Below are 113,101 nucleotides of genomic sequence, written 5' to 3' on the forward strand. Positions count from 1 at the left end.
TTCAAGAAGGGATGCTGAGAGCGCTTGAAGGCTTAAAGCTTATGGTATTTTACCTACAGTTGCAGCACAGGAAAAAAAGGATAGGATTTTCATTAAACCCTAGCATTTTTAGAGACACAAACTATATTTTTCTTTTTCAAGTCGCATCAACAGTCCTGCAAAAGTTCTCTGAGAGCTTTTACTTCACAAGAGCTGTGTGCACAGCTCTTGGGAGATCCACTGCCTGTTATCCGTTGCTGTAGTGGCAGCTGCCCTGAAAGACAGGCTAGAAACAACCTTCCAGTTTTCTATGCCTAAGACCCTTTTCGAGGTCATCTGTCCTATTGTCCTATAGTCACACCTCACTCCCACATACTGATAGCACCTGCCACTACCTCTGGTTAACGACTGTAGTGGTTTGGATCTTGTTTTCCCCCCAGAGGCTAAGAAAAGTGGTAGACCCCAAGGGGTGGAAACCCCTGAAGTTTTGAAATTCTGCCCAATGGGCGCTCCTGCAAAAATGTCAACATCCCACAAGCTCACCGGAAGAGAAGAGTTGTAGTTTTGGTTGTTAGAAGAAGTAGCCATGTTGTAGAGCCACAAGGAAGGGGCTCTGAGCCCCTCGGGGCCTCTGGGGCCTCCCAGCCCCAGGTTGGGGGAGCTGCAGGGACCTGGAACAGCATAAAGCTGGGCTAGGTGCCTGTAGTTATGCTGGGAGATGTTTTCTCCACCATGGGCAGCGGCCGGAGAAAGCAGCAGCCAGCACTGACCAGAGAAACGGTGGCAGAGAGCCAGAAGAGATAAGACGGAGCAACAGAGACATGTAGCACCAGAGAAAGAACTCCTGGAAGGAGAGCCGAGGAAAAGAGAGTCAGCAGCAGAGTTACAGAGTTCTGGGGGTAAGAACTGATTCCAGACCCCCCAAACTCCCTTAAGACCCCTCTTGGAGAAGAGGGACATGGACTCCTATTTTGGAGAGCAGTTTTGGACATGCAGCACCGGAGAGAGAGAGGAGCTGAGAAGCTCAGAGCGTCCTGGGAAGCTGGACTGGGACGGAGAGGAATGCAGAGGGGGGTGACCTTGGTTCTTCCCCCCCCTTGCACTGCTGCCAAGGTGGCAGCCATCCTGAAGCAGGGCACAGAGGCCCTGCAAGGAGCTTGAATCTCCTGGAGATACCAGACCGTCACGAAGACCCCCTGCGTCTCGTGATATGACCGTGGTGGAACGACCTTGTCTGGGGTGACGTAGCCCACGGCGGAAGACCCCTCACTTGGTAGCGATGGGGCTGAGGGAGCTTGGATACCTCCCTCGTGAGTGCTGGCAGAATCCAGCTATCAGCTGCTGCATGTGGAGAGGACAGATGACTGCTGCTGCAGAAGAGACTCCTGCTTTGAAACTGGAAGGGATCTGTCCTTCTTTCCCTCCTGGACTTTTATTTGGAGGGGAGAAGAGATCTGATCCATTGTAAATACTATATGTCATGGTAGAGATAGTTGTGATCATGTGTATAATGTGTTATAATATTTATTTGTACAGTCATTGTAATATATTTCCTTTCCCCCATTCTGAGTCTGGTTGCGTTTTGTCTGGAAAAGCCCATCTCACATTGGGTTGAGATGTGGGAGGGGGAATGGAGCTAGGGAATTGGATTTTGGGGCTATGTCAAACCATGACAACGACTTATCTCCAAAAGCTGAAGAAATAATTTCTGCCAGGTCTGCCTATGTTAAATGACTTTGAGAGAGAGGTATGTCATGACACAGACTTCCCTGCTCACAGTGTGATTGGGAAATCCCAAACCTTTTCTTCAATACTTCGTATCTTGGACTACAAGATACCTGGGAAGCAAAACCAGGTAATATCCATTTTCCTTTCTCAGAGCAGTTTCTAATTTTAGCGCTTCGGTAGCAGCACTTCATGGCAGTCCCCTCTTCTGTAGTTTGGAAATTGAGAAACAGAAATATGACACAATTACCTTCAATTACCAAAAATATTACTTTTATGGAATAAAAGTGAAAATTTGATTTAGTCCAGATCTGAAGCAGTGAGAGAGACACAGAGAGATTACAGGGGAGTTTTCAGCGACCCATGGCCTCCAGAGAGAAGAAATAATCATGTTACTGCGTTTCCTCCCAGCTTCACAGCAGTTTATATCCTTTAATCTCACACACTGAATCCTCTGTTTGCTTGGGCTTCGGAGATTCAACAAGCCCCATGTGCAGTTAGCACAAAGCAGGATTCCCCCACTACCTGCTGTTTTGATCCTGGCCACAGACATAAATGACTGCTCTGCCTCTGTATACACAACATGTACGTGGATTAGGTACAAATTCAAACGTGCAACATGGCTCCACCCATGCTGTCTGCAGAGACAAAAACATTCACAGCAGTAAAAAGTGCAAAGATAATTCAGCGTTTTCCACTTGATCCCTGGAGATGTTTCTTAGCATCCCTTGGCACATCCCACCTTGTGCACCCACCTCAACCCTCAAAAGCTATTGAGATGCTTGCTTTGCTCAGTCCAAATTTCCTTTTGGTCTTCAAGACTCTTCTATCTGCATTTTCAGGTGGATAACCAATACTGTGCACACTGAAGTTCTATACAGCCCATAGCAGGAGCCCCAGCATCCCTCTAAAACATTTCAAGCTTGTTTTTTTCCCATCCCGTCTCTTTGAATGTATGACTGCCAACGGGCCAATACCAGCTGCATGCCTTAGAGTCAAAATGCGTTGTTCAACTTGGACTGTTGTGTCCCATTTTTATTTGAACGATTCTTCTTCTGTCCCACAGCACACAAGGACCCCCAGTGGTTTTGCATTTGAGCTCCAGCTGGTGCATCTTGGCTGCGTGTAGCAACGTCTCAGTGCCTGTCCCTGCCGTGCACCTCCTCCAGTAGGTCAAGACATCACCATGTCCCAGCGCTGACTCATGGCTATGCTCTCACAAGGGTTGATGACAAGCTCTTTAATACTTTCATTCGTGTCCCCAATCGTCTCAGTGTCCAAACAGAAGCGTGAGGCTATGTGTTCAATGTGTGACCCAACTTTACCCCATCGCTGAGGAGAGAGACACACGAGAGGAGAAACAGATGAACAAGCTTCCGCCCCATTATATTTTTACTATACTGTTCCAGCATCAAAAGGACAGTTGTCACCAAGCCTCTGTGGCCTGATGCTGGGAAGCACAAGGTCCTCAACCTTGCACCAAGCAGAGCACACGCTGAGCATTTTTCCCATCAGAAGCATACTCATTTAAGCTCAGCCTCTGCCTGGCTTCAGGAAGATAATACATTACTAACAGCTTTTTCCCCAGGTCACTGGTTCAAATGCCAGCTCAGTGATTAACTGCAGAGAAATGTTAGCATCTGCTGCCTGACTGGCAGCCCATGTGAACTAAATTGCCAGTTTGGGTTTGACTTCTGCAGATAAGTATCCAGATCACCACCCTCACTAATAGACATCCTTATCAACACACTCATTTGAGAGGCAAAGGGTTGAACAGGCCAGAGTCTGTACTCCTGAATAGACTGTGCTTCCCAGATGAAGTCAGAACACACGGGCCATTTACTGTGTAGTAATACTATGATGAAAGAAAGGGAATCTCAAAGAAAATGGGGGATCAGTGAAAGGGCTCACCTGCTTGTTGTCACCTTCTTTACAAGGTGACAGCAGCACCTGGGAACCAGGGAAGAGAGTGTACACAGACAAACACAGCTGCTGCTGGCGGACTTGGTGGTTGTACGTGTATGTCCATTCCTGCAGAGAGGAAGAAAAAAAACGAGGTGAGAGATCAGTGTTGACTCTTGGTATTCTTCTACCCAGAAAACCAACACTTTGGCTTGGATCCTGCTCCTGAAAGCAAGCACAAACATCATTGACTTCAAGAGGCACCAGGACAGGTCACTGTTTCAAGCCTCCCCAAAACTGCAGCTGTTATTGAGGGACTGCAGGTACCAAAGAAAATGTCTACAAAAGCTGTTGGAAGAAAATGATTCATGAGACAAAAGACTCCATAGCTAGAACTGGGCCGTGGTTGGGGGAAGAAAAGGTTGGGAAAAAAGCAAAAGAGAGGCATAAATACTACTAACCACACAATGTGGAATCCTGTTTTTCCAGGGAAGAGCAGCAGAAATGTTTTGCAGCTGGTGGTGGGAGAGGTGATACAAAGCAAATGTTTGCAACTCCTAGGATTCTGTTCCCAAATATAACAAAAATCAGGGATAAGGCTCGGCTTTCTATCAAGGCAGCAGGAGCAAATTCCAAAGGTTTGCTGTACTGGTTTGCTATGACCACTGCTACTTCTGTTCCTCTGGGCTGTCTTGAAGGTTTTTTCCTCATACCGCTTTTCACGTTCACCTTCTCTTATGAGCTTCTCAGCCTAAGAAGTAATCTTTGGAGGAGCAGAGACTTTGTCCAGTGTGATGCTTACCAAACAACAGGGCTTTCTGGGATTACCCTCTTTTTCACTACTGGATGTTTTACTTGGGAAAAAAGAGAAGTAGCTGACAGTTTGACCAGAATTTCTAAATGTGCACAACGAAGCATCAGGCATGCACAGATACATAGCCCAGGAGTATTTCACAGAAGTTTACTCCAATGTTTATTCCAGTTGAACTTTCCTATCATTTACCAGTGCTCATATTACCCAAAAGGAGCTCCTGAGAGGATCCCAAGCAAGGGATGTCTCCTTGCTATTTGTGTGTGTACACAAATAGACAAGAGCTCCTTTGGCTGATGGGAAACTGCAAACCAGGCTTTCACATAACTCTGGATGGAGAATTCTGGAACAATTGTTTTGCTTATAACTTTGTGTGAGCATCAACTTTAAAATTAGAAAGAGCGGGGCTGGAAGGGTTTTCTGAGGGCCCCTAGCCAGGGTGCAAAGCAGGATCAACTCCTGCTATGTAAATGGCTCTGAGCAGTCAGGTGAGCAGCACTGGGAGCAAATGGAAAACAGGTTTCTGAACCGTGGCAGGGCAGGTGAGCAGGACTGGAGGACAAAGAGCAGGCTGGCTTCACTATCAGAGGGCAATAAACCCTGCTGGAGAGACAAGGCCAGGGAGCAAGAGGGTTTCTGCAACAGCCCCCAGTAGCCAAGGCAGATGCTTTGACACAGTACAGGCTATGAAAACTCAAAACCTGCTGTGAAAGGAAAGGTGCAGAGAGAAAGCAAAACAGTTGAGAGCTCAGATAGGGAGAGTCAAAGCTCCGTGAGAAGTGATGTGAGCAGTGGTGTTGGCAGTGGAGGGGAAGGCAGAGCTCAAACATATGGCTATTAGGCTGAGACTGGAAAAATGAAGGGTAAAAGGTGCTCCTGGGAGACTTCAACCCTTTCTAAGTGCTGGAGGGGAATGTGAAGAATGGCTGCCCTGCTCTCAGAGCTGGGATGCCTGCAGCTCCCCCGACTTTGAATGGTGGAGGTTTTTTGTTGCACTAGCATGAATTATTAGAGCAGGGAAACGCTTCCACTCCTTTGGTATTTGTCACCGTCAGCAGCTCTAACTCCTCTCCTCAACTTCAAAACAGACAGCTACAGGCATTTAACTCCTGGGAACATAAATCCCACTTTGATTCAGGTTCTTAGCCACCTGGAAGGGAAAACATGCTTTTGCACAGCAGACCCAGCTCCACAAGGACTTCACACTGTGATCCTCACATCCCGTGCTTCTTAGCCCACTACTCCCCACCAGCTCATGGAAATCAAACCCGGCTTTCTGAACAGCCTGCCCACAGGCTTCTCAGTGAGTTCTGCCCAGGATTTGGGCACATAACAAGCATTCATTTTCAAAGCTGTAATCTGCACCCAAAGGGCCTTCTGGCAACTAGTTCTTCTTTGTCATATGGAGCAGAGTTTACCTGATCCTACAGTGAACATATTCCAGACATCCCAACCATGCAGGCTGTCAGCTGCTGTGTAAACCACCAGCCTGGGAAATCAGGTGCCAAATTACTCCTGCATCTGTGAAGAACCAAACCCTATGGGGCAAGTTCCAACATCTGTTCTTGGTGCCCACGCTACTACACGCTGCTTTGAAAACCTGCTTTACATTTTTAACCAGTTGTTAGTCATTCTACCTCAGGACAGGGCTGGAGCTGCATCCATGATGCTCCTCAGCAGCAGCTAGTTAATCCTGGACTTGTGCATATGTTGGATCCTCCAACTAACTGAGGCCATGGGACTTTTTTTTTTCCTTTGATGTCTTAGCCTCCTTGCTTCACTGAGGTACCTCATGGAGGGCTGCTCCTCACAAAGGTCCTCCATGCTTTTTTCCCAGGCCAGGCTCTATTCAAGTCTTCCCAATATTCACATCCTCTCAAGGCAGGACCATTCTCTCATTCAGAAATGGTCCATGGGATAGAAAGGGTGGTGGTAACCATCTTTCCTAAGCTTTGTTCACCATAAGAAGTGAGGAGTCCAGAGCTAGATGTATGCATCAGTTCGACAGCTGACATTGGATCCTACCCTCTTGCCCCTAGGCTGTCCTTCTACTGTCTTTATCTCAACTGACAGATATTCACACAGCTCATCTATTTTGGCAGAATAGCTCTTTATGAAAGCCAGTCCTGTTGAAAATGTTTTATCCAGCTCTAATCATGTCTTGTCCCCTCTCAGCCCTAGATGAAAGCCAGAGAAAATGATGCAGAAAATTAAGAAATCTGGGGGGGTAGGGGGGGAGTCAGTTGAACACCACAGAATCCATGAAGGGCTTTGAGTTCAAATGCATGCAAATGGCCATGTAAATTTTTATCTTACCTCATATCTTTCCTTATTTGCAGCAGTTGGGAATAAAATTTCTGCCTTTTTTTCCTTTTCCATTAGAAACTACTTTATCTCCTAAACCCTGGCACCCCTAGCACTGACACGGCCAGCACAGCAGTAACAACAGTAGAGCTTCACACCATGGAGGTTGTGGTGGACAGTGCAGCCCATGGTACTCCTAAGGAGATCTTCAAGGAGCTAGCATGGCTTCAGGGCTGCAGACTGGCCTGAAGAGATGCCATCAGGGCTTTGAGCTGATCCCAGCACCAATGAAAAACAGATATATGAGGTGAAACTGAGATCAAGATTTCCTGCCTTTTCGAAGACAAACACAAGTGGTGGCGGAGTAAGGAGGAAGAGGGTGGGCTTGGAGAACAGAGCTACCAGCTGCATACCACAACCAGCAATCCCCCTCCTCCAAAGCCTCAGATAACACTAACCCCCCATCTGAGGCTTGTGACTATTTTTCAAGGCTTTAGCATCATTTGAGCAGGCACCTGTCACTGTTACTCAGCATGATTACGAATTGAGGAAATTATTTTAAAATGTGACCTTCGGCTTGGCATAGCCTGGCTGACAGATGGAGGAAGGAGCCCCTCAGCCTAGGGAAGAGCAGTCCCATGGGAACCCAGCATTACGTGACAGAGAGGCCTCTGCTACTGAGTAAGAGGTCAGCTGTACCCTAAAGCCAAGGTAGTAGCTAGAGAAAAACGTTTCTGAAGAAGCTGGGAACAATCTAATTCCCCAATTATCTTTTTAAAATCAGAGGGAAGGACTTCCCAAGGCACGTGACTGCATGGGTCACCTAAGAATATCAAAGTGCTCCCCTCATCAAAAGACCCTGGGATGCAACTGGCACTTCCACACATCTCAGGAGAGGGAAAGCGAAGTACACAAAAGATGCCCATGACAAGCTGGGTGCAGAGGTGACACTGCTACCCCTCTCCTCTTCTAGCTCAGCCTGCCTCCTGCAGCTCTGGTCAGCCTACAGCTGGGGCAGGACGTGTCCATGAAGAAGAATGAAGGCTTTTGAGGGGAGGAAGGTCAGAAGAGAATGTTTATGGCTGAGTTGTCTCAGGAGGCACACTTAGTTTGGATAGATGCTAAATGTTCTCCAAAATGCAGATTTAGTCAGCAAACAGAGGACCTCAAGTGAACTGGGGTGAGCATCAAAGCTGTATCAGGCAGATTATCAGATTGCATTTCCTTCACAGGAAGAGTCAAGGACATGCCACTCAAATGCAATGGCAGTCACTCAGCTCCAAACACCAGATATTTTGGGGTGCAGGCCCAGGAAATGGATGCCACAGCCTTCTTACTGTTTCCTTGCTTGTCTAGAAGATGCTTGAACTTTACATTCATCTTGCAGCGACTGCTTACATGTGTGTGAGTATCCAGGTCAAAGCACCTTCTGCTTTTTTTATCTGAAGTATGTCAGGTTTCCTGAAGCTGTTAATGATTTAAATAAATCCCAGAGTCAGATGTGTGTTCCAAACTCTGTGAACTAATATCAACTGACACTTGACTTGGAAAAAACCTCCAACTACTCACATCTTCATTAGATAGATGAGGACAAAACTATGATCAATGATTTTCCCTCAGATGCATTTCTCTTGTGAAAAACTAAATCAATCTCTTCATTTAGCAAATGAGATGCAACAAAGCATAGAGTACAAGGGCTCCAGTGGGCAGGAGTGCAGGCAGAGCCTGCTGTGCCCTGGGGATGAACACTGCACAAAAATCTCTGCCAGTAAATAACTTGAGCCCTCTGAGAGCCATCTCAAGGGACAGAGCCTACTTTGACCACTGCCAGACCTTTAGGAACGGAAAGGGCCAAATGGATCCCCAGGATGAGAGAACAGAGCTCTCCTACACAAAGATGAGGGGTCTTTTTGTGCCTCAGTGCCCTTTTTTGTAATTCAAGGCCAACACCGGACACCACCAGGGAGGGTCTCTGAGACCTGCTAAGGGTGTAAATCTGATTTCACCACAGAGTATTCATCTCAATCTATCCAAACTATGGACGTAGCCAGAGGTCTCACAACATCCTTCCTCTGCACTACAGGTAGAAAGAACTAAAATAAAGAGCAACTCACTGCCATCTCACAGCTCCTTTGCCTCTCTCTTTAAACCATGATAATGTATGATAGCTCTGATCTTCTCACACCCAGTCCCAGGACTTCATGCATGTAATGTTGCTAAAGTGCTGGGGGAGCCTAGCAATGAGACAGATACAGAAAGGCAATCAAAGCAATCAAATTACTGCTCCTGTAATAGTGATAATAAAGAATTTGGACGGCCAGGATATTTCCATGGTACTTGCTGAATGTCAGGAAAGCACAGCTTGGATTCAACTAAACCTATTTTTCAAATAATGAAGCTTAGGGCAAACAAGATGTGACTTCACTATGTTAAAAGTGAAGATTATTGCTCTATTATGGTACATCAAATGCAAAACTAAGTAGCATTCAGGACTGCTGCATAATCGATCCTACACAGCCTGGTGACTATAATACCCATATCATCCACAAGTTCAGGTGGTCTTGTAACAATTGTGTCATTAAAATATGTTTCTATTCACAGTGAAAGTTTAAATATCATGCTTTAATCTGAAATAGTCTCTGTGGGTACAAGTAAGAGAGAATTATCCTAGAAAGACAGAAAGATAAAAAGAAAAGGTTTTTCTCTGTTCCTGTTGTGTACTGAGTATAAGCATTCTGCAATCTGTTTGTAGTGTATTCTTCTGTTCCCTTGCAGAGTTAGTCCTGGATGTGCACAAGAAATGGAGCTGCCATCCAGCAGGAAGTGTTGACCTATTGCAAACTGCTTCAGAATCAGAATGGAAAGATGAAAAGTTTGTGCCATGAAAAATTCCAAAAATTTACTGCATAGAAATGTCAAAACAAAATGTGTTTGCTGGGAATGAAACAATCCAACTTGTTGGCATGACATTTCTCATTTTAAAATACCACATCAAACTGATATTTCAAGAAAGACCAATACCATTTCATTTTGAAACGCTAGCTTGCAGCAGCATTTTTCATTCTGATTTTCCCAGATTTTTTTTTAAAAACATCCAATTAATTGAAAGTTGCAATTGTCACTGAAACATTTTTCTTTTCTTCTGCAGAGCTGGTCCTGCAAAACATGATGACCTCTCATTAGCTTGCTTTTCTTGCTGTTTGTATGAAAAGTCCATGTAGCAGAGGAAGAAATAAAAACAATCCTAGAACCTGGAAACCAGTGAAACCATAAGAAGTGTAACTGTGCGACACTCACAATTATATTCATTATATTTTCTGAACGGACTAATATTCAAGTAATCATTGTTGATTCTACCACGCTGTAAAACAGATATTATTTTCCTGCCTAAAGACAGGCATGCAACTGCATTTGAAAGAGATGCACATAATGACAAGCTTCCTTTGCACATACAAATCAGTCTCCCCAGGCTGGGCCTTTTATATGCACAGCTACCTGGCTTGAATGTGTAACCATGAGGGTTAAGAATGTACAGTCAAGCGGAAGCAAGCACACCATTGCCTATTAAATTATTTCATAGCAACAGTGGAGAAGCAAGTGATTGTTATCTTCCCTGTTTTATAGATGGGAACAGTGAGAGAACTTACTGACATGCCCAAAATCACAAAGGGAGGCTGAAGGAAAGGCAGGTTTTGTAGCCGTGTCTTCAGGGTCTTGCTCCAGAAACTCTGCTGCAACAAGGCACATGAGCCTACTCTTGGCTCTGATGTTTCCTGGACTGTGATTTTGAGAAGATCAATTCATACAGCTTTTTCTCATCTCAGTGAGATTGAAAAAAACGAGATCGTCCTCATTAAATTCTCACTAGTTTAATGGGCAATCTAATACTGAGAGAATGCAGACTATGAAGTTATAAATACCATTGCAATACCAGTGCATTTTGAAAGAGAAAAGGCTGAAAGATGAGAGGAAATTATAGTTCTCTTTGTCTTTGAGCTGCGCAGATGAGCAACGCGTGGTGTTCCTGGCAGTAAGTGGTCAGCACAGGCTGGCACAGAGATGAGTGGTCCACACTGCACTGTGGCTCTTGCACCAATCCCTGCTGCTGCCCAGGGCTTCCACCTAAGTCAGGTGGAGTTTCCAAGGTTTAACTACGTGCTATCTAAGGAAAGGGTCTGTCAGAACAGGTAAATCCTCCAACAGAGCTTTAGCAAACTTAAGAAATTATCTTGAAGCTGACCGAGAGGCTTCTCTCCATCCAGTATCATGGGGATACACAACACATCTTACCTGTGCCTTTGGTACTGTGCCCTTGCTGCTGTTACAAGGATTTAAGCTCAGGATGGGGAGCTCTTGGTCTTCAGACTTGTGTGACTCCAGGCAGCTCTGTCTTTGCCTGATCATCCCAGTCTGATAGAGCGACTCCTCGGGAATCCTGTGGGAACAGCATTTAAACAACATCCATACTCCCCCAGGCCCACGGAGTACTCAAAGGAGGCTCAGTGGGGTAAGGTCGCACCATTTCACCTTCACAAAATGGGAGTGGCAAGATCTATTACAACACGGAACCACTGAGAGCAGTACACGGACAGGGACGCTGCAGAAGCAGCGCTCGGAGACGGATGGCTGACCTTTACGAGAGGAAAGAATAAATAACAGTGCACAAGGCAAACAGAGGAGCAAGGAATAGACTTTGAGCAGGCTGAAGGTCAGCCTTCAGCTTACAAGAGTGGGGAACTTTATAACACACTGTCACAGAGCCCTGGCGTTCCCTGTGAATGCTGCTGTGCAACGCCACACACGACAAAAAAACTCAAGAAAACAGCTATAAATCACCATTTTCACACAGTGATTCCGCACTTAGCCATTGCACCAGCAGGGTGCCTGGCAGTACCTCCAGAACTTTTCCACCCTTTCTGAGGATGGCTCCTGATAGGAGAATGAATGCAATGGTTTCTAGAATAATTTTGGTAACTAAAAAATATCTGTGCAAAAGCAACTGTGGAAGTGGATATTAAGCAAAGCAAGGCAGAGCTATCTGAATAGAAGTCATAAAATCCTAGAGTGGATGGTTTCACAACAGAGAAGTCTTGAGTACCACAGAACAGTGTGAAAGGACTGGAAATTAGGTGCTTCTTTAGTAAGCAAGAGTCATTAAGTACTGAAACAGTCCAGCAGAGGCTATGGTGGATTTTCTGCCTTGGGATACTTTCGAGAGGAAAACTAGCTATTTCCCTATGCAACCTATCCCACAGCACGGGCAGGAGGACACCTAATGAATCCCTGAGAGCAAATGGGAATAACTGGTGTTTTGTCCCTCATTAGTCCCACAGCGAAGAGCTGCAAGGTCTATAAGATTGTTTAGAAAAAGCAGGATCACAAATCATAGGATCACAGAATATCCTGAATTGGAAGGGACCCACAAGGATATCCGAAGACCAACTCCTGGCCCTGCAGCATGGCACACTGTATTTGAAGCCAGCATAAAATTTACTCTGCCTTTCTGTGAAGCCCAAAGGAGGGGGTGTGCCTGAGTCTCTGGGGCAGGGGGATATGGGAGGACTGGAGGTGAAGAGGGAAGCTCTGTGGGGCAGGAGGGATGGGGCATCCCACTGGCCTGCTAGAGACAGGTGAAGATGGCACATCCATACCGAAGTTCAGGATAAACGTTTTCCAGGTACCACTTGAAGCTGTGGCATTTCAACTTCTTCCGCAGCTCCACTCTGCTCTGGACACTGTAGGAAGAAAATATCATAGAGATGCAATGGAAATGAATAAAGTGAGACCCAACACACCCAAAAGGGAGGCTGATAGAAATCCAACAGATATGCACAGACAGCAAACACAAGAGCATCAGCAGCTCTATTTTCTGCTCTCTTCTGCATGAGCTTGAGAGGTTGTTTTGATCTCCATCTCTTTGGAGGTCTCACTTGGTAAAATGGCATGACGACATATTGCCATTTTAACAAGGAGTCTAAAGTTGGGCACATAAATAGATTAATGGAAAAGTACAGTCATTTAAAAATTATCAGTAAAAAAATGTATGCTGTCTACTATATGCAATAAGCATTACTTTAATATATTAACGTACAAGGAAATTAATATATGCTATTCACTATACTAAGTAACTCTTAGTTTACAGGACTACAGAAGGCCTTGATTTCCAAGAGCACCTAAACACATTTTTAAGTCAGCAGAAGTTAATCTCAGGGTGAAATACTTTTTTCTTTCATTAATCATGACAAAATTTCTGCTGAGGGATTAGGCAGTACAGTGACATTTTTCAAACTCCAGCTCCTCCCTAGGCCAGCCTGTGGAGCTGTTACGAGCTGTTATGAGCTGGCATTTACAGAGTACTTGGAAGCCTCCAGTACCTTCCTTTTGCATAGGGTAAACTTCTCCACACCCTCCTATAAAAAGCAGGACAGAGATGTTACTTCATTTGGTGCCAATAGTTGGGAGTAGGATATTAATTCAGTGAAAACAGGTTAGTCAGCAGGACTTCAATTTATTTATTCTGGAAACTGAAGATTAGCTACAAGGAATTTGGGTTTGGATTTGGAATCACCTGTGGTCCACAGGAAACTTTCTAAGGCAAGGAGGACCATATGAAAATGAGAAATATAACACAAATATTTACAGTCCTCCTGACAGGGAGGTGTTTCTGACTGTTCACAGAATGAATGGCAAACTCCCTGCATACAAAGGACTTGCTCCTTTCCAATAAAGCATTAGCAGGCCAAAAAATTGATGATTTTCCTTCTCCTCAGCTGCCAACAACACCTCTGAACTCTCCCACCAAACTCCGCTCTGGGATAAGAAGTACTTGTACCTAATGCCAAGGGTGGGATATAGGCAAAGGTTTTCCCCCACCTGGGTTTGGTTCACTCACTGGGATAAATCAGCACAGCATATAAACTGGCTGTTTATAGGTCTCATTGCTGTGCTCATAGCATCTGCCTACCATTAGCATTTAATTGAGCGTTACTACAGAAACAACACAGGCGGGTTTCCGCAGCAGAGAGACATCACCGTGAACACCCCACTGCAGCAGGCAGGGCACAGGAAGGGCACAGGCAGGGCACAGGCAGAGCAAGACCCTTACTTTCCATAAGGCCTCCCCTGGGCTGCGGGACGAGCTGCGTAGTAGTACTGCTTGAACTCATCCATCCACACCTCCGCAGTGCGCTTGGTGTTTCTGAAGGAGGCAGCAAAAGACAGATGAAACCAAGGAAGCCTCCAAGGTAACATTTTCCAAAATGCATTAACTGATCCGTCCTGCTCTCCTCCTACCCTCAACTCGGTCTTTGGCATCACCCAAAACACCTTTGAGACAGCCCACTCCTTACCATTAGAGAAAGTACTCCTCCTCCTCATTACTCCAGGGACCAAACTCATCAGGCCAAATAAAGCTTGGGTGAAGAATTCACCATTTCAAACTCAGCTGGATTCTTTGTATCCACCATACTCAGAACTGAAGGTTCTTTTAAGCATCATCTCCCAGGCAGTAGTGCCTAGTGTTTTATTTAGTGGCTTGGATGGAGCTCAGAAAAGTGATGAAAAATTTGCCAAAGATTTGCAAATATTTCCTTTGAGTCAATCCTGTATGGACTCTCCTGCATTGCATTCCTGGATTTCACTGAGGCAAACCTCAGCATTCAAAACTTAAGAGGAACTACCCCACCACAGTGCATAAATATCAGTCTTTCACATCAGCCAGGTGTCTGCAGGTTTATGAACCTCAGCAAGTCTTCTGTTGACTTGAGATGGTTCTAACTCTTCTTGCAAATATCTTTGTTGCTCCATGCCTATCTACCTATCTCTGCCCAGGCCAGGGGAGTCCTCCAATCTCCTGTTCCAAGGCAGTCCAGTGCCTCTAAGCTGTTGCTACCACATCACTAAACTGCAGGGGCCGTGGGCAGGCTCTGGATCCAGCCAAGTCCCAGGAGGCCAGAAAAGGAGACAGTCAGCATCTGAAGCCAGCACTACACTGGAGTCCAAGCTCACTCTGAAGTATGGGTTATGTGGAAAAAAAATCAGGATCTGGCAGAAGGATGGAGATATTTTTTGCTAACATCTCTACTTAAACAGAAGTACTACATAGCATCAGGTTGCCAGAAGCTGCTTGTCCTCTGTGTCTATATACTATAATATTAAGTTTAAGGCTGATAGATATCATAGGGTTAACAACATCCAACCTCCTGATGCCTACAGGTATGTTTCTCTAGACTGCTTTTCAGTTCCTTGATGATTCATGGGCTTCTTCCCCTCTCTCCAAGGAAATAGTTTAAGTATTCTTGTTCAAGAGATGACTGAATCAGTGTTTACATCTGTACCTAACCTTCCCCAAAGTGCAGGGTTCTTTTGTTTGGCTTCCTGATCTCATCTGGATTTACAAGAAACACGGGGATAAATGATGAGGCTCACACCTACATGATACAGGCATCCCCTAGGTCCCCAGAGGCCTGTGCCTGAGAAGCAGCCAGAAGAGCTGTACCCATTCAAGCTCTCCTTGCTCCTCCTGCAGGTGATGCAATGTAGACACTACCTTTTCACTCAGGTTTGCACCGATGTCGACGGCAGAGATTTTGCCACATCCCAGCCTCTTCTGTATGAATCTTACTTCAATACTAAAAGCAAAAGCCTTCCTCATGACTCTCAAACTAGTGCTCTCCTCCTTGATTCCAGCAATGCCCTGTGCGCCTCAACACCGGCTATTCAAAGGAAGGTGACAAAGTCCCGTTCCTGCCCCACATATGCATGGCTGGAAATCATGAATTAGGTGCAACTGAGAAGTGTAATTTGCACTCCCCCGCTCGTTATCTCATGTAAAAGATAGGGAAGCTACAGAGAGCCTGGGTCTTCACAAGTGCTGCTGGCTCTTTCTAACACTGGGAAGCCTGCACTAAAAGGAATGCCTGGTGTGTAAGCACTCACAGCTGCAGGTTAGCTGAGAAACAACCCTGCATTTAGTATAAGTACCCCACGTGGTTGTCGTTTACTTAAACAACAACGTTCGGCCTCACAGTCTAAAAACAGAGAACATCCCTCCCGACCTCGCTAACTGCTACCATCAACTTTCCCATGCCTATTCTCACTTCTGGATTGCCTTCTTTGCCTGATGTTTTCAGGATCTTAGCCCATTTCAGTATCTGGTTCAGCCTATGTTCCTGTGTTTGACGAGAGGTCCCCTTCAGCTGGGATGCCCTGGCAGTTCCTCCAGTGTACATGCCAGCAAGGTGCGCCCCATTGCTGCCTCTGCTCAAGAGACAGCACCAGTCCAGAGGCACAGTCACCCACTCCAGCGAGGTGCTTGGCTCCTCTCTTGGAGAGACTTTGGGAACCAAATTTTCTGGTTCAGCTGAGCCATGCTGAACACGCAGCTAAGGTCACTGGGTACTGACGACAGACATTGTTGGCAGCCTGACTGCAGGTCATTATAAATGTGTTCTGATGACTCAAGGTCTAAACCATTTGCTGTTCCAGTAGCTAGTAGTCAGGGCTGTGCTGGGGCCATTCCTCCATTTCTGTGCTGATGGAAGGCACCATATAAATGTCCTATTTTTGTCATTTTCTCGACGCTGTAGAAATCCTGCAGGACAGTTGCACTAACATGCATGTTCTTTGGCTCAGGAAATTCCTGCCCAAGGATATTTCAGAGTTTTCTAAACAAACTTTCCTCCCTGTCTTCTCTCCTCCTCCCTCCCTACAAGGCAGCTCCTCATTCTGTTTCACAAAAAAGAGCAAGTACAAACCACTTACTTAATGTATGTATTGGCATTTCCCTCTGGAAAGACGTATGGATGTTTCTTCCGGAAGACATGCCCAACACGGCTGCAGGGGATGATTTCCAGGCTCCCTCCGCACATCCACACACGGAAGGAGATTTCTACAAGAGAAGTAGCTTCAGCATTTTGTCTTTTTGTCCTAGTCTGGATCCTAGTGTTAGCTCTCACTTCATCCCCTGCCACATTAAACTGGGCTAAATCAATTACCAGAGGGGCTCTCCTAGGCAAAACTGCCTTAAAAGTGCATTTCAAAGCTTCTTGCAAGCTGTTTGAAGTCAGTGCACTTGAAACCTGCCTCTAGCACAGCAGGTGCTATCACAATGGCAAGCATGAGACAGTAAGCAGGTCCCTTTCCATGCAGCCCCGCTTACATTGCAGAATCGTCTTGCCAATTTTGTGCTCCCCTAATTACTTCTGCACTGCCTATTTCAGAGTCACTTCCCTCCAAAGGGCTGTCAAGTTCACCACGAGAGGCTATGAGTTCTCTTTATGAATGACTACAACTGTCATTTTCTTTATGAATCCAGCATTGATTTTGCAAACTGTACAGGGAGCTGTGCATCCGTTGTCTGTCCCAAGATGGACTGGAGCTTACCCTGCCCAGGTACTATGGGCCATCAGTGCCAATGTTGTGGTACAATATGGTACACACCCTCACACAAGCAAAGGTCAGTGGCGAGAGGGATTATCTCAAAAGTCTGGATAAGCTATCAGTATGGGAAATGACTCCCAGTCACTCCAAGCCACTCACTGGCTGGCCCATGGGGCCCTTCTCAAAGAAAATGAGCCTGTGGCACAACTGGTACCAGAAGTTACAGAGCTCTTGGCAGGGAGCTGGATGAGGTAGGACGGGTGAACAGAATGGCTGATCTAATGGGCCCATCTGGTCCTAATGTTTATGAAGCTATGAATCTGCAGCTCTATTGTCAGGAAGTCATGCTCAGACGGAACCAGAATGGAAAAGAAATGAAATTAAAATGAAAAGGCTTCTGCGGTTCTTTGAATCCTATTTTATCATCTGTTGACAGTATAGAGCTATAGGTAGCATGTATCTACTCCAAAACTAATAATTCATTTTCACCCCCCCATTTAACTACAGAATTAAGACAGGAGGACACCCATCGTCTTTGCCAGCTTGTCCTCCCAGCAGTCCCCTCACATATGCCAAGGCAAGGATGACTTGTCCCCAGGTCGGATGCTGGCAAGACAAGCACCTGTGGCAGGCAGGCCAACTGGGCAGTTAGGACAGGACTCCTCCTCTTCCAACAGCAGGCACTGCTCGCCTACAAAGCTGCCATCCCTCCAAAAACAACTCACAGTTTCAGGAAGCAAAGGCGAATTGGAGTCTGGACCTCCAAAGCCTTCACAGTACACATGGCTCAGCCCCAAGTTGCATGTTGCTGCAGAGGTGGAAGTCAGGTTAATGTTGCTCCCATCCCACTCCCAACACACCCGCCTACTCCTGAGCTGATAGAAATGGGAGGCTGACACAGCTGCAAAGCCTTGGTGTGCGGGCCCAAAATTCAAGGCTTGATCCCATCCCTAACAGCTGGCCCTAGGAGCAGGGGCAAACAATGGCAGTGGTGGGAAAGCACAGCAGGGAGAAATTCCCTGCCTTTCCCTTCACTGCTGTGTTTACACGCAAGAGCTGCAACAGCAGCTGGAGCCTCATCACTTTCCCCAGTGCTGGGTATTAACAGGTCAATAAAACGCGCCTTTGTGCCATGTCCTGGTGCTGTATTGGGAGCAACCTTAATCACAGCTGCAGGGAAATGAGATTACAGCAGGATATGGCCACTCTAAGCTGCTGTGCTCAGTTCCCCTTGCATGTGGCTGTTGCTCTCATTTGTCCGTGTGTCACAGCGCCGGCCACTCTGCCGGTGCTGCTGTGTAAATTACAAGGGTGCCTGATAAAAGGGGACAACCAGACAAGCAGCTCTGGATTGGACCACAGCGTGGCTACTGCATCATGCCTTCCCCTCCTCTGGTCCTTCTGCTCAGTCTGGCAGAAGAGTAGCTCCCTGAAGTGCTACAAGGGAAAGACTTGCACCACTCAGTCTTCGCCTGGTCTTAATGTAAAGCCTAATGAAGACGTGATATCTGTGCACTGCAGTTTGGAATAAGGACACAGTGCTGGGGAGGCATGAGATGGTGAGGACTCAGAGTTCCCTGCTTCAAACTAGTTGCACCCTGCAGACTCTGCTCTAGGCCCAGCAGAAACAATTAAAGCACAGGTTTCCTCCAGCAGAGATGACCCATGGAGTCATCCATGGCAGCTAACAAACAGGGTATCCAGACAGGCAGCCAAGAGCTAAGCGCCTCAAGAGAAGGTAAACTGAGGCACCAGCTAAAGCATGGCACAGGGTCAACTCAGAGGAGCCAGGGGAGCAGGAAATGACAGTGTGCATCACTTGACCCTTGAGAGATGTTGCCAGTGCAAGTGGTCCCTTCAAGTGGCCCCAAGGAGGGATGTCAGCAATACGCATTGGGGTGTACAGGACTTGGCCTTCACTTGGCAAAATACCTTTAGCACTTCTTGCTGGCCTGCAAGTCCTTTCTGCCATTACTCATCTAGAGGGAATTAAGTACATTTAAGAAGCAAAACACCTACAATATCCTTCTTCCAACACAAAGAGACTAATTTTTGTTTTGCCTAAAGTCTCCAGCCCCCTTCTAGTTGCACAGTCAATAACATTAAAAGCAGCAGTGATGCTCCTCAGGACCGGAGTCCTGCATCCCCTCAGGACTAAGCTACCAGGAAAAGCATGGTTCACTGCAAACACCCAAAATGAGCAGCTGCTTGGTCAGCTCCTGCTCTCCATCACCTGCCCAGAACTGACTGGGCCCAGGAGGGTCTCAGCTGCCCTTGCTTATGTGCAAAGGAGAGATGGGACACACTGCCCTTGACTGCTGTGCCTGCAGGAGATGCAGCTGTGAGCCAGGCACACTGCTGCTCTCAGGGCGATGGGAAAGAGAGGATCTGCCCTGCTGCTATGCAGACCTGCATTTTTTGTTGCAAAGTTAACCTGCCTGGCTTTCCTTTGTCACACCAATGTCCTGGCACACCCTGCAGCACAGCCAGTGTACGTTCAGCTGGGACCAGCCTTCTGGGGCACAGCACCAGTGAGGGAAATCTTGTGCTCTGCTCCGTAGGATGGGCCATAACCACACGTAAGGAGCACAATGCCTGCCATTACAGGGCATTGGACAAGCTGCCAGGATGGAGCTTCCCCCAAGAGCAGGCTGTCCTGTCACTGTTCATCTCCCAGGAGCAGCTCGGGCTGGCTGCTGTCAGAGGCGAATGACAAGCAGCAAGAGCAGGTCAGACACAGTGTGACAGTCCTTCTTCCCCTCTCTTCCTGTCTAGTTCCTTTCTTTGTTTGGGCCATTGATCCAGCGGGGGAGGCAGGAGGGCTGTCACTCCCCTCTTTGGTTTCCTTAGAGCCACCCCACTCAGACACTCTGGGTCAGTCTGGTGGCAAGATACCCACCCACAGAGAGAAAGCATGAGTGAGCAAGATCCTACTGCACAACAAGGTATAACTAAATAACATATATCTAGGGGGACAAGGCATGTGAAGCAAACAACAGTGCCAGGCAGTGAATGGATTACTGCAAGGTGGCAGCATCTGTTCCCTTGGATGACTGACAGCACTGCTGTATGTGTTAAGACACAAGATCCTTCCTTCCTGGCTAGCCATACTCCCCAGGGCTGCAAGCTATTAAAGCCAGGTTCTGATCTGTCTCACATCGAATGCCTCCCTCTTCTTTCCTGGATACAGTGTATTGCTCTAATCCACAGCTTTGCTACAGCTTCAAAGAGAGAACAGCCCAACCTGATCCAGCTCCACCTGACAAGGAGGACAAGGGACAGGCTGTTACCTCTTTCATGTGCCCTCTCAAGTTTGCATGCAGGAGATTTCTTAATGTCCATCCTGTCCCGTGACAAGAGGCAGAGGCGACTGAATTTAGGTCAGCTCTTAACCCATTATTTTGGTGCAGGAAAAGTGAGTGTTATGGAGAGCCTGGCAGCGCTCAGCCAGTCAGTGACACAGGAATGGATAAGCAGTCGTGTTACTTTGCCACCTATTTGCAGCAGCATGCAGAGGTAGCTACTGTTCCAGGTACTCTGCAAATTCAAGGAGGCACTGATGCCTCAGTTCACAGCTTCGAAATGCTGTTGGCAATGGAATAAGACACATCTTTGCTTTATTAAGGGGAAAATAAGATCAGGAAAGAATATGAGGGTAACACCAAAGCTGAAAACTCTGTGGTTTAGAGTATTTACCTACAGAACATCAAAGCAGCATGTAAGACAGGCAGTCCCGCATCCCAGTAATTGCTCAATTCCCATCATTCCCATCAACAATATGGTTGTTGCATCCCTTACATTACTGAGACCATAACCTATGAATGTCAGTGAGGGAAACCATCCAGAGCATTCAAAGCAAAGTCCAAAATGACCTTGTATCCATCTGGCATGACTCAGAAAGAGAAACCAACACAGCAAGGCAGAGAATGAAGAAGAATGACTCACCGAAGTTCTCCCCACCCCAGATGTCCATGGCACTGTCATATTTCCCCAGGTGGTTGAACCAGGCTTTGTCGATCACAAACAGCCCTCCAGCAATGATGGGTGTCCTGCAGAATGGGTAAGGAAGAGAGGACACACTTTCAAACACTGCCTCCCTTTGCCTCCTTTTCCATCATTGGGACATTACCTATGTACTTTCTTCTCACAAAAAAAAGAAAAAAAGGACAATGTACTTGAAAATGCATCTGAGCCTTTCTTTCAGCTGCCTTGGTATTTTGCTGTCAGTCAGAAACTGCCTGGCACTTAATGACTGCCTAATGCACCCGTTAGTACAACTCCTACAAACCCAAAGTTCACAGCCCTGATTGTAGGCTTCAGCATCCAAAATGCACTTAGCACTTGGGGGGTTATTCACTCAGACCAGCTTTTTGCCTGGAGCCAGCCTATTAAGAGCACCATTCCACCGGGGAGAAGAAGGCAGAGCCAATTCAGAAAGGCTTTTTAAAAGCCATCACTAGCTGTGTGATCTTTATTTCAAAACAGGATTATTTTTCAGACTTTGGATTAGCTAAGAAAACTGCACAGAGAAGGTCCATGGAGGAGGGGAGGGCAGACCCAGAAGATAGCTTGAGGAGAATCTCTGTTTGCTGGCACAAGTCTCCTCCATGCCTCATAGCCCAGCGCTTCATGGCTGGGGCTGCAGACACCAGCACCGGGCTTGCTGCCAGGAGAGATTTTCAGCAGAGTGAAGAACTCCCTCCACCCCACAGCATGAGGACAGATGGCATCTCTCCTGCTCAGTTTTGCTCTCTCTCCTGCACCCCCCGTTTCTGAGGAGTCTCCAGTGAGGTTCAGAAGAGCAGCGCTGATCTGGAAAGACTGGCCTAGACATCGTGGGCCAAGGCCTTATTTTTAAGTGACAGCTGAGCTGAAAGGAGCAGTAGTCTACAGCACTGGGCTTCTTCCCTAACCACAACACCAAACCCTAACCACTACCAAAACACCAATAACCATAAACATATGCCTTCTACCTTTGAGGCACTCTCAGGCTTCAGTGCTGGGGGTGAAGCTGTACTGCAAAACCCAGGCTAGCCAGAAGCTTGCTATAGGTATTAGAAGTTCAGAGGTGTCCTGGAAGAAGCAACACACCTCTATGGTGCATGGGGACACACATCAGGTCAGAGGAGAAGCCTGTTCTGCCCCACAGGTGCTTCCTACCCCTTCTTGACTTACTTAATGGGTTCGGTGGGATCAAGTCTTTTGGCTTTCTGCTCCGGGGAAAGCTGCTCCCATTTGAAATGCAAACTCCAGTCGAAACCTAAAACCAAAGTAGAGAAGTGCCATGGGGACATTAGAAATTGGTATGAATTGGGAGGCAATGCAGGATGCAGAAGCTGTGTTTGATGAAGCATTTTCCCCACTTTCAAATGACTTTAGCCACACAGATGCAGCTCTTGGGAGAAGAGTCCAATCACTAACATATTTTACTACTATGTATGAACAAGAAACAACACATTGCATTACAATTGCAAAGTCAAGCACTCCAAAGGCAGAAAAAGTCAGAATTAAAGCTGCTGCTGAAACCTTGCTTAGTCCCCTTGTGCACACAGACACACACTGACGGATACTGCATGCTACAAATAGCACAGGCATACTAATAAGCGCTACAGTTGCATCCTTCATTTATTGCCTAGATATCCCCCACCTCCTCCTGTCACTTTCAGTGCTGCCCAGGGTGGCTTTGACATGACCCTTCTTTCCTGCCTGACTGCCTTATGCACTGTAGCAAACACTATTGCTCATGCCACACTCACCTGTCTCTAGAATAGCCTGGAAGTAGCCAGCGGGGAGCACTGAACAGTGCTAATGCACTTTTTTTGTGAGGTAGCAGGAGCCAGAGGCGTGGTGCAAAGCCACCATCTCCTCAGGCCAGTGCATGTTCACACCACGGCTGGACACCCACAGGGCATGTATGATGCTCGGACTTACCTCCTCTGAGGTCTGAGGAAGCCGCCACATAAGCAAAAGTGTCCAAGTTGATGATGTCAATAACGGGGCTGACCACTCGGGTGGGATCCTGGAAAGCAGGACCAAAAAGACCTATGACTTCAGATGACACCACTCAAACTGGTCAAGGGATTCTCCAAGCTGCTGCAGACATCAGGTGGCTGGAAATGTTGGTGTCATTCAGGATTGTCAGGGACCAGCGCCCATCACTGCCTCCTCCTCCTCAGCCATCACATTAATTCAACCAAGGAATTAACAGCTGCAGCACCAAGTGGCAGAGGTACTGCTGGGAGCCAGGGGCACGTCAGCAAGAGAGGCTGGAAAGGCAGGCACTGTCTGTCCTGGGAAAGAGGGCTGTGTGCTGCTGGGCTGCTCCAACCAACTTGGGTTTCACCCACAGTCTTGCCCTCCACAGGCTGGAGGGCTGGATGCAAAGCTCCTTCTGTCTTTTGCAAATTCACCAATGTATTCCCCTTTCACCTCACTTTTAATCAGATTTCAGAAACCAAGTGACAAACAGGCAATTGAAATGACAGAGCAAAACCAGTCACATAGCTCAAATACAGGTATTTTTTATAATGTGCAAACTATGGCAGCACAGTTAAGAGTTTTGCCAAAGGTGTGAAAGGGTTAAAAAAAGAAGACCCGATTTATTTAAAATAGTTGGTGGTGATTTAATTAACATCTTGTTATGGGCAAAGAGATTATACAAACAGTTATGAACAAAAATATCTACAGGAGGAAGAGACTCTGACAGCTTTGACTGGTCTCTTATCTCCCCTTTTCTTTTCGAAAATCCCAAACTCCAATTATAGCTCAAACTTCAAGGTTTTACCCTCACTAGATCAAATTGTTTTTCACAGCCATACAAAGGAAAGCATCTGAGCACACATGGGCTTGCTCTCTCGCTGGGAAAAGACTTTGTTTTAGAAATCAGTCCTGACAAAGGAGTATTCAAATGCAGCTGTAGGAAGAAGCAACCAAAGGCCATGAGCTGGGAGCTGGACTAGAGCCGATTTTTCCAATTGAGCATGACAAATACTCAGTATTTCCATAACAAGGTCAAGTCAGGGGTCTTACCATCACTGAAAGGGCAAGGTCTGCTCTATCTATATATTGCATGGGGAAACTCAAGTCACATCCAAGCACAATGAGCCTTTCAAACCCCTCAAATCAATCGTGGCTGCTGCACAGTGCCCCCCAAGCTGCCACAGCCCAGTACAGCCAAGCATCCTGCAGTTGCTTGAGGGTAGGGGAAAGGTTTTAAGTAAAGCATCTGCTTTGTGTGCTGAACACGGCATGGAAAGGATTGTATACACTCATTTAAAACTTGTCCCTCAAGCATCTTATTGGTGAGCACTTCTAGATAGCTGACACTCATCCCCAACTTCAATTTCACTGCTACTCATTGCACAGCACAACTTCTTGTAAGAAAATCCCCTTCACATCTGGGCTGAGTGCATTACTGCAAAACACTACCCTTGAGCAGTGCTGCCTTCTCCCTGCCTCACTTTCCCTGCCATGTCCTCGGAACATTTATATTTACTCAGCTTTCATCAAGGTCTGTCTGACCGTCAAAAGAAAAGCACGGCATGCTCAAGAGCACAGCGCTGTTGCTATGATTTATTTTGGGCTGAGCACCAATCTTATTATAGGCAGCTTCATCTCTCTGTTTTTTTGATACCCACTCATGGCAGGGCATGTTATTATTAACAACACCCAAGTCTTCAATCCTCTTTCACAAACCTGAGAATTCATTTCTCCAATACATTTCTCAAATATACCAACATATGGATCTAAATGAATAGCAAAAAACTCTGAAAACGGTCCTGAAGATAACAGATACATTTCAGCCTTGGAGAAGGACCTTGACTGCAGCTTGTCTCCCAGCCTCTACATCATGACCTTGTAATGGTCAACAAAAAGGGCCACAGTTGCTCCTCTGGCACCACAGCAGGATTAGGCAAGGTAAGAGGGCCAAGCTGCCCCTCGTGTGCATCCCACTTCCCAAGAGAGCACCAGACTGGAGAGGTATTTGAGCTGTAAGTAAGGGGTCGCCATTCACTGGTTCATCCCAGAGCCATTTGTAAATACAGTTTTGGGGCGAGCTTGTTGAGTCATACTGTAAAAATACCTCAGGCTGCATAATTACATTTTTAGAAAAGTTATTCAGTTGAAATGCACCATTAATGGCTTTAGAGATATTTGTTCCATAAGTAAAAACAAGAGCCCACGCCACGCACTCTCAGTCATGCATTTGCAAACACACTGGTGCAAGACACCGACCATCGTTGCCACTCCCTGGGACACACACCATCCCAGGCACAGGTCTGACACCCCTCAGACTCCCCCTCATTCCCCCACACTCCATCACTTGCTTTTCCTGCTTGTTTTCAAATCCATATGCTGGGTATGTGCTGCCCACACCCACAAATTAGTATCAGCCTGGGGAGGATACCATCAGCTGCTGGGAAAGCTTGATCTAAGGCTTGAGGGGCACTTTCACGGGGTGCATGGTGCCACACATGGGCTCTGGTGTTTCCTACCATGAAAGCTGCAGGAATACCTGCTTTGGCTCAGAAAACAAGGGAAGTGATGTGCAGGGGTGGGTGGATGGTGGTGAAAAAAGTGTCCAGGTTTGCTTTGAGGCGCTCAGCACCCATTTGCTTGGAACTTAAATCACATTAGCTCAAAGTAAACTGTTTCTAGGAATAACAGAGTGAGAAAATGCTCTTCCTAGGTGGCTGATCCTCACGGAGTGGTTGGACAGAGAACCCATCTCTTGAGCACAGCCTGAAGGTGGCAGCAGTAACATTTCATACACTTCACTGATCAATATTTTAATCCTGATGGAAAGGATGGGTACGGTGGTCCTGGGAAGAAGGAAACCAAGGACTTTGCCCTTATCCTGCAGCTCCTGTGAGCAGTTAAAAAGCAAGCAAGTGGGACTGCCCTTGTTTTGTCAGTCCCTCAACACTCTTTGTAGAATGTCTCCCTTGCTGGCTGGGGCTGCAAGATACTGGACAAAGCGAGGGCAGCACAAGCAGCAGTGCAACCTTATAGACTGCCTTCCTTCCAGCTAGAGAAAGATTCACTCCAGAAGAGCAAATAAAAAAAGTCCACAGAGGTGATGTGTGCATTTGATGCTGTATTCAGAGCAGGAGGCAGTGAAACTCCTATGGTGATGCTGCACATGGCACCAGAGCTGCAACTGATAATATGAAAAGACCATTTTAATTACATTTATCAGTAGTACTGTTGCCCAGTCTGCACACCAAGGTTGGGACCTCTCCAGCACTGGCTGCACTATGAGTGCCAGCAGCACCAACAGCTCTCCCCTGCTGCAGAGGGACCGGACCTGGTGCTCTGCCCCCCTTCCCCTGTCCCATCACTGGTGCACAGAGGTGGGAACAGTACAGAGGTGTTCTGGCCCAGCCAGAACAGCTATCACATATGGAGGTGTGAAAAGCAGGATGCCTTGGATGAGGGGTACCGTGAACACCAGCTAGGCAGGTTTCTCCATGACCCACCACCTCAGCTCTCCCTTGCTCCTCAGATGCCTTTATGTCAACATAGTTCAGTAATTTTAAAATTACTGAGTAATTAACACTAGTAATGAGGAGCCAGAGGTGTAACGAGGTGAAGGAACAAGGCACGGAGAAGGGAGAGGATCATGCATCTGTGCTGAAGCTGAAGGCTTCATCCCCTGCACCCTGGTGTCAGCAGGTCACCAGCACAGAGTTCCCCCAACTCGAGTGCCAAGGCGTCGGGAGCCTCCGTGTGCACGTCTGGCGAGAGAGTCGCCGCCGGCGAAAGGCGAATGTCATTGTCTGCTCCGAAATCAGCAGAATTTAAATCCTATTAAATCAATTTATTAGAGCTTAATTTGCATGAAATTAAATTCGGCCCCTATTCAAGGAGCCGTCACTCCCTTAAATCATCATCACTGAGCATTTTACATGAGCCTAATTAAAAACTCTGCTGGAGCACTGCCCACGTATTCCCCTTTCACCACTCAACCTGTGCTTGCCAGTTAAGAGTCCCACTGCCCTGGGAGACACCTTGTCCCACCCACCCACGTGCTCCCCCAGTCACAGAGACACCCCATGTGGCTGTTGGGTGGAGGAAGACCAGAAGAGGCCACTTTGTACCCCAAAAGTTCATCACTTCCTTATTCGGATGCCTTGGATGCAGTTGGTTATGGTTGGATGGCCATGCCCATCGAGAAGGAAGAGGAGGTGGACATCACTGATACATCCCCTGAGGGTGATCCTGGTCTCTCAGGAGCACTCACCTCTTTGATCCTCTGCAGCAGAGGGAGCAGCCAGTCCTTATTCACCTCACAGTGACTGTCCAGAAAGGTCAGGACACCTGCTTTTGCCACATCTGCCCCTCGGATTCGGGACCGGATCAGACCTATTCAGGGACACACCACGTCAGCTGCTGTCCAGATGGCTGGGTAACACCCCCAGGCTCCTCCAGCATGGTCTCTTGCACTCATGCATTCCCTGGGTTTTGACCTGCCTGAACCTCATTCAGATAAAACATGGCCCAGGTTCATTGCCTCCCTCCTGATGCTGCAAGGTATGCTAACCATTTCCTAAGTTTCCCAAAGCAAATAAATGGTTCCACCAAGATATACGATTTATGCCATTTATGCCAATCCTTAATTTGCACAATTAATTCTGCTGTCACATTCTGGGGCAAAACATGACTCAAATGCTTTCATGACCCCCTTCAGGTAATAAATCTAACACAGACATAAGGCAGTGGGGAATGCACCAGGGGAGTTGAGGGTGAGATCACCTCGTGCCAGAATTAAGCTTTTCTTAGACTGTTAACTTTCCCCTGCTGTGCCTCTTTCTGTGTCCCAGTGACCCCCAGATCTCTCTCCTGCCCTGAGGCAACTTGCTGATCTGCAGCTCAATGGGAACACACTTTCTACCAAGGAAAGAGAGTTGGTTTTCAAGGTGCTAAGAGCCCACTTGGCTCACCAGGGACCTGATGGTGAATTTAGAATCCTTTGGAGATGGAAGTGGATTGCTGCATGTGTTTGTGAGAGAGAAAAATGAAAAAAAGAGGGACGTCATGAAAAGCAGCTGTACACATGGATTTCACACTAGTCTCTTCAGCAAAATCATTGCTCTTAAAGATGCTCTGTTCCTATTTATGCAGGAGTTAAAAAGCTTTTCAACATTCCTCCTGCATGCAGTTGATGCTCAAGTGAACTGCAGCACAAGAAAGGAGATGGTTTGTTGGCAAACAAGAGGGGATGCGGGTGACTCAAGAAGAGCAGAGCTTCTTTATGAAGGAGAAACAGTGGCAATATGAGGGGTCATAGGGACAGATAAAGAGAGATAGAAGGGTTTCAGGGAGCAGTCACACATCAGGTCCATGTAGAAGGTCACTGACTTTCATATTAAAATTCCCTAGAGGAACAGGGTCAAGGAACAGCCTCTGAGCAGCAGGGAGAGGGACAGGAGAACAAAGCCTGGAACAATCCAGCATTTGCCAAGGTCACCTTCTACAATACAGGTTGTCACTGTATCTCTCTCTGCAACTCCTAAAATCTCGTGGGTAGCTATGTGTTCTGCACCAACTCCAAACCTCCCCAGATCCCAGCAGGCCCTGAGGGATACAACTTAAGTGATGTATTAAGCAATGTAATCCCTGGGTAAGCAATCTATTAAGCAAGGTAAGGCTGGCTTCCCACATTCTGACTGATTTATAGAGCACCAATACCTGTGGGTCTACATGCTGGAGATAAGCACATATGTACCTCCATCACACAGGACAGAAAGATGAGAAGGATGTGAGGGTCTACGGAGACCTCCCTTATTCTCCTGCCAAAGCAGGTATGTCTCTTACACCCATGAGATTTGATGCCACCCTGTCACCAGACCTGCAGAGCTGAAACCCTCTGCAGAAAGAAACCATGATGAATCTCCACTCCTCAGTCTCCTCAACCCAGCACCCACCTGGACTCACACCTTTGATTTGCAGCACGAAAAAACTTAGGGTTTTGTTCTCCTAATACCACAAAGAAGAATTTGAAAGCACACACGCAGGCTATGGGGAGTTGGAAAATGTCTCAAAAGGTTGTCAGCAGCAGCCCAGTAGGACGTACATTCATCCTCCACACAGCCTTTCTTAATCTTTCAAATATAATTAATTATTAAAAAAAAAAATCCCACAGAAGCAGCAGGAGCAGATCTCCTCTCTTTTATTAGAGCAAACATCTTTACAAATAAGACCCGGGGCTTTGTTTTGCCTGTTCTAATTTTCTGGCTAATAAGCTACAGCTGAGCCTCACTGGATATCTTAATAGTCCCATCTTTTTCAGCAAGAGAGGGGCGATCCATTTCAAATCCCAGCCCTTTATCACATCCCCTTTTATCATGGTCCTCCTGACCCCAGGAGCTGCTGACCTCCCCTGTTGGCCACTCCATGGAGGTCTCCCCTGACTCCATCGCTCTCACACCTCCCGAAATCTTGGTATCCCACCTGGGTTGTGGGCAGGTAGCTCTTACCTTCTCGCCGTCCATTCCGCAAGCACTTCACCTTGGGGAGCTGTCCCAACAAGCGGCAGTCATCAGCTTGGGAAACACAAAAGGGAGGACATGTCACCCTCAGCCCTCATGGTGGCTCTGGTAGTAGAAATGGGGAGTCCTAGGGGAGACTGTGAGCAGGGAGTACCCTGTCCTGGACTGGCTGATGGCTTGTTAGGGTGATAGCAGTGCTGGGTCACAACACTCTTACCCCTCAGCTCATGCAGCACAAATCCTGACTGGCAGAGCAGCAGTTTTCATGAAACTAGCGTAAATTCAGCAGACTGACACTGAAAGCAGCTGAGTTATGCTCTAAAATCAGCACAGAAGAGTTGTGGTTGGGGTCAGAATCTGATTTTTTGCACAGTAATGCAAATTACTATTTTTGGTAGCTGCAAAGCAACGCACAAGCTCTTTGATGTGCGTCTGGTTGGCAGGGCAGGAGCTTCCTGTGGTGGCCTAGAGGCTTCAGCGAGGAGAAAGGGATGGTCAAAGAGAGCCCTGTGGAGCAGCTGGGGGCTCCTCATGCCCTGGGCAGCAGCTCTATGAGGCAGAAAGGCCTGACAACCACCTACACCTGAGCTAGGGAGGTCCTGCAATCCCACACGCAGTCACTACCTGCAGCACCAGCATCCATCTTCACCTGGATTTCTCCCAGCAAAGTGGAGGATGTCAGAGCAGGGCCAGAGCTGGGTCTGCAGGCAGGTGCACCCATCACAGCCCCCTCTATCTCTGCACCCTCATACTGTGAACTTCCACAACCCCTTCACGCCTCCCACAGCTCTGCCTCCTTTTCTTTGGCGCTATAAACACACCCACACATGCCCCATGCCCTCTGCCCAGCCCCTGCACCTGCACACACCTCTGAGCACTTTCATCTCCTCCAGCAATCTTTGCTGGTAAAGAGACATCACCGTACCATACCCTGAATAATTCGGGGACAGAGCTGGGACAGGGGAGCAGAAGTGGCAGGGCTTGGCTACAGACACACAACGGAATTCTGCTGTGAATTCACATGCAGAAAAGCTGCATCCCAGTGAATAACAAGGCCAGCAGGTAGAGAGAGGTGAGAAATGAGACACAACTGGGCATGAGATAAAAGCACTAATTGTTTGAGGTGGGTTGCAGGGAAAAAACTGACCATGTGTGTATAGTGTATTATGCAAATACATGCATTTTATGTAAATGCATGCAGAGCAGATGCCAGCAGGCTCAGACTATCACAGGAAAGAAGATGTCAGAGAGGTGAGAAGTGCTGAGTAGCTGAGGGTCTGCTCTAAGTTACGCAGGAAACATGCTCCCCTCTGGTGCCCTGGGATGAGTTTAAACCCAGTCCTGCTTGTTCTCCGTGGCTCATGGCAGCTGGTATGCTGTGACAAGGGAGCTTCATTTCTACAAACCTGTTTCCTTTCAGGAAGGCAAGTACTTTGTTTATTTAGCCGAATACCTGGCATCTACTTCCTCCATCCTTCAAAAATCCTGCTCTGCTGTACTCCAGAGCAGCTCAAGTCCTTGCACCTGCTCCTTTTCCCCACCACAGCTGGTTCCCAAACTTGTCTAGTCTGCCCACTCCGAGTGCTGGAGCTACTCCAAAGCTCACCGTAATCACGGCAACTCCTTCCCCTAGCTTCAGCAACTTCCCAGGGAGGTGTCAATGACAGGAAGTGGGTCTTGTGTGAAATCTGTCCCTAATGCTCTCCAAGGCAGTGCCTATTTATAACTTCCAAGAGCAAAGCCTAGATTCATGTTTTCAAAAACCTGTCTGGCTTTGTTTTCAGGTTTCCTAGTTTACGGCTACATTTTGCAGCTCCTTCAAACGTAAGTGTCACAGACCACTCAGATGGTTTATCATCCTTTTTATGCCTGAGACAGTATTTTTGAGCACTTACTCTCAGCACCTGGATCTTCAACTCGTGCATCGCACTGGGCAAGGTCTTTAGCTGGAGTGGTTCCCTGGGAGTCCCTGGGGCTTCAGCTACCTTCTACTGGAGATCAGACCTATCGATTTAACTTGAGTCATGCTATTAACTGAGAGAACAGCAGGAGGATGTGGGCAGGATGTGTGGTGCACAATGCTATTTATGGTGCCTCTCAGAAATGGGAAACCCACACAGGGAATCCTCATTATATGGGTGAAAAAAAATCAAGAGTTGCTGACCACCTACATAAATGTATACAGAACATATACATAAGTCCAAAGGGTCAGACTGTCATTATTCCCTGCAATTCCAGTGTTATCAACCCAGAATTGCTCCTGGCTGCAGCTGAAAGCCAGATCAGACACACTACAGCTGTGGTAGGATACAACGTGTAAGGACTGGATTCATGTCTATTGGGCATAAAAACAATTTGCCGTGTGCTTTTCTTGTATTATTTTCATGAAGAGAGATTTGATCATTTGGAACTTGAATTCTACGCGGCGATGCAAACCCAGCACAGCAGGGTTTGCTCTCCACAGCTACACAGCTTTGAATTTCCTTCCACTTCAGCAAACTCTTTCCCATCTCTGCGTGCATCCCAGTCTCTCACAGGCTCTTTCAGTTTGGCCTCTTGCTTTTAATACAGAAAGGGTCACTTACGATCATCACTGTAGTCATCCACTAGTATGATTTCATGGACGAGGTGCACTGGGGTGCGGTTCAGCACGCTAAAGAATGAAGAGAGAAAATCCATGACAGTGCTTGACCAAATTAACAACCCAGCAAACGGAGTGGAAAAACCTAGGAACTGATCTCTGCCAAAGCACAGAAGACAAGGCTGGGATTTCTGGAAAGGATATACTAGATAAGACCCAGAAACCACTCCCCCCCCCCCAACAGTGCCTGGATATCAACTCCCTGTAGCCTGACCTAAGAGCCAAGCGCTCGGTATTCCTGGGAAATACCTGAGATTGACCCTTATCACCCTTGTGAGCAAAAGCAGAGCACCATGTAAAGCCAGGAAAAACTGGCTTTTTAGCAACATGCACATTGCACTGGGATTCCTAACTGGGCTTAGGAAAAGCTGCTTGTCACCCCAACACCTCCTCTGGGGCTAATGATACGGTGTCCAGCAACAGCAGGGCCAACACAGAGAAAATTACCCAGCTCAAACCCATCTTTACACAGCTCACAGCTGCAGCAGGACAACTCCTGTTTTTATCCATGAGCTGATTGTGTTTCAGAGGCTGCCGAGAGGATAAGAGCAGGGTTGGAGCGCATCTAGTTAATGAAAGAGAGAGTCTGGAGGATGTGGTTCACAGCTCCCTCCATGTGGACAGACACTGTGAAACATGGCTGAAAGCTACAATCTTCCCTTAATTATGCCACCAAGGGTTTTTTTTTTATTATTATTATTAAAAAGCCTAGACCTGTTCTTTCTCTTTCTCTCACACTGCCTAGACCTGTTCTTTCTCTTTCTCTCACACTGCAGAGTTTGGCAAAATTATACAAGCCTAAAATCCTGCCCCAGCAAAGGGTCAAGGCTGACTTCTTGAAGCAGAAACCCCAGGACATCCCAAAAGTCTCCTAAGTGCTTGGTTTGGGCTTTGATAAGGCCAGTTGGGTTGTACAGGCTTTTCCAGCATTCAAACTTCTTTGTCTTCATCCTGAGTGTGGTTCCTTTTTCACACAGGATTTAAAATCCCCCCAAATTTCAGACCTTCAAAATTCCCACTGGCATTAGAGGGCAGTCACCCGACTAGCTAACAACCTTAAAGCCCCTGATCCCTGCAGATCCTCATTAACAGGTTTTCCCAGTCTCTCAGGCTCTCAAAACTCCAGACAAAAAAAAAAAAAAAAGCCTGGAAACCTGGAAAAGCCACATCCTTGGCTCAGACCCCAGACACAAGGGCTACAAAGGACAGGATCCCCAGGGGACATGGGTGCTTGGGAGCCACACTGGCAGAAATGCAGAACGGTTTCACAGCCTCACCCCTGGATATCTGAGGACATTCACCAAAGGGCTGCATTTCTCTGATGAAACCTTCTTGATGAGAACTCACAAGACCACTCCACCCAGGGGGTGGCCCTTGCCAGGTGTCTGCTGCCTGCACTGGTGTACATCCCCCACCCCCCACTCCAGATGCTGGAAATACAACCCTCCAGAGAACTGAGCTGGATTTTTTTGGAAGGCGTACAGGATATCCCAAGGTAGATGCTTGAAACAGAATCATAGAATCACAGAATGATTTGGTTTGGAAGAGACCTTAAAGATCATCTAGTTACAACCCCACTGTCATGAGAAGGGATGCCTTCCACTAGACCAGAGTACTCGATGCCCCATCCAATCTGGTCTTGAACATGTCCAGTAAATGGACATCTACCAGTTCTCTGTGCCTCACCACCCTCCCAGTAAAGAATTTCTTCCATATATAATGGATGCTCCCTGCATGTTGGTTTTGGGGTTTTTTTCCCTCAGCAGAAATCCTGAAAAAAGGGGGGTTCATATCAGACTGGAGTGGGTAAGCCTGGCACCTCCCTTGTGGAGGTCCTCAAAAATCACTTCCAAGAATGACTTTCCCTGGAAACACAAACTCTTCCAGTTTCAGGATCTTAGCAAAAACCATTATTTCCCCCACTTCAGATGCCTTGCATGTTAATGTCAGAGTGGGAAGGGAATAAAAGGTGCCGTCCCCTACACAACAGTAGCTGTGGCCACCCTGACAACACCGTGGCTTGTACCAAGCAGAGTCAGACAACACAGCCTCACCAACATCTGGAGCCTGTTACTAGGAAAAAGTGCCTGAGCACCCCTCCTCCTGCTGGGGCACACAGAACAATTTAGATGTGCTGTTTCCACCTGTCAAGTGTTTTTTAATTATTATTATTAATAGGTTTGTTATTTTTTAAAAATCCCCACACGCGAGAGCTGAGTTCAGCAAATTACCGCAGCCGAGCGTCAGTAGAGAGAGACAGGAGAGCAATATCACGCTCAGTGGAATATTTAACAAGCGCTGATTGCCTGGAAACCTAACTCAGTGAAACCTGCAGGAAAGAAGCAGGCTTGTAAAAAAGCTAGCAAAATAAATAAATAACCCATGGAGAGCGGGAGGGGAGGAGGCAGCGGGCAACTTGAACATTCAAATCCCGCCTCTGCCTAGTCTCCCCTACGGATTCAGCAGCCAGAAGTGCAATGCAGGGCTTCGCTCTAGGGGAAGGAGCACACGAAGGGGCTGATTCTTGCTTTTGCTGGTACCAGCCAGAATAACTCAACCAAAACTGTGGCACTTGGCTGTGTAGACTCAGACCTGGGCTCTAAGTGGTACTCAATGCCTTTGGAGGAATTCCCTCCGAGGCAGCTCTTACGGAAGAAAATCCAGCATGAAAATTCCCATGGCGCTGGGTCGGGAAGATGTGTAGCCCCATCTCTGCTCTGCTGCTCCTTCTGTTCCCAGCTTAAGGAACTCGCTGCCAACTCTATGCCTGGACTTCCCACACCATAGATCATGAAACATGTCCCCTGAATGCCAGCAATGGTCATCTCTGGGATGCAGAGCATTGGCCAGAGGGGGGGGGAAATTTAGCCAGCATGCTGACCTACAAGGGAAGGACGTCTCCAAGGACTGCTCTGGTTCCATAAACCCTCATCCTTCCATGGGGTTAATGACAGACACCACTGTGGGTGACACAGCATCCCCTTATCCTGTACCATCACAGCCCTCTCCCATCAAATCTCTTGTGGGCCTCCCTTACCACATGACACTTTTCCAAAACTCCAGTGAACAACTCACCCTCACCCTGGTGAGGGCGGCCCAAAGGCTGGCTCTAAGGGACCTGATGTTCACTGATTTCAGCACTCTTTGAGCTCATTATTGCCCTTACAAGTCTGTGCACAGACCCCAGCAAGCCCAAAAACTGCTGCTAAGCTAAAGGCCCCTTGATGCAGGCACAAAGAGATCCAAAGGCTGCAACACCACAACCATAGCCCACTTCCCTACTCAGCCAAGAGCAAGCATGCTGGCTTTCCAGCAGAGCCACATCCACATCTCCAACACATTTTCTGCCTGTGCTCTATTAATCACATGATAATGCACACGATGTTGGAAACACAGAAGACTATAAACACCCCTACTGCAGTACTCCTTGGGGAGGATGGGAAACAGAGGCACCAAATCCTGCACATTTTCAACGTTACGGGGATTTTTTTTTCAGACAGACTACAAAAGCACTTCTAAAAATTCAAAGCCGGTTTTTCTATTACTTTTGCCTCTGCTTAGCTTTGATTTTTTTTAATACTTTCTTTTCTTTATGTCTCTGCATGGCTTTTTTTCCCCTTTTATATGGGTAAAATCAGAAGACAATATTGTAGTGCTTTGAAGTTACTCTGCTATTTATAGATTTCTTTCCCTGAAATCAAACATAGGCAGGTATATACTGCATTGATGGGCACATTTTAACAAATGAAACAGCTTTTATATTCTGTTGAGACAGAGATCACAACATTTTCTCCCTTAAATTGCCACAAGTCCTGTTACCACTGAAATGAAAACTCATGCCTCTAGTCCAGAAAGTGCTTACATTTGCTCAATACATTAAGACCAGATTCATTGCTGAATTATCTTGTAAAGTCAATGCTGAAATTTTCTTTGTTTCAATGGATTTAGCAGATCTTATGCAGACGTAGCCATGGAGAATTTCACCCTAAATTTTCATCGTTAAGGTCCTTCTTCCATCATCCTTGACAATTTGGGATCCCTTTCCACCTACCTGGAGGTAAATATTGGATCTAGCCATTTCACCTCCAAATAAATACCAGTGCAAAAGTCACCCTGACATATAAGACATGGAAAATGTTCACGTGGAGGAGTTTAGACCTTCTGACCAAAAGTCAGTATATTTTTAGTCATCACCCAGAATACCACTTGCTTTAGAGAGATGGCTGTGGACATTGATCCTCGGGAACTCATGAACCCATTAATTTTCTCCATGGCAACATATTGGGACTTGTTGGGGGAAAAAACCCCACCTCTGGGAGTATAATAAAGTGTACGAAGGGCTAAGGGTCACAATTATCGAAATCAGACCACGAGTGCGGGGAGAAAATGCCCGCCAAAATGAGCTGCTTCAACAACCCCAAATGGCTAATTATGTGGGAAGAGAGACATCACACCAAGAATAACCATAATGAGCTTTGATTACACTGCGGCTTTTGCATTTTATTCTTTCAAATACCCACCAAGCTCTTTGAAATTCAAGGGTTCTCTTATGTTAACATCAAAAGGTAAAAGCGCATGGAGGGCTGTGTACTCAGTCACCACAAGAGATGATTAGCAAATTAAGAAAAAAAAAAAAAGCCCAGGGTTTAAGGAAAAAGCAGGAAAAAAAAAAAGAAATGAAAAAATAGTCAGCACGAAGTGCTAATTATACAGTGTCTGTGTAACACCTGGCTTGTTTTTGCTTCTCTAATCAGGCTCATTTCAGTTATGGCACAGATTCTATATGGTGCCAACGCTGCCAAAGCAAGGAGGTGCGTGGCTTTGTCACCTCCCTGTCTCAGATGTGTCTGGATGCAGACAAGTTAGTGGCATGAGAGGAAGGTGTGAGGTGCTGCCTGCCCAGGACATCACTTCTCTTACTTATAAGCACTGGAAAATAAAAGACACGATATTCTCCCTGCTAATTAATGACCTAAATATTTGATGTGGTATTCACAGCACTCGCATCGGGACTTTTGCCAAAGGATGTATTTTGGTTTGTCAGCAAGAGGTAAATAATTAAAGTTTCCTTATTCCTGCTCTGAGCTCTCCAGCTGCAAGTTTGAAGAATAAATAAATAAAAACCACTCAGCAGAGTAAACGGGACTGTCTCACTCTCTGCCCAGCAGGTCACCCACACAGCAGGATTAAGATTCCCTTGCTAAATGCAGGCTAGCATAAGATGGAAAGACAGAAAGGAAGAAATTGCTTGTTTTGTTTTTCTTTTTTAATTCTAAATGCCTCTGTATTGCTTAATTTCTCCCTTGCTGCTTCCTTCCCATGTTGGGTTTACTTACACGGTCCCATCCCCATACTGTTGGAGACCCTCACCATCTTTAAGGCACTGAGTCTTGGAGCTTGAAGCTGAACCACAGAGGGATAAGGAACTTGTTCAAGGTCATTTGAAAAGTGAGCAGTTGAAACAATCCAATGGTACTTTCTCCCATCTGCACAGTTTAAAAAAATAGTAAAAAATCTCAAGAGCTGCTTTGCTATTCACCATCTCCTCCTTTCTGGCCTCTTGTCCCCTTTTCTATTTGCCTTTCTCACAACAGCCACCCCCTACTACCTGGGCAGTTGTACGTATTCACAAGCATAGTTGCACCACATGCATTTATAAATGCTGACTACACTATTTGCAGAGATTTGGGCATTCGATTAATTTGGCCTCTTTTTTTTTTTTCCTCCTGCTTTACTTCCAGCTGGCAAATGGTCAAAGATCATGAAACTTTTAAATGAATTCATTATTCAACACAGTTCACTAGCTTTTCCCAATAGCTCTGACAGTGCAAAATGTTCATAAACGAACCGTCCCAAACACTCACAACGTGACTTGCGTAAGGGGTGGTGTGGAGGCCACGTGTTGCTGCCTCTGCTTCGCAGGTCAGAGCACTTGCACCCCTACCAAGAGCCACGTGAAACAAACTGAGCCTGCCACACAGCTCAGCCTCAACACTCAGGAAACATTAAAGCTCTCAAGCACCCAGGAAAATCACAGGAACAGCAAAATCCTTCCTGCTCATCGTGAACGTAGTCTCTTCTGCAAGAAGCCATTTCGTCCCCTGACAGACGGTGCCTTTACCAGCATTTCCCTCTGCCACTCCTTTGTGTTTACATGAAGTCCTGTAGGAAGTGCCACCCCCTTTGCAGGGATGGTGCCCTATGGCATCACGGCTTTGGACAAGCCAAGCAATGTCCCTTTGCCCTGTTTCTTGCTCCTGTTATGGCAATTAACTGAAAACATTGCTTCTGCGACAAGGCTGGAAAATCCAGTATACTGGAACTCAGGAAACCAGGTTTGCAATTCAAAATCTTCTACTAGCCACAGCCAGATCTGTTTCTCAGTCTGGGTTATTCCAAGAGTGCAAGATGGAGTTGTACTAGGGAGAATAGGGCAGAACAAGTGGCCAATTTACTCACCACTAAACTCAAAGCACTTGGCCACAGACTGTCCCAAAAGGCACAAAGCACTGTCAGAAGGACAGAGTTTGTTTTGAATGGCCATGGAAAATGATCCATGTTGTTACAGCCACTGTGGGATGGAGTTATCTGGAAGATCTAATTAAGCTAAATATTTGCTGAGCAAGAGGGGAAAAAACCCAAGCAGTCAGAAGGCACAGTAAATTAACCTACAGAGGCTAAAGAGGCAATGAGCTCTCAGCTGGGTCCAAAAAGAGTTAGAGAGGTGGCAATATGTGCCCAGTAGCCACCAGAGAGGAGCAGAACAGGACCCACGTCACCAGCACAACTTGCCACCAAGGGTTGGTATCCCTAGCATTGGTTGGATGAAAGCAAGTCCCTGTGCACTGCATCCAGAAGGAAAACAGTAAACCCTGATGCCAAGAGGCCACCTCCAAGCCATAGGGACCAGAAAAAGGAGAGTCAGCTCAGGATCTCAGCCCAGAGGGAGGCAGAGAAGATGTGGGATCCAAGGCTGTCGTCTCAGTTCCTCACTGCCTGGGCTTGCCTCTGTGGTGCAGCTCAGTGGAATGCTCCGTGGAGCTCTGGCATTGTTTGGAGATCAACCTTAGAGACACAGGACTCAGAAGGGGCCCCAGAATTGGGGAAAAACTCTCCAGACAAACAGGAGTGCTGGAATTGCCAGGGCACATAAGAAAGAAGGAACAGCGCACATGGGCAAAACTGTGGTGGAAATCACACACAGCCGGGTAAGGAAGGCAGTAAAGCCAACTAATCAAGTTAAGCAAAGAAAATAAGAGGAAGAAGGAAGAAAGTAATTTTATAGCTGGAAATCAGAAACTTCAGAAAACAATAACCTAGAAGAAGGAAAAATTCAATCTATCCGTATTTCTAACCTTGCCATCACTGCAATGAACAGTTCTCTAATGAAGCCAGCTATGGGGGATCCAGGTATAAGAGCTGCATCATGCATCTAACATTTTTCATGTGACAACATTACTCATGATCGTACCTGGTAGGACAGTCAAGTGATGAGTTATGAGGAGAAATGAGATTAAAGTCCATCTCTGCACTTAAAGCTTCCTATATCTCAGTGGGGGCCAGAGGACTGCACCTGCCATCTCTGTTACAATTGGTTTTGGAGAATGGCAGCTTTATGCAAGGCACTGTAAAGACAAAAGAGAAGGTTCAAGATCAAGGAGGTGGCACAGAGCACCAAGTGTCAGTATCACCCAAAATCCACAGATCCTAGAGAGAGAAAGCAGTGACAGATTATTAAGTGTGAAAGAAGGAGATGGGATTGGGCACGAAACCATAAAGCAAAGAAGGAATTCAATTTCAGGACTGTCAAACTCATTTGTGGCCCTGGGTGTGCTCACCTGAGGAAGGATGCTGTTTTCAGAGAAAAGTTCAGCAAGGATGTGACAGTGAACGAGGAATGACTGAAGCCTCCCTGTAACCAGCAACCCCAGTCTGACCAGTACCAATGATAGCAAGGGGTCCCCGGGGATGTCAAGGTTTAAAAGACAAGACTTGCAGCAGGGCACAAATCTTTACAATGTAGGCACGAGATGCACCTGCAATACACTTACTATTGGCACAGATCAGAGTGCATCCAAGCTTGCTACAGAGGAACCCACCAGCCTAGACCCGGAGACAGACCCCTCGAAGGTGTGGTGGGCACACCTCACCAGTTCTTCCCACAAGAGAACTTGCAGATTCAAGGCATATACTGGGATTAAACACTGATTTGAAAAACCTGCAGTGAAAATTAAGCCTTTAGTCTATTCACTACAGCAAAACACAGCCAAGAACAAACCAACAAATGAAGGAATGGCCACATGCCCAGAGCGCTCCACCGTGTACCCGCAGGAGTACAGAAACCGTCTTTGTAAACCTAGTCTGCGTGTGTGCCATTAGGGCTTCTCAATTAGCAAGCCTTTCTGGCACTTGATGGGTCACTGGAGAAGCTCAAACAGCACTACCAGAGAAAATATCTGTACAATGATAGCTGTCCCTAGAGGACTGGGAGAAAATACAGCTGAGCTCTGATACCCAGCTGGATATAAAAGCTCTTATCCTAGACTTTGTCTAATCTGCTAACGCTCCCCCAAGTGTTTCCCGTGCTAGACCCTGCAAAGGGAGCACAGCTCCTTACTTTCCTGAGCATCCCACTGTAAAAGCTACTTCTCTAAGACCAACTTTCACTCTAATTTCTCTCGAACGTCATTTGAGACCACAGCTGGTCCCATTGTTACGGTGAGTGCAAACAGATTCTGCCTTTATTTGTGAAAACCTCTAGCTCACTCACCATTTTTTAAGAGATCACCAGAGCTCTTACCTCCGAATTGTCCTTAGCAGGGTTGACCTGGCCTCATTGTGGAAGGTGATGATGACACTGGTTGGTGGGAGGTCCTGGCCATAGTGCAAAGTTGTACACCTGGGGAAGGAGAGAGAAGAAAAGGCCATTCAGGTACTGGAATTCAAAGTGGGAGCTTACTTAATTTACATAGACAGCAGAGTCCATCAGTAAATGGTCCTCCAGCCACTATTACAAATAAATAAATAAGAGCTTTTCTGTCTGAATCTCGAAAATGCCAAGTAAGTCACTGAGGATTAAAGCAGCAAAGAATTTAACTGTCATTGATAGGAAGGGATGAGAAGGGATGCCCAGCGGGCAGCCCTTTCCTCTAACCAACGTTTCCCAGCTAGCACTCTCACATCCACCCAGCTGGTGGCACCAGCAGAGGTAAGAGCATCCTTGCAACTCCAGCTCCAAGCCATCTCACTCCCAACCTCCCGAGGCAGCAATTTCCACCAGTTGCAAGGTAAGCCAAGTCCTGTTTCTAAATTGATTGTTTCCTTATTCATTCTGCCTTAATGGCATAACCGAACTACAGGGAAGATTGGGATTTAAAACTTTCCAAACCCACAACTGTGACCACGGCCCCTGCTGCCTCCTTCCCAGGAGGAAATGTCACAGACTCAGTAATTACTTTGACCTTTAGCTGATTACATTTGTGGCTTTTATTGACCGATACCAACATATTCCTTGCTCAGAAAATCCAGATACACCTCTTACATCTGTGATGCTCTTTCCAGGTCCCTATCAGTCCCTGTGATGACACAACAGCAGTAGGAGCCCATACCCAGCCTGAGGAGCTCTCCATCACAGCCATTATGTCCCTTCACATCCACATGCCAATCACCTGCCGCTGTGTCACTGCCCAGGTGCTACCACGACTATCCTCAAATCAAGCAGAAAAAAAGGACTGAGCAACCGCCATTAGTTTGCTCCCACCGAGTTCTGGAGCACAGTATCTGCAAGGTGAAGTAAAAACAGATGGGTAAACTAAGCTAGGGATGAAGAGGAGAAAGCAGGTAAGAGTAGCCAGAAATTGCTGGTTTATGCTATTGAACACGGTTATGTTGCACGAGTGAAGAGCCAAAATGCTTGAGATATTATTTTTGACAAGATTTTCCATCTTTTAATTTTGAAATTGCATTTCCAATTATCTACAAAGTGAACTAAACTAAAGGAAAAAAAAGTGTACAACAGGTAAAACAATTCCAAAGATAAGAAAAAAATGGTATCTTGAGTGGGACAAAATATTTCCAAGATCACACTATATCACTTGCTGCTTTCTCTCATTGTTTCACTCACAACCTTTTCCAAATCCTGCTTCAACCTGACCAAAAGCAGTTTTCTCATTGTTTTAGCTGGAAATTCACAATCAAGCCAATTCTAATTCTAGGTACATCCCCAAAGGATGCCAAAGTTGCACAGCTATTCCATATGCAGGAGAAAGTTCAGTAACATTGCCCTGTGTGACAACACCCTCATTCATCAAAATTACATCTCAGGGATGCTGGAAACAGAGGGTTTCTGAATTATGAAACAGCACTGGGTCATGCCCTGAGCTGCTCCCCCGGGTCACTGCAGCCCTGTGCATTATCCAGTAACCAACTCCAGCTGAGCCTTCCCAAACTGATGTGATGAGAAAGAAGTGGCTGTTCAGCTCCTGTTTTGCCATGCTCAGGCTCAGCTCTCACTTGCTTTGCGGAGCTCCAGACTGTTGCAACTGCCTCTCCCTGAGCTATTTATACACTGTTCCCAGATGCATGTCCTTCCACCCACTTCCAGCAGGGTTCTGTGGAGCAAACAAGGGAAGCTATTTCTGGAAAAGAATGAAAGAGGGTGGAAAACATAAAGTCATCAATACTTTACTTATGTTATTACAACAGCTAAGGAGCTAATAAATAAAGCGGCACCGTGTGCGTGCTGTACCACCCACCAGTGGGAGTGCTGGGAATATTGCAACCCTGGCTGAGCGCTCCAGCAGCCCGATGAAGGCTCCTCGTGCGCAACAACTTGCTTCTACAACTCCAGATGTCTGTGCACCAGATTGGCCTCGCTAGACAACATGCATCTGGGAAAGGCTGAAACGTCTCATATGAGCACCTCCAGAGCTTGGTCACTGGTGCTGCAACCCATCCCCGGCTTCTGTTTAACGAGACTCGTTGCATCCCAAAGGGACCAGTGACTGCGCTGCTGCTGCGGAGCAGGCAGGGACCTGGCAGCACCCCCTGCCTCGCTTTGTCTCTGTGGCCAGTACTACACCACAGCTGGGACTTGCCTCTCCAGAAACCAGCCCAAAAAGTGTTAGGCTGAGCTGCTGCATCTGCCAGCATCCCTCCTTCGTGGTTCCTTTGTGGCCCTGACTCTGCCCTTGCCCAATATTTTACCCCTGGGCTATTCTTTCAGGAACCCTCCCAAAGTTTCCTCCAGTTGGTCCCTTTTTTTTTCCCTCCTCCCCTAGTGTAACTGCAGCAAAATATCCTGGCTCCCCAGAAGACAGATTTCAGTTTAAGTTGTTGACTACAAGTGGTTTTTTGGCACTTACTTGGGTAATAAAAACCACAGCTTGGAAAAGCATTAAATCCAGCATGTCCAGAATTATTTTGTGTGACAATTACATCTGGGGTAATTTCAATTTAATACCTCACTGCAAGTGAAAATTGCAGCATGCAGCCCTAAAATTGCTGTAATAATGAAAATAAACCTGCTAAGAGCTGCCTGTGCTACCTCAGGCTGTCGCTGGATAAACGTTTTGTGCCACTTTTGGTATTTCATAGGTCACACAATTGCCAACAAAAAAAGAAAAAAAGAAAAAACAAGAAAAAAACCAACCAAAAAAACAAAAACAAAAACAATAAAAACCACAAACAAACAACAAAAACAAACAAAAAAACCCAAAACAAAACAAAAAAAAACACCTCCCAAACCAGAAACAACACCCATACATTTGCAGGAAACCAATGGAAGTTTGGTTTGGTTTGTTTTAAATTGTTAAAAAAAAAAAAAAAGGGTAAAAAAAGAGTAATAACTGCACTGCCTATATTTGCAGTGTGTTGAAACTCTCTGGCTAAAGTCATTTAAAGTCTGATGCTTTGAAACCTTGCAGGAGGACTGGGGAGCAATCCTAGCACAGCAAGTGCTAGCAGGAATGCTGCCAGGCTGAAGTGCCTGCAATTTGGGCTGCTCCACCAACTCCTAACATCTGGGGGACTGAAAGAATACAGAAGCCAGGCTGGCCTGCCCTAAACACCCCAGAGAGAGTACCCAGATGGAGAAACAATTCTTATTTCCTCCTGCAAACCCAGAAGTCAAACTTTCATTTTACGGAAGTTTCACTTTTCTGTTTTAAAGTTTTTTCCCCATTAAAAACTGAAATAATTTCAGAACTAGAAAGTTATGAAAAGGGTATTCTGGCTGAAAACACCTTGGAGTCACCCTTGGAAAATCCCAGCCTGAAATAGTTGCTTGTTATACTTCTTTCAGGGTGGACAGAGCAGCACATCTCTTCTCCATGTTCCCAATACGCCACTAACAGCTCAGGAATAAATTACAGAGCACTTGTTTGTGGGGACAGGAAGCAGACAGCCAGAGCCCTGCACTCATTGCAGGAACTGCATAAAGTCCCAAACTTTGGACGCTCCAGAATTCCTCACAGGCCTCCGAAGTCCCTTACTAAATATTTTTTCTTGAGTTTCTTCGACCCTTGTGCTCCTGGTGAACGGTGTGGTATCACAGATATATGGCCTATGCACACAGCTGCCTGCCCCTGCATCCCTAGAGATCCTCCTGATGGGGCAACACACATGCTCATTCCCAGGGAATTTCAACCCATTTAACATTTAAAATGACAAACTTAATTCATAGTGCCCCCCACCAAACCAAGGCCCACCTTGCAAACATGGCTATGCAGCACAATGGTAAAGACTAACAGTGTGAACGGAGATGGACCCTGCTCTGCAACCCCTTCTGGTCCTCCACAGGTTCATCCAGAGTGTTTTCTCCTTGACACCTGACATCCCATGCCCACAGAGCTGTGACACATCTCTCAAACCCCACCTCTTACATTCACCCTCTCCTGTGCCTTGTTAACTTCCTTCAAGAAATCAAGAAAAAATTATCATCATCCCACTACCCTAGACTCCTCTACCAGGCTTCTGCTCATTCTTCTGTTCTACTTCAACGGCCATCGCCTGCCAACAACTCCGCTTTGAATTTTTAATGTTTTTCATGAAGTCCAAACTCTCCCTTCAACACAGCTCACCTCTTCCAAAGGACTCTCTGCATATTTATTTCAAACAGCCCACTGCATCAGACAGAGCTACATCACCCTTCAACTCCTGCCTGGCTCCTCTCTTCTCCTTGGAAACACATGGGAGGGCAGTCTCATTGCCACACATCTAAACCAAGGGTATTTGGGTTTTTCTCCACACTGTACACTCACAGCGACCCAGAGGACAGGGACATGCCATCACAAACATCATGGGTTCACCCCCCCCCGATGGACAAACTACTTTGGGTTTCAGATGACGTTCCTCAAGTCTGACTAGCTCTCCAAATTTGATGGTTCTCTTGAGTGAAGACACTTGCAAGAGTTATGTCACAGCAGTGCAGCCACCACAAGCTGCATGTTAGACTTGGACGCTGCACCAGAAGCAGAGAAGAACTTGGCAGAGAGAGGAGACAAGCATAAAAAGTCCTTTTAGCTCACAGAAAGAGTGAAATAAATTACAGAAATCAGAAAGAAAGAGTTCATACTAGTGGCAAAGCTCTTTGCTCATACTCATGCCGAAAGGAGGGCTCTTGCCAGCCTGGTCCTCTGAGGGGACTCAGCCAGTCAGGACTGGAACAAGCCTGGCCTTGGCCTGGACCAAGTTATTGCTGCCTGGGAGAAGCCTATACAGCTTTGCTCAGGCTACACACCAGTCAGTTAATGACTGCCTTCCAGGGACACTGGTGTCACCCCACACCCAGCCGGAGAGACAGAGTGGCAGGGAAAGTGGAGGAGAAAGACCAGAGATGCTGAAAACACACCTGTACCTTACCAAAGAGACAGGAGCCAATCCACTACTGGAAATGGATGGCAGTTCAGGAAAGAAATATGAGGAGAGCTTTCTTTAATAATTTTTCTTTCTTATCACAAAAAACAGCTCAGCCTTCTCTGGTTTGAACTCCTTCACTTTACTACAACAGTCATGCATCCCTGGTGTAGTCACACCAATTCCTTCCACCACGACCCCCGAGGAAACTGAAACAAGTCTTGACAACCAACAGGTGTGAAAAATTTCTCCCTCAAAAGGCAAATGAAAATTACTGCCCCAGGGAGCAAGGAAGCCACCCACCATAGGCAAGTAAACAGTCGCCAGTGGGAAGGAAAGGATTAGAGCCTCAGCTGCCCTGCCTTGGCCAGTAGCAAACATACCCAGGTTCTGCACACCTGTAGGGATGGCAGGACATGCAGGCACTTTGGTTATACCTCTCAGGGTGGCATAGCCCCAGCCAGTGGGAAACCATTGTGCTTAAACCCTGTCTTTGAGCTGAAACAAAATTCACAGAATCATAAAATCATAGAATGTTTTGGGTTGGAAGGCACCTTAAAGATCATCTAGTTCCAACTCCTTGCCATGGGCAGGGACACCTTGCACTAGACCAGGTTGCTCTAAGCCCCATCCAACACTTGAACACTTACAGGGATGGGGCATCCACAATGTCTCTGGGCAACCTGTGTCAGCGCCTCACCACTCTCACAGTAAAGAATTTCTTCCTATTACCTGATCTATTTTTTCTATAAAAATACTCTAAAAATAGGGACTCTGAACACAGTGTGATATAAAACTATATAGCAATGTATGTGCCAACTCGTATGGAAGCTACTAAGTTCATAGAGCTAACTGCTGGACACCTCACTTGACCTCTGGGTAACACAGTCTCTGGCATTTTTCCCAGTTATTTCTGCATTTCTCAGTTATCCATGCATTAAGCCCAGTGACTTGTGTCTGACTGCAGAGCACCTTTCAAAAAATCATAACCTGATGACCTCCAGAGATGGAAAATCCAAGGTGCGCTGTTCATGTTACAGTCAATGCATCAGTCTCATACAACAGTATAAATGGGATGTGACAATTCAGTATTTGCATGACCAGAGCACATGGAGGGGTTGGTGATCTTCATGGTATTTACCTCCATCAACACGCTTGGTTCTTCTTGGCTCTCCTCAAGCATCCTTCCTGCATGCTGCCTCAAAATACTTTTTCACTCAGCTTTGACAAAATTCTACTTTGTCTTCCCAAGACATGCCCTCCTCCTTCTATGGGTATGCTTTGCCCCTCCTCAGTCAAGATGAGGCTGCCAAACAGAGGCCTGACCATGGTCTGCCTCGCTGCACATCTCCAGCACCACAGCACCCAGGGCTTTGCCAGGGCACAGCTGCCAGCAGTGAACCAGCTGCTGGCACATCCTGCACTTGGAGTTGGATCTGGGACAAAGATCTACCGAGAAAGCTCTGGGGTTCCATCCGTAACGCCAGGAGCTTTGATGTTGACCACTCCACCAGGACCACAGCTTGAACATGAACGTTACTGCTCAGAGCACGTATGTGACCTTTGTAGCACGATAGGAAAAGCAGTGACTGTAGGAATTGCAACCAACTACAGACCTTCTTGTGTCTATCCTGGCCCTGCAGGGCCACCTAAGGCTGGCCATGACCATCGGCGGGTTGGTGCTACTGAAACACCAAAGGACCTGAAGCAAAGAGAGGTAGAGGCTGAAAAAAACAGCTGGAAGGTAGAATAATCCAGAAAACATCTGTGCCAAAAGGAAAGAAGAAGGGACAAGGAGTCAGATGTCAGTGGGCAGCGCCATGTGATTGCAGGGAATGCCAGCTCAGGTTTGTTTGCCAAACTAAAAAAATATCCTTGAGAAAGGTCAGTAGGATTTCTCTGTGCTGGACTGGCATGTGCCTCAGGTTTGCATTCCCAAAAAGGGACTTAAAAATCCCTAGGATGGCATGCAACAGGGGCTGCTGGGGCTGGGAGAAACAGGGGTGATCCAAAGAGAGGAATCTCTGGTTTAGCAGATGACTCGAGGGTCTACAGGGGGTTGAGCAACAGTGGGAAGGCACATTTGCAACAAAAATTCAATGGTGTTTAGCCTCAGAGCTAACAAGGAGTTATTTAGCAGGCTCTAACTAGATGCAATTGGATAAAACCGTAAGGAAGACCATCAGGAAAAAACTGCTGGGGCAGTGAACCAGTTCTGGCTGTAAATTAGACTCCCAGAGGAACCTGTCCAAGTCTCCACCTCCCCCCTCCCCAGCACAGGCTACCGCAAAAATACCAGAAAATGCACAAAAGAAGAGAGCCCTCCTGAGGGCAGGAGATGATGCAGCCGCTTCCCTTCAGCCTCCTTGTTCTTCTGAAGTCTATGTCCTACAATGGGTGTGACGGTCAGAGACTGAAGGCGAGCAGCTCCAAGCCCTGGCAGGGGACCACCACGCACTCTGCTCACCAGGACAGGGTCCTGCAAATTGGCTGAACTCAACCGCGGGTTGACCAAGAAGGACATTTTTCTACACAGCTTCTGGAACTTGAAACAGTGCTATATTTGGCTACTGTACAATTAGTATTTCCTCTAACTCACTGCCTCTTTTGGTTCTCTTTCTTTCTTTTCCCTGTAAGATAGATATCTAAAAAATTAATCAAACGGCTAAATTTGAAGTAAGGGGGAAATGCAAGAAGGCAAAAATAACCTTCTGTGCACATGACGTGCTGCTGCCTGTGAACCTCAAAACTGATGAGACGTTTGCATTTATAATTTATTAAAAATTTGCTGGATTTTTGTATTTGGAAAAGGGGAGGGGGAAAAAAAGAGAATCTATTAAACAGGAGAGAAAGAATAGCACGGCTGCATTTAAAAACAAGTTAAACAAGAACGTGTGTCTTGATTTTCGAAGCAGCTCATGAATAATTCAGACTTCTAGAGCCCTCTCCACAGACTTAGGGTCTGCCTTATTTCTTGACTCCCTCCACCCTTCCTTCCTCAGAATTGATGCAAAAAGAAAAATGGAGCCAACAAAAGTGAAAAGAAGAAAACAAAACGTAAAAAAAAAAAAGAACCTTCTTTGTTTTGAGTAGAATTTTAATCTGTGGCCAAATTTCTGAAACCAGTTTTACTGGAATACCAGAGCTGATGGCAAAGGTTTTCACCTGGTGAAAGTAAAAGCAAAATCTGGCACCTTGTACCTTCCTGGAAAGCCACCAATCCATTATTAAAGTTCTTTAGAAGCCAGGACAGCCTGAAATTACATTTCAGAGGGTTGGAACCATGGATATAAAGATTCCTTAGGGAGGATGCTTTCTGACCAGAGCTTCCTGGCACCACATGGCAAATTAAAGCAGAGGAAGCCCCCATCCTCACAACATCTCCTTAGTCTCAGCTGGAGAAGCACAAATCCAGCTCGCTCAAAACCACTTTAAACATGTAGGGAGCTGCAGTGCTTATAGCAAAAATCCACGCAAATAGCCCCGAAACAGGACCTGTGATTGCCCTTTTGCTGCAGTTGACAGAGTAGGGACTTTAAGGTGCTGGATAGCTGAAAAAAACAAATGAGCGTTTGATGGAGGAAACTGTCTCATGGCCTTAATTATCAACAGGAGTGAGCCTCGGAGAATTAGTTCCATTATTTACTAATACTTGACTTTGATTTCAGCCTACACAAACATATTGGGTCAATAGAAATACTGAGACAAGCACAGAAGTTAAACGAACAACTTCATTCTGTCAGAATTACTTGGAGCAAGTTATCAAAGTAATCGATGGCATGTAATAACCATAAGACAAGCAGTCAATACATTATAGCAGTCTAAGGCAGGGGATGGTTTTAGCAGAGAGTGATCAATGGCACCCCAGGAGTGCCAAAGCACTTGGTGATGAAGTGATGCCCATCATGAAATCATCAGAGGGCCTTGGTGTGGTTCACGTGGGTGCAGCATCACCCTCTGCAAAGGGTACCAAGACAAGCAAGGTTTTCTCTTCCCTATAAAAAAACCAGGATCCTGCACATGGGTTTTAAAAAGGAGATCTCATGCCTCCATGGATTGACCGGTGTTGGCACAGCCACCCCGGGGTCTGCGGTCAATCCTGGTCTATCGGAGACCCCCATCCCTCTCTTCATTGGGAAGAAGCCCCTCTCCCTGGTGCAGTGACTGCCACAGTGATACCACATCCTCCCACCAGTGGTTCCTGCATCCGCCAACTCACATTGCAGCATCACTTCCACTCCAGCACATCATTTGTTCCCAAGGAGCCCAATGTGTACTTTTCATCTGATACTCAAAATCACTTGCTTTTAAATACAGCTTGTCATTTTCAGATGACTAAATTGTCAAAAACATTTGAGATCTAAATGAAATTTTTCCCTTTTCAGGATGAGAAAAACAGATTCCTTCAGCTTCAAGTTTTCCCATCTTTTTACTTTCAGATTCACCAAAAGCTTTACTTCTGGTTTATCCTGAAATTGCTACCTCCTGGCTTTTCTTTTTCTTAAATAACCAAAGAAACATGGTTATTCACTCAGCTCTACTGAGCCCCGTCTACCCACACAGCCGGCAAATTCAGGCTGCAGAGATGTGGTACTGACAACATGGACATAAGCCAGGTGTGGGGAGTGGAGTGGATCCCACCACCCACTCTGTCTCAATTTCCAGCTTCAGGCTCTTGAACACAAGCAGCGGTGCCCGTACCCAGGCATTCTTCACCTTGAAATGGAGCAGCTCGTCCTCCGGGTGTAGTGACTGGCAGGTCACTGTCTTTCATTAAATTCCCAACTCTCTCTCCTCCGCGTCCCCCATCGTGACAGGGACACGTGGTAAGATCATTGCTCCACAGACAGATATCTCGGGAACTAGCTTTTATCTCCGGGTGAATGTGTCACAAAAGTGGAGCTAATTAACTGGGGCTCTGTTTTTGAAAAAGGTTAATATTTTATCACATGTCTTCTGTCTTGAGGAATAATTAGCCCTGGCAGTACGAGCTCTGCCATTTCCCAAGGGACCAAGCAAGAGACTGGAGGTTGGAGAGAGACACGTGGTATTGATGGATAGGCAGCAGCTCAACTCTGGGCTAACAGTACATCTAACCAGCGGTCACTTCTCAACACAAACCAACCTGCCACAGAATATTAACAGAGGCAAAATCCTGTTTCTGTACATATTCTGCTTGTCCATTCCATGCCCTCAAGGTGGAGGGGATACTTTAAACCAAGGCACTGCGACGCAGCCAAGAGTTTCTCAGCACTGACACTGGAGCACCAGTCCAAGTCCCTTCTCCCCAGGAACTGCTGCCAGCGCCAGTTCTGAGACAGTCTCTTCCCTTGTTGCTCCAGCACCCCAGTCTGCATAATAAAAGGGAAATCCCAAAGGCTTTCTTAACTCTTCCATCCCCAAAACAAACCTGTTCTTATGGGGGGAACCAACCACTGAAGCAAATTCCCATAGGGACTGTACAGAAGGTTGTCGCAGTAAGTCCTCATCAAAGGTACAGTGCACAACATCTCTCCATGAGGCTGCCAAGAACAGGGCTGGCATACAAGCAGGGTAAATGAAGGAACTGAAAAAGGATGAAAGAAGGGTCATTTCAGATCGACCCAGAACTATTTTGTGCATGCATTTTTCTTGGCAAAATGCAGGGGACGGGTGGGTGGGGAATTTCCAAAATGAAATCAAAACTGTCTCATAGGGAAACAAAGCCAAAATAACTAAGGGGAAAGAAATCTGTCACTTGGAGAGGGGGGAGAAACTGTTCTCAGCTTTCTTCTCTCTGAAACAGCAACTTTCGGCAAGAAAAATGTAAGCCTACAAAACAAAGGTATTCTCCAGGGAAGAGACAGCTGGGATGGAAGCAGTGGCTGCTCCCAAGTGAGGTCCTCAGATTCTTTCTGGGAGGGTATCTGTCCCATGCAGATGCTCTTCCTACCCAGTAAGACACTCCGCAGGTGGGAGAAGGGACAACTTGGATAAACAAAACACAGCAATGAGAAGTTTAGTGTTATACCATGATGTTTGCTGGAACAGTCCAGTCACCTTCACTGCCAGCAGCCGGGTTCTGAGACACAGAGTCTGAGACACCTACAGACTCCCTCAGTACCCACACTGCCGATCCCCTTTGCCCTGCAGACACCTTCCAGCCAAGAACACAACTCAGGAATCGTTTCTGCTCACTGTGCAGACAGGTGCCACAACTCACACTCCTAGCACAGCCCTCTCAGAAGTAACTAGCTTTACCCTCCAGAAAAAGAAATGAGTAACAACCACCTAACTGACACATCCTCCTGCATCTACAACACCCGCCTATACACTTCCATCAGCTCCTCATACAGTCTAGCTCACTCCTCAGCTCGTTCTCAAGAGTTCCCCTTGTTCTCCAGCCTACCCCCACTCCAGCATCCCTTCCCAGAACCATTTTTAATGAAAGCCTCTCAACCTGCCTTTTCTCTAGGCAGCTCCTCAAGATACAAAACTGCACCATCTCATGGCACTTCAGCTCCTGCCCCCTTGGTGATTGTGAACATCCACAGTCAGAGCCCATGATTCCAGGGTGTGATTCGCAACTTGGGATCAGTTGAGCTGTAGTCCAAAATCATGAGTGGAGCCACTGCACTGTGAGGGTGAGGAAGACATAGCATCTCTGAAACCAAAAAGTCGGCAAGAGGTCCTTTTGCTGTGATGCAGTTAGACTGGCAGTGAGAATGACCCTCTCTCTGTGCCAAGAAGGCAGTGTTGACTGACTTGACCCACCACCTCTAGCTCCAGGGAGTGCTTAGGTAGGGCTTGGAGGGCAGGGCAGCACCACAGGCTGTCTCAGACATCAAAGCAAAATCTGGCATTGGGTTGGGATCTCAATGCTTGGAAGCCTCTCTCCTCCCCAGGGTGATCTGTGCAAGTCACACAGGGTGGTTTGGATGTCCGTGATGTCCAGGGAACACACTAACTCCCAGTAAAAGCATGGGCAGAGCCAACATGGGCAATGTCAGAAGCCCTGTCACATCTGAGGAGGGAAGAAGGGGCTCTTCAGGACAAATAAATGTTGGGATGATAGTCCAGGAGCATTGGCCAAGGATAGCTCTCAGCTGAGGCATGGGTAGCCATTTCAGGGGAGATGTAACTTCTCTCAGTGCTCAAACCCACTATAATCCCATTACAAGCAGACCCTTCTCATCAAGTCTTTCTTCCTCCACCACATTCAAAAAAAACCTCAAAACCAAGAAGTCTTCAAAAGAGGACATTACATAGAAAGATACTTGAAAAAAGATCATTACATTCATCAATTTTAGTCCCCTCCAGCCACTAGTCCCTGCCTCAGAAGCCATCAGGTCTACCTGGCCTGCTCCTCAAGCCCTCCACCTCCTGGCAAGGAACCTCACAGGCCATCAGACAACAAACATGGGGTAGCAAATGCACAGACATTGTCACATCTTGGGGTGGCCACAGACATTCCCAGTTTGGGGACTTGGTACTCGCCAGCCATTTCCCAGGATGTGAATGTCCAGCTCAGTTCACAGTTGGTGAGTTCCCAGACAGACCCATCATACTTCTTGCATAAGCTCTCCAGGAGCAGTAGGTGCAACTGTTGGAAAGAGGCACCTTAATGCAGGTGTTCCCACATCTATGCCAGACACTACCTCCAGCAGAAGCAGACGAACATGAAACACTAGATTTCTGCAGTGCCAAAATGGTCCAGTGAATATTTCCCTCCACTTTCAAGCAACCTAATGGAGTGGAGACTCCATCGGATTTTTGTCCTTGACCAGGTTTTCTCAGGCTTTTCTCAACACCACCAGTGGCAAAGCCTTGTAATGTTAAGCCAGAGAGTGCGGTACATGAGTGCGGTAATAAGGTGCATCACTCTTAAGTGATGAACCCCAAAAGAGGAGACAACAGAATTCCCCTCACTGCTGTCCCACAAAGAATGACCTGAGGCCACCAAACATATCAACATCACTCAAGCAGCAGCACAGAATCCTGTGCTTGTTAATCACACGGATGAAGGTCTCCAGTCACCTCAGCAGTCCTTCGAGACAACCACACAGCGATGCACAGATTTCATACACAGATTTCCTACTGACATAACGATCAATCCTGGGAAAGTCGACAGGCAGTGAGGACAGGAAGCTTTATCAGGCACGGTTCGATGTGCACCTACCCCTCCTCTCACTGAAATGCTCTTGCTATGAGTGACTGGACAAGATACAGTTAACACAAGCACTGCAAGGACAGCAACTCCAGCAACTTCAAAGCTTATTACCCAACCACAGGCAGCTGGGGGAAAAGAACTACAAATTCCATGCGCTGCAACCAAGGTTTTTACATTACATACAGCTTTTACAAAATGCTGGGGGCAAGCCTGAGGGGCAGGAGTCCCAGTGGGCTCATTGGTTTCTGCATTGAGACAAACCTGGGCTGATTACATAGCTGACCCAGCTTTGAGCAAGAGGCTGGATTAGAGACCTCCTGTGGTCTCTTCCAGCCTGCATTACTCTATGATCTTATGAAGTGCCTGCTTCTGATTAATAGCTGTCTTGCTTTCCTTGCTTAGCTGACAAGAACTGCAAATCTCAGTACTCCTTGTTCTCTGTGCTACCTGAAAACAATCTCTCCGTGTTTTGATCACATACCTGTTCCTTAAATCCCCCTGGAGTTTCAAGTTCAAATTCACCCAGAAAACCAAGTGCAAAATGCCACTATGTGTGGTGAGCACTCCAGATGGACTGAATCTACAATGTGCAGAACTGAGCTCTTCTGAGTGAAACATACAGATTTTCGCCCACCTATACTCTTAGGTTGGTCAGGTTTAGCCAACAGACACACAAAAAAAACCAGTGTCAGCACAAACTGGCCATCAAAATCATGAGATGCTGGTACAGCTCCCTGACAGGGCCTGGGAGGCCAAAATAACTACTGCATGGTAGTTTGGGGGATGCAGTGCACTCCCTTAGTGAAACTATGCCTCATCTTTGGCCAGATAGGACCTTCCCAGTTTGCATCCCCTAACTGTACTTTGGGCTTCATGCTTCAGTTCAGCCAAAAGCCTCAGCTCTCCAGCAACACATGGGTCCAAACTGTAAGTGGCAGTAAGTGTAAACTCTAGCACAAAGCTACAGATAGTGGGGCTTGATAAGGGGAGCTCCATACTGGGTCTTCTGTTAGCAGACTGCAAATTTTCCCAGCTAGGGGAACTGACTGCTAGTAACCAACGTGTTTAAGAAAGATCTGAATTCCTGGAGTGCTGAAGAGCTTGAAAACGGGGTAACTATAATAAGAAGAGGTAATAACGACAATTCCCTAAAAAATAAAATAAATCTCAGCATCACATGACAATCCACTCTTACATAACACAGTATGGCTGGATCTCAAATACTTGGTCAGTGGTCAGCAATAGTGTGCAGAGAGCGAGCTGGCTGCCCAAAGCTGTGTCTCTCACAGACTTTCAGCTGCCCAACTGCATTAATAAAAGCTACACAACATACTAAGATACATCCCCAATTCGTGCTAGCTATTTCTACCATTGTCAAAGGGTTACCAGGTTGCACACAAGAGGCATGAGCAATACTCTCTCTGCCCAGCCCGTGAAAAGTTTCAAACTGAGGCCACAAAAGCCATCTCACCAATGGCAGAAACAAAACCTTGGCCAATACAGGCAGTTCTAGCTTATCCCCAAAACATAAGCCAGCCTCTGCTCTACTTAATGGACTGTTCTCATATCTTCATCCCGAGAGATCTCAGTCTAAGGAGGTGACGGAAAAACACAGTGTAGAGTGCTAACCTCTTGGGTCTGGTGTCCAAGAGATGAAAGCAATCATGCTGTTTCCTAATGGAGATATTTTCCTCTCAAATGCATTTTCCACCATAGATTTGTGTAACTGCTTGCCTGCTGTGCTCTTGCTGTCACTAGAAATAAGGAGACCAAGACCAAAGACAGGGGGACCCCAGATCTTCTCTTACCCAGCTTACTTCAGCCTTAAAGTGCTTTGCATCTTTTGAGAGATGCAGGGACAGCCCTCATGCATACACGACTTTGCCCAAATGTGATAAATTTTATTTTGTAATGAAATGACAAATATCCTGGCCCTGCCCAGAGAACAGTGTAACAGCTGTAATAACAGATCAAGGGACAGAAAAACTCCTGAGGATATTGCTGGCAGCCACACAGCAGCTAATAATGAACACCAAAAGCAAGAAGAGACCTGTACCCCCTTACGTCCAGCCACTCCAAGCCCTCATGAGGTACTGCCACCCTTCTCCCCTCAAGATATCACACATTTCTCATGGGGGAGCACCCACACAGGGACCCTGAGCGCACACAAGAGGGTGCAGGACAGAGCAAAGACAGCAGAATGCATGCATGGCCACACAGGGACACCTTTTCCAGCTCTCAACAATGCCAGGTTCAGAGATGTGGCAGCACTTGAGCACTCCCTCTCCCCCATCCTCCTCATCTGGCTCCCTCCTTCACATCTTAGACTGTACAGCTCCATCCATCCTCACGGACAGGTGTCCATCCACCTGCACTGCACTCAAGGCTCTTCTGCTCAGACCTGCCCCACTCCCTGCTGCCCCACCACCCCTCTGCCCCGAGCAGATGAACCCAGCAGCATCAGGCACAGGGAGACCACATGTGCATGCACCCATACCCACACCACTTCTCGCCCTGGTCTACCACACAGCTCATCTCAAGTCAGCAACTCACAAGGCACTGCTTCAGTAAGCAAATTTTAAAAATAATAATCCCTTGGGACTTAGTCTGCGTTATGCGGGAAAGTGGATTAGCTCAGCTACAGTCCAGAGGCAAAAGTGAAAAAATGTATGGAGTCAGCAAAGGGAAAGGCAACAGTAGGCCAGAAAACCTCTAGGTTTGGTTCTGCTTTCAGTTGATCAAGGTCCACCTGGGTAACATCCCTGCAAGCCTTCCCTCGAATTCAAAGTGGGTTTGGCCACGTGCTAGGCATTTACCTGCTTCTGCAGGTCTAATGTTCAGGTAGAACTGAGGACAACAGAGCAGAGCAGAGCCTTCTATCTGCCCCGTTTGGGCTTTTCCACACATGTCATTCTCCAGACACTAAGTTCTGTTGGGGACTCTCAAGAAATCAGGCAAGAAAGGTAAGATGCTTAAACTCCTATGTGAGGTACAAAATGTATTTCTAGATGCTGAGACCCAGTGTTCACCTCCAGTCACCTCAAAGTGGTTTTGGTCTAGCAGGAAAGGAAGTTGAAAGAAGACACAGCAATGTGAGAAGTCCAATGGCATCATAAACATGCTAATCTAAAGACAATGGTGTCAAAACCTACTTTTCTCCTCTTCGACTCTTCACTTCCAAGAAGAGGCTACAGTATTTTCAGTGCACTTGACTACTTGCCACTCCTGGGATGCAGTCATCAACTCATCCAAAAATGGAGCCACTTCAAGCTCTGCACACGACACAGCTGCCCTCTTGCAATTGGCAGGCAGATGTCGACACACGCTCTCACGTGCTGTGTGCCAAATGTGCTCACGCGGGACACAGGGATGCAGGGAAGGTGTTCACTCAGAGAGATGCACACTCAGCCCCACGTGCCTGTGTACACAGGTATGACACCCAGCAGAGCTGACCCTCAGGACCGCGTGCTCTTCCCAGTCGTTCCCATGCACGGCACAGTCATGTATTTTTGACCACCCCAACAACAGCTGCTCCATCGTAACGCTGAATGTGTAAGCTCTGCACCCTTGGGATGCATGCTGAAATGAATGGGTCAAAACAACACTGCAGTGTCTAATGCTTCTGCTGGAGGACTGAAATCCTGACATTTCTGGACCTTGAAAATGCAAGACAGCAGCTCTCTGCTCCAGGGGAACATCACAGGCATTGCAGACCTCTTCCCATCCCTCCATGAACAGTCCATATGAGCAGAGCAACCAGCCCTGGGCAGCTCTCCTACCCAATGGACGCTCTCCAGCTGGTACTGCAAAGGGATTTGAGCGAAGAAACCTGGAGGAAATCTTATGGTGTGTGTTGTTCCCTGCAAAGGGAATAGGACAGACTACAAGGGCAGAGCTTTTCCAGGGGGCACAAGCTACAAGCTGGCATGATCTGGCTTCTGGGCTGCCAAGATGCTCTCAACTTCATCAGACAGTGCAACACATGATCTTCCTATCTTCAGTATTCCTGCCAGCCTCCTGTTTCAATTGCAACTTGATTTTAGCAGCTGTTTTCTCTCTCAGAGACACACACATACTCACACAAACACATCTCTTAAGCAGCTGTAAAATTAAACTTCAGCCAGGCAGGTAGGACCTCTTGTAAAGCACTTGGGACTAAGGGAGGGAGGGAACTTCAAAAATCCAGTCTTTTGCTGGAATTTGAGAGGTTTCTATCTCTGGCCTCCTTGCTCTATCAGCTCTTGAGACAGCACTGCTAAACGCATATCAGCAGTGTGGAGGTAAAAAGTAAGGCAAATAGAAGAAAACAGACAGTGGGAGACGCTTGAAGCTGTCTGACATGATTTGCAATAGCTAGAGAAGTCTGCTGGAGGCTCTCACCTCTCCTCCAGCCTCTCCTCTACTCTCCTTGTCCCTGAATTCACCTCTCTGCTTCGCTGCCATCAGCCAGCACAAACCCCCGCTCAGGCTGGTGCTGGCCGTGACTTGTGGTCCCAGCTCAGCCTGGCAGCCACAACTGTGGCATCTGCACATCTTTCAAACCCACCGAAGCATTTGGGAGGCAGAGGTCAGCCTAAGCAGCATATGGAGCGATTGCACAGTGAATATCGGCCTCCTCAGGAGCTGTCTGCCACAGATGGAAAAAGCCCAGGAGCCATCACGACAAAATCTTATGGCTGGGGGCGACACATCCTCCCTGTCAGCTTTCCAAGCCACTGAGCAATATTGGAAACCTCAGCTCCTCTCCCACTAGTGCACACGCCCAGCACTGACTCATTCACTGCCGTTTCGGTCCTGCGGTTTGCCAGTGGGAGTTGTAGAAAGTGGGATGTGGAGATGAGGTAATCCCAATGGCATGTGGCTACCATGATGGAGGGGGACTAGCCACCCACTCTAGCAGTATGAGCTGGCCATGCACAGCGTGGATGTGCCACTAAGATCCAGGTCCAATCTGCTGATGCAGCCACAGGGGTTTTTTAACCTTAACTCTGAGTGGGGATGGGATACACCACCACAGGACCATATGAGGTCCTCTCCTGGAGGAAGGCATCCATTTATGTGGTCCCAGAGCTTAATCAATGTGCAACCAGAAATGGAGTTAATGGCACTGAAATGCAAGAGGGTCACCAGGAGCAATGCTCCAGCTGTGAGATCTCACAGGCCAGGTGACACGAGGTAGTGCACAGAAGGCATGATATTTCCCTGGCTGAAAGCACCCTCAAATGAAGCACAAGGTCACAGCCCCACACTGGCTAGAGACAGGCAAGGAGAGCCACCAGTGTTTCTCCAACTCTGACTCCTTGGAGCACTGCAATTCCTCTCCATCTGAAACTATTCCACTGGCTGTAATTTAAAAAAAAAATCAATCCAGCAAACATTGCTAAGCAACTGGCTGTCAGTGCCACATCCCATCCCATCGAAAGCATTTGCCCTCTCCACACCCTTCTGGCAAGGAGCTTGCTGCTCAGCCTTTGCCAGATTTTGTAGCTATTGTTGGCAAGTCCAGGTGCCTGGCTGGATTACCAAAGAAAACTCCAGGAAATCTTCTGCAACCATCCTAATGAAAAATAGCCCACAGAGAAGCTGCAAGGAGCAGCATTCCCACATCCCAGTCCCTAGGATCGGGACTACAGGGTGTGGGGTCTTGGGACATTACCATGGTCTGCAGGTCTGTGCATCTCAGTGCTGCCATGTGTCATACAAAGGGGATAAAGGATTGGGAGCCAGCACACTGGAAACCTGGTCACAGAGCAGAGCAATCTGCTTTGAGCAACAACATCTGACCGAGAGGCTGAAGGAGAACCTGCTTGCCCAAGGGCATGAGCTGAAGAGATGGGTGAGACCCTCTCAGAAGCCTCCTAAGCCCTCATGTGAGCCAGGCAGGAGCCCCTTGACATGGCGGTGCCCCTTAGTGTAGGATCTGTGACAGGATGTATCTTCCCCCAAAGTCAGCTGGAGCAGAATCAAGGTCCAAATCCTTGGGTTCACTCTCAAACAAGGAAGCCTGAACACTTCCAGTCTGGCTCAAATGAAGCAGCCTAATCTAGGTTTTCCATTGAAATCAAGCCCCTAAACACAGCCTCCAGTAGGTCATGCAGCATGCAGCATGCACCATGGGGGTGCCCCTTCTCCCTGGTCCACAGAATTCTACTCTTCCCTTCACAGGAGGGACATCTCCTAGCCAACACCATGCTCGACTCTCTTTATATATTTCTATGTATATTCTTGCATAGCCATCAGCAATTTGTCCCTGCTTCAAGAGCCTGCCATGCTTATCCATGCTTCCCCACACAGTTGTACTGGACAATGCAAGAGCAGCTTCTGGGTTGCATGGTAGTGCCTGAGCACCACCTGCAGCAGCTCCCGGGATACCTGTGCTGTAGGCAAGGATTATTTTTCCTGAGAGGGCTTAGCTATGCACTTTCCTCCCTCCCTCAACCAACAATCCCAGATTCTTTTCCCTCCTTCATACTCCCCATCAGTGCTTGCCTCCCCCAGATCTCCCGGCAGCCCCATTTCCTCTGTGGCCGCTCAAATGCTTGGCTAATGGCGCATCATCCGCAGCGTTCTCCAGACATATTCAATAAATCAGAATCCAATTACCAGGTTAAGGAAATTGGAAACAAATTAAATTAGCCCTAGCCCCTCCCAGGTGCTATGCCCTCACTTCCTCCTTAATGAGAACTTCTCTTTCACAGGAGCACTCAGCGCCGCATCTGCCCACCCAGGAACAAGGTGGCTGCCACCGCACAGCACGGGTACGGCAAAGGGGCAGCCGAGTCGATCTTCCCTTTTAATAGGGCAGATGGTTAATATCCCTGGCATTAATTCTCTCCAGGAATAGCACACTTGCTCTCTGCTCAGCTATAACAGGCGTCTGTCAGGGCTGACAGCTCCTCTCCAGAGAAAAGAGCATCTGGTCCTTACTACAAAAAGAAGCTAAATAAATAAATAAGCACATTGCTTGTTATAGGGCAGGAGAACTGGTGCTGTTTCAGCATTTCAGCCTAAGTGCTGCCTTTGAACTGGAATAGGGGAAATTCAGAGTTGGGTCAGATGCTGGGAGTGGAGTTGCTCTGATCTGGGAACAAGGTGCAGCACGGGCAGCAAGGTGCCATGAGCGGGTCCAGCACAGAGCTCCCACCAAAGCAGGATTTCCCGCAAAGGGCTCCCAGGAGAAGATTGTAGAGAATGGCTGCTGCCAGCAAGCTGGGACATGATGCCAGGCAGAGTTCCTTGGAAAGGGCTTGCACCGGCTGTGGGCTGGCGACTGACAGCAGGGGACAGGCATATGCTGTGCCTCAGAAGACAATGAGGAAAACTGCATTGAGGGAACCTTGGGAGTTTTTCCTTCACTTGTGGGACACCTCAGCATCACTCCATCCAGCAAACTAACAATTAACCCCACTGACCTTCAACAACCTGCACCCACAAAGGGCAGCTCTTCCCTCATGAGTCTGGAGAGGCAACAACAGGAGGCTACAGCTGCACTCTCAGCAAGCAAGGGTGCACCAAAACTCCCATCCCACCCTTCTCACGCTGACAAGGAAGCAGAGCTCTGTATACATCACAGCCCTTGCTGCAATCCTCTCTGCCTCTCCCAAGGGGTCCTTTGGGTGCCAGAGGATATTTTTCACCTCAGTGGTGCTGGAGCAGCCAGTAATCCAGCAAGTTCTTACCTCTCTCTTCCTCTCACTCAGCCACTGTCTCTCATTCCCCACTCCTCTCTCTGCAGAGCCAAATCAACGTTTAACAGTTATTTTATCCGCCTTGCACCACTTCACTGCATTGTCTGCAGACCAAGAGCTCCCAGCAGCAGTGAAAACTTTTACCATCATGGATTTGTGTTCTTGCACACCCATTACTTTTCTGAAGGAAAAAAAAAGGCTTTTCCTCTCTTTCCTTATAGTCCCAGGAAAATTTATACAGGTTTTAATTAATAGGTTTAAGACTTCCAGACATGCCAAGAAATCAAGCAAAGTGAGTCAATCCTAAAAATATAACTCAGGCAGAAGCAATCCCAAGAACACCCACTGGGTGTGGGCCAAGGGCCCAGACCCACCTAGCACCCCAAAACCACGGCCCTGAAGAGAAACAGAACTATCCACCCATATAATGAAGTTTCACGAGATCAGGAGAAACCAGGGGGGAGGCAGAACCTGTGATGGCGGGTGTCACGGACAGCACGGTCACTGGGGATCCTCTCGCTCTCCCGCTGGTTAAAGGCATGGAGCCGGTACGGGTCCTCGCCGCCCTTCCACCTCCGGGCACTCAGGTACCTCCGCTCTTCAAACTGATCCCAAAGGTCGTCCCAGTCCACATCCGATTCCTGCGCGCACAAAGTCAGCCCCGTTAGAGAGAGGAGAGACCAGACAACACCTGACCCCACTCTGGAGATCCTCCCAAGTCCCACCGCAGGTCAGTTAGCCCTGCGACATGGGCAAGCATTGCAAGAACAGGTCAAAAAGGAGTCCCATTAGGTGTTCAGGGTTTATTTTTTTCCTTAGGTCCCAAAACAGCATGTCAAAGAGAGCCTGCCAATTTGAATTTAAAATGACTAATTTGAAACCAAATTCAGGTCTCTGGGGGATCCTCCTCTCAAGTAGCACGGTCTCAAGAAATATAAAAGTGCGAAGGTTTTGTAAGGGTTTTAATTTCTCTCCAGCCAAAAAACAAATGTATTTTACACCACTTGACCCATCACCCCTGTAACCCTTCAGGTAGGAAAGGGCCACCAACAGGAGCCATTTCATCAAGCACAGTCCCCAATTTCCGCAGTCACTCCCTAGGCCGAGGGCTGGCTCCAGCAACAGGACTCTAGAAGAAGGGGGCCACCATCCTCCCAGCCCAATTTCAGTCCATCTTTGCCACAACAAGTCTCCCACTAAGGTCTTCAGCCCTACCACAGAGAGAAGAGCAGGCAAGCACGTGCTCGTGTGGTCCTCCCTCCAGAAGGATGGAGGAGCTGCATTTTGGGGTTACCCAACAGCTCTGACAACCATCGGGGGTTTAAGCATCTCTTGGTGACTTGGTGCTGTCGGGAAGGGAGGGGGGGGGAGGTGTTTAAGCATCCCTCCGCAGCATGATGCTGTCAGGGGGTTTAAGCACCCTTTGACAGTGTCTGAGCCAGCCAGCACAATACCATGCTGATAACATCTCATTGTTACAGCAGCACAACCTCTTTGATCTCAGCCTACCTGTAACACGGAGAGATGAAAACATTTACAGACATCTCAGCCCTAAAGAAAATTGTGATCTTATCCAATAATTGATCTTTTCTTCTTCTTTTCTTTTTTTTCCCCCTCCTCAGTTCACACCATCTCAAAGCTGATTTTGCCTGCTAATAGCACAAAATGAAGCTTTTGAAATGGTTGATTTTTATCCCGTAATTGATTTTACTCGCATCTGGCAGTGCATTTTCTGTAGTCATAGGAAGGGGAGAAGGGAGCACTGGCTCCTGCAAGTGAACCACTGAAGGACCAAGCCAGGCACCTCCAAACACAGGATGCCCCACATCGCTCTGGGTTACGGTAACGTGACCACTTCCAAACAGGCAGCAAAGCCCAGAGATGTAGGCGTTTCCAGACACAGGGTTGTATTCATCCTCCCCTGGTGTGAACCCATGGCCTTCTCAGGAGCTCCTCCAGCATTTACCCCAGTGTGGGAATATCAGAAGAAGCCACCAACCATACTGGGAGAAAGTTACTCAAGACCAAGGGAAAGTTAACCAAGGCTGGGAGAAAGTTATGAAACCAGTAAGGTCACTGCAGGAGGTTTACGAGGAGGATGTACAGAACCCGCCTGCGGACTTTTGGGAGGACCGACGTGCTCAGGGTGATAAATACTGTTTATGCTTTTTTCTAAGGTATCTTGCAAAACGTGATTTACTGCCACAGTAAAAGATCAGGGAAAAGAGAGGCGATTGCATCGCGGAGTCTCCGACAGCCTGATGTTTATAAGATTTCATGATGACCCCGGGAGGCCTAGCGCTGCTAAAACAACCGCCACGGAGTTGCAGTCCCTAAATTTTAATGCTGTGAAGAAAAATAAAACTTGGTTTTATCAAACTTAATAAGAAAAATGGCTTTCAAAAGTGGCCATGTAGCACTTGAGGCTGTAAGATGTGTGAATATATATGTTTGTTTGTTTGTTTTTTAACGTCAGTTAAACCCAATAGTCTTGGATCAGCTAGAAGGGCACAGGCAGGAAAGAATCTGATGGCTCAGGTGGGAGGGCTGGTGGATTTCTGCAAGAAACTGTGGCTCCAGGAAAACTGGAGCTTCTGCACCTGCTGCAAGGGCAGTGATGCTCTGGTCAGGCAACAGAAGCAGGGGTTCAATGCACAACAGGGTCCTGGCCTGTGCTTCAGGGTCTGGGATGGCATTTTCCCAGCATCCATCTAACCCCAGTAATGTTCTGTTGCTGGGGAATCCCAGCAATAAATCAATACAAGGACAAATACCACTGGCTTATCCCATGATATTTGCTTCTCCTACTGCCATGGATATACTTTGCACCCAAGGGTTGCATTCTTGGTTTGCTCTGCAGTGAGTAACTAATACTCCTATGAAATCTCCACCTGAAAGACATCAGCCTCACCTTGATTCACCCAGGCTCTCCTTTCTGGGTTGAGGAAAGATATCAGTGGGATGGTTACTAAATATTGGGTAATTAAATACACACCTGAGATCAAGAGCAAATAGATGGCAGAGATTAAAGAGTTATTTTAATCCCTATCTGGCCACAAAACAAGCCCAGAGATGGGGTTAACTTTCTCAGACAGAAGTAGACACCCAGGTGGGGTCATTCACTTTCAATCCACATCACCTGTCCAAATCTTCTGGGCGCTCTTTCCATCCCAAGCATTCTTACCAAAATTGGATGCTCAGACACACATCCACACCGACCTCTGCAAAAAAACTCCTGCACAAAGCAGAGAAGGAAAGTAAGGCAGCATCCTCGGATGAAAAGCTGCCAGCTATGCAAATCATGGGAGGCAGGAGACCTCACCAATGCAGGGACTCACCTGTTTCTTGGCGCCTGATCAGGGACAGGGAATGAGAGTTAAAGCACCAGGAGAAATCCCCTTTGCTCACCCAGGGACAGCACATCGGTTACAGGTTACCAGATAAGGTCTTCATTATAATATTTCCACCATGTATTATCACCTCTTCCTCACATCAGAATTCTGTCTTGGGAGTTATTTAACTGATACGCAGAAATCTAAATTTAATTTATTATGATCTAACTCACTTTAGAGGCCAAATTACCGTGCACTAGAAAAGGATCAAGTCAATACTCCACTTGCCTTTCTATTTATCTTCTACAGGGTTCATCTCTCCAAGTTTCATATTCATTTTCTCTCATGTACGAATAATAAATTTTCTTTTTTTTTGTTGGAATTAGGTAATTTCTCTTTCAACATTGCAGTTTAATGGCTGGTATTAATTATAGGAAACACAGTCAATGCTTAAAAAGAGTTTGAAAGACTTAATGAGTCTGAAGGAAAGAAATGAAAAATATATCCAAGGGGTAGCGCTCTGCTCTCAGTGAACAAGTGTTGCCCCTTCTGACACCGCACTGGGGGCATCCCCAGGGCATGGACAAAACTCATTGTGGAGAGGAGCTCCCTTCTCGCACCAGCATCCAGCCATGAGAAAGGCTCACCAACAGCTTTCTCTGCTATTTCACTTAAAGCACCCCCCCAGAAAGACCCACAAAAGGCAGCCCCCCAAAACTGCCCACCCCCTTGCTGGCAAAGGGAAAATGGCCCAGAGCCAGCATGGAGGCAGCTTTTCACCATAACTGCACATTAAAGATTAAAAGCCTCTCAGAGTAAAGATGTAGTTCGTCATCTGCCTCCTAAATCACGGCTCAGAAACAAAACAAAAAAAAAAAAGGGGGGGGAGAAAAAATAATATTAAAAAAAAAAGGAGTGGTGCTGCAGGGGGAAAGTGGGTCATTAGCAGTAAAACTACAATTTTCTGGCAACTGCTAATGCCTTGTTTATGTGGATTTCTGCGAATATGACATTTTAATGGCATAATAATTGTGTGATTACAGTACAGCAGGGATTGCCGGAGCGGGAAGGAGGAACAAGCAACTCAGCCGGCTGCTAATGCGGGCCCACAGCGTCCCCATGGGAAGCTCTGCTCCTGTAGGCAGCCCCCAGCACCCCTCACCTGCATGGGAGGCCAGAGTAGGCTGGACACTGGGCAGGCAGCAGGCATGTTGTGGCAGCACTTTGGCTGCTGTGAGGCAGTCCAGCAATGAAAGGGCATTTCAGGTGAAAAGCCTGGCCCAAGCACAGCCAGTGGTGACTGGGGACAGGCAGATCACACTGGACCCCAGGACCAGCCTCCAGCTGCCCAGGAAGACAAGGAGTGGGCGGTGCAAGCCAAAAGCAGATTCTGATTCACTTTCTTCTTTCATGGTACTGTTTTAAAATAGAGAACTTAAATCTTTGCTAAAATAAAAGCCATTTTCCTTTTGGGGATGCTGAGTTTTTGCCTTTAGACCAGAGTGAATTGGACTGGCACCATGAGCATCCTTGCAGGAGGCAGCAAACCCAAGCCAGCCCAGCAGGCTGACAGAGCTGACAGGGTTTGACAGGAAGCCCCATCTTTGGCTAGAAAAGAGGTTTTGCCTGTGCAGGTGCAATGATGACCCCAAAGGGGTCTGGCAGCAGCCAAACGTGCCTCTACCTCCATTTGCCTCACACCCAGCTTTCCCTGGAAAATCTCATCCCTACATAATCTCTGACCGAGCACTTACTACTGAGCCTTCCCTCGGACTCAGGCATTAAAAAATAGGAGGGGAGGGGGAAATAAAAAATTACACCTGGCTATCAAAAGTTCCAATAAACAAGTGAAAGCTCTAGAAATTCAGAAGCCGTGTGGCATGTTGTTGCCTGGCCATGCTCTGTCACTCCTCTGCCTGCTAGGACATCTTTGTGTTCAGCACAGCTCAGGGGCACTGGAGGCAGAGGGCAATATTCCAGCAGGAATTGCAACCAGGCATTATACAAATGAGATTTAAATGTCCCACTGAAGCGTGGGGCCTCTGCAAGCAGGAGGTTCAGTTATAAAGCTGTTACTGGCCGAGGCACAAATGCCATCTGAAAGGATTATAATACTTCAAACAGGATAGGGCTCATCCCTTCTTGTCCCCCAGTGCCAGGACATGCACTAAGAGGGTCAGCAGCACCAGAGGGAAAAGAAGTGGGACAGCATCACACTGCCTTCATCCTCATCCTTGAATAACCCAGATGGAATACCAATGTACAAGATCCTTCAGTCAAGCTTTGGTATAGTTTTCTTGACACCAGAGCCCAGTGCCTTGGCTTAGCCCTGTGCAAGCAGTGCTGTGCATTCCCCCAAGATACAAGGGGGAGACAGACAGAGTACCATGGCCACACTCTTTGCCCCATCCAAACTGCATGTGGTGGTGCCAAAATCAGGCTGTGGGTCTCTGGAGAACATGCTTCACATGCTTCAGTGCATCAGGTACCGTTCAGCAGGAAATCAGTAGGGACCCTGGAAGCATCACACCACCTCCTTCTTACACTCCTTCCCCAAACTGCACAATACTTAAGCCAATCAAGCACTTAAAAACAAACTTAAGCGGCTGCAGACATTTGAAGGAACCCATAGAAATCCCTGTTTAAATGAAGTTAAGCATTTGTTTAAGTGCTTCAATGGCTCAGTGCTGCCTTCTGCTTTGTGCTCACCCAAATCATGCACCAGAAACAGAGGTAGCTCTGGGCCCTGGCCATCATCTGCCCTAATTGGTCTTCTGACCCATGGAGATTTTAGCTCCAGTTTGAGGCCTGTGAAACTCCTCTTCCTCTTGCACTGGTACCTGGGCACAACATTCACGTGCACCTTGGTGGTAGCTCCTCTGGGACCCCATGGGGACACACAGCAAATCCAGGATCCCACCCTGCTCCAAGGAGGATCAGCGTCTCCCTCTGCTAGTAAGTGATTTATTGTCTCTCAAGGAAAACCTGCAGATCTAAGTCTGCTCTGACCCCACTTTGGGGGATGAAAGAACAGAATGAAAAAAATCAAATAAAATTTTAATACAGATACCTAATTAAAGCAAAGTCCTTATCCAGCAAAGCCTGTCCTGCAGCTTGGGTCCCTGGAGAAGCTTTGAGGATTCACCACTAAGCTTCTCATTGCCACTGACCCTTCCCTGCTCATGCACATCCACAGGCACCCCCGCTCCATCTTCAAAGGATGGAGCATCATCTCCTCCTCTGCTAGCTCAGCAGGGAACACAAGTCCCTGAGGACTTTTCAGTAAGTGTCCCACTATCTCACTTGGCCCTGGGGCCAAGACCATACTATCACTACCTTTTCTGCCCTTTCTGCCCACCACCCTTCTATTATTCTCTCCTATGGTAGCACAAAGACATTTATGCAATCAAGACACCTACTATATCAGGCAACAGGAATTATAAAGGCTGGAGAGGGGCTATGGAAGAAGACTTGATCTTCACGAACTACAGCTGCAACTTCAGCCTGGATGGAAACATCCCCATTCCAGTGTAGCAGGATGCTCTGCCTGGAATGGGGTAAAACAACTCGATAACACCCTACTTTGCAAAGCTATCAGTGGTGAACTGAGAGGGGTGTCACGCTGGTTTTGGTGTTGAGTCATGCTAAAACCAGTCTGACTCGTCAACCCCAAAGTTAAAAATCCTGATAGTGAGGTGAAGATGTGGCAGACACAGTAAAGTATCCTTATCTAAAAATACTAAGCTGACACAGCTGGCCTGGGAACACATGAATGACAATCAATCACTTTAGACTGAAAAAGTCCAGTCCCACTTTCAAATGGTAGCTTCTTCTAACATACTCCTTCTTGGAGTGTGTGTGAGGATTCCTCTCTTGGCTGGGGATGCCCCTCAAGGTTACTCCTCGAGCCTGAGCAAAAGAGATTTGCCCGTGGTCATTGGTATGGGTGAGTAACATCAATCTCTACTTAATAATTTATTTTTTTTTTGCTAGCTTTAACATATTTGCTTTAATAGAATTGCTTTGATATAATACACTATCCTAGCAGTTTTAGCTTCTATACTGTGTACTTAAGATATTTTTGCCTAATCATTTATCATAATAAATCACTCATTTTTATATAAATATATCTGGTTTGCCATTCTTAACCCTACAGAACAAAGTTGTACAAAGGTTCAATCACATCTCTATAATTCCTTAGACTTAAACCGTTGACAAAGTCTGGGAATCAGATTGGAACCAGCCACATCCAGGCTCCACTCTGAGAAGGAGTTTAGAAAGCAAGGGGGTCCTTTCTGTACCTTGTGACTCAGCGGGAGGGCTTCTCTAATAAACGTTGTCTGAAGGAGTGTCCCCACTCCATCTGTGACATCAGGCTCTGGAGAAGGCTTTTCAGTGTCTTCCTCTTATTGTCCCCACACTCAACTGGCATCAGCTCAGGTGACTGGCCACTGATTCAGTGCAAGGAGCTGACCCAGGGCTAGAGAAACTGGGCCACCATTGAGTCAATCACAGCTAGAACCATCAACCTGTGTATCTTCTTGTCTGTATCTGTGGTAAACAATATACGTGGTCTGAAACACCCTCCAGAGGCTTAAATCTGCTAAAGTCTCCAGCCTCAAAAGCCACTGGAGAATTACTGATGCTTTTTCCAGTAAGGGCACCAAAGCTTTAATTTTAAAATGGATGTCTGGGGCAGCCACCAAAAAGGGAATTTATTTGCAAATCAGGAGCAGGGGACTCCATGCTGCATGGAGGGAAAGATGACAGATTGATTGCCTTGACGAAAAGCCAGATTTTGTTTCCAGGGTTTCCCTTAGGAGAAAGCAAGTCAGCTCAGAGTTCACATCACACTTATTAACAAGTAACTGCCGTGCTGGCAGCAGCGTCAGGTTAAAATATACCCACATCTCCCACAGGCAGCCTGGGCCACAGCTTCATGTGTGGACAATGCTTCTATTCACTGGCTGTAGCATCAGGTCACCATCCTGTCTCTATAGAGGGAGAGGCAATGCATGCTACCAGCCAGCATCACACTCCCTAGCCAGACGCCAAGGAATTCCCATGGTGACCCTCATCAACTCCAACATACTGAAGAACCTTCTGCCTGTCTGTGACAATGGAAAGGAAGGCAGGATCCATGCCACTGACTTTTAGAAATAACATCCAGCAACAAAATTCCCTGCGTTCCCACTTAGAAAGGTGGTCTTCCTTCTTGGACCCCCAAAATTAGGTGTGTATGTAAGCGTCTCACTGAGTAAAAAAACCATTTATTTAAATTCTTTAAAATAAAAAATAAGCCCATAGGATAGTCTGACACATGGAGACAAATCCTGTATAATTAAAAAGGAAAGGAAGCCGATTATATCCTCCCGGAGAATATTCCTGCCTGCTTCTGTTTTATTTATACGTTACAGTGTATAATGAGCTGAATATTTAGGAGGTCAGCACAAACGAAGCTGCTGACTGGACAAAAGAGAAGATCCAGCTCTGTCTGTGCTGGGAGCCAAGCAGAAGGATAGCAAGGATTTTTGGTCATCTCCTCCTACCTACAGCTCTCCCGAGATGCTGCAGGACTGTTCAGTTCAACTGCTTGTGCTTGGGCTGCATTCGTCTTCCTGATGTCTTTTCCCAAGTCTCCATCAAAAAAGGTCTCCTGGGTTTTCCCACAGCCCCCTGGAAAGGATGAGTGATGCCAGTACAAGTCCACTGGCCCCTGTGAACTCTTCTAATGGGGCTGCAAATGGTAATTCTGGATGGCAAAAAAGACCATTTAGGTTTTAAGAGTCTACAATGGAGTCTCTGCCTCCACTGAGATTTTTCTTTTTTATTTCAGCTTAAAAAAATCTAAAAAGGTGGAAAACCTCTGGACAGGCAGCAGCTCTGCTCCACAGTGAGTTGAGCACCAATTCCCAACCCAACTCCCACAGGCTGATGGGAATGGTCCCCCACCAGTGCCCCCACTGCCGCTCCCATCGGCAGTGGGATACCCACAGCTCCCTTTGTCTCCCTCCGTCTTTCTCCACCTGCTAGCTCCCACAAGTGCCTTTGTCCCCTGACAGAGGGGATTCCCTCAGCAACCCTCTCCAGGCTCACCAGGGTGCCAGGAGATTCCAAAGAGCATCTTTGCAGCCATGGTGCTGCGTTAACTGGAGCACCACAGGCAGACCCTCCACAGCCTGCTGCCACCACTCAGTGCCATCGTCTGCTGGCTGCATGACCAGTGGGTGGGTGAGTGCAAAACACGGTCCCCAAAGGTCATCAGCAAGTACAAAGGGTGCTAATTGGGAAAGAAATGAAGGTAACATCCCGTGTCCCCTCCACACCAGCCAGGTTCAGCTCATTTAAAGGATCATCAGAGGTCAAACACAATGGGAAGAGCTCAGACGCATGGTGGGTAAAGAGTGGCAAAAGGGAGCTCCTACATGGACAAACAGTGATTTGTTTTCCTTCTGTGCCTTTTAGGACAGACATGAGCTGCTTTCCAGCCATGAAGGTCAAACTGGCCTTCTCAGGCTTCAGCAGGAGCTGCAGATGATTTAGTACTTAGGAGCCCATAGCTGTACTCAGTCTCCAGCTGAGCTTTGCTCCTCCTTCCGCATAAAAGCCAAAACTCCTACCAAACAACAGAGCTTGAGCATCTCAGAGGTCAGGGAAGGTCTTCCCCTTCCTTGTAGAGCTGTGGATTCCCACATGCTGGAGGACAGCCCAAGATGGGGCACATCAGGAGGAAAAGAAAGGGGAAAGAGGAACAGGGAGGGAAGAATAAAGGAGCCAGTAGACAGATCCCTGCTCTCAATGTCCTGCTTTGAACCCAGCCCTTTAAAAAGCAGGCAGCTAATCTGGACCACACGTCCCAAGAAGGAAGGGATCGTACTGTTAATACAGTCAGCATCCTCGACCCAGCATGGCCTTTACACAGCAGCAAAGCCAGGGGTAATCCATCTGGTAATTGCTTCCATGAGGATCTTTACACAGCTTTAGGAACTAATGCTACTATCCTTTCCTGAGCAGCCACCCTTCCAAAACCAAGCAGCAATGAGGGGCAACGGTTAACAGCAGCATATTAATGTGAAGTGCCTCCAAGGGAGGGAAAGGTTATAAAAAACACATATGCTAGAAAAATAGATATTCAAGGAAAATGAAATAATTGCAAATACACAAGACAGCTACCTGCATGGCTTTAGCTGCCTTCAGGAAGCCACCAGCTCACCTTTTACTCTCCCTCTGCCAGCTAACTGCTTTGGGGAGCAGAGATTTACCAGGTGGGCACCAAGGCACAACTGCTCAGCAAGGACAAGAAATGCTATCAGCCAAAACTCCTCACTACTGCACTTTATTTCCAGTTCTGAGAAATAAAGTTCTGCACTCCCCCAAGCCATGCCTCAGTTTTCCTGCTCCTACAATTAACTCATAAGGTTCCCATTGAGTGGGAGGCTCTCCAGGGAGCATTGCCTCTGTTGAGCAGCTCCAACACAAGGGCTTTTTTCCCCCTCTTCCCATCTCTCATTCTTTACAGAGTGGCAAGAGCAGAAGAAAACCCTTGCTGGTGACTAACCAAAATGCCCTATCCCTCCCAAGTTTTCCTGGCATATGCAGTGATGTGCTGCAGCCCAGTCCAGCCCAAACGATGCCAAGCAGCTATCCTGATAGCAGTGGAGATGTTCCTGGTCAGAGCACGACTCCCCCAACACACTTAAAAGCATCACCAGGGCTGCCCTAACCCTCATGATGCAGGAAGATGCAGGATACAGCAGCAGGTTATCTGCAGCTGTCAGGGTACAGCTGGAGCTCAGAACCTGCCAGTGTCTGCCTGTCAGACACCATTCCACCATCAAGAAGTGCTGGTGACCTGCATCCTTGTCTAACACAGACATATTTTGCAGAGGGACAGGCGTTTTTGTAACCTGGAGCTGGTCCTCAACATACAGGCGGAGTAAGATGAAGCTCAGTTCACAGCAACGATGCTCCAGGGTGCATGTACTACCCAGCTGTCAGCCCATCCTCCCCTCATTCCCTCAAGGAGAAGTTAGATATAAAACATTTGTGACAGCAAGAAACCTTTGATCCTTAGGTACCTGCTGCTGGAGCGTCTGCGAGATCCCAAGCCTGGGCGCATCATGACTGACAGCACTGGAGATACAGCAGCGTAATTTAGAGTGTGCGTGCCAGCCCAAGCTGCCCCTATTCCTATTTTTATAGGAATAAAAAAATCAACCCTGGCTAGCAAGAAATGCATCGTAGCAAGGTATGGCAAGTTTGAGAATAAATAAGCCTATTGGGGAAGGACTGTGGGTCGTGACCAGCCACAAGCACAGATGCTGTGGAAGCCTCAAGGAGATGCTGTGCCTTGGGATAATGCAGGCTTGGCTGGGGATGGGGGAAAACAGAGGCAGGACATGGCTGGTGTGGCCTGGCTGGGCAGATAACAGGCAGATCTCCAGGCTCTGGCCATCTTCCAGCAGCACAGCGCTGCTGCTCGCATGAGCAAACCCTGAGCAGAGCTGTGGCTGGGCACAGGAGCCATGGCTTGGGACACATCAGATCCATGCCAGGTAAACAAACATGGAGACGAATGTCACTCACTCTTTCCTGCTGTGCTCATGCCCCCCTCCCATTGCTAGGAAGATCAGAGATGCAAAAGGAAAACAGAAAGAGGGGAGGAGGGCAGTGGAAATATAAAAAAAAAAAACAAAAAAACAGAACAACCAAAGCTGTAACTGGGCTTGTAGCAAACAACATCTGTAACTTGGAGGACAGATGTGTTACCACCAAGGGCCCATTACCAGAGCTCTCACACCCGAGAGGATTCTGGTCCAAGAAGCATGGCAGTGCCACAGCCTGGAAGCACAGAACAACTTTCCTTTGCCCCTTTCCCTGACACACTGGCAATATCTGATCAATGTTTCTGCCCATCTCTAGAAGATAGTAATTTTTTAAACATCCACTCAAAATAAAAACAAAAACCAAACCCATGCTAAGTCACCTGATCAAGCAAACTCAAAACAGCTCCTGAGAGCATGGGGATCTGGATGGAAACCAGCAATCAGGCATTGAGCTCTGTTGTTATTATCAGAAAAAAAATAAAATCTGCATTTGGCACTGATTCTCACACATACCCAAGCATTTTACTGGAATGAGGAAAAGAGCATTTTTGGAGTCCTCAGTTATGGAAACATTGCATGGAAGACTTAATGGGCAGCTCCTGCTTGGGCATATACCAGCTCCCTTGGCTTATGCAGGAAGATGTTTTCTCCACCAAGGCATTATGGCTCACGGCATGCTGCTGCTCAGCCCCACAATTCCACACACTGGGGATAACCCATGTCTGGAGGCAGCAAGCCCTGCCATGTATCTCAATGTATCAAACCTCAAAACCTCACCCTCTTCAATGCAGACACCAAGGCACTCCTGTAGGTGGCATTTTGCATTATCGCACATAGAGGAGGCATGTGGGCAAGCAGAGCAAGCATGATACAAGCCAGTAGCAGGGCTCAAATCTGGGCAGAAATAAGCAACCCTGAATCTGTTGGGTCTTTATCCTTTGGAAGCATTGGGCTTGGAAGGTGGCCAGTAGCTGTGGGCATGATACAGCTTCTTGCAGCACGGTTGCGTGGCAAGTCAACACACACTCCATTCATTGGCCTTATCAGCACAGAGCTGTCACCACACAAGGCTTGTCCACCTACCTACCAGGAACAAGTTGATAAGCAACACCTCCAGCACCTCAAACTCAAAGAGTCAGTACCATAACAGCCCAATGGTTGCTTCCACAGAGAGCATTTTGTGCCAGGTGGACACAGCAGCACCACAGCAGAAGCTGTGTGTTATCTACTGAAGGCAAAGGTTCCTGCTCTCAGAAAGCCATGGAGGGAGAGGAGAAGCCCCTCACATGATGCAAGGAGTGGAGAGCAGAGGCTGCACCCACTTTCAGGCAGCCCCCTCACCCATCTGGGCCACATACCCTCCTGCATGCCTTTGATCCCTCTTGCTCCCGCAGCGACACGCACCCCTTGCTGGCAGAGCTGCATTAAGGATTAGGTGGGATCAGACATGGGATAATACAAATCAGGTTGCGTTTGCTGCTGGCAGTAGCTGCACGGAAATGAGGAGCCAGTCTTTCTAGCTGGAGGGAAATGAGATGCTGTTAAACTCTGGCCAGGCAGGCAAGGAAAAAAGAGGTACGGCTCAGATCAGGCTAATGCAGCTTCTCTGCCCCCAGGTTTACAGATATACCACTACAGCACCCAATAGCCTTCAGTTACAGAGGAAGGGACTCTTCTTGCTGAGGAGCTATGTCTCCAGCTGGGCCTCCTGGTAGGAATCAAGGGAGCAGAAGCAGTGCTGCTGTGCTGCTGGAGGGAAGTCCCTTACATTACTTCTGCAGGGTCTGTGTAATTGGAAATGAAACACAACCTTTTGTTGTCTGGATGGTCCTGAAAAGCACAAGTCAAGCGCCAAATTGGTGATGCTGATCCCCTTAACACTGGGCATCCACTGGCTTGTTTCTGTTCATGGATCTTTTTCCATCCTTACCCTCCCCAGCTCCAGGCATGCCTCTATCTCCCCTTGCTCCCCTGACCCTTGGCACCAGTCACGGTGTGCCTACAAACATAAGGGAGAAGATGCCCAGAGGTACATTCAGGCTTTGACAAGCATGCTGGCATGCTGGAGCAAGTAAAAGCTGCAACACCTCATAGAAGAGCAGAAACTCAGTGGATAGAGAAGACTTCCTAAGGAACAGACATGCCACTCCATAAACTCTTCCCAAAAACACAGCAGCCAATGCAGAGGTCCTACTAGCTGTGTATGAGGCAGGCAGGCTTAAGCATCTCAACCAGCACTGGTCCTGATGGCTCTAAAAAAAAAACAACAAAAAAAACCCAACACCTGACTGCTTTTATATTTGATTTACTGCTTGTAAAGGCATCTCCAGAGCACAAGCTCCAGCTGAGCGTTTTCATACTCTTTCTACCTCTGCTGGTGCCCAAAGGAAAAAAAAACTCCCATGAGATGTGAACAGCTCTGGACATACCACAGCAGGCTCTCAGCTCTGAGCTGGATGACCTGCCACCGGGCTCATGCACGGCCCTGGGAAAGGCAGGGACACAGAGCCCCAGCAGCAACACTTGCCACAGCCCCAGCAAGCCTGCACGCAGATGGTGACAAGACTGGTCCCTGTGCAGCCGGCAGCATATGCTGCTGCTGCTGCCCACATCAACGCAGATGCCAGGAGAGATGCACCAGAAATAACTGGTTACACAAGCCAAGACTTTTTATCCTGTGCAGTCAAAGAGAGTTTTAATCCCAAACTACTAGGTACAGCTGAGCATCTGAATGCACCCCCGCTTTTTGCAGCGGAAGGAACAACATCTCAAGGGCAACGAGATGGACCTAAAAATGAGCTGAGACAAAAGAAGGCCAGTGGGAAGTAACCAGTGGCTAGAGACAGCTAGGCTGGTGAACATCTGTATGGCGAAGAGTTTCTGCTCTTGGTCTGCCAGCGACCTTTATGTCTGCTCTAAAATGGGGCAATAATGTTCACTTAAGAGTCTCATGCTGAATTAATCATTGCAAAGTGCTCTACAGTTCAGCTAGGAGAGATAGGAAGGCAGCGCTAAGTACGATCATAGCTGTACTCAGCAAGACTAATGGTCTGTGCTGTGCTATGGCCCTGGTAAGCTGTGTCTAACACTGCTTAAAGCTTCAGAGCAGCATGCAGAGCAGCCCTGGTGGGAGGGGATGCACCTTCCTCCCTGCCCAGCTTCCTGCACTGGCAGGGGGCTCCTCCTGGCCAGGCACAGCCACTGTGGCGACACCTGGTTGTACCGCCCAGCTCTTAAACTGCTGAGCTGAGAAACAGGGTGTTCAGAGCAGCAGGGAAAAAGGAAGACCTTCTCATTAAACACCTGCACGGACCTTTTTCCCATGTGTCTCTCTGGTCACCATCAAATCCAGGCAGGCTTTCAGCACCCCGAAGATGCTGCTGCAGGGGGCTACACAAGCAGCTGGCATCCAAATGCACTGAACCTGCCCCCGCCAGCTTTCTTTGATGATCCCAGATTTTGTCCAGAAAGAGATGAGAGCTATTTCTTACCCATCGTTTGTCTGCCATTAATGATTTTCCAGATCTCCAACACAATTCCCCTCCTCCATCCCAGCCAGGCTAAGCAGACCAAGCCCGCTTCTTGTGGAGAAGCCATTCACCCTCTGTCCCCTCTCTGCACCATTTCCACCCCTCTGAGATGGCAGTGAACAAAAGCAGGCCGAATTTGCTGGCAGTTCACGTGGCAGCACCCTGTTCGTCCTCACAAGGAGAACCCAAGCACAAGTCACCCAGGAAAGGCTGTTCAACAGTCCTGTCCTCTGCCTCACTACTTAGATGTGACTACAAAAAGACAAGCAGCAAAGGCGTTATTATTCTAAAATACGAATCCAGACTGCTAAAAGGCACCAGGATCCTGGTACACCACGACAAGATGTTTTTCCCCTCCACAGGGCATTTGGCAGGGGCTCTGCTGTTTCAAACACCACAGCTGAGCTCCAGCAGGCTCACTGTGGCTTATCCCTCACTCCTGTCCAGCATCAGCGATGCCAAACAGGAATGGGCAGTCAGCACTACCGAAGCAGGGCTCTGCTGCCAGCACCCTGCTAAGCCCACCAGCCCTTTCCTTCCTGAGACACGAGTGGTGAAGGTGAGGAAGAAAATTAAAATTCTTCTCTGTGCTTTGATTTAACATTTTATCTGTACTGGAAGCATCAGGGAAAACACGTGGGAAATGTGAAGCAAGTAACTGCCCTGTCTCAATAGCAGGAGAAGACAGAAAAAAACACTAGGGCATCTAGGGCAAGTTCTGAGAGGCTCATTTTAAAATGTTCCCTCCGCCAACACAGATAAATATTTGAGAAAAAAAAAGTTACATGAAAATTCAGTTGACTCATGAAGAGCAAGCACGTTAAATATAGAAAATAAATTAAATAATTAAAGGGCAAAAGAAATTGGATTTTAGCCCTGCTTTGAGCACAATTTTCATTACAGCCTTACACAGGGAGCTACCAAGCTGCTTTTAAGCATCAAAGTGGGTGAAGTAAGTGGCAGAGTGAGCTTCTGCCATGCTCCCATGCCACATTTTTCCCTGTGGGAAAGCACAGAGCAGTGGAATTAGTGCAGGGAGCTCCCTCAGCTGCTGCCCTGTGCCCCCAGGGCACAGCACAGCTTCGCCCAGTGCTCTCCATCCCTTCTCCATGTCTTGATGGGGCAGCTAAAGTGTGGAGACAGTGACTGCTTTGCCCACAGAGGCCCAGAAATTCTCAAGGGGATGTAAACCCACTGGGAATGCGCTATAAGCTGTTAGCCCAGCTCCTGGGCTCTCCCACAGCTGTGGGTATATGTGGCAGCTCTTTGAGTACAGTCCAATTCAAGCTTAAAAAAAATTAAAAATTAAAAAAAAAATCCAGCTCCAACTAGGCTCAGAAGCCTTGGGACAGGATGAAATTTAGGCTACAGATGTCACAGCCAAATCCTGTTATTGCCAGGAGCCCAGCCCTGCAATTCAAAGGTGCCCTGGCATAAACTCACTCCAAATGCAGCTCCCAGCCTCTGCTGAACTCAGAAATTACACATGGCAAGAAGGGCAAGCTCAAAGCATCTGCACCACTTTTGGGAGCTCAGCGCTGAGCTGGCTTACCCAGTTTTACCAGCTCCCAGGCAGAGCAGCAGAGCTCCTTGCTCAGACCAGCGGCGAAGCCCAAGGCTGCCCAGGGATAAAAGAGCCTTGTGCTCTTCAAACCCAAGAAACTATTCCCCAACAGCGAGGCAGGAAAACACTCATGGCAAGTCTGTGCTGGCAGGTGCCTGCCAGGGACAGGGGAACAGCAGGGATTTTGGGCACCAATGTCCAACTCAACAGCTTTCTACTTTCACAGCCTGCAAGATACAGTGGACAAAGGATGTGAGTAGTATCGTAACAGCCAGGGAGAGGATAAGCTCAGAGTCAGGCTCTTTTATTAACATTCCTCTCTTTTCTTCTGACCCTCAATAAGGTCCTTTTCTATTCCTGAACTGACATCCTCAGAGTCTCCACTGCAACAACAGTGACAACGCAGAGGTGACCTGGTCAGCCCACAGAGGTTAAAACACGAGAAACAACTTTAAAACACATTTTTTGTCTTTTTTTTTGTGTGTGATCAGGTGGCTGGAAACCAGTAGCATCAACTCCCTAAATAACATGTGACATCTGATGCTACCCTGCTGATCTTGGCAACAACCCCTTCCCTCTCAGCTACAGAAAACCTACATATAGGAAAACATATATATCTATATATATACATATATATGACTTTCATATTACTTTGCCTTTCCTAAACAGTCCAGTAAGGCATCGCATATTTGCTTTTCCCAAGCAGGAGACTGGCACAACCATGGCTAAGCAATGCCCCCCACTTGCTGTGCCACACTGAAAGTATCAGCCTGTTGCTTTTCCTGCCTCACTTCAATGTGTGTGGCTCAGTTTTGGTTTTAATTGTAAAGTCCCCACATTCTGCAAACCAAATGCAGCTGGAATTGAAATCGAAAAGTAAAACCACCCATCAACGAAAATCAAAGCACTGCACTGCCAAAACTGAGTGGGATGCACAAAGCAGGGAGCTTAAACAGGGAAGGAAAAAATGGAAATTACATTAATAGCATGTTTTCATTTGTAATAATCTGAGAGCCTGGTAATGACACTGGAAGGTAAGCTACCCTCAGCCCAAGGAGAGGTAGCTGTTTATGAAACCATCTGGGCTGTCAGCAGCTCAAACACCACGAGAAGGAAAAGTGTAAAATGGGCAGGTAGAGCCAGGCTGTCAGCAGCCCTCTGGGCAGGGAGAGGATGATCTGTCCTCCACCTGGCAGAGGGGGAAGAGAAAAAAATCCAGAAATTGTCTGCATTATGGGGAAGAGTAGCAGTCTGTGGTTTATGGGTTTTGTTGGGGTTTTTTTCATTGTATGTAACTTGTTTATTTAGGAAGAGGTTTATAAATCATTGCTTTCTCAAAAGCCGGCACCAAGGAATGACTCCAGGAGAGTATTTCTTTGCTTTTAAGGAAGCCTTGTACAAAAATGATCAGATCTACTTAATGGGCTGTTGAAACAGTGTAATGCCAGCCTCCTACGTTATCATGGTTCCTAATGATCTTAACAAAGAGCTGGAAGGAGATCGACTTGGCATTCCTGGCCCCTGCCATTACCTGCTGCTCAGACATGAGCAGTATAGCTGAACAGCAACAGGTAGGATGATATTTAATGCCCACCTCTATATCTTGACATTGTCTGGTTTGAAATAGAGTCCTCATGCCACTTACTGGCAGTGAAACTAATAGGATTCTGTAAAGATCAATCCATAAATGCACAGACGTTAAAATGAATGGTTTCCTTTCTGTTCCATTTATGGGAGGGCTCTTTTATGGATATCTATATGCTGGCATAAAAATTGCAGGAACAACTTTCTAAGTCTTCATTAAATTCAAGGGGACTTTTGTAGAGAAGATTGCTTCAAAAGAAACTATTTCCCACAGCAGTTCACTATTATCCACAAACCCAAAAGAGCTACACTTGCTTGTGAGAGCTGCCCCAGCCACACCATATTCCTGATGGGCACACAGGAGCCACAGGAGGAAAACCAAGGTCAGGATTAAGATGTTACAGCAAGCCCCCTGCCCAGCACAGGTGCTACTGAACAGAAGTGATGTGCTACTGTTCACCCACATCCTAAATGCTGCCCAACACTGTCCTGCCCTGCTGGCACAGGGACTGCTGTCACTGGAAGGCTTCCAGAGTAGAGAAAAAAAATCATTAATAAAAACTGAGTGCTTCTGGGCAGGCCAAGGTGAATGTTTATTGATAGCATATTTAATGAAAGCGAATGAAAAAAAAATTTATTTCCTCCTTGCCCTACCCACTGTGTCAATGATGGGGGTGTGTTTGGGGGCTGGGTCTTTTTTTCAGGAAGCACAAAAACTGCTTGACCTGTGCCTTGCATCTGAAAACAACAGTTTATCAGAGCAGTCTGCAAACTGAGAGATTATTCAGATTTCTGCCTCCACAGCAATATTTCTTCCAAGACGACTTTCCTGAAAACCTCACAATAATTTCTGCCCCAGAAGCAAGGTGGGGATGCTGGGCAAATCCCTGCATTGCTCACTGAACCAGTTCTGCATCCCCTTCTCATCTCCAAGTGGTGCAGGCTCTAGGGTTAGCCTTAAGTCCTACTTTGTGGTCCCCAGCTCTGCTGCTGCAGGCAGGGATGCTGCCACATGGCTTCCCCTGGCATCTACCCTCCTGACTCTGTACCACTCAGATGAAACAACTCTGACGGCTCCAAGGGCTGAAAATAGCGGATAAGAGCCAGGTCAGGCATGTACAGTCCACAAAACCACATCTCCAGTCCCTCTTGATCCTCAGGGAACATAAGCTTCCCAGCTAATGGAGGAGGAGATGGTGACCCCATGGACTGGCTTTACCACTGGTGGCCAGTAACACTGCCACCCCTTGGTTAGTCCACTGGAATTACCTCTGGAAAAAGCCAAAAGGCAGAAAGCCACTAGCTCATCACCAGATCCTCTACCAGGAAAAATACTCCATGGGGCTTACAACTATCTTGAACACAAATTGGGATAAAAGGAAAAACGTACATCCAAGCCCTTTGTATCTCTGCAACAATCCATCTTGTCTCTGTCAGCTTAACATCTGTAGAAAGATGTAGCTCTGCTGTAGGAGAAATAGCCTCTTAAGTGCTCCCGGTCATGACAGATCCCAAGGCACACAGCAGAAGTTCACCACATCTTCCTGGCCAACAGCCAGGCTCACAGAATTGAATTTTATCTTACCCTCTTTCACCTCCTCCTTCAGCCACAGAGGCTTTTGTTCATCTCTCCTTCCTCTTTCTTCATCTCTCCATTTCATTTCCAAGGGTGTGGGACTACAGCAGCACTATTTTTTCTCCATACTCAACCTCAGAAAATGAATCATTCCTAAACCATCCAACCAGACACCTTGCCTCCAACACCAGGCAAGAAGATGCCCTGGCAGCTACACACAACTCCTCCAGGAGTGATGCTTTTCCCCAATTTTTTTGCCAGCAAGACACCCTCCTGAGTCACAAGACTTTATTTTTTTCCCCATCCCTTTTTCCTCCTCTTACAAAAGCTGTGGCTGAGGATGGCCACGCAGGTGTCGAATCCTCCTGCTGCCAGCCATCAAGCGCTTGATGCCACAGCAGCCTGGCAGCAGTAAGGCCCACAAGTGAAATTCCCCCCTCTCCCTGCAGATAACTTTCCAGCATCCACCTTAATTTCTTCCAACTCAGGACCCATTCCAGTGAGATGTCCAAAACTGAGCAGCATACTCAAGGCAGGAGCACACTCCTGAACTACCGAACGGTGTTACAACTTCAGCAGCTTTACTAACTCTTCACCTGCCCTTAAAATTTCTGCTTTTCCCCCCATCAAGAATTCTCCAATGATTTTAGCTGAATTTAGCTAATTTTTAGTTAATTTGGCTAAGATTTTGCTAAAGTTAGCTAAGCAGCTAATTTTACAAAGCGTCTCCCATTAAATCTTCCCATGCCTCGAAGTTCCTGTCTATAAAAAGAGACTCATTACCACCGATTTGTCTCTAAATGACAGAGACTTTAAATCACTGCCATACAACATCTGGTTTGCGGTCCATAGGGAGCCAGTAGGCTCAGTTCAGCTGGATAACTACCCTCTGGTGGAGATGTCACTGACTCAGCTCCAAACTTCTACCTCCCCAAAGCACGGGCCAGGGCTGAGGGACACCGTATGGGCAGCTTGGGGACCTAGAAACTGCTGAAATCAGTGGAAGGCTTAAGCCTTGAGGGCTCTCAGCCTTTCACCAGCAGGAAAGTATTTAAAAATCCTAAAAAAAAGGAAACCCTGCTAAGGCAGGCAGCAAACAGGGAGGCTGCAACCTTAAGAGCTGCAAAGACATTTGAACAATAGTATCCCTGCTCAAACCTTCCCCGCATCTGTAGGCAGCAAGACTATAAATTGGCCTATGATTTAGCTCCATTTGGTCATTTGGTGACCTCTATTCAGTCCTGCACCTCGTCCCACGTGGCGGATACCAGCTTCCATCCTTATCTCCACTATCCATTAGCTGCTGTCGGCAAGCAGGGAGGAAGGTGGGGTGCCAGCACAGCTCTGCACACATGGGAACTCTCTTTTCCTTCCCCATCAGGTCCCATTGCAGCACCTTATGCCATCTTTAGGACCATGCTGCTGCGCTGAGGGGCCTTGGTCGAGGCAGGTATTTCAACTCATAGGCAATCCATTTCTTAGTACACTATATTCTTCCCAATTTTTCCTTTTGTTTCCCCCTCTTTTTTTCTCTGCTTTCTTTTTTCTCTGTAATGTGAATGATTCACATTACATTCATCATTTATATCCACAGCACCAGCAAGCTGATTTACTGCCTTGATCAATGCAGCTCCAGCATGATCAACATGCTCAGCAAGCTCAACACAGAACAGGGACCAAGCTGTGGGAACCTGGCAGGACAAGAGGGAGGGACAGGGAACAAAATCATCCCACGAACCAAAAGCACCAACAGCACAACTTTCTGCACTCCTTCTCAGTGCAGCAAGTCTGCAAGAACAGGGCAGTGTCAGGGTAGATGGACAGATGTCCTGCCGGGGCACCCCTTGAAGATGGAAGATTTGAGGCTGAGTGCTCTAGGAGCAGAGGAGACTTGGGCAAGAATGTTTTTTTCCTTCTTAACCAGGCAGCGGAGAAACCCGCACTCCATCAGGATCGACTCAGAGCACTTCTCCTAAGCACCTAGTTTGCTCTCCCACTCCTAATGAACAGCGTGACAAGCTCAAAAATCAATGGAGGCTCGGCAAACCTTGAGCACAGCCTCCTGCCGGCGCCCAGCCAGGCGTCCCCGCCACGCTGCTCTCTCTAACTGAAAGCGACGGGAGCGATTAACCAACAGGTTCGTTAATGGCCACCCCGTCAGGACTCTCCTCAGCGAGACCCCGTGAGAGCAAGCCATGGAAACAAGTCGTTTGTGGAGGTGCCAGCCTTCTCCCCGGCAATACCTGCACAGAAAAGAGGGGCTGCCGAAGCCACTGCAGTGCCGCTGGGGACTGGCCTCAGAAAAGTCCCCAGCATTTCCCTGCAGACAAGGATGCTCGGCTCAGCACCTCTCTCCCAGACACCGACAGGGGTTTCAAAGCCCCTGGCCCCATGAGCTAAATCCAAGTCTTTGTGGCCAAATGGACACTGAACATTTTTGGGCCAAATAGGAAATGCGGGGACACTTCCAAGACAAGCCACCTGCTTGTGATACCTGTGGTCGAGCACAGAAACACACAATAAAGTGAGAACACAGACTTGTGGGAGAGAGGGATGGGGCAGTCCAACAAGTGAAACAGGGTGCCAAGAATCTGCTTTTGGCTCTTTTCCCTAAAATACCTGGCAGGCTGAAGACCCTCTCAGGCACCTGAGACTGCATACAAGGGACAAGGCTTTGTTGGGGAAACAGCTGCATCCCAGCGCCAGATGAGGAAACCCTGGAGCTGAGGCAACAGCACAGGCATGGTGGGGAACGAACACTCCCCCAACCCAACACCAACTGGGAGCAGCTCCCCTGAACACCCAGAAGAGGTTAGGATGGAACAGGGCTCTCTCATGATAAGCAGCTGCTGGCTTCAGCTCCAAAAGCTGCCCCATACCACCATCAGAGCACCCCCTGCCATCCCCCCATCTGCTGCCCCACCAAGTCTATATACACACATATATATATATTACTCAGTTTGCTGCTTTTCCCATCTATTCCTGAAAAGAGGACAAGGACAAGCAGCGTGCACAGCAGTGCTGCATCACGCATGTGCTGCCCTGAGCCCTCCAGCTCCTTTCCCTCGCAGCGCCCGTGCCCTATTCTCTTAACCTCTCTGCAAGAGGCTCATTTCCCGTCTCATTTCATGGCTCCAAACTGTTCCTCTGTGCTTTGTTTGTTTAAAAAATGTTGTTAAGATACAGCAAAAAAAAAAAAAAACAGAAAAGAAGTGGGCAAACAGGAGGGATTTAACTCTGCCTTTGCATCTCCTGGCTGGAGGGGCTTCACACGCTCCACATTGCAGCGTTGGTGATTTAATCATCGATGCAATGCTATTGCAAACAGCAGCAGACAGCAGAACCGGCAGGAGTAATGCTCTCTCCAACAGCGTGAATATTAAGGGCATTTAACAGCCCTTGTAATCACACTGTGGCTCCTTGCAAGAACACAGCCAGGCAGCACGAGGGAAGGCACTGAACCATGCTGCTGGGTTATCAAACTCAGCTCCTTACGGCACTGAAATCAGCCCTGCTTACAGCAAAGCAAGCGCTGGCTTCCCTGCACTTTCTCTCAAAACCAAATCCCATGTGGCAAAAGCCTTTAAGCACGTGCTGGGATAAACTCAGTGGCTTGAAAGTCTCCTTCAATGAAAGCCAGCCTCTTGTGGAATTTGGGTCTCTCTAACACAGAGCAAACACTAAGAGCTTGAGCAAATCGATCTGCTGTACCTGTTTGATGCACTGGGAAAGGATTACAGGGGGAGAAAAAGAAATCCAGAGCATGGCATGAGTTTAGCTGTGCCTCAAGACTAGAGATATATCATACTTTTCAGGTCAAGTATTAGTTCATTCTCAAAGGAGAAATGTCCCCAGCTTTTACACTTTGAAAGTTTTAACTCTTTTATTGGATTAATATAATTCTGAAGAGTTCTCTGAGATTTTGACACAGAAACAGCCAGTTATCTATTGCATCCTACTGTGATGAAACACCTGTGAAACAGCAGTCCTGGCCTATGGACCTGAAACACAGCTTCTGGAAATAAGGAAAAAAAGTGGGAATTCATCTGCTTTACCTCTCAGATATAGCAATGGCTGCTAGTTCTGCATAAAGATGGGGAGAACATCTTGAGACCCAAGTCTGCATTCAGAGAAATGTTGGCTTGCCCAAAGCCACATACACAGCTGGTGCCAATGCCCAAACTGATGTCAATACCAGAAGATCTGCATCAAAACTTAGCTGATCCCAGTTGGTATTTAGATATGAAAAATCAAAAACTGTTTGGCTGTTTCAGCTGGACTAACACCCGCATTGCCAAGAGCTCCCAGTCCCTGAGTTATCTTAGTGCAGCCTGTGCCCCAGAGGGAAGGGAATTAGCTACCTGGCCTTTCATTCACACCTTTAATTAGTCAGCTTATATTGATATAAAATTAATTGAAGCAGAATAAGCTTTTATCCTAAAAACAGGTGCCCATATGCAGGAATCACTGAGATTAAAAGGTGCAAATCACACTTTATTTAATTAGTTAAAATCCCCATGCTGGACCTGCCTCTGCTGCTGCACCTACAGCGAGGGCCTTTCTACCAAGCGTGCCCCAGTGCTGCGACTGCCATCTCAGCACCACACTCTGGTTAAACAGAAAATGTGCAAGGGTTTGGCTACACTGCAGAGATGTTCTTCACTGCTGGGCAGCGTTTCATTTACAGGGTCAGGATTTAGCAGTGGGAGCTGATCTCCCAAGGATGCAATAACTCACCAAGAGCAAAGAAAGCCTGTTTTACAGAACACCGCCTGTGCCTGCCGGGGAAGGTTGACCGTCCTTCACCTCCCAACTGCTGGTGCCCTCAAGTGCCAACGCGTTTTCCTCCTGCTCCCCGCACACAAGCGAAGCTTCTGCCTGCAAAGTTCAAATTGGAACTGACTTTCCTTTGCCAACATTGCCTTCAGAAGGGAAGGTGTCCTCCCCTTCCTGAGTCCTGCCATGCCTCAGGTGAAGAACAACATCTGAACGACCTTCCCTGGCATTCAAATGCCTGCTGGAGCTCACCTGGCAAGGTAGATTGTGTTCGTATTTTATGTTTCATTTTGGAAACGTTGTGCTTCCTCAGTGTGCAGGTATATTCAGGAGGTCCCTGCTGAGAAGACACATCCACACCTATGCACAGTAATAAAGGCCACGTCACCAGGCATCATAACACTTTTCTCATCATCTGATTCCCTTTTTTGCCACTTGCAAGTCTAACTTCATATTTCAGATTACTTCACCTGGTGACCTCTGTTTTGAGGTGCTATTCCTTCCCAAGATGTGGGGCTGGGACTTCAGATTGGGCAGATGACCGTCTCTCTAAAGGGCTCAGATAGTTCACTTTCCCCCTGAGAATGCTACCAAACCAGGCAAAGTGAGAAGCCTTTGCAAAGCCTAATTTTGCACGAATGCCTGACGCTTCCTAAGACCGCAGCAGCTGAAGTCTCAGCAGATTTCAGGCTCTTTGCAGGCTTGATCTTCTCACTTGACCAAACTCTTCACACATAACCTCTGCAAAGGGGACATATTTCATTATTTATTCAGAGCTCTGTAAATACAATTACTACTGCTTGTGAAGCCCTTGGCTGCATGAGAACAGAAAAGGCTGCACAGAAGTACGCATTGTGCTTCATCTATGGGCTCCGGGGTCTGCAGGGAGCAGAAAGGAAGCAGTCACTGAAAAGAGAGCAGAAGCTGTCCAGCGTGCTGGGTGGGTGCTCTCGTACATCATTGCAACAGGGAAGATTCTATCTTCAACCATTTCCAATGGCTAAATGTAAATGGTGATGGGTATACAACAGCATGCTCCACTTTAAAATCTCAGTCCTGGTTTTCCAGAACAATATTTTTTGTGGGAAGTTAATTATATGGTAAAAAATGTCAAAACTTAAGAAAAAAAACAAAGGCAAATTGATATTCTTGATATTTTTCCTTCCCAAAACTGCAACTTCACAGCAGTGAACCACCACTAACAGCTTCCCCAGATGTGTGCCATCCCTCTGCTGCAGCAAGCTGTCCATAGAATCATAGAATCAACCAGGTTGGAAAAGACCTCCGAGATCATCAAGTCTAACCCTTCATTCAACACCATCCCTCCATCCATCTACCCAACTCTCCCTCACTCCATGTCATGGCAGTGGGGCTGGGAGACCTGGTGCTGGCTGGCCCAGCAAATACTTTTTGTCTCCTCCACCCCAAAATCAGCTCCTCTCATGCCACACCCAGCAGACAGAGCTGCTGGTACACCGCTGTGCTTTGGGCCCATCCCCAAGGGCTGCACGATGGTTGCCCTTTTTTCTCTGAAGGTACCCAAAGCAGAGATCTTCCTTCAGGATGGGAAGGCAGAACAGGAGGGCTCTTCACAAATCACTCCACAGTAACAACAGGAGCAAACCATATGCAGCCTACATGCCGTACGAGGTTTAATGCTGAGCGTTATATGGATATTCATCCATTAGGATCCCAGTCACAGCAGCAGATGGCTGGTTAACGCATGTTTGAGTCTGTCTCTCTCCAGATTACACTGCATTATAGTGCCAGGAAAATGCAACGGGCATTATAAACACCACGACTCTTCCCTGCTCCTTCTCCATCCAGCTCCACTCTTGTCAAAGGCAGGACCATGCTATATAACAACCTCCCTCCCAGCTTGGCTCCCACACCAGCTCCAGCAGCCTCCCTGTGTCTTCCTGCTGTCTGCCCTGCTGGAAAACCACCTGCCTTCCCCAACAAGACCCTGAGTTTTGCATTTCATCTGGGTGAGGTCAAAGTGCAAAGGGGCTGCATACCAAACATCCCCGAAGGCAGATCCCAAAGGATATTATTCCATCCTGAAGGACCCTGAATCAACCCACCGGGTAAAGCAGATTACCTTGACTCAGATGAAGAAACCAGTTTTAAATAAAAATATTTTAAAAATTAAATTAAAAAGTATTAAAAATATAAAAAAAAAATAAATCAGTGTTTAATAAGAAGAACTGAGCCAACCATTGAAAATTAGTCTGCTCACACCTGTGACTCCTCCCTCCCATCTTTTCTCCATCTCACCTAACAACAAGCAACTAAAAATTCAATGCAGAAGAAAGAAGAGACATCCACAAACTCCCCCAGCCCAGGGGGGCTGCAACCAAGGCCCGCGCCGCTGAACATATTCATGTCTTATTTGCGCGCCGTGTGTCTCCATAATGTGTTATGAGGTGTGTTTGTAACCGGCGGATGCCGACAGTGGTCCTTGAGGAGGAAATGGTGTGTGTCTAAATGCAGGCAAAGCTATTTGGAAAGCCAGGACAAAGCAGCCTTGCTTTCCTGGCTTGGGCCAAATTACATCCCTTGGACTTATTCCTTCAGTGGCTTCAGAAGAAAAAGAATCATCCATCTCAATTTTCTTGGCTCTGTGAATAATGTTTGGAGAATAGAAGGTGATTTCATAGCTCGTTTGTTTTTGCACTGCATGAACCCTGCTCTCCTCGCATCACTTTCCAATCAGGTTTATGACTGGCGTTTCCACTAGAAAACTGAAGAGGGAAAGCTACTAGTCATACTTGAGATGGAGGAGAAAAATAAAATTTAAAAAAGTATAAAAAAAAAAAGGGAAAAAGAATCTCTCTTTCCCTTGTCTTTCAGCCTCATCTGAAAAATGAACCTGTTTTGCTTGTGAATCAATTCTCTTTTGGCACTGCACTTCTCGCAATACTTTCTGAGACGAGATGCAATCATTAGCTCACTTACTACTCCAAATAATATAACAAAGCTGGAGCTTGAGATGTTTTGCAGTAAATCATCACTGATTTCTGTCTGTGTGTGGTAAGGCAGGGTTTGGTGGGGGACACAAGCCCCACCCTATCCCCCCAGTGCCACCACCAGTGCATCTGCACACCTGCTAGCTGGGGACAGTCCCCCTTCCAGCATGTAATCTCCTCCCCCCATGGAGGAGTGGCACTGGCACATTGTCCCTTCCCAAACAAACAACCACTACACCTCACTCCCTCAGGGCTGCAGTAAGGGTTAACTACAGATCATACTAGGCTTTCGAACAGTGGGACTGAAGGCAAACTATTAGTATTACTAATGCTGCCTCCATAAACAAAGGGGTGAACTCCTGCTGAACCTGTCACCACTGATCATTTTCTGAAGGCACGTGTTAACAATGAAAAATCATCCTCCTCCTTCCAGTACCCCTCTGCCACTGGCACCCAGAGCCCCAGCCCTCCCCCGAGGACACCCAGTGCCCATCCCACAGTGGGAGGCTTCCCAGGTACCCTATAGACTAATCCAGCCTGACCTAGGGCTGCCCTTCCCACCACAGCAAAAAACCTTTATCTAGGCAGCCCCCCTTTCCTGGCTCCTTTGGAAATGCATATGAAGAGTGGAGCAATACTGATTTAGAGGAGCAGAAGACAGGGCTTGAGATCTCTTCCTTGTCTTACTCCTCCCATAAAGCTGACCCCTGCTGAGATTTTGGAACCAAAAAGGCGAAAGAGGATGGGAAATCAATTTAATTGCAGCTTAGTAAGCAACTGCACTAAGTGTCGCTGGCAAAATCTGAACATTTCACTGTGAGAGAAAGGGGGAGAAATGGCTTTTTCATTGCACGGGAAAGTGGATAGAGAGCAAACTCCCCCCCATCATCTGCTCCTCACCCCTTCCTTCTTTAAGCAGAAGGAAACCAGCAAGAAACACAGAGCTAATGCCAGCAATCTCCCGCTCGCGCTACTCCAATTAATAGTCAATCCGCTGCACCCTTTGTCGTTAGGCTACACGTAATTACTCCTCCATGCAAACATCTTCCTTAAACACATCCTACTTCTGCTTTCTCCACAGATACATTTCCCGTACTTGGTTTTATTGCACCAAATGCTGGGCTGCCCTCATGGATGAGACTTTCCCAGATGAAGTACGTTGCTTTTGCGTTTCCACAGCCTCTCCCGAGCTCACTCTTCCCACTGGCAAGGAGACTAGAGCAGAGACAAAAATGCCCAAAGCGCCAAACCAGCTTCCCATGAGCTGTGTGCGCAGAGCACAACACATCCACGGACCCAAGAAAGACAACACCCCCATATTCAGCTTCCCAGGGATTTGTCAGCCTGGGACAATAATGCTGCACCTGCACTTATACAGGATTATAAAGCGGTGTCATTTGCAAGGCTGCCTCTCCCAGCACTGCCCCTCCAGTGCCGGAGCTCGCCCAGCTCACACCTGCGGAACCACTGCAGCTAGGCAGAGCGTGCCCTGCCTGCTCTGACCCGGTCTCTACGCCTACAACCAACCTTTCAGATTCAGGAGGGACAGAAAAATTCTAATCACAGCACCATAAATGTTCCTTGGACCTGCCCTCCCCAGGCACAGCATTCCCATTTATAGCTCTCACCCTGCAGCCATCCCATGTGCCAAGTGCCCTGCCCGTGGGAAGGCAGAGGTCACATTGCAGAGCCAGGGACAAGGGATGTCTCAGCAGAGCAAGAAGCAAACCCAGACAAGGCAGGCCCTGGGCCATGAGCCCATCAAAATAAATCAGGATGATGTTTTCTTATCAAGGAAAGGAAGAGCGAGGAGAAAACAGACAGGTTTCTTGAGTAAATAATCCACCTCTGTGTGTATCTGAGGTGGCACAAGGATAAATAGAAAAAAACATCTTCCCTGATAGTCAACATGTTTCTCAAGCGTGGAGATGCTTCACAACATACATGCTGTGTCTGCAAAGCCTTGGCATCCAGACACAGAGCTGGAGACCTTCCTGCTCAAAAATCAGGAGTTGCTTTTGTCAAGCTCACCCCTAAAGCTCACCAAGGGCTCTGGGTCATGAGCCAGAGCTGCGTCCTCCTAAAAACCAAAGGGCAAGGGCTTGAGCCCTTCCCCGTTACCTACAAGAGGAAGACACCACACAATGTCACACCAGCTGCTGAGGGATGCTGCAGCCCAGAGTGATTCCACATGCAGGGTGCTCCACAGGGACCCTGATAGGAAAAACAGATTACAAGAGAGATTATGACACTCCTGAACCCAGCTCAGACTGGGAGTATCACCACCTCCAACAACCCTTCAGAGTGAAGCATCAGGACTTTTTCAACTCATTTTATCCTTCTAGAGCACAATAAGAAGTATTTTTCTTCTTCTGGTGCTCAACACCTCTTGACAACAAAACACATACCACCTGCACAGAAATTTATTTATATTCTTACCAGCAAAGAAGCAGAATTCTCGCCTCATATCCCTCCTTCTCTGATACTTTTTTTAAAAGCATCAAGCTAGGACAGGCACCTGTATATCCTGATGCTCACTGTTTTGCAAAGCAAACAAGTCTTGTTCAATCAATATTTATGCCCCCATCAGTCACAGCTACAACACGGAGCTCTGCCAGAATGTAACAGGGGCAAAATTCATTCATTGTAATTACCAGTGAAAAATTAAGAGGTTTTCCATTTACTGGTTATTGTTTCACAGGTTTCTCAGAGAGTGCCTTGATGCGCAGTGGGCAGGTTAATTAAAAGAGATGCACAAGGCAGGCTGCTCACCATTTGTCCGCAGCCAGTTTAGTCACCGAGGCGACTGGATGCTGAATTTGGCAAGACTTTCTCCCCCCAGTCTCGCTCCACAAGGGCACAGGTATTTCCACAAGGAGGTCTGCCATGCTGGAAAACCTCTCTCCCAATCCCACTAGAAGGAAACAAAGTGCTTGAGAAATGGTACTCATTGATGCACCAGACCTGTCCTGTCTGGCCCCACAAATGAGGATAGCTTGGGCATGGTTTTCTGTTTCATCCATCACTAAATACACAAGCAGGAGAGAGGAACTGGATTCCACCCCACCTCCTGCATCACCAAAGCTTTGCACATCCTAGAAAGCCTCAGTTTGCTCTTAAGAGATTTCAGGGTGGGATTTCAGCAGCAAAGCATGACAGAAGTTTCCCCTTCTCTCACATCCTGGACCTATCCATGCACCCAGCCAAGTCCCAAGTCCCAGTCAACACAAGCTTCCCAGGTACTTAACACTGCCTTTTTTTTCTTGTTCCCAACAGCTTTGCCACTTCAATCCCTTAATTGTCAAGATCTGAATTTCTGCAGGATACACAGTTATTTTAATCTGTTAAGTGGCTCTGCTGCTATAAAACTGACAGGAATTTAACATCTAGAGACTGTCAACTGAATTCCAGGTGCTGAGGCTTTCTAGATGGAGACAATGCAGAAGGAAATGCAGGCTGGTGCAAGACACACAAGCACAAAGCTGGCAAGGATTCCTTTGCACTGAGGTCTGACCCTGCAGGGTGCTGAGCACCCCAGAGCACTTGGAGTAGGCAGCAAGGGTGCTGAGCCTCTCATCATCTCCCAGGAGCCATCCCCCAGCTGCACTTGAGCACAATCAGAAAGGAGTTGCTGCATTGCAAACACTACTACAAGTCAAGCATAACAGGTCACTTTTTTTAATAAAGGAAACTTTTCCTCCGTAGCTTTTCTCTTGCAATCAAGCCCGTGACAGACTCACTTTCCCTCCAGAGGCTGTCAGCTGTGCTTTAGCTATCCATCAGAGGGAGCAAACTAGCATGCAGGAGGGAATGAAGAAAAATAAAAACCCCAAACCCAACAAAAACTATATTCCTGGCCCCCCCTGCACACACTGGTGGCCCTGAGCAAGGGAGCCCAGTTCCCTGCCAACCCCTCCCTGCTGCAGGGCTGTGCTACACAGCCAACATCCCACTGTGGTCTGATACAGATTCACGAGGTGGAGGAGATGAGATGACCAAGGGGTTGTCAGCCACCTACTTCTCTCCTGCTCCCTTATTAGCATCCCCCAGGGCCACACAGACACAGCCTGGCACAGGGCACAGGAGCAGCACACTAGCAGAACATCGCTGCAGAGCCAGCTACACGTACTCCTCACGATTAATTTGGGATTTTGCTTGTAATTAATCCCTCGTATCAGTTCCCTTCATTATTCCTTAATGTAATTAAGTTATTAGCCTGCACGTTCCCTCACCCCCCCCACCCCTCCCAAAGCAGAGCAGTGGGACTTATCAGAGGGAGGCAGGGGAGATGCCAGGCAGTAGCCTGGATTACCAGACCACATGCCAAGCCACACCACCTCCTCCCTGTGTGACTTCAGGGGGGTCACTGGCTGCCTGATTTTCCAAGAGGGTTGAACGATTTCAATTCCTCTGGAGTCAATAAGACCCACAAGGATACAAAGTTCAATTAGCCTCTCTGGGTCCTGGTTTATCCAGCCGGAAAACTGCTGGGACAAGGAGACAGGCTGGAACTAATTAAAGCTTGAAAAGTATTTCGAAATCCTCCGCCAAAAGGCAGGGAAGGCAGAAGGCATCAACAAGTCCCAGCTGATCCATGACCCCAACCAGCCCCATGTCCTTACACTCTCATCCATCAGACTCTGCTTCCCTGCAGGCTGAGTCCATGGCTGCTAACCAGGCACCCGGCTGGGCCATGCGGGTAATGGTCTCTTGGCAGAGGCAGGCACACTCCTACGGCTCCTCTTCCCAGCCAAGTCACAGGACTTTATAAAGGGCAAGAGTTACAGCAGTAATAGGGCTTGATCTGCCCTTTGGAAAAGCAAAAAAAAACCCCAACAATCCCCAAACCTCAAGCAACAGCAGTAAAAACAGCACCGGAGGGACTGGGGAAGTTGACCCAGGAACAATTTCATGGTCCCAAACGCTGCAAGTGATTCTCTTCCGTACCCTACCAGTCCTGCAAGGTTACTACACTCCACAGACATGAGGGAGTCCCACACCCTAAAATCCAGCCTCAACCTGCTCCCACCACTCTGGCACATACCACCAGCAGCTGCAGGCAGCAGGAAGAAGGAGGAGGGAAAGGAAGTGACAGGAATTGAGGGGAGCAAGGGCTGCCAAAAAGGGGAGCCCTCTAAGCCTGCCTGCTACCGGGTAGCAGCAAGAGATCCACAGGGATGGATTACAGGGGAATACGGAAAAAAAAAAAACAAAACCAACCACACAACTGGAGAGGTGAAGCCAAGTTAATTACAATAGAGGGCTGTGCCTACCTCTTCAGGCACAAGCAGCTTGGGAAAGCTCCCAAAGCACTGTTAGACCTCCCCCAAATGCCTGCCTCCACTGCGATCACGAAATGACAAGCCAGCAGCGTGTTTCCAGTGCAGTAAGGACTCAAAAACTGCATCAGACCCTCACACCAAGGTCCTGGTCCTTGGAGACTCTGCCTACCCCAACACTGGGTTCTCCAGCTATAAGAAAAGCATCACAAGCCTTCCTTTGGGAAGCTGAGGCTTGGATCTTGCACAGGATTTGGGATAAAGGAAGGGGGGGAAAAGAACCACAAATAACAGTGACGGATGGGCACCCACACACCCAAGGGCAGCAGCTCTTCTGCTGGCCCTTGGCAAGCCACCAACATGCCACAGCCAGCCAGGAGCTTGGGCACTCTGGCCTCCCAGCACTGGATGTGTGCCATGAGCCCTGCCCGGAGACAGGCATGGGCAGGAGGCAGCATTACCAGTTGGAGCCTAAGTAAGAAAGGTCTAAAGGTTAAATCTACATGAGGCATGATATATAGTGTGCATATGTTCACAGAAATATAGCTCAACTGAGAGAGAAGGCAGTAGCAGGGAGGGGGGGAGGGGGGGAAAACACGTTGGAAAACGCTGCCAGGGAAGTTTATGGGGATTTGCTCTGTGGTAATGTTTGCACTGCTGTTAGCAACTTCCACCTCCTCTTGTTTCTCTACAAATTTGGGAGGACAACTCTTAACTGCTCAAGTTTTCATCTGTGGCAGCCAGTCCCGCCGGCCAGGGCAATGGGACACACCACCAGGCTCCTCTCTGGACAGCAGCATCCCTGTCTCTCCTACCCAAGTCAGCTCTGCAGCCTTTCAGAGGTGTTAACTGGAGTGACACCACATCTCCATGCTCATAAGCAACTTACAAGTCATACTGCTCAAAAGCAGTTTCCAAAGCCAAAAAATGCAATGCATTAAAAAACAAAAAAGAATCTGCACTCTATGGATCTCAAGGGGATGCGAGCGTTTTGATGGAAAATTCAGAAGAAATGAAGGAGAGGCAATTTAAGCAGTCAAATTGCTGGAGTTACGGCAACTTGGCAGTTGGAGCTTCGAAACTCAGGGCCTGATCCTGTCTGATGGGAGAAGTTCACTTCACCTACTGCAGGAGCCAAGACCAGTCCCTAAAAGCATAAGCAACCTGCACCCTGTGGTGGGGGGAGCTTTGAGTGGGAGCAGAGTCAAATGGGCTGCAAAATGGCAGCAATTCAGCTGCAGCTGGTACTAACCAAGAAGCAAGATTCATTTCAAGGAGAATATAGGAGCCCCCCATCATATAGGGGAGGTCTTGATGCCAAAGCCTAGTTACAGTTAAGAAAGCACTTGTCCTCTAGCTCTGCTTTCAGTGACTTATTGCCTTTCCCCCGCTTAAATAAATAAATAAATTTATATATTATTATTTATTTTTGGGGCCTGAAATTGCATAGATTCATTCCCCTCTGCTAGGATTGAAAGATTTCCGAAAGGCTGAAAAAAACCCTCTTCAATCATTTTTATTTAAAAAACATGGAAAACCAATAATTCCTCAGGATGAAAAATCAAAGTAAGCTTTATGAGTTCTGACTTTTTTTCCCAATCAGGTCGTTAATTCAGTTGCAGAGGTGACAGACACATATAGGAGACTCTACAAAGATGCGGTGAACATTTATAGCTGCCACAAGTCACGGGCTGAACGCTGTTGGGTGTCACTGGTGCAAAAAGGAGGCTGAGGGCTTGCACGCTTCCTCTGCCACAGTAACCCTAATCTCAGAGTATTTTCAGGATCTGGGCTCTAACCCAGATTAACTAATTCAAGATTTACACAGTACAACTAAGAGCAGCATTTAATCCTTGTCCTTTGGAAAGTTAACCCTCGGCTAAGCCCCAGCAGCTCTCAGCCGCTGGGAGAGGACACGAGACCGGGAGAGGACACGAGACCTCGTTCAGCCGAAGCTGCTCGCAGGTCCCCTGCTTTTCGCAGCGTTTGGGCAGCGAAACTCCTCCGATGCACTCGCTGTGTCGAGCGAGATGCTCTTCGCATCTCTCCCGTGCTGTCACTCCTGTGCACTCCGGGGACTCAAACATGACATAGAAAGGCGCGATTGCAAACGCACCCTCTTTCCACCCAGGCTGGGACTCACAGGGCAGCATCCTGCCCGTGTCTAGTCTTCCATCACAACCAGCCACGAAAAGCCGCAGCGGTTTAACCGGACTCGGCCAGCCCGTGTACCCCAACCACGGACCACCTGAGTGCTCGCCGTCTGCTCCCCTCTCGTTTCAGCCCGGGGACAGGATCGAGCCCTTCGTCTTTGGGGCAGAGCTCGGAAACACGGCACGACCCACAGGGTAGAGGAGTTGCCGGTTTCCCACCCGTGAACAAACCACGCGTTTCGTTTTCTTGGGGCCCGCCGGTGTCCCCCGTCCCCAGGGTCCGGAGCGAGGGATGCTCGAAGTTGGCGGCGGGGCAGAGGGTCGGCACCGCCGGCGGCACCCGCGGCCGGGGGAGCCCCGACAGCCCCCGGTGGAGCGGGGCGGGAGGGCGGCTGAGACTGCCGCTATCCGAAACCGTGGGCGGGAGGGGGTGGGGGGCACGACCAGGAGGGTATGGAAAGGGCCAGACCGCCCCCCTACGCCGCACAGGCACAGAGTCGGCACCAAACTTTAAGGGGAGGGCGATGGGATCCCGAAAACCGCTGGGAACTTCTTCCCCGGGCAGCGGCGGCGTCGCGCCCAAGTCCCGCCGGAGCAGCCCCGGCCCCGCCGCCCCTTCCCTTCTTACCTCCGGCGTGTGGCCCTCGGGCTCCGCCGCCTCCAACTTCCTCCGCGCCCCGAAGAAGAAGAGGAGGAGGGCGGCGAGCCAGAGCACCCCCATCAGAGACAGCGCCAGCCGCCGCGTCGGCCGCCTCATCCTCGGAGGAGGGAAAAGTCCGGCGGGGGGACAGGGAGGAGGCAAGGGGGAGCCGCGGGCGCCTCCGAGGGCAGCGGGAGCGGGGCTAGTCGGGGAGGAGGGTCTCGCCCGCCCGCCTCGAAGCCGACGATGCGAGTCCCGGGCTGTGCATGCTCTGCAGGGGAGGGGAGGGGAGGAGGAACAGGAGGAGGAGGCGCCGGGAGGAGGGGGGCTGGAGCCAGAGCCGCTCGCCGGGGAAAGGTGCGGCGCGCAGACCGGCGGGCTGGTACCCCGGGGGAACCGCAGGGCAGCCGCTGCCCTGTCCGCTCCCTGTCCGGGAGGCAGCTCCCGGAGACGGAGACACGGAGCCGGGGCGGAAGATATGTGTATGTGTATGTGTGTGTGTGTGGGGGGGGGGGGGGGGGGGGGGGGGGGGATGTGTGTGTATAATCGGGGACGCCCATCTCTCTCCCACGCACCGTGAGTGGGTCCGGGCCACTTCCACGCGAAAGGATGCGCGGGGCTGGGCTGCGCCGCTGCGAAGTTGGCCTAGGTCGGTCCGGGTCCCCGTCCCGGTCGTCGCCCGGCTCCGGGGCAAGGGGAGGCCACCGTTCAACAACACACAGAGGAGGCTCAGACATGATGGGAAGATTAATTTAACCAATTGAAACAGCAGGGGGATTTCAGGTAGGTGGAATTTAATTACTGGATTTGGAAGAGACGATGTGAGTCTCCGGAGCTGTCAAGAACACTTAAAAAATAAAATCATAATCATCAGCTATTGGTATGCTAGCAGCAGCTTGGCGCCAGGCCGTGGTCTCCTTCAGGAATGGCCCTCAGCTGTCATCCCTGTCCCATGGGATGTTCCTTGCTGGCTCTATACACAGCCCCAGCACAGCAGGCCTGTCCACACAGGGCAGCCAAAGTGGGAATTACAGACCTTGCTAAGGGGGAAAAAAACTCCACCACCACAACAGACTAGGACTTCAGAAACGAGCTGCCTCATGCAGCTATCCCTGCTCACCTGACACTGCTCTTCGGATCTTACCGCTGACAAGTATTGCACAAGCTGAGCAAAGCCTTGCAGAAGACATTACAGAATAAATTAAGTATTGGAGCAGATGTGAGTCATTCATGTTAGTACAAAAACTATAGAACAAACTCCATAAAAACAGGAAACCATGCATAAAGTAACATATGGAATGAAATGGAGATAAGATGTCAAATGCTGGAAAGTCCGATGCACATGTTGTAAACAACCTCTCCTATGCATTTCCCACACACTCCTCCTGGTTTTATTATTTCCTGCAGTTGTTTTCTGTCACTTGCTAATTTATCATTTGTGATCTTCATTCTCTGTCCTCCTCTGATTTATTTCCAGGGCTCCATAAGCCCTTCTCCCCTAACATAATCCATGCCTCTCAGGCCCAACGTTCACAGAGAGATGCCCAGATAAAAATTTCATTAGCATCCACAAGAAGGGACGTTTCTCTTTCTTTCTTTTAAAGCTGTGTGACTTTGAAACACCTTTACCAGAATGAGGAAATCCAGATCTAGCAGACAGGCTTAGGCTGAACTTTGTTTTACAGCACTGGCAGTAGAGCAGCCAGGCAGGAGCAGAATTAACCAGGTGGGAAGAGAGCAGAAAACCCTCATGCCCTGCTGAGCCACCAGCCTGATACCACATGGGAAGCCCACACCAGCCTGAAAATGCAACCTGTTCCCATGGTTAACTTGTTGTGCTGATTAATGTTCCTCAGCCCCACGTTCAGGGTAGTTGGACCATCACACTCTGCCACCCTGAGACATCTCTGCTCAACCTAGTTAGGACCTACAGGGGCTGCTCTCTTCCCCAAACTGTTGCCTTACGCTTTTTCCTAACAGCTAAGGTGGAACACCTGAGCAGCTTTCAGCAGCTGAGGCACATCAGTGGTGGTTTTCACGTAGTTTGTAGTCGTCTTCTTACCCTGTGCCCGCCCCAGCTGTTGGTCAGACTGGTTGTTGCCTCTCACGTATCTCCTTTGGCTCAGGAATGGCTTTCTGACCAAAAAGTTCATCTTGCCATAAGTAGAAAATAGCCACTGGTGTTTTCCTGGCCTGGGACAAAGCGACCTTGGCTGCTGTTACTCAGTGTTCTCCCAACACGTTTGCAGAGGGTGCTGAGCTTTTCCTAGCAGACCTCCCTCTGTGCTAGGAGAGCTTTTCCAGATAAAGGCACCTGGAGGGTGTTATCATTCAAAGCTGGATTAAAAACCTTGTCTTTTTTTAGGTCAGACTTTCAGTGGAAGTTATGAAAAAATATAGGGGGGAAGTATAGAAAATATCAAGGAAATACATTACAAATTAGATTACAGGTAAGGTAATAAATAGGACATACCTGACAAAAATGCAATCAGATAATGGTTTCTTATTACCTTGAGAAACAACTCCCTCTGCTGAGGGAAAGCTTCACTGGCAGGGTTTGGTGCCATGATGGATAGCCTGCTGTGCCCGGCAGAGAACAGGAAAAGGCCTGGTGCTTCCCTGCTGGCACTGCTGCCACTCCAGTGAGGAGGGGGATACTGAACAAATCCCCACTCCATGCAGGTGTCCGGTGATGAGGCAAGAGATTCGAGGAGCTCTAGTAATACATACTGTCTCCAAGGAAGTATAAGGCAAGAATACAAATCTGTAGGTTCAGAGTTGTTTGAAATCATAGACTTTCAGAGACTCATATAAAAATCCTACTGTAATTCCATTAAAAACACGGTAATAAAAAAAATCTTCTGTTATATTATTGACCCATATCTTTCCCACTTTTCTAATTTTTCATCTGCCAATCTCAGATGTTCCACAAGTGAGGTCCATAATATATTACCTGTTTTCAACAGGGAAGAATTTAAGGGCAGTACAGACAGAGGCAGAAAAAAACCAGTCTAATAAATGGGTGGTTAGCATTTGTTGGTATCGGCATTGAAAAGCTGATGAAAGTGATTGTTTCATGAAAGCAGAAACAGGAAATAATTTCTGAGTGGAAAGGGGACTCTTCACAATCACCCCTTTGGGTCCTCTGAGGAAAGGGTGGTAGGGGAAAGTAGCTCTCCTTGCTATTTCAAGGGCACCTGTAAAGCACATTTCAAGGGAATCTAATCTCACTAAGTCTACAAACCAGCCTGTCAGTGCTTCAATGCAGTTTTTACTAGGAATACTCCTGGGTTTGAGTTTGGTTCACATCTGATACGCCATCCATAGAGAAAAAACATGCTTCTTTTTCAAGAGGATCACGACTACTTCTGTGGTTTGTTCTGGGAAAGTCGAAACAGGCTTAAACATATACATTCAGGAAGAGGTGAGAGAAAAGGATCAAAATCTACCCAGAGTTGGGATGCTGAAGAGTCTCAACTGAAGGTGGAGCACGCTTGCTGAGTTCTGGCTGAAAAGGAGCTTATAGGACACGGAGCTCCACTGCCAGGGGAAGATCTGGTGTAGTCAGTGATTTGGGGCAGCCCAGCTCTCACTGCTGTTCATGGCAGTGCACCTTCCCCAAGAAGAGGTGCTGCTTGCGGTAGCAGATATATCAGAAAGAGTATGTTTGTTTGCAAAAAAGAGAGATCGGCTTTTGAAAGGGTCAGGGTGGTAATATGTGGTTATACAGGGTGATGGATTTCATTAAGTGGTCAATGTGGTTTGTGCTCCAGGCTTAGGGAAAGAAGCTCATTCAGAAGTTTCTCTCCCACCCCTGGAAGAGGGGGTGCTACCTTCACTGAATTTAACCATGCTGCAGACAGGGCCAGGAGAGGAGGGAGAGCACAGCAAGCTGCTCCCAAATAGCTATTTTGGCAAGTTCTGAGCTTCGGCATGTTTCAGAAGGAGCCCAGCTGTCCCTTGTCACCCAGCAGCTGAGGTGGCAGTGTAGGTACAGAGCCTCCAGGAGAGCAGGCCAGCACATGTCTCTGGCCCAGGCACCACCCCAACAGCCCCAACCTGCTCCCAGAGATGACTCAGAAACCATTTGGTACTCTTCTAGGGGTGGAGCTGTGCTTCAAATGTGAACAGTCATGTCAGTGACTTTTCCAGGTGTATATTTAATACTGGAACAAAATTTCCTTTTCGGATCTGTAGCTGTTGAAAAAGCCTCTGGGTCACTTGATCTGTTCCTAATCCAGATTAGGGGAGAAGAAGGGGTGAAGCCAGCAAGTCCTTTGCCAAGGCGGAGGGACAGATTGCTGCTTTGCCAGGGGGTCTGCCACCTCTGCACCACTTGAAACCTCCATGCCTTGGCCCTGTGGCAAGTTGGTGCAAGGGTGCAAGTGTGTACTGAACTGGTGGTTCCCTGCCACAGCTACCATCACACACAGCCCTCAAGGTTATGAAGAGCAGCGAGGGCTCTCTGCCACCTCAGGCAGTACCCTACCATCTCAAAAAGAGGCTTCCATGAAGGTTGTTGAAGATACCGTGAACTGTATTCTACATTTTTGTTCCAGGTAAGCTCTGCCTTTGCTTTTGTGCTGTAATGGGAGCCAAAAAAAACCAGACCAGTGCTTATGCGAACAATGTTCTCCCTGTGTGCCCTTAGAGAAGACTAGAAATGTTAGAGACAGCTCTGGACTAATACCAAGAGAATTGTAAGTTAGAGTTCTTTTTAAAAAAGCAAAAACTTTATAGTTGGCTGTCTCCTTTCCCTTGCTGAGGTAACAGAACTGTAGCTTGTCCTACATCTGCAGCTTAAACTGGAGGGTCAAACATGAAGCTGTGAAGCACTCACGTTCTCCTCTTGGGTGATGATGTTGCTCTGCACCTCCTCACCTACTGCTGCAGTCAGAAAGGGAAATGGAAGAGTTCTTGCAGGCTTTTTGCCACTATTAAAGACGTAAGCAGATCTCTTCCAGTACCTATAAAGGATTTTTTTTCTTTTTAATTAAACCACAAGCATTCTTCTCTAGCAAACTTTCCACGATGGCATCTCCAGTTAATTAAAGGTTTAAGCTGTCAGGATTTGCTATGCATTAAAAAAAAATAAAGAGGAGAGCTACTTTAATAGCATTTGTTAATTGAAGCTCTCATCGAGTCAGCTGCAGGAACACAAGCTGTTCCCCAAGTAGATGGGCACCAGCACCATCCAGACATTTGCCTGCAGTTCCTACAAGTCAGATTCCCGCCTCCAGGATAGCTTGTGTGGCACTGATGGATGAGGCAGCACTGAGCTCCCTCACCACTGGGACAAACGCAAAGACTTCTCCGTAGTAAGACTAGAGGAGGGTTGGGGGGAATTCTTGCCTACCACGAGGTATTGCATTTTGCATCTTCAGCAACTGCAGTCAAGTGGGCACCCGCTTGCACTTGTGTTTAATTCACATGCTCCCCAGTCCTTGTCTCCTCCATTTGCTGGAACACAGGTTTTTTGGCATTAAATGCAGTCTATCCACTAGCTCACAGCATTTCCAGGTGCCCAGTGACGCTAATACAAGTAGGTGTGGTAACAAGGGCCAAAGCAACGGGAGATTTGAAGGGAGACACATTGGCTTCAGCATGTAGCTAGAGAACATATTAGGGAGTACAAGAACAGATCCCTTGGACAGTGCTCTTCACTGTGACCACCTTCAGTACTGTTCACTGGTTGCTTTTGACCAGCCCTGATTCTGTGTAGCTTATTGCTATAATAGAGTTGAGTTTTCTGGATCCTGTCTGTCTCCAGATATCTCTTCTGGTTGTTAGTCTCTTTCTCTGTCTCTCTCTGATGCTCCCTTTTTCTGGGAAAAGCCTGTGGATAAGTGATGGCTGTTGATCCCACAGCCTGGTTTTTTCGGTGTTTTGGCTGGGAGAAGCTGTCTAGCTCCAGGTCACTGCACCAGCTACCTGTGGCAGCCACTGCAAATGGCCACAAAGGGGCTTTTGAGACCAAAGGCAGCAGAGGGCTTTATGGGCCAAGTTGCAGCACACAATCAATAAGCAAACATAGCACAGGGCAAGTGAATCTTTACCAGCATCACCTGAGCCTGTAAGGCCCTGGGCACCCTGCACTTCTCAGCACAGCTCTGGCAGGACAAAGGTTCCGTGGGGACCCCAGTGCTGCTGTGACTCTACATGGGAAGAAAAGCTGCTCAGGTGCCTCCCAAGGAGATGTGCTCCTTTGTGCATGCACACGTGTGCACACCTCCCCCCATCCATCTCTGAAAGCGGAGGACCCTGCCAGAATTCAGACCAAACCTTTTTGTTATTTTGAATATGCTAAATCAGTCCCGTTAGCCAGCTGCAGGACTGTGTTCCTTAGACACATTGAAGCCCATAATTGTGGTTTGGACAGGTGACACTCAAACGAATAAAGAACAAGTCAGGTGATGGGTGAGAGAGCATATTTGCTAAAATAAAGCTTTGTCTTTAAAGCACCTTTAATGCCTCTGTTCTTTTTTGTGCAGGTGTTAAGCAGATTTCAGAATTAAATCTCTGTTTCTGTGATATGTAAGTGTGGCCCAATGCCAACTGGGATTGAGGCATTTATTAACACAGCTGGCAGTATGTAATATTGCACCAGGCGCTTTTTGGGAAGGAGGGTTTTCACAGCTGGATGGAAAGTTTTAGCATCATCTTCCTCCTATAAAATTTTTCATAGAAAAAATTCTTGACTATTTATCCCTCCTCTCTCCTGAGGGATACAGAAACTGAAGACGGCGAGCCACATTCCACCTAACTTCTTAGGTTTTTAATCCCATTATTCAGGTGAAGTGTCTAGGAATATACATCGCTTAATATACAATCCAATGTTTCAAGTATAAAGACAGAATGATTTTTATTTGATCTGGCAGCCTCCTGCTCTCAGTGCAAAAGCTCCAAGGGGCTATCAACTAACCCCACAACTCCTTGAAAAATAGTTAAAAACAAGCAGTTACACTGTGCAAAAACTGTTTAACGTCAATGTCTGGGCATGCTCCATGTTGATCTTTTCATAGGATCCACTGTGATCTCCTGCATGAGAACACATGTGGTGCTACAAATCTTGCCTATCTCCAAGGGACCAATCTCCAAGGGACCAGTATTTTACCCTAGTGAATTAACATCTCCTCTCCTCACCTGTTCAGGTGAATTAACATCTCCTCTCCCATCACCAAATCATTGCTGTTGGTTAGAAAGCAAAGCAGCAGCTTGATTTCCCCACTTGCAGGACAAAATTTCAAGGCTGTCATTTAGAAAACAAACTAATGTTTAATTGCACACATTTGTTTTGCTGTTATTGAGCAAGAACAAGTTAGAAGCCCAGCAGCATTATTTTTCCTTCCCCGCATAACACCTCATGAATGCATTCAAACCTGTTGGATTTTGTTAGTCCCAGAGGGTCTTGTTGAACTAGAACAATCAATAGATGCAAACAGAGCAGGTAAAGAGGCAATCAGGGTTCTAGAAACTTGAAATATTTTCCATTAGGACACCTTAATAACTTCCCCTGAACAAGTATTTCAATAGCTGATGCTACAAGCAAGGAGACATCCCAGGTAGGAGCAGCCCAGGCGAGGAATGAAACACATCTTAACTGCCTAGAGCAAAATGTGCTCTGGACAGCTAGATGTTCTTCAAACAGCTTGGGCTATCCCATGCAAGAGAGGTACTTCACAGGAAATTCTGCATATGGAAGATAATTGGAGGGAACTGCTCCAACGTTTCGGGTTCTGATCTCCTCACAGTAATGAGCGCACAAGCAGAGGATGCATATGCATGAGAACATAATTAAGAGTGGTAAAACCTGGAAGATTTTCAAACTCTATGGCAATTACCAACTTAAACACACAAAAAATTAAGATAGCCTTATACCCAAAGGAAAGTTATTATTCAAAGTGCCTTGCCTCATTATTGTTAGCTGGAGCTCAAACAGCAGGGTAGTGAGCAGGGGAGAGTTGCCTTCCATTAGCAGCAGGTGCTCTCCCTGGGATGGAAGCAGGATGCTGACATCCTTCTGCTCTTTCCAAGACATCTCAAACGGTCCCAAAATGCTTTATCGGAACAAAAATAGAAAGCAGAGGGCACACATGACTGGCAGCTTGGGCTCCCCTGTTGCTCTCTGGGCCTCTCTGGTGAAGAGCATTCATGGACAGAGAGCTACCCTGTGTAAATAGATTCACTAAATAAATGTGGTAATTATACTGAATATTATTCTCAGTAGAAATAGCAGCAGGGAAATGATTTGCATAAGAAATGTGGATTATTCATGTAAATGAATGTGTTATTTGTTTATAGAAAAGATTAAGCCTTGTCTAAAGACCTAGAACTCAGCTATACATGAAAGCGAACACTTAACCAGCATCTCATGCCTTCACTGTGCCCTGCCCACCTTTATCAAATTCATCTTTACAGTACTAGCTATGTTTTTCTCATCAGTCAATTTTGCTAAAGCTCAAACTCCCCTCAGCCCAGGGGATAGTTAATCTTCTCTAGGGAGCCTGTTTGGGTTGCCACTGAAATATCTTTACAGGAATCCAGGCTTTTAATCTTTGTTTTAGCAAGCTGAGCCTAGTGGCAGGAGAAGAAAGGAGTGGTTTCTAGGTTTAAAGAGCTGTACAAAAAGCCTGATTTGGGAGAATGGCTCCTTTAATTTCTCTTCTTCATTGCTGAGTGCAAGGAGGGGCTCAGGACCCAGACTGGCTGTCCCTGCACAGTCCAGAAGCAGCCGGGAGTAGCCTCAGTTTTGGGGGCAATAGTATGTCAGGGCAGGCTAGCATATCCTTGGCAGCCCCCAAGAGCTGGCCTACTGATGGAGACACTGTGTGCCCACCTCCCACACTCTGTGTCACCCCATGGCTTGCTCACCCTTGGAGTAATTTCACCCCGTTACCCAAGCAATGCAGAAGGGGTTGAAACCATTGCAACCACCTCCTGTTAATATCATGACAGCCTCATCCCTCATCACAGCAATCCCAAGTCCAGGGGTATTCACTAGAGGAAAAACACTGACTTAACAAAAAGAGCAGAAAGGCAGCCTCAGCTGATGTTACAAGACCTTCACCCTGCCATTCACCCCTGCAAAACAGCCAGCTCAGCTCCTGGACCCATCCTAGGAAGGGCATAAGCATCCAGTACAGCCTCTTAGGAAAGCAGCTTTACTGACCATCAGGACATCTTCTCACGGGGCTTTGCCCTCAGGAACCTGCTAACTAGAGACAGGTCTTCTTCTATCACCAGCAGCATCCTGCATCAAAAGAGGCACAGCCAGCAGGTCAAGGGAGGTGATTCTCTCCCTCTGCTCATGAGACTCTGCTCTCGTGAGACCTCACCTGGAGTATTGTGCCCAGCTCTGGGACCCCCAACATGAGCGAATCCAGAGGAGGCCATGAAGATGCTCAGGGGGCTGGAGCACCTCTCCTTCGAAGACAGAGAATTGGAGTTGTTCAGCCTGGAGAAGAGAAGGCTTTGTGGAGACCTTATAGCACCCTCCAATACCTAAAGGGGGCTACAAGAAAGCTGGAGGGGAACTTTTTACGTGGGCAGGTAGTGATAGGACAAGGGGGAATGGCTTTAAACTGAAAGAGGGTAGATTTAGACTAGATATGAGGAAGACAATTTTTCCAGTGAGGATGGTGAACCACTGGAACCTGTTGCCCAGATGACCTGTCCCTGGAAACATTCAAAGCCAGGTTGGACGAGGCTCTGAGTAACCTGGTCTAGTTGAAGATATGCCTGCTCATTGCAGGGGAGTTGGACTGGATGACCTTTAAAAGTCTCTTCCAACTCAAAGTATTCTATGATTCTGTATGGCAAGTAACGCTCTCAGCGGATCCTCTCTTTCATGCCTATGCAATAGCATGGGCTGCCTGAGGATCTGTTGCCTCTGGTTCCTTTAAAAAATTTGAGAGAGGAAGAATGTCTGCCTCACAGCGGGAAGGGCTTATTTTCTGTCATAGTAAGTTCTCCAGTGACAGCTGTGTCTAGCTCAGGTTCTGGCACCTTAATTCAGCAAGGCAATGTGGACTTCTCAGCTTACTTCAGCTGCTTTAGCTAGTCAGAGTTGATAGAAGTTTTTTGATGGTCTTCAAATCTGTTGCAACATTTTCATAATTTAAAGAGTAGAGTTGAGGAATGGCACCCCCACATGGCCCTTTCTACCAAATTTCTCTTGCCATTTTGTATTTCCAAGTACTTGTAAACCATAAAAATAAAAAACAAAAATTAAGAATAAATTACAGTTCCTTCTACTAGACTCAGCAGTTTATTCTTGCAGCATGCGAATTATTTTCTGTTAATTTATCCCCTAAATTCTTGATGTGCTTAGTTATGTGTTAGTTTGATAGAGTATCCCTTTCTTTTTTGCATTTGATACAATTAAAGTTCTGCAAAACTCAGCGCTTTAAACTCTTGGAAACTTGTGCGCATTGGAAAATATTGATCCAGGCGGTAGAGGCTGTGAAGTGCCCAAGCCTTGCTCCCGTACTCTGCCCTGCACAAGCAGAAAAGCAAGCTGAAATGGAAATTGAGTTCTCAGTAATGCTCAACTCAGCTGTTCAAAAATAATGAGCCCTTCAGATCAAACTCCTTCAGAGATGCTCATGGTTATTTATTGTCCGTATTGGCCCAGTGAGTGTTGGGAGACCAGGAATCGTGGCTTGTCAGAGTCCCTGAGGACGAGCATCTTAATATCAGGCTGGCGTTTCTCCAGCATCGCCGAAAGGCAGGGAGCGCAGTGCTGATGGTTGTCCACAAGGGATGCACTCAGCATGGGCATCACCTGGGCTCAGAAAAGGGCTCTGTGACAAGCGTGGCTCCAAGTTAAAATAGAACCTCCAGTGGTCTGTCCCAGCACTCTCATGGATGCAGTCAGACCCTGGTGCCTGGACACATGGTACAACATGAGTCAGTTCCTGTATTACTTCAGACTAATTAGTTTGCCAAGCTGGAGCTAATGAACAACTGGAACTAATGTCAGTTGTGGGATCAGGGAGAATGCCTCAGCCCTTCAGTTTAATTTTTTGGTAACGTGTTGTGCAAGTTTAGGGCTGGCTTCCCGCCAAGTCTCCGAAACTTGACAACAAAGGCCTGCTTCCCAGAGAGGGAAGAAACAAACCAAGCAGCCAAAGCTATAGCAAAAATATATGCATTTTACATATAAGACAGATATATACAATGAGAATATTATATACTATAACCCCAGAAACCCTAAATAGCTCCCTAAAAGGGAAGAGGGGGAGGGAGAAGGGAAAAGGACAAAATAGGACAAAAAGGGAGAAAAACCAAACAAGTCTACACAATCTAAAAACCCGGTAACCAGCAAACTGAAGAACTAACAAAATCTCACCACTTCCCTTGAGAGAAGCAGGATGGCTGGACACGGCCCAGCACTCTCCCCTCACGTGTGGCAGACAACAGCAGTCACTGCAGGCCTCAGCTCCAAATAAGCCAGACCAAGACAGGGATCCACCATTCTCAAACCTCGCCGGAAAGGGAGTGAGGTCCCTCCTGCTGGCTTTATTTATACCTCAAGTTATGTAAAGCAATAGCATGGAATACTTCCGTGATCACCTTCCTAGTTCCTTCCTGGTTACAAGCTGGTCTCCAGGAAGGCCTAGAGTGAAACCATCACACGTGTATATATGCCCTGAGAGTAGGAGACAGTTCTTAAGATGAGGGTTATGACTCTTCTGAGATTAAGGTGCAGGTAGGAGGAGTGTGTGATGTTGAGATTGTTTTCTTTTTCCTTTTAAAGGGAAACACAATAAATGGCAATAAGCACCCAAGTTGCATTGAAGAGGCAACGTGAAATCTCATACCCAAAGGTGTGCAGCCCTTCAAGATATTCACTGTATCCAAAATTGGCTCATGACCATTTTCCACAATCTTTTCTCTGGAAGGGGCGTGCTCATTATGTACTCCAAAGCTCTGCATCATCTGCTCTGTTTTTAGGGTAAACAGGCCAATGGAGGGCTGTATCTAGAGACTTATAGAGCAGGCATGGCCCCAGTTTCTGGAGCAGTATTCCTAGCTAACCCTTTGGTTTTGACGAGGGCAGTGGAAAGGGAGAGGCTATGGTAATGAGGCTAGCACAGACATAATCCCACTTCTGCCATTCTCTGGAAGCTCAGAGTATAGCTGCAGAGGCAGGACCCTCCAGCAGCCCCAGCCCAAGAAAAAAGCAGCATTGCTGCTGCCAGCAGACTGAAAGCACCCAGTCAGGGTTGCTTGAGACCAAATTTCTCACTCATGAGCTCCTGCTCTTCAGCAGTGCAGAGCTGCTTTCAAGCAGTAAGTCATTTATGTCTAGCTTCAGTGTATTTATGAGAAGGAAATCCTGATTTTACCTGAGGAGAAAAAGCTACTTTACAGCAACTACCTCTTTCATTTCACCTCGCCTAACGAGTACCAGCTGAAGACATCCTTCTTGTAGCCACATTTGCTGGAGTGTGAGGATCTCCGCATGTTTCTACAAGATGCTCACTCTTAACCCTTCCCTCCACATTAGATGTGTGTACATGACAAGTTAGGGAAAAAAAAAGGTCTTTTAAAATTATAACATTTCATAGCAATCCACATTTTGGGTCTCTTGAATCTGAAAATTCAATTCCCACATTTGTATGTGGTTCACTGTAAATATTCCATCAAAATGGGCTTCAAGAGAAAACTGGATTTATAATTGGCTGCTCTCTTACCAGAGATCCCCTGTGCTAGATTACGAGTGAAAACTTTCCTCCTCAACAGCAGTAGGAAAGTCCATTTTTCTTGTCTCACAAAACAGCTGAAAATCTGTACAAAACCCAAGTTTGTTTTCAACCTGACTCTTACTGTGGACTTGAGTTCCAAGGATCAACATGATGGTCTGGCTATAACATTAATAGTGATAAAGCAGACATGTAATTCACCCCACAGTAATTTTGTATGGCACTTTTTACCACTTATTCAACAACAAAAAAGTAGCAGATAAGCCCACACAGAGAGCACTTCTGCCTGGTATCTGCAGCCACCACAACGCCAAGCGTGTCCTTTGCAAGTGGCATCAGTCTCTGGCACTGCCAGGCTGGGTAGAATTAGTCAGGATTTTGTAGGTTTTTTCCTTTATCTGTGGAACGTCAGCTTCCTACATTACATGGCTGATCTGAGCAAAACAAAGGTCTGCCTGCACTGGAAGGGAGCACGATGGAGACATTCATTTCCCCAGAATAGGTAGTGTAACAAATCAATCCTGACTGCACTGATAAATTGAACTTCAAGCTTGGTGATACTGCTTTTCAGGTCTAATTCAGTGTAAGACATAGCAGGAAGGAAAGGCAAAGGCATTCGTTAGCATTTCATTCTGCAAGGAGCTGTTCCCTGAGCAGGGGAGAGAAAAAAATAAAAAGATCTTTTTCACCTTCTATTTCAGCACAGCATTGCAACAATTTTTAAGGAAGGCTACAACGGGTGCACAGGTATGTGGGGCGGTGTGTGTGAAGATAGAGGGGTGCAGAAGAACTACCCAGCAACCACTGGCTTCTTGCCAAGCCCCAAACCTTGGCATGGCATCCTAACTTGAGCTCCTGGATGCCAGTGAGAAAGTGTTGCTTTTGGGAAAAATCTGGCTCACAGCAGTATGGGGATTCCAGAGCCACAATGCTCTGGCACACAAAGGGAAGAGGAGCTGGTGGGCTGGACTTCAGGAGATTGAGATCCAGGTCAAGTCTTAACAGAACTCCAGGTTGAACACAGACAGATCACTCCCCCGGGCAACTGCAGAAGTATTTCTTTTTCTAAGTAGACAGCAAATGCTGCTCTTCTTGTCACATAGCAGCCATCACCCTGGGGACCCGATCTTCCTCCTCTCAGCACTGTGGCACTATAAATAATATCAAAAGGGATTTCTGCCCTTCACTTTTCTAAATCTGGATAAAAATATCAGCCTGTGTATCACAGTACAGATTTTCACCCTTCTTCCACACTGGAGCACAGGGTTACAATCAGCTAGAATCTAGCAGGACTGATTATGGGAGAAAAGTCTTCACAGCCCTCAGTGTTTGGGCAGAAAGCTTGAAACACTGGCCTTAACAGCTCACAAAGAAAACAAAAAACGGCTTCAAGCTTACAATCTCCTGGTGGGGTTGCAGGACTGGAGAGAGTTAGCAAGGACGGGTGGACACCTGGATTTAGCAGTGGCTTTGGCTCCATATTCTCAGGTTGTCTCTGCATTCTCAGCACTTCCCCATGTAGAGGCCTGCACTATTGGGACACTTTGTACCCACTCTGCTCAGTGACTAGTTTTCAGGCACCAAACCCCCCTGGAAATAGGCTTTTCCTTTCAAAAGCTTCAAAGTCCTAATTTTTATGGCATGGGTACAATGACAACTTGCCCTTTAGAGGTCCACTTCTGGATTGTGGAGTTAGGATTACATGTAGTGCTTAATAATTAAAAACAAACCAACATTATTCATTCTACACAGAGCATCTTGTGGTATGACCAAAATTTGCTGGCATAGCTTGGCCAACCATGATGGTGGTTTATGCAGTAGCCACTTACATGAATATAATACCTCCCAGCAATATGGGATTGCAATATGCTTTTAGGTTAGGAGGGAATCTTGTTGACCCCACTGCAAAACTGGTGAAAAGGAGAGATGTGATCTCAGGCACAGAATTACACTGCAGTGTTTCATCAGCCTGTAGACCTTCAAATTTTAATTGATTGCTCAGAAAGAAATACACAGATATACTCAATCTCAAACCTAGATCACGTTGGTATCTCTCCAAAGGTGGTCATCCCTAGCTATCTAAAGGGAAAAGAGCCCCATGATCTTGGGGTAACTTGTCCCCAGAACAGCTCTTCCCCTTTTGCCTGAAGCCAGATATCAAGTCTCCTGCACAGCTCTTCACTGAAGCCATGACCTCTCCAGCTATGCCTGTCATTCCGTTAAGTCATAGCTCCTTTTTGAATCCTGTTAGGCTTGAGAGTAGAGCCTGTCCTGTTGCCATCTCTTCAGAAGCCCTGAGCATGCAGAGTGCACACAGTGTGGCTGACAGGTGCCTGCTGTACCCCAACTGCACACTGAACCTGTGCACCAGCTATATCCAGGAAACATGAAATACTTCCAGTTGTGTGTGAGTATCTTGCAGCAATAAGCTCTAGCTGAATATTTTGTTTGCAAAGTGTAG

General features: G+C 47.4%; 1 protein-coding gene across 1 annotated transcript; it reads right to left on the bottom strand.

Moving 5' to 3' along the window:
- Window positions 1-1,955: 1,955 nt before the first annotated feature.
- On the bottom strand, window positions 1,956-98,104 carry GALNT14 (polypeptide N-acetylgalactosaminyltransferase 14). The gene is made up of 15 exons (XM_032682654.1): window positions 97,922-98,104; window positions 62,396-62,565; window positions 41,034-41,132; window positions 32,178-32,245; window positions 29,581-29,646; window positions 27,345-27,466; window positions 23,033-23,120; window positions 22,277-22,361; window positions 21,047-21,150; window positions 16,484-16,610; window positions 13,827-13,919; window positions 12,373-12,456; window positions 11,012-11,156; window positions 3,616-3,735; window positions 1,956-3,036 (listed from the first exon to the last, which is right to left on the bottom strand). Exons 1-15 carry the CDS (start codon window positions 98,048-98,050, stop codon window positions 2,878-2,880), a joined length of 1,659 nt encoding a protein of 552 aa, XP_032538545.1. The 5' UTR covers window positions 98,051-98,104; the 3' UTR covers window positions 1,956-2,877.
- Window positions 98,105-113,101: the final 14,997 nt, after the last annotated feature.

This window comes from Chiroxiphia lanceolata, chromosome 3 (assembly GCF_009829145.1).
Source record: "Chiroxiphia lanceolata isolate bChiLan1 chromosome 3, bChiLan1.pri, whole genome shotgun sequence".
Taxonomy (NCBI): Eukaryota; Metazoa; Chordata; class Aves; order Passeriformes; family Pipridae; genus Chiroxiphia; species Chiroxiphia lanceolata.

Bases quoted from the DNA above. Each gene is read 5' to 3' on its own strand.
- GALNT14 (XM_032682654.1), bottom strand. From the start codon at position 98,050: ATGAGGCGGCCGACGCGGCGGCTGGCGCTGTCTCTGATGGGGGTGCTC. The intron at 23,121-27,344 runs GTGAGTGCTCCT...CCTGCTTTCCAG, and splicing joins TGCTGCAGAGGATCAAAGAG to GATCCCACCCGAGTGGTCAG. The intron at 22,362-23,032 runs GTAAGTCCGAGC...CTTTGGTTTTAG, and splicing joins TTCCTCAGACCTCAGAGGAG to GTTTCGACTGGAGTTTGCAT.